The 144,179-nt window shown below is 38.4% G+C and overlaps 1 long non-coding RNA gene and 1 other non-coding gene across 2 annotated transcripts; both read right to left on the reverse strand.

The window, feature by feature from the left end:
• Positions 1-15,078: 15,078 nt before the first annotated feature.
• On the reverse strand, positions 15,079-70,233 carry LOC145531378 (uncharacterized). Its single transcript, XR_014072385.1, has 3 exons — positions 70,058-70,233; positions 57,083-57,186; positions 15,079-15,230 (listed from the first exon to the last, which is right to left on the reverse strand). It is a non-coding gene; the product is annotated as an uncharacterized LOC145531378 (long non-coding RNA).
• Positions 34,078-34,149, reverse strand: TRNAC-GCA (transfer RNA cysteine (anticodon GCA)). The gene has a single exon. It is a non-coding gene; the product is annotated as a tRNA-Cys (tRNA).
• Positions 70,234-144,179: the final 73,946 nt, after the last annotated feature.

The raw sequence follows: 144,179 nt of genomic DNA on the forward strand, positions 1-144,179 counted from the left end.
GAGAAATTTTAAAATGTATGTAGGTAAAGTCCTTTAGGGAATCCTATTTTTCTTCTGCTTGTTAGGGCCGATGGGAATAGCTCTTTTCTAAGATTTTCAAGTTCCAGATGATCCACAGTTGTTATAAGTGCCTTGGCCTTCTGATGTATTTGTTTCTAGAAAAGAACTGGAACAAGTAATCTGCTGAACACATGAAGTTGGAGTTATTGAATCAGTTTTCCAAAACTACTGATTGTCCCCTAAGACATGTTAAAATTTAGGAAAGAATATGTTCAGCTGTCAAAAAATATTTCCGAATTTAGAGGAATCCAGCCAGAATTTGATAAAAAGAAATCTAGAAAATAATCTTGTAAAATAAATAATTCTGTTTTTAATGAACAGAGTTACTTGTCCTTTTTCCCCACTATGGGAGATATAGTTTTTAAGATTTCCTAAATGACATACTGTAGAACAATACATTTCAAAATAATTAAAATTATTTTCCCTAAAATTGAGAAAATCTGAGTCATGATCTTTGTGTCACCTCTATTTTAGATCACTGTTTTTCCCTGAAGGAGAAGAATGGGATTGAGGTACATTTCAATGACAATAAAAATGCACTAATCATGTTGGTATTTCAGATCTATAGCAGAAGAACAGAGCAACCTTTCTGATTCTTTGACAACAATGAGAAAGTTACAACTAGGACCTAGAGTTTGTAGTCTATCACTCCACTTATCTTCCCAATACCCTCTAACCTGCTCTTTCTATTGTACTAGGATCAGATCTTTTAATGTTGAAAGAGAGAGAGAAGGGGGTAGGGAGGAAAGGAGGGGAAAAGGAAGGGAAGGAAGAGAGGAAGAAAAGAGAAAGGAAGGCAAGACTGATCATGCTTTTTTATTCTACCACTATCACCATCAACATAAGAAAAGAGAAACCATGTGTTGCAGGCTGAAAATAGTTCCCCAATGATATCCATGTCCTGATCTCCAGAATCTACGAATATGTTGCTCAATATGGTATAAGGGACTTGTTACACGAAATTAACTGAAAGGATCTTGAGATCAGGTCATCCTGATATGAGCCCAATGTAAACACATTGTAAACACCTTATAGGAAGGTGACATTATGGGGGTAGGGATAGGAGAAGGGAGAGAGAGGGAAGATATAAGGACAGAAAAAGAGGTAAGGAAGGAGAGGATATGATATATTACTGACTCTGAAGATCAAAGGAGGGGCCATGAGCCACGAAATTCAAATGGTGTTTAGAAAGTGCAAGAGGCAAGAAAACTGATTCTCTCCTAGAATCTCCAGAAGGAACACGGGTCTACTGACAACTGGATTTTAGGTCAATGAGAATGAGTTTGGACTTCTGACCCCCAGAGCTGTAAAATAATAGATTTGTGTTATTTTAAGCCACTAAGTTTGTGGCAATCCCTTACATCAGTGAGAGGAAATGAACACATCATTATAAAGGTGATCTAGCCATGTCATGTTTGCCTCAAGGTGAGTGAGCCAGCAGTGGTCCAAGTGAACTATGAACACAGGTCAGTGGTTTCTACTTTGGCCTTCATGCTATGGAAGGAAGCAGGGTGTACCACCTCAGAACACACCATCTAGCAGCTAGAATTCTGAAAGATGGCCAGCTTGCCCTGGAGAAGGAGCCCATTCTCCTAAGAAGCTAAAAGGCACTCAGGAAACACCAGACCCACCTCTCCTAACATCCTCAGACTCCTCAGATTTACATAAACCAAGAAACCTTATACTGCTTTGTCACTTCTCATCTTGGGATTATAAATATGATTGATATGACAGGAGCATCTTAGAAAACAGTCAACTCAAAAGGAAGCAAGAATATCTAACAGAAAGGCATAACACAGGATGAGTAAACTGCATGGGAGAATCCATGTTTTGGGGTGAGAGAAGCAGATGCTAAGGAAAAATGCCTCCAACAAAAACAAAAAAGTATACATATCAAAAAGCACAAGTATGGATTTCTAAAATATTTACTTAAAGACTCACCAAAACCAGGTTTTAACAATTCCCAGAGTATTTAGATGTGGCTTACAGTAAAAGCTCACACTGTCATCAAATTTCCACTAAAAATAATATCCCAAACTGCTGGATTACATTTTACATTGGCCTCCTGCAAATTATGTGAAGATATTTCATGAATACCATCTATAACCAGAAGGAATTCAGCATGGTCCAGAATGGCACAATGTTTAGAACCAGGCAGATTCTAGCTAAAGATAGCATTTAAAGAAGTTAGACAATACTGGGGAGCCCTGTCCCTGTGTCTTTGAACAAGCTCTAACTTCTCTGATTCTCAGTTTATTCATCCATAAAATGATGGTAGTATACAGTCACTCTTCCATATCCGTGGGGGATTGGTTCCAGGATCCATGTGAGTATCAGCCTCCGTGGATGCTCAAATCCCACAGCTGGCCCTCTGTATCCACAGATGTGGAACCCATAGACATAGAGGGCCAACTGTATCTCCTTCATAGGATGTTAAGAAGATTAAAATAAATAATGCCTATAAACTACCTTTCAAAATATGATCCAGAGACTGCTTAATTTCTCTTTTCAGAGACTTTAAAAAGTCAACAGGTAGAATTTCACTAGACCATAACAAGGTTAGCCAGGTGGGCAAGAGCAGGGATATGAAATTAGATTTTTCATTGAGTCATGGTAGGGGGAAGAGCTGAAGAGAAGTGACCCAGCTGCAAATGCCCAAGGGCTATGCCATCTGAGATGGTAAGCATTGTTCCCAGGGGAGTGAGTCCACTAGTAAATGGTCTCAGTATAGGCAGGCTACTAACAATGAGGAATTCAAGATGATGTGAGGATTTTGGAGGTATCCACAATAAAGAATCTGCCTATAATGCAAGGTTGATCCCTGGGTTAGGAAGATCCCCTAGAGAAAGGAATTGCTACCCACTCCAGTATTCTTGCTGGAAAATCCATGGACAGAGGAGCCTGGAGGGCCACAGTCCATGGGATTTGAGAGTCAGACACAACTGAGCTACTAACACATTATATTATATTGCATTACATTAAATTACATGGAAAAAGACAACAAAGCAGAATTGCTGCCCATCAGGACAGGAACCAGGCAGTTTCTCATAAAGAAAACTGGGAACCATGAACCAAGGCCAAGTACCACTTATAAAAATGTTGATGTCTCAAAGAGTTGGATTGGAGCTCAGGAACTAAGTAGAAGCCTGTATATAAGAGAGTTAGAAGAGCAGTAAGGGGATCTCAAATCAGGTAAAAAATCCCCCTGACTCTGGCAAGGATTAGTCTAAATCACAGGACAATGGTCCAATCTACAGAAAGTATTAAAGAAAAGTTGCACTGGACAGGATAAAACAAGCAAGGAAGTCTTTATTCAAGACTATTGTACAAGATGCTGGAGAAGACTCTTGAGAGTCCCTTGGATAACAAGGAGATCAAACCAGTCAATCCTAAAGGAAATCAACCCTTCCAACATTTACTGAAAGGACTGATGCTGAAGCTGAAGCTCCAATACTTTGCCCACCTGATGTGAAGAGTGGACTCATTGGAAAAGACCCTGATGCTGGGAAAGATTGAGGGCAAGAGGAGAAGTGGACAACAGGGGATGAGATGGTTGGATGGCATCACAGACTCAATGGATATGAGTTTGAGCAAACTCCAGGAGATAGTGAAGGGACGGAAGTCTGGCATGCTGCAGTCCATGGGGTCGCAAATGTCGGACATGACTTAGTGACTGAACAACAACAAATTGTACTAGGGGAGAGAGAGACTGAACTCAACCCCACCCACAAAAAAAAGGGGGGGGGGCAGGAGAGTTTCAAGGTCTGGAATGGACTGGGGGACAGATTAGAACATTAGCTTGGGGTCAAACAAGGTAAATCAGCAATATGTATTTGTTAATTGGTGCTTATGGAAATCAAGCTCTGGTCCTTCTACATTTACAGGAAGATAGGCGCTATCTTTCTTGATGATTACATTTCAAAGGGATGACTGCCTGGTCTGGAAGAAAGACATCCCTGGATTATAAAATCGGTAAGAGGCAGGAAAAAGATATATCTCAAAGGGGCAGATAAAGAGTTTACCATGCAAGTTTTCTAAAGTAAATACTCTAAGGAAAGGAAGGGCAGGGGCTCAGAGTCAGGAAGAAATCTGTCCAAAGTTTAGTCAAGCTGAGGAGCATGGTAAGATCCTTTTGGTCAGTAGAGATTCAATAGCTGCAGCTTTGAGACTTTAAAATGCAGTCCTCCAAAGACCTGAATAATACCCAATCCTAACATTCTAACATGGTGGGTTAAACAACACAGTGGCCTTTCCAGGATCTGGTTGCCAGTGGCATAACAAAGACTAAGTATAGAAATCATGGCTCATCTTCATTTTCTACAAAGGACTACCCTCTTGCTTTTGCTGGAGGTCCCCATTAAGGAAAGTCTGAGCCAATGTCATCCTTTGTTTTGGTGTCCAGCACCACCAGGCTCTGCTGGCACTGCCTCTGGCTGCTGCTGAAGCAATGGATGATGAATAGTGTCAAAAAATGCAGACTCTAGCTCTCACTGGTGGGAATGATGTCCTGGAGCACAAAGTGTGTCAAATACCCAGTGGGAAGGGGACAGAACACCACACTCTTCATTGTAATCCAAATACTTTGGATTTCCCAGGACTCCAGTGAATTTGTTAGAAAATAACTAATTCAGTTTATTCTAATGATTCTCCTTCTTCCAGATCTCAGGGACATGGAGGTGGGTGAACTGGCTTGGGAACATATGAATGACAAATGATGTACTATGTTAAGATTTACTCCGCTCTCCACTGACTGAGATGCTACAGAACCAAACTTAATATGCAAGACCCATTCCTTCCTTTAAGGTGACATCTTTCTAAGAAGCTACTTAATTCTTCATTGAAATAAACATTTACAGGGTCCAATCCACCTGTCTGCCTTATTGACTCAGACAAGTCTCATTGTCCGTGGTGTTCTCAGTCTACACCAGCAATGAGCTACTAGAGGCCCAGGTTAGCGACAACCAGGCCAGACGGAAGAACAGGAAGAAGATTCTCTTTTGCTTCAACTACTGCTTTGTTAATTTTCATGCCTAGAATTCAGAATCAAGCTTCATTTTGGCATTGTTCTACTGAGTCAAGTAGGTAATTTTACCTGGAAGAAAGTATCTTGATTTTTCTATGATACTCAGCACATCTATGATCATTTTGAATTTGGGGGAAAAAAAAAATGTGTCCCATTAAGAGTTTCCTTTTGCTGAAAGTTGTCCTTGTGCAAAAAGTTTGCCTACCATGCATTTGGAACCAAGTTCGCTTTGCCCCATCTTTCTGTTTTCTTAGATTAGTTCTAATCAGCTAGGGAATAAGGAGAGAAACTTTACAGGCAGAGTTGACTGAAGAGGCTCATTTTTTTCAGAGAGAGAAGACTTAAGGAGTTCATGGGCCGTAAATATTCCTCTTCAGATCTACTAGACGCTCTTCTGAGAGGGAGCTGGTTTCTCACCCTTTTAAAAGTACATGTCATCAACCTGGATGAAAGAATCACAGAATGGGATTTTTGTTCTTGCATGGAGAAAAATGTATCCTAAAAGTCATACAAGTCTATCTTTAATTAAGGACATTTTGCGACTCTTAAGAAGCAAACAATGGCTTGTGGGCACATTAATTTTCTATAGAAATTGAGAAGATTGTTTTAAAAATAATCACTAGATGATATGTGTGTTCAGCAGGCATCCCCCCCATCAGCCCTCCATATCTGTAAGAGTGCCTAAAACACAGTCAATTCTCAAAAAAGCATAAACCAATGCTTGGATAAGTGAATGAATTTCAGGGTTTATGAAGAGATGTAGCTGTTTAAATTTAGGGAGATTCACAGCCTGGGGTCAACTCTGAATTCTGGGTTTTTTCCCTACTTTTCCAACCTGAAGCTGGCTAACTAACATCTGGGACCTCAGACAGATCTTTCAAACTCTTGTGGTTTCTCAGGTTTCTTATTTAAAACGCAAGGTTTGGACAAGAAAGCTCTAAGATTACTTTAAGCTCTATGAGGCTAGAATTTACACTGCAAGGCTTATAGCAGGTACTAATGACGCCAAATTAGCAAATCTGTGCTATTTAAATCCCCCCTTTAAAAAAGATAATAAAAGCAGATTGCTATCTAGAACAGGGAGCTCAGCTCAGTTCCCTGTGATGACCTAGAGGAGTGGGACTGAGGAGGGGAAAGAGGCCCAAGAGGAAGGGGGATATGTGTATACATATAGCTGATTCACTTCGTTGTACGGTAGAAACTAATATAATATTGTTAAACTACACTCCAATTAAAAAAAAAAAAAAGAAGCAGGTTGCAAATTGCTTCAGGTCCACTAGGGGGCAGGTATCAAGACACATCTGCAGTTAAGAATGACTAGAAATACACAATAGTACCATGTGAGTTACTGTGGCACAGGATTGGAAGTTGTGTAACACTTCACATTTGAACATCACAAAATACCTTGCAAGGAGAAAACTCTGACCCTACTTGGCAGATAACGAGGACTGTGGTGTATTCTAAGCAAATGACTCGCTTGAAAGCACAGACACTTCATCGAAAGCAGGATTTGAAGTTCCAACATCCTGTATCTTATCTCTGAACACTGACCATCACTCGGGTGAATTACGGCACGATGGGACCTGAGGGCTGTTGGGAAACCTAGACGTTGTTTCACCCAACAGGTAAGAAAGAACGGGCAACTAACTCTTCTGTTTGATGTTCCCGACACAGTCAGCCACCCAGCAGGCTGAGGCGCCAAGCAGGTGATGCCCTTCAGGGTGACTTCCTTTTGAAGTGCTCAGAAAGGATTTTTAAAAATCAAAGAAGAAAACATCTTGAAAAAATTGGCTGCTGGTGGTACTGTCTCTTCCAAGTTGACATCATCAATCAACCAACAGTGTAGGAGAACTGTCAAATTCCAGCAGCACGAGGGACAAGAGAAATAGTCAGACACACCTGAAAAATGGGAAGCGGCTCTCAGCACAGCTGGAGCCGCGGGGCTGTGATTTGGGGGGAGAGAATTTAATGGGGTTCAGGTAGGGGAAGGAGAGTGTGTTCGGGGCGGTGGGGGGGGGACCTCAATTAAAGTGTGCCTGATTCATAATTTTCTCCATTTCTCGGCAGAGTAACTTTCTGCCCTGCCTTATTATGCATTGTGCATGGCTACCTCAGAATTCATTTTTCAGCTGTTATTCATACTTGAGTTGGGTGTTTCTGAATGTATTCTTCCTCACAGTAACTGTTGACAGGTCCAACCCTGTAACCATCTGGCTCCTGAAGTAATGAGACCAAATGAAATGGAGCTTGAAGAAATTAACATTCTTTCCTTAATCTATTAATAACTGAGAAGTGTTGATTTTGGTGACAGCTAGATACTTTATTATGAGGCATATTGGTTAATTAAGAGCATCATAATGAAGGTTATAGGAATGCATATCTCTCCAGAAATATACATATTTTTAATAAGCATAATTTCATTCTTCTCACAAGCTCAAAAAAAAAAAAAAGCCAGTTGAAAATGGTATGCACAGAGAAAGTCTCAACAAAGACTAAACAGACAATTTTGAATGTATGTACCATGGTTATTGTTGTCTTAATATGTTAAGTGTGCCTGTGTATATCAAATACAGATGCTGTGTATCAATAGAAAACAAGTGAAAGTGAAAGTTTTAGTTGCTCCATCATATCCTACTCTTTGCAACCCCACGGGCTGTAGACCACAAGGCTCCTCACGCTCTTCAGTCAAGAATACTGGAGTGGGTAGCCATTCCCTTCTCCAGGGGAATCTTCCCTGACCCAGGGGTCAAACTTGGGTCTTCTGCATTGCAGGCAGATGCTTTACCAGCTGAGCCACCAGGGAAGCCAGTTGCAAATAATTACAGGTCTTCCAGTTCCAATCTCCCATGATCCTTCCCCATCTGTTTATCTCAGATGATGTTCTGCAGCTTTGTTCAGTCTTTACTCGGTGGGTGGGTGGAGGAATCACCCACTTTACTAGAAGTGAAAGTGCACAGATTTTGATATTTAGGTCATAGATGATGTTATTTTGTCACTCTTCTCTGACGTTTGCAAATGTTTCCTTTTGCTGGTGAAAATTTTACAAAAACTTGACCTTGCACAGACTTGTCACTAATAAGAGATTGCTTCTTTTCTTTTTTCTCACATGGAGCTCAGAGAAGGTGTTGCTGTGTTGATGTACAGTCTCAGTTAGTCCAGAAAAAAGATCTCATCAAGAAATATTTTTCCTGTTTACCATCTTTGTTCCATTTTAGTTAACATGTGTATGCATTTTTGGGGGGGAAGCTGAGTATCTTTTTTTCCTGACTAGTATCCCATTTTGAAAAAACACCCACACGTGAATTCCCAAGGTTTTCTCTACTGAGTATAAAATGATTTGTGTGTGTTTTCCTTGCACAAATGTGCTACACTATTTCCTTCTCATTTTCCTTTTCGTCTTGCCATTGTATTTTCACTAGCTAGTCAAGAAATTCCTGTGAGATAGTTGACTTGTCTTTATTGCTCTTTCTCTCACAGGACATAACATACAAGACTGAGTGGAAAGGTAATGATCTAAAAGTCTAGATAAGGGTCTTCCCTGTGGTCCAGTGGCTAGGACTCCTTCTTCTCAGTGGAGAGGGTCCAGGTTCAGTCCCTGGTCAGGGAACTAGATATTGCATCCTGCAAGTGAAGATTCTACATGCCACAACTAAAACGTGGCTCAGCCAAAAACAAATAAATAAAAGTCTATATAATTCAGGCAAAAAATGGTTAATGACAATCAGAGGTGTATTTTCCTACCTTTGGCCTCAATTACCCAGTTTGGTTGTCAAAGCTGAAAAATAACTAAACCAGAACCAGATATTTCTTTTTTTTAAGATTGTTTTTAATGTGGGCCATTTTTAAAGTCTTTATTTAATTTGTTATAATATTGCTTCTATTTTATGTTGCAGTGTTTTTCCTGTGAGGTATGTGGGATCTTAGCTTCATCAACCAGCGATCAAACCCAGAACCCCTGCATTGGAAGGTGAAGTTATACCCACTGGACCATCAGAGAAGTTCCAGGACCAGATGTTTAATGTAAATATTGCCTTTCTGAACAGAAACTCTTGGTTTCCCCATCCTCTTTGCTGTGCTCGGCTCCATTTAAGTTCTGCCTTTTTATTACACTTTCTGACACCTACTCTCCATTTTTTCCCCATCCTGTGTATTGTTGATGCCAGACATGTGTCAGCACCTTTGTAAACACTGTGCTCTCAACATTAGACTCAGGAGGCATGTGGGGAACATACTTCTCATTCTGTGATAAGTGTTCAGTCTGTCTCTGATGAATACTACTTATTCCTGTTTGTTTGGAGAAGTAGTTTTATTTTCCAAAATACAGTTAAATTACATTATTAAGCAGAATATTAGAGTTAACTTCACTTCCGCTATAGAACACTTTGGCTGGCCTTCTGCAATTCCCAGCCAGGGCCCTGCATATCAGGATGAGCAGACTGAGGAACTGGAAACAGACTCAAGGCCATTTTGAGGTCTGGCAGTCCTTATCTGCTGTGGCCACACTGAGGCTTGATTCCAAAATCAGGGCAGAGAAGTCTCCAGCTCACAGTCTGAGCTAGAGGCCAGAAAACTCGTATGGCAGAGTCAAGACTCATGATGGCTGGGTCAAGGTCGTTCTGAATGTATCTGGCACCCAGAATTTGAATAATAGTACTCAATTATTATTTCCAAAGATTGAGAATAAGAAAAATGAAGAAAGAAAATTTTGAGAAAGCTCTGTCTAAATCAGTGACTCTTTAAATCAATGACAGAGAGTGGACCCAGGAAATGATTCAAGGCTATGATTTTCTATATCTTAGTTAAACTGTTCAAGCTTATTTTAGCCTCTTTTAAATAGAGCGATCATTTTCACAAAAATACTGGTAATAAGAGGGTATAAAAGTTCAGCATCAGGCATAGCTTACTGTATCTAGGATTTTTTCTGCCTTTTCCCTTTGATTTTCCCATCATCAACAGAAAAAAAACTTATGTTAGACTGTCTTGGCTCTCCTATCACCTAGCTTTCTCTCTTGCTCTGAGCTTCTGCCTTTCTTTCTTCAGTTTTCTTTGTCCAGATAATCCATTTGGACACTCTTCTCTGGCTTGAAATGTCAGACTAACTCTTATTCAATATTTTATTATTTTCTTCTAGCACCATATGTACTATAACTAAGGGTGAGAAATGTGTCTGCTATTGAATTCAGCTTGCAAAGATTTATACCTACCCCACCAGTTAGTAGAGTCAGATTGCACTCTCTATATATCTGTTTTAATTCCAGACTTAATGTTTTACAGTTTGTTTAGTCATTCAAGAATACAAGAACTGTGTAGAGATCATGAGGTTTTTATATGACTTGCAGATACCTTGGGACAAATGGTAAAACACTGATATATTCTTATACATGCTTTTCTGATTGCGAAAGGTGAAGTAGAAACATTAGGTCATTCCATTTTGGTACAGGTTAAATACTATAAATGGAAGTATGCTAATATTAGGGGTAGAAACCTAGAATCTTGTATAATATAAAAATAGAATGATGGTTAAGTGAAGCCCATAAAACTTGCCAAATTCAAACTAATAAATAGAGACCAAAGTATTTAGTACCAAATATATGACTATAGAGGCACATGGGTTTATTATAACTGGAGTCAAATAATTATTGGAGAATTAGAAAAACATTTCTTAAACCAATGCTATCTAAGATGCCTAAAAACACTACTAAAACTATTTAAACTTAGATAAATTAAGCTTCTGTGCTATACTACAACTTACATTTTTCTCAAAGCATTTTGCTCTTATAAAACAAGGAATATATTCTAATAGTATAAATTTATAATTCAAGTTGCAGAAAGAATAACTAGCATTGGCAGGACACTAATTCACTCAATGGCCAGAATATTTTTTCTTATGTTTCACTTTTTACACAATGGAATATACATTAACTAATTCAAATATGGGAAACCAACAAGGCTAGCAAATATATTTTAAGGGACATTATTTTTAAACACTTTATTTAAATTGAATTTTAAGTAATGTTAAGGTAAACTTATCCATTTTAATATTTGTGATTTTTCTATGTATTATGAATAGTTTAAGTGGAGAAAATAATTTTCCTCTCATTATCAAGTTATTTCCCCTACAATCTTGTTTTACTATGAATCTACCTGGTGTGCCCTTCTTTCATCAAGTTACTCTTTGGTTCAATTCCTTCAACTTCAAATAAATGATTTCCAGATTCAATCAGGCCTTGTTTTACTTAAAATCTTATGATGTAGAGAACCATTTATCTACTTTTATTTAGTTGCTTTACAATGTGTTAGTTTCTGCTATACAGCAAAGTTAGTCATTTATGCACATACATATATCCTTTCTGTTTTGGATTTCCTTCTCATTTAGGTCACCACAGAGCATTAAGTAGAATTCCTTTTGCTATACAGCAGAGAACCATTTTATTTTATTCACCAAAGAAATATCAGAAGTCTCACATCTTATACTAACATATATAAGTCTTATATGTCAAGATTAAATTAGGGGGAAAATCATGAAGATGCTACCAGAAAACTACTAGAGCTTATCAATGAAATCAGTAAAGATGCAGCATGCAAAATTAATCTTCAGAAATCTGCTGCATTCTATATACTAACAATAAAACATCAGAAACAGAAATTAAGGGAACAATCCCATTTACCATCACATCAGAAAGAATAAAATACCTAGAAATAAATTGACCTAAGGACCTTCCCAATTTCATATGAATTTCTCTGTTGTACCACTCTAACTCAGAAACATACAGCCAAGAGGATTCTGGGAATTGTAGTTCAGCTTAGCCCTGTTGCTACGGTACAGACCACCATGGTCATGTAACTCCATTTGGTTTACTGAATTCGTGTTGTTATTATGGGAGACACAAAATACATAGTATACACAGCCCATGTTTATGAGGAGGACATCATCTCAAAGCAAGGACAAAAAGGCCAAAAATGGAAAATGCTGGGAAAAAAACTGTCCTGAAAAGAATGCTTTTCATATCAGTTTTGTTTCCTATTCTCTACTTCCATTCTCTTAATAGCTTTAAAGAAAATCCTATGTAGGAAAAAAATAGAGAAAGGCTATAACATGCACAAAAAGATCTGAAATAGCTTGCCCGATTTCATTCATTAGAACTAAAGAATTCATAAATGTTTATGGTTTCAGAATAACCTTTGCTATATCACATTTACAGAACATATGCTCTCTGAGCAAATGTGAACCCATTTTGTTGAAAGAATAATGTCTTTTCTAAGTTTGAAACCTTTCCATTAGTAACCAAGAGAAACCGACTAGGAACTGTAGAGTAACCTACACTGAAATCTGTTCTATTTACCAGATGTTAATTTCCAGTGCTCTCCCTTCTTACAAGTACTCAAGGGAGAGAGGCACCTCCTTTGAGAGAGAAGCAGGAGAGAAAAGATCAGTTTGAATGATAATGAGGCTGCAGAGGGAGACCTTTACCTTTCTCACACAATGGGACAGACAGCTTTTTTGGTGTCAGTTTACAACAACCATTAGCTATGAGAGGAATTATAGGTCCATCAAGGAGAGACTATACCCCAGTGGATTAGGTAGTAAAGGTTTCCTTTTTTGAGCTTCACTATTACTACAAAATACAGTGCTGATGGGAGGGAGACACATGCTTCAGAGAGCAGATCTCATGGGATGGGGTATTAATTCTGTCCCATGAGCTAGCTTCCAATTCCTGCATATATGGAAAAAGAAAGAGTACTTTCATGTAGATTGGTCCCCTTTCTACTGTGTCCTCTTCATCACTATGATTCTCATTCTCTCCTCTTATCCTCTTCCACACAAGGATCACACTTGTGGTTCTAGATAAGCCCCCAAGACCAGACCCAGCATGTCTGATGTGGGCTGTAATGGATTGTTCCCTGTTCCTAAGAAAATGAGCTTCGAAGATGTTTTGGTATATCAGAGCCTGGGAGCAGAATGACCTCCCGAATGTTTCAACTTTTGGACAACTCTTTGACAGAGCCAAATAAGTCTTAGCATTATACTTTACTTGCATTGGGTAATTGGTTGATGCTTATTTATCACAACTTGGAGATCAGTTTGGGAGCATTTCCAAATGACACTCAGGAGAACCGAAATGATCTTTTCTCTTTGGGGGCCTGAAGGGAGAGTTCAAAGTTATCATCTCTTATGTAACCACCACCCAGGCATCTTGTGGGAAGCAAAGGTGGTGAACTATTTTGATACAAAGAACTTTAGGATGGGAAGTTTATACCTTCTGGAATTGTTTTACCAAGCAAAACTGGTCTCTTTTTTCCCTTTAATCTCAAAGTAAATGTCTCTGGGATAAGTGATGTACAGTAATAACAAAGAGGGATCAGCCAGAGAGAGGGTATCAGAGAGACAGTCATAACTCACAGAATTAATTGTGAGCACAGAGGCCTGAAACATCTGTACAAAAAAATAAACCCCCAAAAACAAATATGTGTTTACTGGTATAAAGCTGTTAGGCTCTCTGACAGAGGGTTTTACTAACTGGTCTATTAAGTGTTGTGTCTGGCTGTGCATTTTGCTGTGTTCCCATTGGCTAACATTTTTTTAAAGCTGCTTGGTGTTCTTGAGTCTGTTCTTTCCAAGACCATCAAAAATAAAGGCACACGGTCTAAACAAATGAAAGCTGTAGCTCAGACTTGGGAGTGATCTCGTGGGTACAGGCATGCATTGTGCATCCAAAAAATTCTACTTCCAAAGGTCAGAAAAGAGATGCATATTTATGTGGCATGCGTTCATGTGTGTCTATAAATATATAAATATCATAAATATATTTTATAGGAAGAGAGGGATTGTTTTCCATATAGTATTTTCCATTTTAGTATCTTTCACTTTTACTAGTTAAATATTCATTGTGCTTCCTTTATTAGGGTTGCAGTCGGCTAGAAACCTTTACATCTCTATCATATGCTGATATAAAGCTCAAAGAGGCACCAACAGGTCAATAGATATTTCTTTTCTAGTTATTCTTTATGAATTAATATCATTCATGTTGAGCCTCAGGTAGACTTCCCATAGTTCTAATCTCCACAAGTTGTAGGCTGTACTTCTACATAACTCATTTTAAAGTCCAAGTTTATGCAAGGTTACCATCTCCTCTTTAATCTGCTAAACTTTTTATTCATTTTTGTCTTATAAGATGGATTTCCAACCATCTTTCTAAGTTCTTCTTTAGATTCTTCACCTCCTCATTCAGTCAGGAAACCAAATCAAAATCAGTGCTTTAAAATGAGTCAGAATAAGGATGAATATAAAAAAAGAGTCAACCCTATAGTGACCTTAAAGATTCACCTATTTTATTACAGAAAGAATTTTTATATCTGGTAAGAGAGTAGTCTAGAGCCCTAGGTGCAAAGTGACAGATTGCAATCTGAATCCAGACTGATATGTTTTTAGGGTACTAGTATTTTTTCAAAATAAAAGTTGAATTTTGGTGTATATCAGTAGAGTATGCATTCGTGCATGCTAAGTTGCTTCAGTCATGTCTGACTCTGTGTGACTCCATGGACTGTAGCCCACCAGGCTCCTCTGTCCATGGGATTCTTCAGGTGAGAATACTGGAGTGGGATGCCATGGCCTCCTCCAAGGGATCTTCCAGACCCATGTCTCCTGACTTGGTAGCAGAGTTCTCTTGTATCTCCTGCATTGGCAGGAGAGATCTTTACCACTTGTGCAACTTGGGAAGCCCTCAGTATATATACTCTCCCAATCACCATAAGGTTCATCTTCCCTCATTTTCCCATACCTCACTTAACCCACAGATTTATATGTCAGTTGCCTCCTCTCAGCTCTCAGTTGTATATCTTAACAACACAGATACAATATTGACTCATGCTCAACTGTGTTCCTTCATGAATGTTTTTTTAAGTCATATGTACTAGCCAGTCATGATTCTTCTTTAACCCTCTTTCACTCTGCATTTGTGTGCTTAGACTGCCATAACAAAATACCACAGGCTGGGTGATTTAAACAACAGACATTTATATTCTCAGAGTTAGGAGTCGGGAAGTTCATGGCCAAGGTGCTGGTCAGTTTGGTTCCTGGTGAGAGTTCTCCTCCTGGCTTGTAGATGGCCACCTGTTTGCTGTGTCCTCACATGGCCTTTCCTCTGTGCTTGTGAAGAGAATGAACCCTCTGGTTACTTTTCCTCTTCTTATAAAGATATCAGTTTCATTAAACTTGGGATCCCATGTAACCTCAGTGACCTCCCTCAAAGTCCTGTCTCTAAACACAGGTTAGGATTTCTACATAGGAATTTTGAAAGGGACACAGTTCAGTCCATAACACTATCTATGGAGCTTCAAGACTATTCTCTTTGTGGTACCATCCAGGTCATGGACAGATGTGCTGCAAATAAAGAGTTTTGCTTGGATCACCATGACCAAAGAAAGTCCTTGAACTGTGGACAGAGAGGGGACTAGAAATAGTAAGAGATCAATCAGCAGGGAAATTCTTTCTGAAATGTCTATGCTTGCTCTTTGGTTCACCTCTAGGATAGTTTGAATTATTGTTCAGCAAATATACAGGCCTAGTTTCCCCAACAAGAGGTAGAATATGCTGCCCTGCCCACTGTATTTGCTTTAGCAATGGGATATTAGCAGATGTGATATAAGTAGAGTCGGAAACATGATTGTGCAGAGAGGCCTGGCTTCTCCTGTTTCAGCCACTCCCAAGAGGTGAACATGTTGGACCAAAGAGGATGGGAAATGTGTGGACCAGACCTGGGCTCAACCTTCCTCTTAGAGTCAAAGTCAACCAAGCCTAGCCTTGATCAACTAGATCCCAAATGACCAAACACTCTAAGATTTAAATAAAGGATAATTATGTGTCACTGAGTTTTGTTTGTTTTGAAGTGAAGAGAGCATGTCTTTTTTCTTGCTGTTTAGTCACTGAGTCATGTCCAACTCTTTTGTGACCCCATGGACTGTAGCCCACCAGGTTTCTCTATCCATGGGATTTCCTAGGCAAGAATACTGGAGTGGGTTGCCATTTCCTCCTCCAGGGCTCTTCCTAACCCAGGGACTGAACTGTGTCTCCTGCATTGGCAGGCAGATTCTTTACCACTGAGCCACCAGGGAAGTCCATATCTTTTTTGAGGCAGTAGAAATTAGCTAAGATGGATGTCAGCAGCCTCAAGTGGGATCCTTCCATAAAAAAAAAAACCTAAAATACATGGCATAGGCTTAGGGTGTAAGCAGTAGGGGATAAGAAAACTGTTATAAAAGAGCAGACGAGTAGTAAGAAACCTACAGGAGTCTGAGTAAATGATCATCTACAGTTGACTCTTGAACAACTCAGGGTTCAGGAATGCCAACCCAATGTGCAGCAGAAAATCTGCATATAAATTTGCAGTTGGCCCTCCACATCTCTTGTTCTGCATCACAGATTGAGTAGTACTATAGTATTTATTTTTTAAAAATCATGTATGAAGTGGACCCACACAGTTCAAACTCATGTTGTTCAAGGGTCAACCGTATATAATATAACAGCACAACTCTGGTTAAAGTCACCTGCAATAATCTAGAAAACAGCAATTACACAGGATGAACTTTTCTTATTGTGTGAGATTTCCAGATGAAAATTTCCAGTTTGGGGCCAGTTTGTTAACAGAAATAGGTAAGTTAATACATTACTGGATAAATAATAGATAGCCCTGTGGTTTGGCTGGCAAAATCATTTTTCTCCAATAGTGTTAACAAGGTAATATTTTTGCTCTTTTTCTATGTTGATATGTATCAAGTGCAGAGAAAGGGAAAGTACGAGCTCACCTCCAATCAACAACGTGTTTCCTCTGAGAACTTCAAAACATTTTCAACCTAAACTCAAAATGAAGTGAAGAGGTACAACTCCAGAGGCACACAAAATAATACAAAGCTTAAAAACAGGCAACAGGATTTATGCTAAATACTTTTGTAGTGCCCTTTAAAGTAGAAATAAAGTTCTAGACTCAGCTTCAACTCTCTTTGGAAAGATCCAGAAAACCATGGATTTATTTATCATCATGTCAGAGTTGTTGATATTGAGGAGAACCATAACCTTACTATAAACCTGGAAGCAAAAATTTATGGACTTCCCTGGTGGTCCATTGTTTAAGAATCTGCCTTTCAATGCAGGGGTTGTGGGTTCAATCCCTGGTCAGGGAACTAAGATCCCACATGCCTTGAGGGAACTAAGCCCTCGTGCCAGGACTAGAGAGTTCAAGGAAAGATCCCACATGCGGCAATGAAGATCCCACATGCTGCAATGAAGATCCCACATGCTGCAACTAAGATCTGATGCAGCCAAATAATGATTTTTTTTTTAAACTGGGGAGAGTGACAAACATTGGTTGACAGAGAATTTGAATCTTAAGTAGGAGAGAGCAGTAACTCTCAAGTGAGTTTTCACGCCCATGGGATTCAAATTCCAAGACAAAGGGCCCTAGACATGTGATTGCAAAATCACGATTCACTGACTAACATGCAGAGGATGTCATAAGGTTCCTTGAGAGAGGGCCCAACAGAAAATAAGAAAGTTACCATAATCCTGGAGGTGGGAAAATGTTAAAAAAAAAAAAAAAAAAAAACCTGGGGGAAATAATGCAGAAACTATTAATCAGAAAGCTTAACCTTGGACTCTTGCAAAATGATAGAACTATTTAACAGATGGTATGTGAAAACTTAAAAGAGAAAACAATCATTGCCAGGCTTGGGAAGTTAGGTGATATCAATCATTTTATGCTTTTAAAAATACTACATTTCATAGAATGGTAGCAACTATTGATTATAAGAAGCATCATTATTTTATATGACACAAAGAAAGAAAAACACTGCCATCACTGAACCATGACAGGCCATCTACTCTTTAGATTCATGCTAATTTCAAATAAGTTTAAATGCGAAATAAATGTGCATCCCAAAGCAGGAGGAATATGACATTGTTGTTTCTTTTTCAGGTGACTCCTCCTTGGAGGTTTCTAGAGGAACAATGGAAGGATAGAGGAAGGACAAAATAATCTCTTCTTCTTGTCATGCTTCCTGTTTCCTATTCTTTTCATCATTCCTCTGGCAACACTACTTCTTAATCCAGGATCAGCATATTGTACCTGTAGTAGCAACTGTTTTGAGTACGCAGGTCTACAATATTTTCACAAGCAGAATCACTGGCTCTCTCAGAGCACCAGCCAGGTGAAATTCCCTTCTTAAAAGTCCCAGCATCAGCTCCATGGGGACCTATAGCCATTTGTTCATAGTAATTCCAATCTCATCTCTTGTTGTCTCCTAGCCCTAGAGGTGGTAGTTGATCCTATAGCTATTATGCTACTTGGTGATATTAAGTGGTCAATATTTGCCTTTTCTACTCTCCAGTACTTAGTTAATAATAATAATTTTTGAATTAATTTTTATTAGAGTATAGCTGCTTTACAATGTTGTGTTAGTTTCTGTGAGCTGTGCTTAGTCACTCAGTCTTGTCCAACTCTTTGGGACCCCATGGACTGCAGCCTACCAGGCTCCTCTGTCCATGGGGAATCTCCAGGCAAGAATACTAGAACTGGGTTGCCATGCCCTCCTCCAGGGGATCTTCCCAAGCCAGGGATCAAACTCAGGTCTCCCACTTTGCAGGCAGATTCTTTACCTACCTTCTGAGCCACCAGGGAAGCCCACGCTAGTTTCTGCTGTACAGCAAAGTGAATCAATTATATATACGCATATGCCCCCTCCCTTCTGGATTTTCTTCCCATTTAGGTCAGCACAGAACACTGAGTAGAGTTTCCTGTGCTATGTAGTAGGTTCTCATTAGTTGTCTATTTTATACAAAGTATCAATAGTGTATATTTGTCAGTCCCAAACTCCCAATTCCTCCCACCTCTCCTTTTCCCCTTGGTATCCAGTACATTTGTTATCTAAGTCTGTGTCTCTATTTCTCCTTTGCAAATAAGATCATCTACACCATTTTTCTAAACTCCACATAGATGCATCAATACACAATAATTTATATATAAATATCTGCTCAAGTAATTCATGTGGCTTCCAAATCCTGACTAGACCTGTATTGATGCAATGTGCGTGTGTGCACATCCACACGAAAGAGGAAGAGAAGGATGAAAAAGAAGAGAAACGAATAGGCACACTGTTGACCTACATAGAGAATTCTGCTAAGTTCTGGGGAGGGAGCATTATTGCTTAGTGATTTAGCCTATATGCCACCACATTGAACAAGACCGTAAAGCTGGACCAATAGTAAAATAGGGAGAATCTTTTCTTAAAACAGCATCTGCTGGCCACAACCTGAATGAGTGTCTGTGGAATGTAAATGAACTATCATGGACAATCAGTTGACTTTAATTATGTCCATGTTATGTTAAATGTCTACTACGAGACAGTAGTAGTGGTCCACTGGAAAAAAAAAATCATTAAAGCAAATACATTGTATGTGTATATACCTGCTTTATTATTCATATACAAATCTGTAACCAGGAAACAGTGATTCTAAAATGAGAATCACTAGTATTCCAGGATGGACCTCACTTGGTTTTCTCTCCTATAACAATCCTAGTCAAAAATAACTAGTGATGCCAGGGGACAAAAATAATACTAAAACACTAAAAGAAAAAAAAAAGAAAAATCTATAGGTGTTAAGAAATACAATTTAAATTATAACTATGATTAAAATATTCAAGATGTCTAAGAAAATACAGGTATTTTCAATAGAGGAGTGATATATATATATATGTGTGTGTATATATATATGTCTGTGTGTGTGTATATATATATGTATATATGTATATATATAAAGAATGACAAAAACCATAGAACTGAAAAACATAGTGCTTAAAATCAAGAACCAGATTTAGTGATGGATTACACAGCATGTTAGACATAGAATAGAGGATTACCTAACTGGAAGACAGGTCAGTATAAAGAATCCAAATTGCAGCCTAAAGAGAAGCAAGGAAATGCAAAACGAAGTGTAAGTCACACTGATATAGGCACATAAATAGAGGTCTGGTGGGCTGTAGTACGTGGGGTTGCGAAGAGTCAGACATGACTGAACGACTGAAGTGAACTGCTGCTGCTGCTGCTAAGTTGCTTCAGTTGTGTCCGACTCTGTGCGACCCCATAGACGGTAGCCCACCAGGCTCCCCCGTCCCTGGGATTCTCCAGGCAAGAACACTGGAGTGGGTTGCCGTTTCCTTCTCCAATGCATGAAAGTGAAAAGTGAAAGTGAAGTCGCTCAGTCATGTCCGACCCTTAGCGACCCCATAGACTGAGAGTCCTATAAAGAGAAGGATAAGGAATGGAATACAAGAAATACTAAAAGAGATCCTAGTCTAAATGCTTTTAAAATCAAGAAGGCTATCATACCACATATAATCAAGAAGGATTACAAGCTCAAACAGGAGAAGTGAAAAAGAAAACTAGACCTAGGCACATTACCCTGCAGATAACTACATATTCCCTACACATTTAGGCAAAATGTTCTGTGCCTTGCAGAGCACAGAGAGGAGAGAGGAAGGGAGGAAGGAAGGAAGAGGGAAGGAAAAGGAAAGAGAAGAAAATCTGAAAAGCAGCCAGAAGATCTTTGACAAAGGAGCAAAGGCAATACAATGGAGGAAAGACAGTCTTTTAGACAAAGGGTGCGAGAACAACTGGGCATACACATGCCAAAAAAAGGAAAAGAAATTAGACAGAGAGTCCTTATACCCTTTACTAAAAGTTAACTCAAATGGGTCATAGACCTAAATGTGAAATACAAAACTCCAAGAAAAAAAAGTATGAGAAAATCCAGATGACTTTGGTTACAGAAAGGAATTTTTAGATATAACACCAAAGACACAATTCATGAAAAAAATAAGTTGGACTTAAAAGCTTATGCTCTGCAAAAGACTCTATCAAGAGACTGAGAAGTTGAGCCACAGACTAGGAGAAAATATCTGTAAAAGACACATATGATAAAGGACAATTATCCAAAAAATACAAAGAACTTTTTAAAATGTGAGCAATTAGAAATTGAGCACCTCATTAAAAATGTGTCAAGGACCTGAGTGGACACTTCACCAAAGAAGATATGCAGATGGAAATAAGCATATAAAAAGATGCTCCACATTACTTATCATTAGAAGATTTCAAATGAAAACAATAGTGAAATACCACTGCACACCTATTATAACGGCCAAAAGCCAACACACTGACACCTCAAAAGCTGGCAAGAATGTGGAGCAACAGGAGCTCTCATTCATTGTTAATGGGAACACAAAATGGTGCAGCCACCTTTGGAAGATGGTTTGGCAGCTTCATATAAAACTAATCATAATAAGGGTACATAACTACCTGCATGCAGCCATATGAATAAATCTCAGTGACATGAATGAAAGCGAGTTTTACTTCATGATTTAGTTTATAACAAGTTCAAAAACAGAGAATACAAATCTATAATGATGGACATCGTAAGAACAGTTGGTTACTTTTGGAGCTCGGATGTCTACGAGGGAACACAGGCATTCTGGGGTGCTGCTAATATTCTAGATCTTGATCTGGGTAGCAGTTATGTTCTGTAAAATTTCATCAAGCTGCACACAGATTTGGACACTTTTCTACATTTATATTAGGGGCATGTAGAAAATATTCTTTTGTATAGCCTGCTGGGGCTATACAAATTTTGAGTTAATATTAATGCTGTTTGGTACTTGCACACATCCAAGTAATCTTGAACTCAGGAAAATCAAAAGATTGCACAGGGAAAAAAATGAAATGTGTCTGTTGTAAACATCAATTACATAGTCACAGTAACTTTTAAAAATTTCTAAATATTGATTCAAGCAAAAGGGAAGTGTTTGGGAAAAAAAAGGAAGTGTTTGTACCTCTGTTTGGACCATATGTGTGTATGTATCTGTCTTCTAATGCAGGATAATAGAAATAAAGGTGATACTTATAAGCGAAGAGCTGAATACAAGAAGAGTTAACAGTTTCAATTTCTGCTTCACTCAGAGTGGAGAAAGGTGTGATAGAACAGGAATTGACAAACATTTATTGGAAAGGACCACATACCAAATAGTTGAGCCTATGTGGGCCATATGATCTCTTATGCAACTTCTCACCTCTAACCTTATACTGTGAAAGCTGCCAGAGACAATATAGAAACATATGCGCATGGATGCTGTGTTCCTATACGACTTTTTTTTTTTAACAAAAACAACTGGTGGGGTGTAGTTTGCTGACCCCTTGGAGAAGATGACTAATTCTCATTATAACCATAATATTATTGAACATTTTTAATAAAGAAAATGTATGTGGTCAGTCACTTAATATGTGATAATATTTATCAGATCTAATATGTCAGACATTATTCTAGAGTCTAGGGATACAGATGTAACCAAACCTGACAAAAATCTGTCCTCACGTAGTTACATTCCAGAATGTTATTATCATAAAATTAACTATACAGAAAGGAGTAGTTCGATTACTTAAAATAGTTATATTTAAGGGTATACTTGAAGATTAACTGTGGGCCATTACTTAAATTTTTCGTTCTAGCAAGAACAATAAAATTATTTCCAAAAAATCATATTATCATTAGTAGTTTTTTGTGGCATTTATAATAATAATCTTCAAATGCCTTCTTCCCATATTACTTCGAATTATTTTGAAAACCCATGTACTCTGTATATTTTAAAATAATCATCTAAGAATCTTGATCATAAGGTTCAAATGGTGAAAATTTAGGTGTGTTATACATATTATCATTTAAAAATAAAACTAGTATAATTTTTTAACTGTAGCAAATGAAGACACACAAAGAGCCAATAGGCATGTGAAAAGATGGTTAATGTTGCTAATTATCATGGAAAGGCTAGTCAAAACAAGAACAAAACATCACTTCATAATTGTTGGGATGGCTATTATCAGAAAAGAAGGATAGGGACTGTCTTGGTGGTACGCTGAATAAGAATCTGCCTGCCAACGCAGGGGACACGGGTTTGATCCCTGGTCCAGGAAGATTTCACATGCTGCAGAGCAACTAAACCCATATGCCACAAATACTGAGCCCACACACCCTGGAGCCCATGCTCCGCAACAAGAGAAGCCACCACAATGAGAAGCCCATGCACAGCAACTAAAGAGGAGCCCCTGCTTGCTGCAACTAGAGAAAGCCCATGCACAGCAATGAAGGGCCAGCACAGTCAAGAATAAAATTAATTAATTAATTAAAAAGAAGGATTACAAGTGTCAGTGAGAATGTGGAGAAATTGAAACCTTTGTACACTGTTAGTAGGCATGCAAAATGATGCAGATGCTCTGGGAAAACAGTATGGAGAGTCCTCAAAAAATTAACAATATTCCAGAAGAAAAATGATCTGGTCATTTTTTTGAGTTCCTAGTTTGTATGTGTGTGTATGCATCTGTGTGTATAAAATTTGTAATACAAATGCACAGTTCTGTGCTGTCTCGCTGGGGTTCCTTTCTTTGAGCACACGGTTTAATCCTTAATGAAAGGATGGATTAAACTTAACCCTGTAAGTTAACAGTTTTGTTTAATATCAAGGACTATGTTAAAATATGAATCTTATAAAAGTAAAAAAAATAACAATAGATCTACCATGTGATCCAACAATCCATCATATGGGTATTTATCCAAAGAAATGAAAACACTAATTCAAAAAGATATCTGCACCTCCACATTCACTGAGGTATTGTTTTGAATAACCAGCATAGGGAAACAACCTAAACATCTGTCAGAATAGTAGTCAGGCCTCCCTTCTCCCCAAATGATGCTTTTGAACTGTGGTGCTGGAGAAGACTCTTGAGAATCCTTTGCACAGTAAGGAGATCAAATATTCATTGGAAGGACTGATGCTGAAGTTCCAATACTCTGGCACACCTGATGTGAAGAACCAACTCACTGGAAAAAACCCTGGTGCTGGGAAAGATTGCAGGCAGGAGAAGGGGATGACAGAGGATGAGATGGTTGGATCACATTACCAACTCAATGGACATGAGTTTGAGCAAGCTCCAGGAGATGGTGAAGGACAGGGAAGCCTCGTGTGCTACAGTCCATGGGGTCACAAAGAGTAGGACATGACTGAGCAACTGAACAACCCTGAATGAAGAAAATCCTGCTATATGCAACAGCAAGGGTGACCCTGAAAGACATAATAAATCAGCCAAACAAAGACAAACAAATGCTGTACAAACCTTGCTGATATGTGGAATCTGTAAAAGTTGAACTAATATAAGTGGTGACTGGGGTGAGGGGAAGTACAAAGTCACTCATCAAGGAGCATAAACTTTGAGTTTTACAAGAAGAGTCAGTTCTACAGATCCATATAACACTGTGCGTATGGTTAGCGATACTGTACGTACGCTTAAAACTCTGTTAAGAAGGAAGACGTCACGTGAAGTGTTGTTACCGCACCAAAATAAAAATAGGTGTATCCAATAGTCTCCAAATGCCATAATAATTTAATACCCACAATTTCTATGAAAAAGTTCATAAAAGGCTCTTCTTTATTAGGAAAACTTATAGTCCATCTTTGCATTGAAATTTTATGTTATTTCACCTTCTCTACCTTTTCATCCTCTTACAATATATTTTAATTCTTGAGTCTTTATAAAATTAATTTTTATTGGAGTCTAGTTGCTTCATAATGTTGTGCTAGTTTCTACTGTAGGACAAAATGAATCAGCCATATGTATGTGTGGGTGTGCGTGTGTACTCCTCTCCCTTTTGGACTTTCTTCCTATTCAGGTCATCACGTGCATCGAGCAGCATTCTCTGTGCTATACCGGAGATTCACACTAGAGAACAGTATCAATAGTGTCTGTGTGTCAATCCCAGTATCTCAGTTCTTCCCATTCTCTCTTTTCCCCCTTGGTATCCATACATTTGTTCTCTACTTCTGTGTTTCTATTTATAAGACCTAAATAGACATTTCTCCAAAGAAGACATACAGATGGCCAACAAATATATGAAAAGATGGTCAACATCACTAATTACTAGGGAAATGCAAATAAAAACTGAGGTCTCACCTCACATCGGTTAGAACAGCCATTCTTGAGTCTTTTTTTTTTTATTAATTTTATAAAATTTGTGTATGCCACAAAAAGATGTATATAAATTAAAATTTTGCGATGGTTGAATTCTAACCATAAGGTTCTTTTTCTGGATTATTATTATACTTATTAGCAATACATGGATTTAACACAATATAATATATACATTACACACTTGGAAATTTATTTTTAAAAAATAGTAATTGGAAATGAATCTTATAGTGAGGTAACTAGGGCTGTTTTACTTCAATTAGTTCATGTATTTGTAGATGAATATTATTTATTGCTAGCATGAGAAGGGACACAACACAAATGACTTAATTCACTGTGATCATTGTTGTAAAGTCTGAGAGATCTTGTTCATCTAAATAAGGAGAGAGGAATGAAAGGAATTTTATACTAATATTCAACTCTTCAAGTTCTTCTTGAAGTATATGCCAAATATTGAATAGTGATGTATCATCAGAATTATTCTTCATGATGTATGAGCTGACAATTTGAATAGGTCCTCGTTCAAATGTTTCGAAAGAAAAGAATCAGAAATGGCCTGATTTGCAACAGCATTTTTACTCAGTCAATAGAATCTTTCAATTGCTCAACTTCTTGGAAGTATACCAAAAGGCTTCACTAAGATTTATCAGATATCTGTTAATTATGCCTACTTGAAGCACTTTGCATAATCCAATAGATTCAGAAAGAGTTGGGAAAATCTAAACATTGAGTTTTTAAATACAACTTGGCTATAATAAAATTTCTTATTAAATCATTTTATCTTATCCTATGTTTAAAAAACTATCAGTCAAAATCTAAGAGATGCAAATTTAGGTCCTTCATTTTGTGGAAAATAATGTAGAGATAGTCTAATAAACAAGCTCAATTCTCTCTTGACAACAATGAGTCTAATCCAAATTTCATAAAATGTCTAAATTCATTTTTTATTCAGATAACATCTTAATAGTCAAATTAAGAAATGAGAATAAATGACAGCAAAACTTAAAATTAGCTAATGTAACTATCTGCATGTTTATAAAAGTAAGAAAATTTATATTCATTCCTTAGCCTGTTATAATCCAATAGATTGTCTACTTTATATTATAATTATTTATGAAGTAACATATGGTATGCCTTCAGTAAATTTTGCTTAGCATCTGAGAAAAATTCAATCAAAATCACACTTTAAAGCTCTGAGATAAAAAAATCAATATCCTGAAACATCATAATTGTACTTAATTGTACTTTTTCTATATATTTAATGAAAGAGAAAAACTATTGCTGAACAATTATTATTGATTGATCATTTAGAATATCTTTGTACTTTTTGTGAGGAAGTAGATCATATTAAACACTTTGTGAAATGAATTAAATTGATGATTGCACTTAGAAAAATCTTACTCTAGTACAACTTTTTGTATGGTACAATTCTTTTTCTGTCTAGCTTTTTGGTCTTGTACAATTGTATCTGGTGAAAGTAGTTTTTAAATTTCTTTTTGAATAACATACATAGATTCCAAAGAAAGCAAGTAAAATTTTATCCATAGTTTTTATTCAGTGTATGTTGAAAATTTTGGTATTCCCTGAACACAGTCAAGGAACTTTTAAGGAATCATCATCACTAAGCTGGAGAAGGAAATGGCAACCCACTCCAGTATTCTTGCCTGGAGAATCCCAGGGACGGGGGAGCCTGGTGGGCTGCCGTCTATGGGGTTGCACAGAGTCGGACACGACTGAAGCGACTTAGCAGCAGCAGTAGCAGTAGCAGCAAGCTGCTTCAGATATTTAAGGGTTCATTTTTTTCCTGCTAATACCAAGACGTGGAAATGGAAATGAGCTTTTAAAAATTGCTTATGCTTATATATGTGAAAAACAAGTCATTCTTAGTGTTCATTATATCTTATTGGTAATATTTTTCTAATTTTATTTTTTTTGTCTAGGCATTTGCCTCTTTCTTAAGCAAATATCCTGTGAATGAAAGAAGTGGAAACATCTATACACCTGAAATTAATACAATATTTTAAATCAACTTCAATAGAAATAAAATTAAGAAATTAAACGTGGACATTCTGAAAATATAATTAAAATTTGATTTAACTATATAAAATATATTTTATACCCGCAAAATAACAACCTCATGGAAAAGCATGTGAAAGATTGACCATGTACTAAACTAAAAGAAATACACTGATAAAGTGTGAAGAGCAAATGTAAATTTACATTGTTATACTACTGTATAATAAAACTTGAATCCAAAATCACTACTAAAACATTAAACAAATTATAAATTCATCGAACTTTTTAAAAAGTTATCTTCTAAAACAAAACAAAGTAAAACAAAATGTTATAAGAGCAAGGCTTTGGGGTCAAAATTTTTTAAATATATATTTGATGATTACTGCATTTCATCCAATGAGCTCATGTCCACAGATTGTAGAATTTTAATTATTTAAGGTTTTTATGTAAATATTTTATTAAATATTGAATAGACAAACACTGCTCATAGCCTGTGTGTCAAGTATAAAAACCAACAATATAGTGAAAGTGCAAGTATTAATTGCTCAATTGTGTCCAACTTTTTGTGACACCATGGACTGTTGCCCGCCAGGTTCCTCTATCTATGGAATTCTCCAGGCAAGAATACTGGAGGGGGTTGCCATTCCTTTCTCCAAGGGATCTTCCCAACCCAGGGATCAATCCAGTTCTGCTGCATTGCAGGCAGATTCTTTACCATCTGAGCCACCAGGGAAGCCCAACAACATAGTAACACATCAATTTTAGGGGGAAAATTAACTTTACATGTGAATTCCCTTTAGTAACCTCCTTTCATACTTGATCTAGTTTCTTCTCCTGTTCTCTCCATTAACTACTACTGTAACAACTCGTTTATCAAAAAAAGAAAAAGCTGAAACATCACAGATGACACAAAGCTTTTCCAAGGCCAGATCTGGGAGGGGCCAAGCAACATGTTTACCAGGTCATTATATTTTTATAAAACTTAACAGTGACACAGTGTAGCCCTAATTACTGCTTCTTTTCACTCTGACTCCCCTTCCTGCTTCATTCAGTTGGTGCTCAAGTGGCCTTAGGCTTTCTGGAGAAGATGACTAAAGAAAAAGGGAGTTGAAGACACATTTACTTTGGGTTTGATGGGATATTTTTACATGATTCACTGTCAGGTAGTCATGACTATGTATACTTATTCCGTTAGCTGTCCTAATATAGAAATGCTCCCCACATTATGACATGATGTGAACTTACACTGCCACGATGTGAACTCGTCTGATGAAGCTTGCTGCAGGAAATTTGTGGGTAGTGCAGGAGAAACAAGAAGCTCATCTGAAAAAGTTCTTGCAAATCTCACAGTTCATATGAGAAAGAAATGTCTCATATTTGACAATAATCCCAATAGTCACCAGGTATGACCAATAATGGTTGTAAAACTGATAGAAAGTGTTTCATGTTGTCAACACCAGGAAAAAAATTTTCCATCAATCATGCTAGAGGAAAGATCAAATTATCTTCCTATTTTGTCCATAAAAATGATGTTACCCAACTGTTAGAAGAAGAAATTATCAAAATATATGTCAGCAAAATAAAAGGGGAAAAGGAGGGAATTTTTTTTACCCAGGTAGTTCATAAAATGTTATTTTCCTCAATCATGATATTTCTGGCATTTGTCAGCATTTTCAAATTTGAAACAAACGTGATTTGTTGGGGATTTCTTTTCTTATACTAAATAGTCACTTTTGCACATAATTTTCTGATAATAATTTTGTATTCTTTTTCATATTGCGGGCTCCAAAATGTTGTAAATTTCAAGCCCCCAAACTTGAATATACCTCTGTTCAAAAAGCAACACATCCTTTTGGAAGAGGGGTTGGAAAAGATGAGGTCGTTAAGCAAAAATTGCCAGCATTTCCCCTACATACCACAAAATATTTACTTTCATATTTCACCTCCCAAGAATGACAGAATACTCCACTTCTAATGTTTTTAACAGAAACATATGTGTAAAAAGGAGGACTAGAAGGTTTGTGATTTTACGGTGATTTGATCGATCATTAAATCAGATTCTCCAAAACACTATCTCGGATTTTCTTTCTATTTGACTCCTGGCTTGTTTTGTTGTTGTTTGCTTTTTTTTTTTTAATAACATGTCCAGCAACTGCATCAAAGACATTTCAGGATGAGAACAGGGAGCCTTTCTCTTCTGGACTGTGAGAGGAATTGCCATAAAAGAGAATGCAGGAAAAGAGGACCTATGTGATATTGGCATTCCAAGTGCTGTGGTGGTAAAGAATCTGCCAACCAGAGGAGGAGATTCAAGAGATGCAGGTTCAATCCCTAGGTCAGGAGGATCCGCTGGAGTAGGAAATGACAACCCGCTCCAGCATTCTTGCCTGGGAAATTCCAGAGGAGCCTGGTGGGCTAGAGTCCAAGAGGTCGCAAAGAGTCAGATATGACTGAGTGCCTGCATGCACGCGCACACACGCACACACACACACACACACACACACACAACTTAGCTACTGAACAACAACCACCAGTGAATCCCTTGGAAAGTCCCCGAATACCTTCTAGGGCAGGTGGATCCATATTTGAATTCCCCTCGTTAATTATGGACAGAATAGAGCTTAAAACAAATGTCAGTCACACTCTTAAACCATATGCCAAACTAAGTGAGACATCCAATGGGTACCACATCTGGCTCTGGCTCGTCTTCCTCCCTGCTTCTCTCTAATGCTTTTTTTCCCCCTCACACTCGTCCCTTTAGTATCTGGCTTCCTCCCTTCATTTTTCTCTATTTGCCCCATGGTTCACTCCTTTGGTTTGGAGCTGTCCTCGTCCAGCGGCATACCCTGCTTGTCTCTTCCTTTCACATCACCCTTGTTGTTCCTTTTCATTCACTTTATGTTCCCATTCTTTTTAAGCAGTTACGAATTAAAGTTTTTAAGTGGGTACAAGTTTTAGAGCAGTTTTGAGTTTGCAGAAATATTGTACAGAGAGTGAAGAGTTCCCATAAAACTCCTTCCTCAACAATATGTCTCCTGTTACTAATATCTTGTATTAGTCTAGTACATTAGTTACAACTGATATACCAATATTGATAGATCCATATGAACTAAAGTCCATAGTCTACATTAGGGTTTATTTTTTGTTTATAGTTGCAAGAGTTTTAACAAATGTCATTACAGTATCACGCAGAAGAATCTCATTGTCCTAAAAATCTCCTTGTATTCCACCTATTCATCATTCCCTCTCTCTCCCTAAAATTACTGTTTCTTAAAAATGCTACTATCAAAATTGCCCTATGTAGTCATCTCTTTCATCCATATCCTCTTTAGCACTTATTGTTGTAGATTTTTTTTGATGATGGCGATTCTGACTGGCATGAGGCAATACCTCATTTACTCTACCAATTCTTAAATATCCCTGTGATTTGTCAGAGATAATAAGTGTATGATTTGTGACTGCTAACTTCCAAGGATTCTATGTTATATTAATAAATATGTTTACGACAGGTAGAGATTACCTATATGATATGATATATTGGTAAAGTCGTATCATACATTTTCAAAAAATATTTTACAAAGTAACTTTATTGAGATATGCTTTACATGCAATAAAATGCATCCATCTAAATGTATGGCTTGATGTGTTTTGACAGATGTATACATCTGTGTAACCACCACCACTATCAAGATACAGAATATTTCTGTCACCTTCAAAAGTTCCCTCAAGTCATACTAAACATTTTAAAATCCAATTAATTTCAGTGAGGTAACATCTCAGATTTTTTTGTTTCAACTGCAATCCTTTAGCTGTATATTTTCAAGTTTTCCAAACATTCTGTATACAGCAGATTCTTACACAAATGATAACTTTTAAATCTGTGTAGAGACAGACTCAGCCATGCATGTGTTTGAGTTTTTATAAACATTCTCTCTGTGATACAGAGAGCACAGTAATGTTTATGCTGACAGCTGTGTGTGAATATTTTTACTATTTTGAGAAGTGAACAGGTTGGATTTTTGGGTGTGCCAGCAAGTCAGTACATTGTTACTGGCACGGTAGCATTTCCTTGTAGATTAATAATAGCTTTTCTTTTTAATTCTAACTTTTTTCAGTGCTACTATCAGATCACGAAATGTATATAATAATCATACATAAGTTCTCAAATTTCTCACTAAATGCAATCATGAAAAATCTTTAAGATCTAATTAGTGAAGTGATTAATCATATTGGCAGACAGCTTTAAGGCTGGGATGATGCAAGAAATAGTATTTGAGCCAGAATCTTATTCCCAACTTTCTTTTCGTTATAACTCAGACATCATTAAGGGCTGCTGTTAGTTCTTTCAAGAGATTAGCACATCAGAATGATAGATAACATGTAATTCAATGAATATTATTAATTGGTCACTGTTTCTTAAACTTCAAAGTTATAGCATGGAAACAGTTCAACCAGTCATGCTACTAGTCATGGAACTGAATTTTCTTTTAGCATAAAGGCTTTATTATTCAGAGAAGCTTTAGGATTATAGGATTATAGAAAAACTGTACAGAAAATACAAAGGGATCTGATAGACACACCTCGCCTACCATCTCACATCCACAAGCAGTTTTCCCTACTGTTAGTGTCTTGAACATTGTTTTAAGTGTAGAACATTTGTTGTAATTAATAAATCAAATTTGATATTTGTGTCACACTATTCTATGGGTCTTGGCAAATGACTGTCATATATCCACCATGACAGTATCATACAGAATAGTTTTGCTGTCTTAAAAATGCCCTGCAATCCAACTATTTATCAAGATTCCCTCTTCTCGAATGTCTGGCAACCAGTGATCTTTTTATGCTTTTGATAGTTTTGAATTTTCAAGAATTCTTAGAGTTTATCACACTGTATGTAGCCTTTCAGAACAGGATTTCACTCAGCAAGGAATGGATAAGGAAGATGTGATACGTATACACAATGGAATATTACTCAGCCATTAAAAGGAACAAAGTTGTGACATTTGCTGAGACATGGATGGACCCAGAGACTGTCATACAGACTGAAGTAAGTCAAAAAGAGAAAAGCAAATATTGTATATTAATGCATATATGTAGAATGAAAAGAGATACAGATGCATAGAACAAACATATGAATACCAAGCAAGGAAAGGGAAGATGGGATGAATTGGGAGATTGGGATTAGCATATATACATTACTACGTATAAAATGGATAACTAATGAGAACCTACTATATAGCACAGTGAACTCTACTCAGTATTCTGTGGTGACCTTAATGCAAAGAAAATCCAAAAAAGCGAGGACACATATAGATATAGGGCTGATTCACTTTGCTGTACATCAGAGACTAACACAACATTGTAAAGCAACTATACACCAATAAAAATTTTTTAAAAATAAATGGATTTTCTTCATGTCCTATTTTGGTTTCCTTTTGTAGTTTCAAGTGATTATTGATATGGTTGGATTATTACCTATGTTTTTTGCAACTTTTCCATTTATTGTATTGGTTCATTGTTTATATTTTATCTTCTACTCTTTTCTGACTTCTTTGTTTTTAATTAAGCATTTTATATGATTCCATTTACTTTCTTCTCTTAGCATATCAATTATATTTCTTTAAGAAAATGTTAGCTATTGCCCTGAAGTCTGCAACATACATTTAAAACTGGCTCATGTATACTTTCAAATAACACTGTATGATTCATGTGTAGTATAGGCAACTTAAAAAAGAGTATCTTAATTTCTCTCTCCTGTCCTTTACCCCATTGCTGGCATTTATTGCACTTATTTATAAGTTATAATCATTAAACACATCATTGCTGTTATTATTTTGAACAAACTGCCATTTAGCTAGAGCAATCAAAAATGCTAAAAATTAAAAAAAGATTATCTTCATTTATTCTTTCTCTAATGTACTTCCTTTCTTTATGTACATCAGACTTTCTGATTTGTATTATTTTTCTTCTCAATAAAGAATTTCATTTAACATTTCCTGCAAGGCAAGTCTACTGGCAATGAATTCTGTCCATTTTTATTTGTTTGAAGAAGTATTTTTTCTCTTTCACTTTTAGAGAATTAATTTCACTGAATACATAATTCTAGAGGGCTTTCTTTCTTATAACATTTAATATTTAACTCTGCTATTATTTACTTCCTAGGTATATAAAGAAAAGGCTGACATAATTTTTTATCCTTGTTCCTCTATATTTAGAGGCAAAAGATGAGGAGTGATGAGCCAGACCAATCAATATCCTCATAGAGCTTCTTCTCTACAAATCATTCCTTTAAATGTCTTATACACCAATTTTCTGCTGCCTATCAACTTCCATTTTAAAAAGGTGACTTTTTCCTACAGATATTAAAATTATGAAAATGCACACTATGCTTTCTAAGCATTATATTAACCTAGAGGATGAATTCATTAAATCATATTCTGTTTGCTAAGAAATGAAAATTGTACAGTTCTGATTTCATACAATGGAGATGATGCCAACTCAGAGTTTGGTGTCTCGTCTCCCCAAAAGGCAGAGGCTCTCATTCCCTTTCTCTTCAGTTATTAACTAACGAGTTATCTTGAAATCCAGATTATGCAGTCTATGAAGTCCCTCCAAATAGAAACACACCAAAGTCTCAGTAAATTGTTGATTTAAGAGTCAGAGAAGTCTTCTTCATCCTCATCTGTGTAAATGGCATTAGAAACTTTATTTGCTGTAATTTGTTTCAGTTTCTCTGCCTGGAATCCTGATGTTAAGAACAGTAAATAAAGGGTGTTATGACCTTCACTTGGTGGTTTAGTGGCTAAGTCATGTCTGACTCTTTGGGACCACATGGATTGTAGCCTGCCAGGTTCCTCTGTGCATGAGATTCTCCAGGCAAGAATACTGGAGTGGGTTGCCATTTCCTTCTCCAGGGGATTTTCCCCACCCAGGGATCGAACCTGGGTCTCCTGCATTGCAGGCAGATTCTCTACCAACTGAGCTACCAGAGAAGCCCCATGACCTTCACTTGATAGACACTAAATATTAGTTTCCATTCATAGGAAGAGCCTTTCTTACTTCCTTTAAAATTGAGATAACAGCTTATCAATGCAATATCCTTCTTTGTTTTCATACAAGAAAGATTTAGAGTATATAGGATTTGGTAAATTCCCATAAATACTAGAATTTGTCTAATAGAAATAAATGCTTACATAGGGCTTACTCTTAGAAGAATATGATTTTCACATATTTTCATTCGGCTGTGCTTAAGCTTATTTTTAGGCAGTGAGTCATTCTGATTTGAAATGTTGTTGTATGCCCCAGGAGGAAACGGTTGCCAAACTCTAGCAAAGGACAGGGAAATAGCACCTCATTCACTCACCTAAACACAGGGCAATCAGTTACAAATGCCAAAGAGACGAGTCTTTAACCCAGCTGGCAATTTTCGATTTGGTTAAGTACAGAGTGCAGTGAACAAAAGTGGCTGTGGTGATTTTCAAGGGCAATAATAGAGTAAACAAAGGCTGTGATAGGACTTCCCTGGTGATCCAGTGGTTAAGAATCCACCTTGCAATGCAGGAAACATGGGTTCAATCCCTGGTAAAGGAACTAAGATCCCACTTTCCATGGAGCAACTAAGCCTGTACATTGCAACTAGAGAGTCCGTGTGCCCCAATGGAAGATCCTATGTGCCGCACCTAAGACCCAACACAGCCAAATAAATATTAAAAAAAAAAAAAGGCTGTGATAGTGTCTATGAAATAATTATCTCGATAACAAAATTTTAGAGTAGTCCAATGGAACTTTCTGCGGTGCTGGAAACATTCTTTACCAGGGCTGTTAGAAACGACAGCTACTTGACACATGTGGCCAGGAAGGATTTGTAATGTGGCTGGTGTAACTGAGGAATTTAATTTTTAGTGTCATTCAATTTAATTAATTTGAATTTAAACAGTTTCTTATTGCTAGTAGTTGCAGTACTGAACAGAGATCCAGAGCGAAAATCATCACACTTAATGGGATTCGACTTGTGGAGAATAATTACACAGAATGAGAAATTAGATTTAAAAGATTCTTAGAGTGAGTAAAAATGTCGGAGTCAGACAAGCTGGGTTCAAATCTCAGTTCCATTACTTAACTGATTTTGTGAATTTCATCAGTCTATTATGTCTCCTTCAGTGTTCTACTTTTCAAAATAAGTGAATAAATACAGTAGTGAACCTAGAGATGATCATACTGAGTGAAGTAAGCCAGACAAAGATAAATATAATATGATATCACTTATATGTGGACTCTAAAAAGATGATACAAATGAACTTATTTACAAAACAGAAAGAGACTTGCAGACATAGAAAACGAACTTGTGGCTACCAAAGGGGAGTGAGGAAGGGATAAATTAGGAGTTTGGGGTTAACAGGTAAACACTATTGTTTATAAAACAGATAATCAACAAGGATTTACTGTATAGCATAGGGCACTAAACTCAATATCTTGTAATAAGCTATAATAGAAGAGGATGTAAGAAAAGAATATGTATATATATATGTGTGTGTGTATATACACACACACACATAACTGAGTCATTTTACTGTACACCTGAAACTGACACAACATTGTAAATCAACTATATTTCAATAAAAATTTTTTAAAACTACAGTAGTGCATAATAAATTACCATTCAGGAAAATGTAGCATTGTCAAAATATTTTACTCTTAGTAATTACTAAGAAATGGGTAAATTGTTGACAAATGCTGTTTCTAAAGACACTCTGAAGAGAATTTTATTATTAATAATAATATAATTACATAACATTTGAGTTCTTAGAATGTTCCAGCTACATGTTTATCTTGTCTTACCCTCACAAAAACTATACAAATTAGGTGTTGTTATTATTAGCTCCATTCTAACAGGTGGTTTTTCAGACTGAGAAATTAAGTAACATCCTCAAAGGTAATGGAAACACAATTAAAGGTAAGTAATAGAAACACAATTTGAATTCAGGTCTCTTCAGTTCCCGAGAAAGTGTTCTTTGATGTATGCTTTACTGATTCTATACACAGAGGTAATAGAAACTGTCATGTCCATTTCTGAAAATAAGGAGCACCAGATGTTCTGATAATCCCTCCCACTAAAAAATATCTATAAATGCAAAGAAAATACAACAAACCTCCTATGAAATGCATGCCTGAGCCTGCACAAATACAAGAGAAATCCCTAAGATTCAAAGTTAAAAAGAGACCTAAAAACACAGCTGGCAAGTAAAGAAGCAGCCCAAGTACCAGTAACCCAATAAAATGGACTTCATCAAAATTTAAATCTTTCTTATTTCAAAGGACACTAACGAGGAAGGGAAAAAACTACCCACAAAATCGAATAAAGTATTTGCAAATCATATACCTGACAAGGGCTTGTTTTAAAACTCAACAATAAAAAGACAATCTCATTTAAAAATGAGCAAAAGATTTAAATAGACACTTCTCCAAAGATGATACACAAATGGCCAAAAAGCATATGAAAAGATGTTCAATATTACTAGTCATCAGAAAATGAAAATCAAAACCACAATGAGATCACCTCACATCTGTTAGAATAGCTATCATTCAGAAGATAAGACATAAGCATTGGTGAGAATGTGAAGAAAAGGGAACCCTTTGTGCAGTGTTGGTAGAATTCTAAGCGGTCCATCCATTCTGGAGGACTCTATGTAGGTTCTCCAAAAAAAAGAAATAGAACTACCATAAGATCTGGTGATCCCATTTGTGGATATATATTCAAAGGAAATGAAAACAGGTTATTGAAGAGACATATGCACTACCATGGTTACTGCAACATTATCCATAACAGCCAAGATATGGAAATAATCTAAATGTCCATGAATAGAGAAGATGTGATACACACACACATACACACATGCTATTCAATCTCTCAGTCATGTCTGACTCTTTGCAGCCCCATGGACTGCAGCATTCCAGGCTTCCCTGTTCTTCACCATCTCCCAGAGTTTGCTCAGACTCATGTCCATTGAGTCAGTAAAGCCATCCAACCATCTCATCCTCTGTTGTCCCCTTCTGCTCCCGCCTTCAACTTTCCCCAGCATCAGGGTCTTTTCCAAGACACACACATACACACATACTGGAATACTATTCATCCATGGGAATAAAGGAAACCCTTCTACTTGTGACAATTTGGATGGACCTTGAGGACATACGTGAGGTAAGTTAGGCAGAGAAAGATAAATACTATATAATAACAAATAGAGACACAGATGTAGGGGACAAACATATGGACACCAAGGGGGAAAGGGGGAGTGAGATGAATTGGGAGATTGGGATTATATATATATACACTATAGATACTATGCCAAAGAATGCGCAAACTACCACACAATTGTACTCCTCTCACACGCTAGTAAAGTAATGCTCAAAATTCTCCAAGCCAGGCTTCAGTAATATGTGAACTGTGAACTTCCAGATGCTCAAGCTGGTTTTAGAAAAGGCAGAGGAACCAGAGATCAAATTGCCAACATCCTATGGATCATCAAAAAAGCAAGAGAGTTCCAGAAAAACATCCATTCCTGCTTTATTGACTATGCCAAAGTCATATGCCTTTGACTGTGTGGATCACAATAAATTGTGGAAAATTCTGAAAGAGATGGGAATATCAGACCATCTGACCTGTCTCTTGAGAAACCTGTATGCAGATCAGGAAGCAACAGTCAGAACTGGACATGGAACAACAGACTGGTTCCAAATAGGAAAAGGAATACCTCAAGGCTGTATATTGTCACCCTGCTTATTTAACTTCTATGCAGAGTACATCATGAAAAATGCTGGGCTGGAAGAAACACAAGCTGGAATCAAGCTTGCCAGGAGAAATATCAATAACCTCAGATATGCAGATGACACCACCCTTATGGCAGAAAGGGAAGAAGAACTAAAGAGCCTCTTGATGAAAGTGAAGGAGGAGAGTGAAAAAGGTGGCTTAAAGCTCAACGTTCAGAAAACTAAGATCATGGCATCTGGTCCCATCACTTCATGGGAAATAGATGGGGAAACAGTGGAAACAGTGTCAGACTTTATTTTTTTGGGCTCCAAAATCACTGCTGATGGTGATTGCAGCCATGAAATTAAAAGACGCTTACTCCTTGGAAGGAAGGTTATGGCCAACCTAGATAGCATATTTAAAAGCAGAGACATTACTTTGCCAACAAACGTCCGTCTAGTCAAGGCTATGGTTTTTCCAGTAGTCATGTATGGATGTGAGAGCTGGACGGTGAAGAAAGCTGAGCACTGAAGAATTGATGCTTTTGAACTGTGGTGTTGGAGAAGACTCTTGAGAGTCCCTTGGACTGCAAGAAGATCCAACCAGTCCATCCTAAAGGAGATAAGTCCTGGGTGTTCATTGGAAGGACTGATGTTGAAGCTGAAACTCCAATACTTTGGCCACTTCATGTGAAGAGTTGACTCATTGGAAAAGACCCTAATGCTGGGAAAGATTGGGGGCAAGAGGAGAAGGGGACGATAGAGGATGAAATGGCTGGATGGCATCACTGACTCGATGGACATGGGTTTGGGTAAACTTTGGGAGCTGGTGATGGACAGGGAGACGTGGCATGCTGCGATCATGGTGTCGCAAAGAGTCAGACACGACTGAGCAACTGAACTGAACTGATGGATACTATGTATAAAATAGATAACTAATGAGAACCTATTGCATACCACAGAGAAGTCTACTGAATGTTCTTGGTGACCTAAATGGGAAGGAAATCCATAAAAGAGAGGATATATGTATAGGGATAGCTGATTCACTGCACTGTACAGGAGAAGCTAACACAACATTGTAAAGCAACCATACTCCAATAAAATTGTTTTAAAAAATTCCTTGTATGTGAAATCTCAAAAAAATGAAATCAGGAAAAAACACAGAGTGGAATGGTGGTTATTTGGGGCTGGGATATTAGAGAGATGTTATTTAAGGGTACATACTTCCAACTAGTGGATAAATATGTCTTGGAGATCTAATACACAGTGTAAGGACTACAGACAAGAGAACTGTATTATAGATGGTACGGTAAACATTGAACTTCCTAAGAGAATAGACCTTAATTTTTCCCACCACTACAAGAAATGATAATTCTGTAATGCAGCAGAGTTGTTAGCTAATGCTACAATAGCAACCACATGACAATATAAATGTATCAAGTAAAAAAAAAAAAATCTGTTTCAGCTAAACTATCAACCCAGAACAATGTTAAATAAAGCTATTCCAGGCAGACAAAAGCAGAGTCACCACCCATAAGCCTTATTTAATGAAACTGCTGAAGTATGTACCTCAAAAGTTCTAGAAGCAAGATTGGAGTGCAAGAAAAAAAAAAAAAGAATGCACAGAAAAGGCAAAAAAGAAAAAAAGCTAAACATCTTGGTAAATGAAAATAGAGCTATCTATTGCTGGCTTTGCAGTTAGGTGGGTTGGTAGTTAGGGATTCAGATAAGATTTTCCTGAGCTGTCCACAGGATTAAACTCTGCCCTGAATATTATCACTGGATACCTAGAATAACCTGAGTGATTTTAGCCATTAGTGTGTGTGTGTGTGTGTGTGTGTGTGTGTGTGTGTGTGTGCGCGCCCGCGCGCATTCACGCATGCGTGCATGCTTTCAAAGGGTTCATAAATGCCTGACAACATTTTCTTCCAATTCGATGGTATCTTGTTGTTCCTTTGTCAGAAACCTTGCAGTGAGTTCATCTAGTTCTGCATAGTCAGCACCTGCTCTGTTTTACTCACAAATTCTATCTACTGGGTGGTACAACCAGTAACAGATATTGCCAAGCCTAAGAAGATCCTATGATCCTAGAATTGCAGATGAAAATTTGCAATTATTTACTTAGGCTTTGGAATCACTGAAAACAAAGACTGTTCCAATCTACAGCTTCTTTCTACTGAAGGATGGTAACGTCATTTTTAACATCACTGATAATTATCACAAGCATTTGGTTTTAAAACAGTTAAACCCTAAACTTGTTACATAGGGTATGTAGTCATTGAATTAACTTATTCTTTTCTTCCATATCAGAGTTTATAATTATTTATGTTCAATGATTTATTGATAAGGTGAAAGGACTGAGAAAATAATTTTGACTGTTGGATGGAAAAAACACGTTTCAGAGTCCATGCTAGCGCTAGTGCTAAGTAACTTTCAGTCATGTCTGACTCTTTGCTACCCCATGGATTGTAGCCCACCAGGCTCCTCTGTCCATAGGATTTTCCAGGCAAGAATTCTGGAGTGGGTTGCCATTTCCTTTTCCCAGGGATCTTCCTGAAACAGGGATTTAACTCGGGTCTCTTATGCCCCCTGAATTGGCAGGCGGATTCCTTACTACTAGTGCCACCTGGGAAGCCCTTCAGAGTCCACAGAGATCATGACAAAGTAGATTAAGTAGATTAGATTGACAGTCTAATGTGAATGAAGTTTTATTTTAACCACCGTTACTGCCCATACAATGGTGATCCATGTGCAATCAGTGGGTTGTGATCTTCAAGGGAGAGAGCTACAAAACAGGTGATCAACCCAAGTTGAGCTATCTTCTAAAAAAAAATAAGTATGTACGGGACTTCCCTGGTGGTCTAGTGGCTAAGACTCTAAGCTCCCAATGCAGGAGGCTTGGGTTCAATCCTTGGTTAGGGAACTAGATCCCACATGCTGCAACTAAAAGTTCACCTGCCACAAGAAAGATCAAAAATCCCACATGCTGTAACTAAGACCCGGCACAGCCAAATAAATATTAAAATAAAATAAGTATGTAAATAAAAGGGATATGTTCTAACAGTTTGATAGGTGAAGTTGACTATTCCAAATACCCATGCTCATTTGGAAGAAGTTGCCTTCTTAATAAACAGAGGTTACTTCACTGCCTTCATACATGGGGCATTCAGAACACATGCTAACATTTATTTTTATTAGCCATTCATTTGTTTAATTTCTTTTGGCAGTTGTGGTTTTTACAGCATACATGATATGACTAATTTATGTTTTCCTAATTGGACAGCTAAATATTCCTGTATATATTAATTTTGCACAGTGCCTAGATGTTTCCAGAGAAGTCTAATAAACTAATTAAGTAAACCAACACACACACAATTTATGATTCATCCATCATTCATCTGCCACTGATTCCAATATGCCCTTGCTTCCCTGGTGTGCATGAGTTAGCAGAATATATAAGGAGAAAAACAACACTATAACCATGCCTTGTATTAGATTTCTTGCACTGGCTGATAATCAATATTAGCAAGTTATAATTCCATTAAAGAAATAGCAGTACAATTTTCAACATTGGGCTTCCGTGGTTGCTCAGCTGGTAAAGAATCTGCCTGCAATGTGGGAGACTTGGGTTCAATCCCTAGGTGGGGAAAATTCCCTGGAGAAGGGAATGGCTACCCAAACCAGTATTCTGGACTGAAGAATTCCATGGACTGTATAGTCCATAGGGTTGCAAAGAGTTGGACACAACTGAGCAACTTTCACTTTCACCTTATGGAAAAACTATGGTTTTTCCAGTAATCATGTATGGATGTGAGAGTTGGACCATGAAGAAAGCTGAGCCCCAAAGAATTGATGCTTTTGAACTGTGGTGTTGGAGAAGACTCTTGAGAATCCTTTGGACTGCAAGGAGATCAAACCAGTCAATCTTAAAGGAAATCAGTCCTGAATATTCATCGGAAGGACTGATGCTGAAGCTCCAATACTTTGGCCGCTTGATGCGAAGAACTGACTCATTGGAAAAGACCCTGATGTTGGGAACAATTGAAAGCAGAAGGAGAAGGGGATGACAGAGGATGAGATGGCTGGATGGCATCACTGACTTGATGGATATGAGTTTGATCAAGTTCCGGGAGTTGGTGATGGACAGGGAAGCCTGGCGTGCTGCAGTCCATGGGGTCGCAAAGAGTCAGATGCAACTGAACTGAACTGAACTGATTCAACGTTGGGCTCAACACCTTACATTTGTGTTCTGAGGCCAACTAGCATCAGAATTACCAATTTATGAAAATAAATTTGTCAATTGCCTCCCCACCCACCATGTAATGATGGAGGACAGGTGCCTTCAGTGTTCAGTGAAGAGAGGAAGAGAAGATCTTATAAGTCTTCTCATTGTTTTGATCAGAAAGTGAGCCTGAAGTACAAAGTTTAGCCTCTGGAGTTGATTGGAAGCATAGGTGTTTGCTTTCATTAATAATTCCATTGAAATAACCCAACTCTAGCAACCAACTATTTATTCCTCTTACCAGAATATTAGTGTAAAATTTGGAAATATTTTAAAATCTCCTTTGGAAACGTTTTACAGACAGGTAGATTATATGAACATCAGGGAGTATATGATATCAGTTCAGTTCAGTTGCACAGTCAGGTCCGACTCTTTGCGACCCTGTGAACCGCAGCACACCAGGCCTCCCTGTCCATCACCAACTCCCGGAGTCCACCCAAACCCATGCCCATCTAGTCGATGATGCCATCAATGATCCAAAAGATTAATAATGTCTTAAATATTTGTTATTGTTAATAAAGCCGTAAGTCTGGTAATCTGCCCAAAGTACTTAAAGATTTCCCAGTTTAATATTCTAATCAACTGCATTCCAAGGAGTTATGCTAAAAATACAGAACTGGAAATCCTGATGATCCTTATCTAAAATATAATCCCTACTTTGGCCACCTCATGCGAAGAGTTGACTCATTGGAAAAGACCCTAATGCTGGGAAGGATTGGGGTCAGGAGGAGAAGGGAACAAGAGAGGATGAGATGGCTGGATGGCATCACCGACTCGATGGACATGGGTTGGGGTAGACTCCGGGAGTTAGTGATGGACAGGGAGGCCTGGAGTGCTGCAATTCATGGGGTCGCAAAGAGTCGGACACGACTGAGCAACTGAACTGAAGGAGTAGAGAAAATGTAAAATTACCTGCAAAAAATTATTAGAAATCCCTTATCCCTGAAATTCTCTGTCCAAACTAAATTGCAAATTTAGTTCCCTAGAACAATCAGGAGGTCTTAGGGAAGTCTATAATAGATTGCCATCTGCTGGTTGATTTTCTGAGGTTTCATGATCTGCTGTTTTGAAGGTCTTGTTCAAAATATATCTCCACAGATAAACTTAATACTGGAAGATGAGAAATGACCCATTTTGTCTGCATTTTTATTAGATTTCCAAACCACAGCTTGAAAATCAGAGGTGTTTAGCTGTGTCACAGATATGGTGGTTTGGCTAAGTGGCTTGTTAATCTCACCTTCCTGATTTTGTCTTTTGATTTTCTTTCAAGTTGCTATGTATTCAGGTGGCCAGACCAAGAATGAACACAGAGCAGGGACAGGGGAAGAAAGGAAAGAACCAGTGGCTAGGACCTGTAGGGGGTGGCACCACTTATGAGACACATGTCTTGAGGCATTTCAAATTACTCTTGGCAGGTGTAACATAAGCAGATCCTCAGCCTATGCCAGGGTGTCCGGTCATCGTAATTAAAGTTCCATTATAAAAAGCTCCCGCTGGTTCCTCCTTCTGAAAAACGCTGACAGAGACTTCCTCCGACAACTATGACAGTATTTCCAACACCTACTCTACATTTGCTATTCTTGTGGGTACAAACAACAGCATCCACCTTTACGTTAGTTACCATGCAAATTAGAGAGAGCAGTGAGATGACACCAGGATCACTGTACATGAGTCAGGGCAGTACGCCTTTGAGTCAGAAAGCAGCCTCTTCACAGAGCAACAAGGAAAAGAAAGGCCATTTGATATTTTTAAAACTCAAAAGGAAAGCTCTTTCTCAGCTAAGAATAAACTGAAGCTATAATATTACAAAAAAGGATAAAGTATAAAGAAGGTTGCTAATGCTTAGGGATGCCAGACTTCAGTGTGATACCCAAAGAGGTAATGTTATTTCATTTCATTTCATGGACATTTTAAGAATTTAGTAAGAGAGCTATGTGTCTGCAATCATTAAATACCTGAAAATAGATAAATTGCCTGACTTCTTTAAGACTCACAGTCGTATAATGGTAAATGACAAATGCACGCAACAATACTTTGGCACTTTCTGTCTAAACTTAGTACTCATAAGAACTACATATAGTGACAAGAGGTGGCAGCTGCTTTATAGATAGATCAAAGTACTAGCTTTTCCTATCACTAGAAGACAGCATTAGAGACTTAAAAAAATAGTACAGATGAATTACTTAAGCAATGAGAAACTAATAGCAAATATAACACAGAATGAAGACAGGAACGAACATGGAGAACTTGCTGTTGCAATTCTGTCTACACTCCTCCTACCTGAAGTGCCAGCTTTTCCAACTCTTGGTGAGGCTCTCTACAGACCTGTTTTAACTATGGACTCTCAAAATCTCGCCAGAAAGGGAATAGTCTTAAATTGTTAAACACAAGCTGGCTTCCATCCGATTAAGTTGCTATAAATAAAAAATGTTTTTATTTTTTAAATAATTATTAAAGCATATCATTATTCCATGGCTCATGAAACTCCTGCTAGTGGTCATTCATTCTTTTCCACAAAAATGTTTATTGAGTACCTACTCTGTGCTGGAGACAGATCGAGGTATTGGATATTGAAAGGGAATAAGTAAGGTACAGTTTTACCCCTTACGAATTGCAGTATAGTGGGGAAGTCAAATAATGAAGAATTAAACAAAAAGAATAACTAAATAAGAGATGTAAAAATGAACAAGTGCAATGAACAAAAGAAGTATTGAGCAGAGCTCATCTAGAATATTACCACTTAAAGGCAGGGATACATAATCCAATAACATAAAAGCAATATAGCCTTGTAGAAAAACACCACAGACGCACATGTGTACTTGCATTTAAAGGGGATGGTCTGTAACATTTAGCCTCTGTGTATAAGCTTCTCTTTTTATAAATTAAAGAAGATATTTTTTACTCAAACTTCATGACCAAAATTCTTCAATAGGAATATTCAGTTTTATGACAAGGAAAAAAGGCTTATTCTTTTGGAAGTTATCTACTTTTTATTTTTCAGATATTTTTTGATGTGGACCATTTTTAAAGGCCTTATTGAATTTGTTACAATACTGCTTCTGTTTTATGTTTTGGTTTTTTGACTGAGAGGCATGTGGGATCTCAACTCCCTGACCAGGGCTCTAATCTGCACCTCCTGCACTGAAAGGCAGTCTTACCCCAGACCACCAGGAAAATCCCATGAAGTCACCTACTTTCAATCCTATAGAATTTTGCCATTGTTTCACCACTATTTCTAGGTCCCTTATGTTTGACTTGGAGCCCCTTGATCACAATGAAATTGTAAAGAACTGTGTATCCTAACTATGTGAGTGAAGCAAAGACTAAAATTCTAGACATGAGTCTGATGTATAAAAACAAGATGATATGAGAAAAATCAAACCAGTCCATCCTAAAGGAAATCAGTCCTGAATATTCATTGGAAGGACTGATGCTGAAGCTGAAACTCCACTACTTTGGCCACCTGATGCCAAGAACTGACTCACTGGAAAAGACCCTGATGCTGGGAAAGATTGAAGGAGGGAGGAGAAGGGGACGGCAGAGAATGAGATGGTTGGATGGCATCACTGACTCGATGGACATGAGTTTGAGCAGGCTCTGGGAGTTGGTGATGGACAGGCAAGCCTGGCGTGCTGCAGTCCACGGGGTCGCAAAGAGTTGGACACGACTGAGCAACTGAAGTGACTGATGAAAAAAGGACAGAAAATACTAAGCATTTATACGGATACAGGGCAGTTGGAACTTCATAGTCTATTAGTAGGAGTACAAACTGCCATGATCAGCCTGGAAGGCTACTGACAGAATCTACTGAAGCTGACTAAGCACATAACCCCATGAGACACCACTTCTACGAAAACACCCCACAGAGAGGAGTGTGTGTATGTTCAACAGAAGACACATATTAGAATTTTCAGAACAGCATGATTTTCTGATAGCCAAAAACTATAAAACACTCAAATGTCCCTCAACAGTTGAATGGTTACATTGTAGTATATTCACACAAAGCAATACTACACAGAAATGAAAATGAACACCCTACAACTATAAATGACAATTTGGAGAAGTCCCACCAGATGTAATATTGAGCAAAAGAAATCAGGCATAAAAGAGTAAGTATGGGGAACTCCCTGGCAGTCCAGTAATTAAGACTCCACGCTTCCACTGCAAGGGGCTGCAGGTTCAATCCCTGGTTGGGGAATTAAGATCTCGCAAGCTACTTGGTGTGGTGCCAAAAAAAAAAAAGAAAAAGTATGATATGATTCTGTATACAGGAAGCAGATAAGCAGGAAGCAATAATCAATGGCAATAGAAGACCAAAATACTTCTGGGGTTTTTGGGAATGGAGGGGAGGAAGCTGAGGGCTTGAAAGTTGTTGTTTTTCTTTGACTCAACTGGGTGCTCGTGACATTGACATACTTGTTTCATGAATTTTGATCCATATCTCCATTTACCCTTATGTAAAAGCTTATCTGTTGTACTTAAATATATTATTTTTTTTAAAAAAGAAAGACTATGAAGCTTCAGAATTTCCAAGTTTCTTGGTCTGTCCTAAGAGTTAATACCCATCAAGCCAGTCTCAACTCCACGGTAACCTGCATCCTTGATGAAAACCATCCAAGTCTGGAATCATTTGGTATGTTTTTCTTTGTCATTGCCCTTCCTTTACCCTTACCAAACTTCATCCATTCACTTTAAAGTCAAACTGTGATAACAATTTGCAACTAAAGATCCATTATTTTAATTGACAAGTTTCCATAGCAGATTGCAGTATGTTACTATTTCTGTGATGTGCTGGGCAGACAGGAATGCTTTGGGGGCTCTATTAATAGTAGTTTTAGAAATAGCAGGTGAGCAACTCTCCTTCTAGGGGGGAATAAATAGTAACATTTGGATGGAATGGCTTTAGGGGGTTGGGGGCCAGGGTGAAGTACCATGCCATCAACAGACCTGCCCACAGACTAGAATAAACCAATGCCTTCAAGTGCTTACAAGGTTGCTTAAAATGGAAAATCTTCTCTCTGTAGTCCAGTGCGGTTTTCAAGAGACTGGGTTTAGTTGGGTTCTTTTTTGTCTTAATCTGTTCATACTTTGCATTACAATTTCTCCTCTATTGTAAGCATTCCCTTAAGAAGCCTTGTTAAGTCAAGATGAAGAAAACTCAAGTTTCAGGCTATTTTTCAAGCTCTGGGTGTCCAACCCCCACCAGTCCCTCTGCCTTCTCATCCATTTTCCTGCTTTCTCCAGAATCATTAGAATGGAGTGATTGAACTCCCGTTTCACTTGAGCTGGCATCCCGTGAAGTTCTTCCCTATGAGGCTAAACATTTGCCCAGGTATTTCCATGTTCCATTTTGGCTGTGATGTTATATGGTTTAGAATATATGTCCCCCTGAACTTCTTGTTAATGAAACAGCAGCCTGACAGCTGGGATCAGCAGTCTCAGAGTTCCAAGACCTTTCTTGCTCTTCCTTGGGAGAAAAGTTAATCAAACTGGGGCAATTTCGATTAAGACTCAGACATAAACATTAGTACATTCACCACCTCTTAATTTCAGGGTCTGTTACAGGAGTGTTATTGAGAACAGCCTGATAGAAGGAAAAACAGGTTCAAGTGAGTATTGCTACAACTTGTATCAATATGGTTTATCTTTGGGGACTAAGAATTGGAGCCACAGTGTCAACATGACTTGACAGCTTATTCCAGGAAGATCAGACCTTAAATCAACATAGTACTTGACTGTTTGCTTCAAAAAATTTTTGCCAACCAATTTATTCAGTTTGCTTTTGGAGGGCAAATTGTCCTCCTACTGGAACAATAGATTGCTCACTTGAGCAAACAGACCACTTTGCAGAAGACCGCTTACTTATCCAGACTTGCTATGGACCCTTATCTTGCATAGAAAACCCTAAAGATGCCACCAGAGAACTATTAGAGCTCATCAATGAAATCCATAAAATTGGAGGATATGAAATTCATACATTAAACTGTTGTATTTCTGCATACTAATGAAAGATCAGAAAGAAAAATTAAGGAAACAACCCCATTCACCACCCCATCAAAAAAAAAAAAATATATATATATATATATAGTCAGGGATCATATCCATGACCTTGGTATCATGAGCCTATTTATGACAAATGCCACACAGCCCACATGTTCCTGTGTATAAGTGAAGATATAATGTCTAGGCTTCCTCTTTTATGGAAGAAAAATCCCTCCTGTTTTTTAACTTTTTTTGGCCACAGTGCACAGCTTGCAGAATCTCAGTTCTGCAACCAGGGACTGAACCCAGATCACAGCAGTGAAAGCACTGAATCCTAACCACTGGACTGCCAGGGAATTCCCTGGAAATATAATTTTAAAACAGCTTTGTTCTCTATCACTTTTCTCCAATTTGAACTATCGGAGAGACAAACTCTTTTTCTGCTGGATAAATAAAATAATTTGCTGCTTATAAGAACAGAGACTAACACAGACTGTGGTCCTTAGAAGCAATGAGACAACAGCTATTTTCACTCCCATATTTTCTCTTCTCTCTATTCATACAACTAATCAATTAAAAAAATAAAATAAAACACAATATACAGCAAGGGTGAAATCTTAGAACTTTGGGTTTTTTAAATTATAATTTTAGGTCAATATCCTTTTCTACATACTGTACAATGGTACTATCAGTCCAGAAACTCTGACGCTAATCACAGATGTCTCCATATACAATATAGAGATGTATTTTTTTTAATTTGTCTTCATTTATGACATTTAGTATTTTAATTGCTTTTAAAAGTCTTTATCTCTCTAACTAGAAAACAATTAGCACTCATTTTAGAAATATATAACAGTTTTTAAACTGGAAAAAGCCACATGTAATCCCATCATTCTAAAAACAGCCACTGTTAATACTCTGATGTATACTCTTCAAGCCTCTGCTTCTGCCACACAAGCAAATAGAGATTACAGGGCACATAGTTATATAACTTGCTTTTTTTTTTTTTTTTTACTCAATATTATCACAAGAGTTTTTAATTCTCATTGAACGTCAACAATCATCAGAATTTTGCCAATACTGGTTTGTCTATTACTCCACTTCTGTCAGGTAGAGGGGTAAGGAATCATAAAAGTATCTGAAAACAAATCCCTGATACTCCTGCAAATATTTGTAAATATTTAAAACCTGAGCTCTAAGATTTAAAGCATTTTTAAAATCTAACCACAATCCCATTGTCTCTCTACAAAAATAAATATAAGACTAACACATTATATTCCCTTAATATCAACTAAAATACAGCCCCTGATAAACGTAGCCTGTGGTTTCAGAAATGTCTTTTATTTATGTCAGAATCTAAACAAGTTATGTAGATTTATTCTGTTGATTTGTCTCTGAAAACTCTGTAACATATCTAACAATGTTCCCTTTTTTTATTTTTCTCAATGACATTTATTTCTTGAAGAGAATGGGTCATTTATTCTGCAGAATTTTTCACATAATGAACTTTGGTAATTGCTTCTTCATGGTGCTACATAATTGTTTTCCTATCCCTTGTTTTTCCAGCAAAGCAGTCATTGGATCTAGGCCAGTCTTTCCTAAACTACTTTCTGCAATGATGCAACTATACTATGTCTATCCTATCCAAAATGTTTGCCATAAGCTACATGTCACTGAGTACTTCAGATGTGACTAAGATGAACTTTTAACACCTTAAATTTAAGTTTAATTTTAAACTGACATTTTTTTACTCCATTCTAAAACATGATCATTTAAACTTTATATCATGAATTTCAAGTTTTCTTAAATTTTATTTAGAATACAAAGCAAAATTACTTTTAAATTATTGTCTTGTGGTTAATCATGTCTAAGTTTATACTCATCCTATGCAACTTTGTTTTTATTATTTGTGTTGCATAATGTTTTCGTAAGCCTCTGTGATGATTTTCATTTATTCACCCTCAGATGAGGAAGTCTTTCAAGGGAGGGTATTTGTCCAGGATTGGTTGACTCCCTTGCTTCCTCTCTCAACATCTACAAAGATTTTTAATCAGGAGGGGTTATTTTTAATGATAAACTCATTTCTAGTTTAGTAAATCAATATTTTGAGGAAAGGGGATATAACTCTGAAGCCATGTATATCTTTTCAGTAAAAAAATTATTTGAGAAGTGGAAAGATAGAGTATATGCATCTTACAAAACAGTGAAACTGAACAGAAACCAAAACCTACAGTAAATAAACTGTTTAAACAACAGTAAGGGTGAGCACATTTCCAGACTTATTCTTGAGAAACTACATGCAAATCCTGATTCAATTTCTATTTAATAAAGAGAAAAATGCATGTGTGAAAACTGCCCTGTATTTCAACTATTAAGGTTGGTTGGATTTCGAGTTCTTATTCCTTTTGTGTCTCTCTCAGCCACTGGTTTCCTGCTTCTTAAATTGCTTTTCTCTTTTTCTTTGCATATTATTATTTGTACACTATTCATAGATTTCTCTCATGCATTTCCAATAGGGGTGCATCTCTACTTCACCTATGTCTCACTTTCTGGTCTCTCTCATGAACAGCACCTTTCTTCTCTTTCCTCAGAATTAATTTTACCTTTTAAGTAAGAACGGGCTGCCCAGGTAGCACTAGTGATAACCTGCCTGCCAATGTAGGAGATGGAAGAGATGCAGGTTCAATACCTAGGTCAGGAAGATCCCCTGGAGGAGGGTATGGCATCACTCCAATATTCTTTCCTGGAGAATTCCATGGACAGAGGAGCATGGCAGGCTACAGTTCATAGAGTCACAAAGAGTCAGGCAAGACTGAAGCAACTTAGCACAGTAAGTAAGAAAAATTCTCATAGCTCCAAGGTACAAGTGAGTATTACTAACCGTTTATACTGCCTTGCTTAGTTTGGAAAGATTTTATGATTCCTAATCCTCTGCTTTGTTGCAACGTACCATGTGGCTTTTGCTAATGTTGAAAGTAACAATGTGTTTTTAATCTAATTTACTAATGTGGAACAGCTTTCTTCTGAATCATGGTGGTGTAACCATTGACAACCAGGGCTTTGGCTCACGTTTGAGTGTAAGTGCGTAGGATCAGGAAATAAAATTTTCCAGTAGCTCACTAGCCCCATTTAATCTTCATCAATCTTAGTGAATTCATTAGCAAGTAGTAACAGAGGCTGTATCAGTAAATGTTTATGAACAACGATGTGGTTTTCTCTGAACGTTTATCATTCAAAAGCCATGCCACAGTGTTCAACCAGGCTTGTATTGTTTTCACTTCTTTTATTGGATTATTTTTAAACTTTGTGCACACAGAGCAAGCAGTTATTCAAATCATTCTTCATGTCCCCCATATTACTGTTATTCTAACAGCTAACATTATCTCTTGTTCACCTGAAACTCATTTTTTTACTCTAGATCTCTGCTCTCATACTTCTTTTCAGAGAAGAGGTGCTTTACTGTCTTTCTCAAATGAACCCCCTTTATCTTCACTCTTTCATGAGCTCCCCACCTCTTTGGGGGATCTATAGTAATTCTTTCTGCTCTCTTTTCTGCTTTGGGAAAAGCTCAAGTCTTCCTTGGTTTGGGGGAATAAAAAGTAAATGAATATTCAGGCTGCCATCTTATTCTCCTTGTGCTTGTTGCCAATCTCTTAAAACCCAGTTTTCTATTCCTTCCCATCCATTCTCTTTAACATCCGGACATCTAGCTTCCCTCCCCATCCCTGGTCTGACAATGCCCCTGCAGAGATCACCAATAGCTTCGTCACTGATTTCATGATGGCCTGACTGCTCATTGTCTTTGTCTTGAGCTTCTTCTTTGGAAACTGCTTTCTTGGTTGGTTTCCATGACACAATAATGCAGTGTTCCCTTTACCTCACTGTTTCCTCCTTTCCAATTCCTTTTTTTAACCTCCCAACTCCCTACCTATGCCTGTGTACAGAATTAGTCCTTGTTAACTCTGTTCTCCCTTATCTCTACTTTCTCCCACATATAAGTTCATGTGCATTCAGTAACTTTACAATGGGGATAATTTAAAATCTATACCTGTAGGAAAGTCCCATCTCCTGAGTTCCAGTCCTGGATTACCTACTGGTCATTGTTACTTGGTTGCACCCCTTCATCTCAAATTCAGAATGTCTAAATTGGAAATCATTTTCCTTCTCTAGCCCTTAAATTGGCTCATTTTCTTATTTTTCTATTTCTGTTAGTATTTTTATCATTTTGCTAGATGCACAGACTATCCAACACCTGAAATTTTTGTGTGTCCTTACTTCTCCTTCTGCCCATATCATTAAGATCTTTCCCTTTCCAGTCTCATGGCTTCCATTTGTGCTCACAGATTGCTTCCCCATGCCTGGATTATTGCCATAAACACCTAAGCAAGAGCCCCTGTGTCCAACTTTGATGTAGAAATGCACTTGCAAACTGAGACGACCCTAATTTTCTTAAAACGACACTTCTATTCAAGCTCTCTTCAAAAAGAATGCATGGCTTCTCTATTGCCTGTGCATGAGAGATTTAACTATAGAAGACCTTGGATGACAAGATGAAAATATGGGAAGACTTTCAAGGGGTTTTATTTTGGAAGCTATGTAAAAAATGAAGAAGAAAAAAGAAATTTTAATTATATTGTGACTGTTGTGAGGTTAGTGAGGTTGAGCCTGGAGGCAGAAATATCATTTGGGAATTTCTGCAGTTATCCTTGAATGCAATGATACACAAGAAATGAAAGTGATATAGTGGAAGGACCAATCTGAGAAAGACCGGAAAAAGAAATCATCAAGTTGTGGGGACTGATTGGTTGTGGGGGTGAGGGAAAGGGAAAAGCTAGAAACAACTTCCAGTTTCAAGGGTAGTGATTTTAGAATTGTGGGAAAATTAGATTTATATCAGTGCAGGAAGATACAACTGTTTGGGGATAGAGGAAGTGCATGATTTCCATTGGAAATATAGTTTATAAATGATTTTATCAAGTAAATATGTCAACAGACAACTTGACATATATTAGGAAAAAGTCATCATAATGCCATATAAGGGCAAAAGTCCTTTATACCTGAAAGGGTTATCTTCCAATTTTAGAGCACGTAGTAACTACAGATTTCAACTACATACCGAGGTAAGAGAGAATAATCACAAACAATAATAAGGTATCAAAATTATGATAAAATCTAGAAGAGAGTCCCTTAAACATGATTATATCTGTATCTTGTTTTTTTCTGGGGTAAATCAGGGAAGTAAGGAATTGTCAATTCATTCCCAATTACTTATGTTCTAAGAAATGTCAGATATATTTATGATATTCACACTCACCACTCTCACTACATGCTAATTCATTCATTATGCCCCCCTCCCCTGTTCACTTTTGTCTTTGAGTACAGAATGGAGATTTCAAGTCTTTTTGTGTTGTTAACTCAATGCTTTTTCTAAAGACAAACACATGTACACACACAGATACACATCTCTATCACCTACAAATGCAGAGTTGTCAGTGGCTTTATATACATATTATTTGTTTCATAAGTAAAATCTAAACAATTTTACACTTGCCCCACTCAAGCAGACTGGATCCTATCTAAGCCTTCAAATAAATTCAGCCCAAGTTCTACACAAGGAAAATGGTTAAAAATCTGATATAGGTAACTGATAGAAATGTAGGGTGGATGGGAAAACAGTGAGATCCAAGGCCCAGGGTCTTTTATCAAAATTCACCATTCATTCCACTGTCCAGGGTATGCACAAGCAGAAACACATGCTCTACACTTGGGTGCCACGAGACTGCTCTTCCAGCTCAGGACACACTCTCTGGGATGAGTAGACACTCCTACAGAGAAACTCTAAGATGCAAACATGTTCACTTCCAGGATGTCCTTACAGGCAGCAGAAGCTTGAAGGCTTCCAATTGCCCCCAAATAGCTTCATGAAGGCCATCCCATACTCACAGTTCAATGCAGGATTTCTCTAACCCATCTTTTTTGGAGATACAAACTCATTTGCCAAGTGTCATTGAAATGTCACAGATAAGTCATTTGGAGACTTAATATGCACATGCCTGTATACGGATGCAGGTATATATAGGATCCTATGTTTTACATGGAGCATTTTTCACCTCCTTTAAATAGTTTTACTCCTCTATGTTCCATCATCTGCTTTCTGACCACAGAGAGATAGACCCCTTGGAATCTCAATGTACATGAAGAATAAAGATGAGAGAACTAGTAGAGCTCAACACATTCATACACTGTTCAAAGGGGAAAAAACATTCTAGAGATGCCACCAGCATCATCTTTCAGCACAAGGTAGAATTCTTCAACAAGAATCAATATTGATTTCCTCTGAACCTCCTGTAAAAACTTACCATTCTTTGTCCAATCTCTCCAGTCCCAACAAATTTAGCAACATTATAGCCCTGAGATATGAATCGTGGATGACTATTTCTAGTTTATTCTTTGAAAACTTTCTTTCTCAATTTAAAGGCAATGCCAAAGAATGCTCAAACTACCGCACAATTGCACTCAGCTCACACGCTACCAAAGTAATGCTCAAAATTCTCCAAGCCAGGCTTCAGCAATTCGTGAACCATGAACTTCCAGATGTTCAAGCTGGTTTTAGAAAAGGCAGAGGAACCAGAGATCAAATTGCCTACATCCACTGGATCATCGAAAAAGCAAGAGAGTTCCAGAAAAACATCTATTTCTGCTTTATTGACTATACCAAAGCCTTTGACTGTGTGGATCACAATAAACTGTGGAAAATTCTGAAAGAGATGGGAATACCAGACCACCAGACCTGCCTCTTGAGAAACTTGTATGCAGGTCAGGAAGCAACAGTTAGAACTGGACATGGAACAACAGACTGGTTCCAAATAGGAAAAGGAGTACGTCAAGGCTGTATATTGTCACCCTGCTTATTTAACTTCTATGCAGAGTACATCATGAGAAACACTGGGCTGGAAGAAGCACAAGCTGGAATCAAGATTGCTGGGAGAAATATCAATAACCTCAGATATGCAGATGACACCACCCTTATGGCAGAAAATGAAGAGGAACTAAAAAGCCTCTTGATGAAAGTGAAAGAGGAGAGTGGAAAAGTTGGATTAAAGCTCAACGTTCAGAAAACTAAGATCATGGCATCTGGTCCCATCACTTCATGGCAAATAGATGGGGAAATAGTGGAAACGGTGTCAGACTTTATTCTTGGGGGGCTCCAAAATCACTGCTGATGGTGATTGTAGCCATGAAATTAAAAGACGCTTACTCCTTGGAAGGAAGGTTGTAACCAACCTAGATAGCATATTAAAAAGCAGGGACATTACTTTGCCAACAAAGGTCCATCTAGTCAAGGCTATGGTTTTTCCAGTAGTCATGTATGGATGTGAGAGTTGGACTATAAAGAAAGCTGAACACCGAAGAATTGCTGCTTTTGAACTATGATATTGGAGAAGACTCTTGAGAGTCCCTTGGACTGCAAGGAGATCCAACCAGTCCATCCTAAGGAGATCAGTTTGGGTGTTCATTGGAAGGACTGATGTTGAAGCTGAAACTCCAATACTTTGGCTACCTCATGTGAATTGTTGACTCATTGGAAAAGACTTTGATGCTGGGAAGGATTGGGGGTAGGAGGAGAAGGGGATAACAGAAGATGAGATGGCTGGACGGCATCACTGACTCGATGGACATGAGTTTGGGTAAACTCCAGGAGTTGGTGATGGACAGGGAGGCCTGGCGTGCTGCAATTCATGGGGTCGCAAAGAGTTGGACACGACAGCAACTGAACTGAACTGAACTGTCTTAATTAGAAAGATGAATAATACAGATGTGTGAATTATTACAAAAGATTTGTGTATAAAGGCCATAAAGTCCTTTGCAATGTACCCAAATATATCAATGCTACTGATTTTTTTAACAAACCATCTTTTTTTAAAGTTACTTCTTTATTTCTTTTACTCTCATGTAAGTCATATCAAACCACTGTAATGTCAGAGTGCCCTAAAACAAAAGATTTGTGAAGGCCTGCCTTTCAAAAACATTATTAATCTACAGAAAACACCTCTACACCATAAAACAAGGACGAGCCTTTCACCAAGCTCCAGAAATTTCTCCCTCACCTAGACAAAAGCAATACAAAAATCAACCAGCAGAGTTTGTTCCTTTTGCCTTCCTGGAATTCAGCAATAGACTTTCACATTTTCTTCAAGTTCCCATTGGCTTTGGGGAAAAAGACTATTAACCCTGAAATAAGAAGTATTTCACTGTAGACTCTTTCTGCTGGGTAAACAAATATTACTAAGAAAGACAGTTCCTTGGAAATGCCTCACTCTGTCATTATTGATTAGTGACACCATTCTCTTAGCAAAGCTTTTAGGAACTTAAGATTCAAGGAGGACAAACCATCTTAGGTTCCACTGATTTCTCCTAATGTTTTTCTGTTTCTATTTCACTGATACCTTCTTTGTTACTTAAATGTAGGTGGCCTCCTCCACCTACATTTAAGTGGGGCCTTGCATTTGAAATTCAGTAACTGCCTTTAATTAGTCTGCTGTTCAATCTCCTGTAAGTTTATAGCCCATACTTGTACCACCAAGTCTCTCTTCACTTGGATTCTATCCGATGTGAAACATACATATAAGTATGAATACACTTGTATGGATAAAACTTTGTTGAAACAAGTAAGTTCTTCAGCCTCTCAGTTCTGTCCAATCTGCTTCACTTACCTTTAACTCTAGCAAACTGGTGAGCTTTCAGATATGCCCATGAAAGACAAAAGGTTAGCATACTTCTTTTCCTAGAGGTTATGCAAATAGAATGTCATGGTACTCAATCAGAAGAATGGGCTTCTGTACATTCCTTCCTGGGCCTGTGTGTTACGGATGGTGTAAAATCTGGGTGAAGGTAATATGGAATAATCATAATCTTACCTCACCCTTCAGACAGCCAACAGGATCTCAAATCACCGCAAGATTTTTTCAAGGTCAAGTTGTCCATCATTTCAAATTTAGCTGCAGGTTTCTTTCCCTGAAACCTGAAGGGGAAAAAAAAGTCAACTTCAGGTTACTACTCAGCAGCTTTGAAAGACAAACATTAATCACATGCCTATTCTGTGTCAGGTACTGCCTCACAATGTGTATTATTTCCTTCAGTGTTCAGAACTTCCGTTGAGGGAGGTTGAGTCATCAGGGCCCACTTTTCATTGTCAAGCCACTGTGTAATCTCTGAGTAATTCAAAAGAGAAAGACTAGTGTGGCTGGAAATAACTTAGGAGGTTTTATTTTCTTTGAATAGCCCAAGAACCACACGCGAGGCTGTCAATGTTGTAGATTTGAACAGGACTTCTATAGACCACAAAACCCTTTCCTGTAGCAGAATATTACTCAGACCATTTTTAAGCTCCACGCCAAGACAACATCTTAACCACCCACAGAATATGACAGGACTGGAGGGATCACACAGGAAAGACAGGTCATGTCACTGCCACTGCTCTATTTGCGGGACCTTATCCTTGTGAATTTCTTAACAGCTTCCAGCACTGTTCTATAAGATATCTTAGCACTGGTGTTTCTTCCCAAATTCATTCTCCATTGATACAATGTATCCAGATTCTACCAAATATTAGTACATGAAAAGCAAAGAGACTCTTAAGACCAAATGGAGTATGGGTTATCAATAGAGGCCTTTATTGAACAAACAAAAACAGGTTGCTCAAACCAGAAAGGCAGGAAGTTGCAATGTTCCCTGCACCTGGAACAGCAAAGATTCCAACACATACTGTTTACACTGGGAGCACAGAAAACACCCCTAATTGTGATGTTGGCCCTTAAATCTGTTTCCACTACCTATACTATGATTATACATGCTTATGTCATGATAAATATTCACCCAACTTATTTTGATTTTGACCTAAGAATGAATGCTCTGTTTCTGAATAAGAGCTCTCTCAATGAACATTGTCAAAGTGAGCTTCACACTATTTTGTTCTGAATTTCAAACTGGCCCTGCATACATTTTTGCTAGTGAACCTCTTTCTTTTATTCTAAGTGCAAATACTAGAAACCTTGCCCAATCCTCTGCTGTCTTTCTCCAGTAAGTGCCACTATATACATGGCATGAGCTAATTTAAAATTCTAATTTGAGAGTGAAATAAGTCAGAAAGAGAAAAGCAAACAGCATATATTAATGTAAACGATGCTCAGTGTGGATGTGCCTGGTGGTGAAAGTAAAGTATGATGTTGTAAAGAACAATATTGCATAGGAACCTGGAATATTAGGTCCATGAATCATTGGACACAGTCAAGCAGAACACTGACATTTTTTGAATCAGTGAACTAAAATGAAGAGGAATGGGTGAATTTAATTCAGATGACCATTATATCTACTACTGTGGATAAGAATCCCTTAGAAGAAATGGAGTAGGCTTCATTGTCAACAGAAGAGTCTGAAATGCAGTATTTGAGTGCAAACGACAGAATGATCTTGGTTCATTTCCAAGTAAAACCATTCAACATCACAGTAATCTTAACTCTATGCCCCAGTCACAAATGCTGAAGAAGCTGAAGTTGACCAGTTCTATGAATACCTACAAGACACTCTAGGACTAACACCAAAAAAAAAGATGTCCTTTTCATCATAGGGGATTGGAATGCAAAAGTAGGAAGTCAAGAGATACCTGGAATAACAAGCAAGTTTGACCTTCAGGTACAAAATGAAGCAGGGCAAAGGCTAATAGAGTTTTGTCAAGATAACACACTGGTCATAGCAAGCACCCTTTTCTGACAACACAAGAGACAACTCTGCACATGGACATCACCAGATGGTCAACACCCAAATCAGACTGATTACATTCTTTGCAGCCAAAGGTGGAGAAGCTCTATAGAGTCAGCAAAAACAAGACCAGGAGCTGACTGTGGCTCAGATCATCAGCTCCTTATTGCAAAATTCAGGCTAAAATTGAAGAAAGTAGGGTAAACCACTAGGCCATTCAGGTATGATCTAAGTCAAACCCCTTATGATTATACAGTAGAGGTGATGAATAGATTGAAGGGATTAGATTTGGTAGACAGAGTACATAAAAACTATGGACAGAGGTTTGTAACACTGTGCAGGAGGCAGTGACCAAAAACACCCAAAGAAAAAGAAATGCAAGAAGGCAAAGTGGTTGTCTGAGGAGACTTTACAAATAACTGAGAAAAGAAGAGAAGCTAAATACAAGGGAAAATGGGAAAGATACACCCAAATGAATGCAGAGTTTCAGAGAATAGCAAGGATAGATAAGAATGCCTTAAATGAACAATGCAAAGATATAGAGGAAAACAACAGAATGGGCAAAACCAGAGATCTCTTCAAGAAAACTGGAGATGTCAAAGGAACATTTCTTTCAAGGATGGGAATGATAAAGGACAAAAATGATAAGGGCCTAAAAGAAGCAGAAGAGATTAAGAAGAGGGGCCAAGAATACACAGAAAAACTATACAAAAAAAGGTTTTAAACACCCTTATAAATCAGGATGGTGTGGTCATTCACCTAGAGCCTGACATCCTGGAATGTGAAGTCAAGTGGGCCTTAGGAAGCATTACTATGAACAAAGTTAGTGGAGGTGATGGAATTCCAGTTGAGCTATTTCAAATCCTAAACAATAATGCTGTTAAAGTGCTGTACTCAATATGCCAGCAAATTTGGAAAACTCAGCAGTGGCCACAGAACTGGAAAGGTCAGTTTTCATTATAATCCTAAAGAAGGGCAATGCCAAAGAATGTTCAAACTACCATAAAATTGTGCTCATTTCACATGCTAGTAAGGTTATGCTCAAAATTCTTCAAGCTAGGCTTTAGCAGTATGTGAACCAAGAACTTCCAGATGGACAAGCTAGACTTAGAAAAGGCAGAGAACCCAGAGATCAAATTGCTAACATTTGTTGGATCATAGAGAAAGCAAAGGAATTCCAGAGAAACATCTACTTCTGCTTCACTGACTTCACAAAAGCTTTTGACTGTGTGTATCACAACAAACTGTGGAAAATTCTTAAAGAGATGGGAATACCAGATTACCTTACCTGTCTCCTGAGAAACCTGTATGTGAGGCAAGAAGCAACAGAACCAGAAATGAAACGACTGACTGGTTCAAAATAGGGAAAGGAGTAGGACAAGGCTGTATATTGTCACTCTGCTTATTTAACTTATATGCAGAGTACATCATGTGAAATGCCAGGCTGGAATCAAGATTGCTGGGAAAAATATTAACAACATCAGATGTGCATATGATACCACTCTAATGACAGAAAGTGAAGAATCTCTTGATAAGGGTGAAAGAGGAGAGTGAAAAAGGTGGCTTGAAACTCAAATTAGAAAAAACTAACATCATGGCATCCAGTCCCATCACTTCATGTCAAATAGAAGGGGAAAATGTCAAAGTAGTGACAGACATTATTTTCTTGGGCTCCAAAAATCACTGCAGACAGTGACTACAGTCATGAAAGTAAAAGATACTTGTTCCTTGGAAGCAAAGCTATGACAAACCTAGACAGCATACTAAAAAGCAGAGACATCACTTTGCCAGCAAAGGTCCATATAGTCAAAACTTTGGTTTCTCCAATAGTCATGTGTGGATGTGAGAGTAGGACCATAAAGAAGGCTGAAAGCCGAAGAATTCATGCCTTCGAACTGTGTTACTGGAGAAGACTTAGATAGCATCGTCAACTCAATGGACATGAATTTGAGCAAACTCTGGGAGACAGTGAAGGACAGAGGAGGCTGCCATGCTGCAGACCATAGGATTGCAGAGTTGGACACAACTTAGACACTGAACAACAACAAAACTGTAGTTATTACCAGGCTTCTCCCTTGACTGGGTAGATGAACAAGACTGAGGTCTATCTTTGTCTCCAAAAATGAGAGTTTATTGAACACTAACTATAGGATATGGAGGAAGAAAACACTGTGCAACTCTCAGAGGTCCAGTGTCACAGGTGCTTTTGTATGTCTTGCACCTGACACAGCATCTGACACAAAATACTACTTATTCATTTTCTTTTAAATTGTTTTGCAATGACTGAGAAGAAAAAAAAGACTTGTTCTCTCAAATAGTCTATAACCTAAGTCCTAACATTCGCCGAAGAAGCTGAAGTTGAACGGTTCTATGAAGACCTACAAGACCTTCTAGAACTAACACCCAAAAAAGATGTCCTTTTCATTATAGGGGACTGGAATGCAAAAGTAGGAAGTCAGGAAACACCTGGCGTAACAGGCAAATTTTGCCTTGGAGTACAGAATGAAGCAGGGCAAAGGCTAATAGAGTTTTGCCAAGAGAACGCACTGGTCATAGCAAACACCCTCTTTCAACAACACAAGAGAAGACCCTACATGTGGACATGACCAGATGGTCAACACCAAAATCAGATTGATTATATTCTTTGCAGTCAAAGATGGAGAAGCTCTATACAGTCAGCAAAAACAAGACTGGGAGCAGACTGTGGCTCAAATCATGAACTGCTTATTGCCAAATTCAGACTTAAATTGAAGAAAGTAGGGAAAACCACTAGTCCATTCAGGTATGACCTAAATCAAATCCCTTATGATTATACAGTGGAAGTGACAAATAGATTTAAGGGACTATATCTGATAGACAGAGTGCCTGATGAACTATGGACAGAGGTTCATGGCATTGTACAGGAGACAGGGATAAAGACCATCCCCATGGAAAACAAATGCAAAAAAGCAAAATGGCTGTCTGAGGAGGCCTTACAGATAGCTGGGAAGAGAAGAGAAGTGAAAAGCAAAGGAGAAAAGGAAAGATATTCCCATCTCAATGCAGAGTTCCAAAGAATAGCAAGGAGAGATAAGAAAGCCTTCCTCAGCGATCAATGCAAAGAAAAAGAGGAAAACAACAGATTGGGAAAGACTAGAGATCTCTTCAAGAAAATCAGAGATACCAAAGGAACACTTCATGCAAAGATGGGGCTCGATAAAGGACAGAAATTGTGTGGACCTAACAGAAGCAGAAGATATTAAGAAGAGGTGGCAAGAATACACAGAACTGTACAAAAAAGATCTTCACAACCCAGATAATCATGATGGTGTGATCACTCACCTAGAGCCAGACGTCCTGGAATGTGAAGTCAAGTGGGCCTTAGAAAGCATCACTACGAACAAAGCTAGTGGAGGTGATGGAATTCCAGTTGAGCTATTTCAAATCCTGAAAGATGATGCTGTGAAAGTGCTGCACTCGATATGCCAGCAAATTTGGAAAACACAGCAGTGGCCACAGGATTGGAAAAGGTCAGTTTTCATCCCAATCCCAAAGAAAGGCAATGCCAAAGAATGCTCAAACTACCACACAATTGCACTCAGCTCACACGCTAGCAAAGTAATGCTCAAAATTCTCCAAGCCGGGCTTCAGCAATACGTGAACCGTGAACTTACTGATGTTCAAGCTGGTTTTAGAAAAGGCAGAGGAACCAGAGATCAAATGGCCAACATCCACTGGATCATCAAAAAAGCAAGGGAGTTCCAGAAAAACATCTATTTCTGCTTTATTGACTATGCCAAAGCCTTTGACTATGTGGATCACAATAAACTGTGGAAAATTCTGAAAGAGATGGGAATACCAGACCATCTGACCTGTCTTTTGAGAAACCTGTATGCAGGTCAGGAAGCAACAGTTAGAACTGGACATGGAACAACAGACTGGTTCCAAATAGGCAAAGGAGTACGTCAAGGCGGTATATTGTCACCCTGCTTATTTAACTTCTATGCAGAGGACATCATGAGAAACGCTGGGCTGGAAGAAACACAAGCTGGAATCAAGATTGCCGGGAGAAATATCAATAACCTCAGATATGCAGATGACACCACCCTTATGGCAGAAAATGAAGAAGAACTAAAGAGCCTCTTGATGAAAGTAAAAGAGGAGAGTGAAAAAGTTGTCTTAAAGCTCAACGTTCAGAAAACTAAGATCATGGCATTTGGTCCCATCACGTCATGGGAAATAGATGGGGAAACAGTGGAAACAGTGTCAGACTTTATTTTGGGGGGCTCCAAAATCACTGCAAATGGTGATTGCAGCCATGAAATTAAAAGATGCTTACTCCTTGGAAGGAAGGTTATGGCCAACCTAGATAGCATATTTAAAAGCAGAGACATTACTTTGCCAACAAAAGTCCGTCTAGTCAAGGCTATGGTTTTTCCAGTGGTCATGTACGGATGTGAGAGTTGGACGATGAAGAAAGCTGAGCGCCGCAGAATTGATGCTTTTGAACTGTGGTGTTGGAGAAGACTCTTGAGAGTCCCTTGGACTGCAAGGAGATCCAATCAATCCATCCTAAAGGAGATCAATCCTGGGTGTTCATTGGAAGGTCTGATGTTGAAGCTGAAACTCCAATACTTTGGCCACCTCATGTGAAGAGTTGACCCATTGGAAATGACCCTAATGCTGGGTAGGATTGGGGGCAGGAGGAGAAGGGGATGACAGATGATGAGATGGTTGGATGACATCATCAACTCGATGGACATGGGTTTGGGTAGACCCCGGGAGTTGGTGATGGACAGGGAGGCCTAGAGTGCTGCAATTCATAGGGTCGCAAAAGTCGGACACGACTGAGCGACTGAACTGAGCTTACTGAACCAAACATGAACCAAAGATTTTGAGAACTGTAAGGAAGAAAGTATATTCTAAACAAAGGAAGAGACATAATCCTCTCAGACTTCAGACAATACTACAAAACTACAGTAACTAGACAAGTAAAGACATATGGATCAACAGAACAGAATAGAGAGCCCAGAAATAAACCTATTCACCTATGATCAGTTAATCTTTGCATGTAAATCGATGAAGATAGAAAACACCCTCTCAACATATACAAAAGTAAACTCAAAATGGCTTAAAGACTTAAATATAGAAAATATATCATAACATTTCTAGAAGAGAACATAGGCAATACATTCTCTGATATAAATCATATCAATGTTTTATAGGTTGGTCCCCCAAGGTAATAGAAATACAAGCGAAAATAAACAGATGAGACCTAATCAAACTTACAAGCTTTTGCACAACAAAAGAAACCATAAACAAAATGAAAAAACATCCTATGGAATGGGAGAAAATATTTGCAAACAATGTGACTGACAAGGGTTTAATGTCCAAAATATACCATCAGCTCCTTCAATTCAGTAACAGAAAAACAAAAAATGCAATTAAAAAAATGGGCAGAAGACCTAAATAGACATTTATTCAAAGAAAATATACAGATACATAGGTGAGAAGAATTATAAATCAAGATCAAGTGAGATTTATCCCAAGGATGCAAGAACTTTTCAGTATCTGCAAATCAGTATCATTAACAAATTGAAGAATAAAAACCATATGATCATTTCAACAGACACAGAAAAAACTTTCGATAAAACTGAACATCAGTTTATGATAAAATCTCTCCAGAAAGTGGGCGGAGAGTGAACATACTTTGATATAATAAAGACCATATATGACAAACCCACAGCTAGCATCATACTTAACAATGAAAAGCTGCAAGAATTTCCTTTAAGATCAGGAACATGACAAGGATGCCCATTCTTTTCACTTCTATTCAACAAAGTTTTGGAAGTCCTAGCCACAGCAATTAGAGAAGAAAAAGAAAGGGAAATAAAAGCAAATTGAAAAATAAAAACTTTCACTCTTTGCAGATAACATTAATTCTATACATAGAAAATCCTAAAGACACCACCAGAAAAGTACTAGAGCTCAGTGATAAATTTGGTAAAGTTGCAAGATACAAAATTAATACACAAAAACTTGTTGCATTTTTATACTCTAACAACAAAGTACCAGAAAGAGAAATTAAGGAAATAATCCAATTTACTACTGAAAATATATTAATAATATACCTAGAAATAAACCAAATGTACTAAGTATCATCATACATGTTTTGATATGTAATATTCTCTATTATTTTATCCCAATGGTTTTGAAATTCTTTATTGGTACCTTCGAATGAAACTCTTCAATTAAAATTTTTTGAAAGTTAAAAATTTCAAATACTTTATTTGTTAGGTTTTTTTGCCTTTTTTTAGTGGTTTATTTTTTAACTTTACAATATTGTATTTGTTTTGCCATACATTGACATGAATCCACCATGAGTGTACATGTTTTCCCCTTCCAGAACCCCCCTTCCACCTCCTTCCCCATCCCATCCCTCCGGGTCATCCCGGTGCACCAGCCCCAAGCACCCTGTATCATGCATTGAACCTGGACTGGCGATTCATTTCACATATGATAATTTACATGCTTCCATGCCATTCTTCCATATCATCCTGCCCTCGCCCTCTCCCATAGAGTCTATAATATTGTTCTATTTATCTGTGTCTCTATTTCTAAATTACATTTTACTATGGTTAAGAATGTTTTCTATATTATTTCTTTATATTGTTGAGACTTTGTTGATGGCCTAGTAGATAATCACTTGTCATAAATGTCCCTTGTGCTTGAGTAAAATGGGTATTTTACAGTGTATTTTTATATGAGTTTGTTGATGTTATCAGATATGGGTTCATTAATATTTTTTGGTGTCCTTGACTGAAAACTTATTGAAAGAGTATGTTAAAATATTCCATTTTGATTTGTCTAATTATGTATGTGACATTCATGTAGCTGAAGACTATGTTATTAGAGGTATAGAAGGTGATTTCTATTAACTTATTTATCCTTACAGTGCTTTTATTGTTCATTTTGTTTTGCTTTACCTTTTACTTTGCCTGATCTTGACATTTATGTATAGTATTATCACATTCTGTGTGTACCAGTACACTTTCCCATCTCTTATTCTGCCATTTCTTCACTTTTTTAAATAAAAAGAATAGGCATATGTTTTTTAAAGAGGTGTGTATAAATTTATTTCTTTTAGTGCATGCAGCATGGTCAGTCACTCAGTGAAGTCCACCTCTTGTGGACCCCATGGGACCCTCTTTGGGACCCTATGGGCTGTAGTCCACCAGACTCCTCTATCCAGGGGATTTTCCAGGCAAGAATACTGGAGTGGGTTGCCATCTCCTCCTTCAGAGGATCTTCCTGACCCAGGGATCCAACTCACATCTCCTACATCTCCTGGATTGGCAAGTGGATTCTTTACCACTGAGCTACCTGGGGAAGGCCTTTCTTTGAATAGGTAAACCTACTTGGTTCATATTTATTGTGATTACGGATACAATTAAATTCATTTTGTGTTTTCTATGAGTCATGTCTCTTTTCCCTCTCATGTACCATGATAATGATTAAGTTTTCTGCCTGCATTTGGTAAGCTGCAACTTCACAATGATGAGTCTAAATGCAGATTTATTTTTGTCATATATTTCAATGTGAAGTTTCATGTCATTCTCCAGTTCAATAAAATTTCCAGTCATTTTGCCTTTTTCTCACTGGACTTCTGTCTTTGAACTATTATTTTAAAATGGTGAATGCATTTTATCTTTAAACATTCTTCAGTAACTTCTATGATTATATAGTAGTGCATTTTAGTTATATTTTACCATATCATGTTTGGATAGTTAAGTTGTTTCAAACTATTCACTAACATAAATAGTGTCATAATACACACCTTTATATGTTAATATTTTATGTCTCATTATTGTTGACAGAATTACTACAAATGGACTAATCAATTCAAAGGTATAAATATTCTATGACTTTTGATACATATTGTGAAATTGCCTTCCAAAATTGTATTCCAGGTTGCCTAAAATCCCTCCAAAGAAGTATAAATGCCTACTTCCTCATATTTTCTTCAGTGTTTTCACATTTTAAAATTTTTGCAAAAACGGTGGGCAAAACATTGGCATTTTGCTGTTTTAATTTACATTTCTTTAGTGAAACTAGGGATCTTTTCATATATTTACATTTTATTTCTTCTGTGAATTGCCTGTTTATACTTTTGCCCATTTTCCTACTGGAACGTTTTTTTCTTTGTCATATTTATCATTTGGTTGTGTATAATATGCCATACATTCTGGAAGAGTACAAAGGTATTTCATTATGAACCTTTGCATACCTTAAAATATCTATTTTTATCATGTATGATTGACAGCTTCCTTGGTGGCTCAGCTAGTAAACAGTCCACCTGCAATGTGGGAGTTCGATCCCTGGGTTGGGAAGATCCCATGGAGAAGGGAACGGCTCTACACTCCAGTATTCTGGGCTGGAGAATTCCATGGACTATATGGAATGGGGTTGCAAAGAGTCAGACACAACTGAGAGACTGTCACTTTCCCTTTCATGGTTGATGGCTTGCTTGGTATAGAATCCTAAATCCCATAGGGTAGATGGAAAAACTTACCCAGACTTGGGTTTTTCCTCCTGTCAGGTCAATGTGGGCTCCCTGACATCCCTTATGGTACACACATCTGCAGTTTTAATCTTCCACCAAGTTTTAATCTTCCAGGCTAATTAATGTGATTTTCAATTTGGTCATCATCAGCTTGTATAGCTTGATAAAGCCTGCAGTATGGGAGCCCATCACCTCTAAGAAGCTTTTCCTCTACAATTGTTACCAAGCAAAGCTGTTGGGGTGGTGCTCAAGTTTTTTCACCTGGGTCTGTATGGTATCACTTTATGCATCTTTACCCACAGGGTGCTTTTTCTGCCTGTGTCATGATGCCTTCATGCACAAATGGCTTTCACCATAGAAACCCAGGATTCTACACGTAAGAGCAACTTATCCAAAGTGGAAGATGGGACTTCACATCTTACACTCTGTCGTATCAGCCCGCTGCCCCCAACCCCTGCCACGTCAGTGGGCATTAGTGAGGCTCTCCTATGGTGGTTTTCTCCTTAGCCTACTACTGTACTTTTTTCTCTAAAGGCCGAGAGGTCTCCTTAACATCTTGCTCAATTGAGTCTCACTGGCTAAACATCTCACAAAAAGTTCTAACCATTTTTGACATAAGGCTGACAGTTTTCTCATTTTCCCAGATTAGATGCAGGTTTTAATTGTTCATCGTTCCTCTGGTCATTTGCTTGCAGATTTGAGCGAAAATTGTTAGTTGCTTAGTTGTGTCCGACTCTTTGCAACCCCATGGACTATAGCCCATTAGGCTCCTCTGTTCATGGGATTGCCCAGGCAAGAATACTGGAGTGGGTAGCCATTTCCTTCTCCAGGGGAACTTCCTGACTCAGGGATCAAACCCAGGTCTCCTACATTGCAGGCGGATTCTTTACCATCTGAGCCAGCAGGGAAGTCCAGATTTGAGAGGATGGAGTAGAAGTTAGACAACTGTTAATTTTGTCATCTCACAAAGAAGTTGTCTTTGAGTTTCTAAAGTCAACCAGTGTGGTCAGGTACTGTGACTGTCAAACTCTGGTGGTAATAGAAATTACCAGGGGTGACTGTATATAATGCAGATGCCAGCTCCTTACTTCCAGAGATTCAGTAACTCTGAGATGTGCCAATAATCTAATTTCTAATATGCACCTCTCATGTGAGTCTGATAAGGTCCTACCACAGTTTGAGAAAACCCAATAAAAGAAAGGAAAAAAAAAAACCCAGTGGTTTTCTAAGAGTGGCTTGTAGACTGCTAAGTCTACAGATCAGCTGCATCTGAGAACTTGATGGGAAAGTAAAATTTGGGGCTGCAATCCAGACCTCCTGCATGAGAAACACTGAGGGATGGTCCCCAGCAATCTGTATTCTAACAAGCCTTCCAGGGGGTTCTGATGCTCGCTCAAGTTTGAGAACTACTGAACCAGGAGGGAGTCAGAAATCCCAGGCTCTAGTCTGAGACCTGCCTCTAGCTAGCTCAGTGGCCAGGGGAAAGTTATTCACTCTCTATGGAACTTAACTTCCCATTTACAATGCCTGAAGATGAGAGGTCAGATATTTCAAGAATTTTTAAAGGTATAATCTCAAACTATTTTATAATATCTTCCATGCTATGTTGTATGTTTTTCATGAAATAAATTATGTTTGGCTGAGCCTTGAGCACTATTATTTCTATTCCACAGGGATGGTCCAACATCCAACAGCAAGTATTTTCATGCAGTTAATCAGCTGAGCCCAGAACAATTCAAAATATATGCATCTATGTTAACAATAATCCTGAGTGTGGAATGCATATAAATCCTCTGCGTAGTCCATTGGCAAATAGCTGTTTTTGCTTTTTTTTTTAAATTATAAAGAGGCTGGGCTCCATGGGCATGTGGTTTTCTTCATCTGGCTCATTTGATCTTAATTACCAGGGCTAGTTCTTGAATTGCAGCAGCTTGTTCTAAGGAGCATATGGCAGAAGGTGCTAAGCACAGGCAGAAGACAATGTGTTACTAAAAGGAGAAGAAATTTTCCTTTACATAAGAAGCCATATGCAGTCCAAATTTATCCATACTGTATCACCGAAATGTGTATTTTGAAACTTCATGTATGATTTTTCACAGGTATCAGTTTCATCCTTTGTATATTCAACAGAAGAACTGCAAAGACTTTAAGAGTCCATTTCAAATGACTCTCAGATTGTTACTTTAGGGACCACCATCCATCGCCTCCTCTAGGAAGGTTTTGCTAAAAACCTAACAGCTCTTGAGGTGCCCTTCTCTCACAGCATCCTCAGCTTTCAGGTCTCAAAAGGTCTTGATGTCAAGGTGCTCTTTGACATCACAGAGCAGCACAACTGGGAAAGCTGTCACCTTTCTGCTTTAGGAGGAAAAGCAGAGTATGCTCTTTGTCCCGATGCCTCTGTCTCTCTCAGCGAGAGACAGTGCGTCTCTGGAGCTTCTCCCTTTTACGCCCTAGAGCACACCTGTGAACCATCAAAGCCATGGAACGTGGCAGAGTGCCAGCCATCTGGATGTGGCCTTCTGCAAACTGTCTTCATCAACACACTTTGCCTTTACAATCTTGTCTTGAGCCCTGCAACCCTGGTTCCCCTCACCTGGCTTCACTGGCTATCACCCTGCCTCAGCACCAGACCTCTGAAAGCACACACGAGACACTCGGTCTTGACTGAGACTCTTTCTTTTACAACAACTTCTCTGTCTCATTTTCCGTGGAGCCTCAGATTCCAAACTGCGGCACCTCCAAAATCTAATTGCTTGGCACTGCATCTCTGACATCACAGTCTGTTGCCATGGAAAGTGCCACCAATTCAGCAGGACGACTTCCCTGCCAGAAGGAGAGGATGCACTGAGAGAGGGAGACAACATTTGTTTAAGCATAAATATCTTTGATATTTAGCAAAGAGGCAAGAGACTAGATGGGAGACAACAGAGGAAGCAAAAATTCCAATTTATATGATGCTTCACTTTCAGGGATCCTCTTTGGTAAAAGCCAGGTGCTCAGCTTTCTTCTGCTCTTCCCTTTATGCCAGAATTTCAAGGTGATTGTTTCTCCGACTTTCAGGTTCACTGGGAATCACGTTGGAGTTCACAAGCATTTGAAGTTCGAAAAGCAGAATGTCCCTTCAAATGCTACATCTGCTTTTTCATGTTGCCATCAGATGATTATCTTGGTGGAAAGATGAACAGCAGTCATTCTAAATAGAATTGCTCATCTCAGCAAAGCTTTTCCAAGGAAGCCAGTTTACAGACAATTTAAGCTACTTTCTCCCTCCTGAACTTCTGCTAAGAGTCAAACCCCAATCTCTGCTGAGTATAAGCCCTCCTAATCATGTCTAGTGTTGAATTTACAGAGTCTCCATGAACAGTTTTTGCCAGGGCCTCGCCAAACTCAGAATCTGCTCTGATACATGGATGTAACTATAAAATGGAAACTAGAGAACATTCTGTCTGGAAAATTACAAAAGTTATAGTCTACTTTTCACTGTTACCTAAATGTAATTTGTAATTCGCTACTTAGGACCCTGAACAAAAGAAAAACTTGAAAATTTCTGACTCTCCCAGTCCCTTTTTAAGATTCCTATTAAAACTGAATTTTTTTATTGGAGTATAATTATTTTACAATGTTGTGTTACTTTCTGCTGTACAATGAAGAGAATCAGTTATATGTATGCTGCTGCTGCTGCTGCTAAGTCGCTTCAGTCGTGTCCGACTCTGTGCGACCCCATAGACGGCAGCCCACCAGGCTCCCCTGTCCCTGGGATTCTCCAGGCAAGAATACTGGAGTGGGTTGCCATTTCCTTCTTCAATGCACGAAAGTGAAAAGTGAAAGTGAAGTCGCTCAGTCATGTCCAACTCTTGGCGACCCCATGGACTGCAGCCCACCAGGCTCCTCCGTCCATGGGATTTTCCAGGCAAGAGTACTTGAGTGGGGTGCCATTGCCTTCTCCGCAGTTATATGTATACATATATCCTTTTTCTCTTGAGCCTCCCTCCCACCACCCAGTCCCATCTCTCTAGGTCATCACAGAGTACCAGTTGAGCTCTTTGTGCTATATCGTAACTTCCCACAGCTGTTTATTTTACACGTGGTAGTGTATATCTCCCAACTGTTCCACCCACCCCTCCACCTTCATCCATGTCCACATGTCTGTTTTCTATGTCTGCATCTCTATTCAAGGGGGTCAAAACTGTATTATTTGCTGGGTAATAGATACTACAGATCCATGCCAAAAACTTTGATAAATTTCATCAAGTGTAACTACCTCAAAGCTAGGACTACCTGGATCATCTACTCCCTGCAGAAGTAACAACATGCCAGAGAGGCTAGACAAGCAGAACTCCACTCATATCCATGAAGTAAGACAGGCAAAGATGGTACACAGATGTGGGCTATAGGTCAGCTGGGAGGTTCCTCCGGGTCTCACCAGGCCTGGGAATTGCACCAGGCACCAGAGGACATACCTAACTGGAAACCCAAAGTGATGCTTCCTCAATTTTCATCTGTATTAAAGGAAAATTATAGGAGACATGAATGAGGCAAGCAGGCTGGGTGAAGATTATCAGCTGCCATGTCATATATATAAAAATAAAAATGTAAGAAGGGGAACTGTGGGCTGCAAACCTCTTCTGTTCTTACTCTTCATGTTTCTTCCCAAGTTATTTGGATACTCGAACTCTAACACAACCCACAGCCCTTCCTCCCTTGGACTACTAGGTCTGGAGTACTCAAACAGGGACATAAATTCTGAAAGAAACTATGCTGGTTGGCAATGCTAACCAGGGATATATTGTCCCGAATAAGAATTACATAGATCATAGGTTATGTAAAAAGATACTGAAGTTCAGGGCAAGAAATTTGTGGAGGAATCAACACCAATGTCTTCTGTGAGATGCTTAATACAGATAATTTAGACATTTTCTAATTCACTTTTTCAAAAAAATAGTTGAGATATTTTCTAATTCACTTTCTCAAGAATATTCAAGATAACTTTTTATCTTTTGCCAAGCAACTTACAGGACCCTGGGCTTCAACAAGTTCAAATTACAGCTCTGCTACTTATGAGTTACTTGTGATCACCAGTCAATTACCAATCCCAGCCTTGTTGCCATAGTTTCATTTGTAAAATGGGATGACAGCAGCAGTTACCTAATAGGGTTATTATGCATTTTTTCTTTTTCATTTTAACAACGTTTTAAAAAATTGGGGTATAGTTGCTTTACAATGTTTGTTAGTTTCTGCTATACAATGAAATGAATTAGAAATTGTATACATATCCATATATGTTCTGGAAAAATACATGACATATAGTAATTATGCAATAAAATTAATTATTAGGGAAATAGAATAAGAACAATCTGAAACCAGTAAAGAGCAGGAGGTAAAGAATACAACTGCTGTGTTTAAAAAAAAAGAAAAAGGCAGGAAGCAACAGATTGAATACTATTGAAACAAAGTTGCAAATTGAATAACAAGTGACAGAATTCCTTCCAAAAGGAAAAGGGTAAAAACAGCAGAGGATGAACATATTTAAATAATCACAATAAAAGGTGACCTAAATATATAATAACCATTCTGATGAAGAGAAATAGCAAATGGAGACAAAACTTATCAGAGAAATTATAAAACAAAAAAATTAACTTTCAGTCAAGATTGTGCAGTAATTTTATGCTATGTGTGCTCCCTCTCCAAACGCCAATGACAAAGCATAACAAGAGAAAACCAGAACGATAAACATAGAACTGAAAAAGCTAGATACATACCAACATGAACACCAAATGGAGTAGAGATATTAAGTGGTAAGTAGGTTCTATGTTAGAAGCAGGCAGTGGAAGCTGACAGTTCAGCCCCTGAAGCGTAAAGGGAAACAGATGTGCTCTACTCAAGGAGGAGAATATTCATCCTTTCAGCCCCTATTTATTGAACTGGCACTACTGGAATAATTGGGGATACAGCAATGAACCAAATGGGCTTCCCTTATGGCTCAGCTGGTAAAGAATCTACCTGCAATGCTGAAGACCTGGGTTCGATCCCTGGGTTGGGAAGATCCTCTGGAGAAGGGAAAAGCTACCCATTTCAGTATTCTGGCCAGGAGAATTCCATGGACTGTATAGGCCATGGGTTCGCAAAGAGTCGGACACAATTGAGCAACTTCCACTTTCACTTTCTTTTCACTTATTGAAGCTTACATTCTAGGTTCACTACAGTAAGTCAGAGGCTGAGGGCAATTTCCTAGCTACCCGTGCACATGGGGACTTTTATGACCAACTGATAGGACACAAAGAAGGGAAGAGGAAGAAAAAGCTAGTATGTTGGTTCAGTATGTGCTGCATGCCAAAAGCGAACAGTATCTGCTCCACTGAAGCTGCTATTAATACAGTGATGGAGTGGTCTGTTGAGAGCACAGCAAGGTGTCATTTTTGAAGACAATACCCTGTTAAGAAGGCCACCATCCTCCAGGATCAAGTAGATAGTCTAGATCAGTGATTACTCTGTGAGTCTAGGTCCCCAAGAGGTAGAAAATATGGGTCAAGAAACAAAGGGATGCACCGAGGAGGAAGTGGGGTTATATAAATTGGGAGATTGGAATTGACATGTATACACTACTGTGTATAAAATAGAGAACTAATGAGAACCTACTGTATAGCACAGGAAAAAAATAAAGAAGGTACGATCTGTTTGTAGGACATATATTAAGTTAACCTTAAAAATGTGTTCCTGTATACATTAGGTGCAGACACATAAAGTTTGATTGCACTTATATGAGATACCAAGAATAGTCAACTTCATAGAGTCAGAAATATACTGGTAGATACCAGGAGATAGGGGTGGGAAGGAGGGATGTGCAGTTAGTGTCTAGTGGGAACAGAGTCTCAGTTTAGGGAGATGGATGATGGTGAGAGTTGCACAACAATATGAAGGTACTTAGTACCACTGAAATGTAAAGTTAAATATGGTTAAAAGAGTATATTTTCATACAGTGAGTATATCATGTGACTTTTACCACAATTACATATTAAAAAAAGAAACAAAGAGATGGAAGGAGACATAATATAGGATAGCACCACTTGCAGGGACCTACTTGAGAATTTGCGTTCTCTGTCCATAGAACAATCCTAGCCTCTGCAGATGTTGAGGAACAGATTCCCAAAGGGAAGACCTGCTTTTTGTAGAGTGACCACAAGAATCTCACTGAGCTTTAAAACTACAGCAACTACCTGGGCACTTTCTGTTTCTAATGCCAGGATATAATCTAGCAAGAACAGAATACAAAGTCTTGGCAGCTGTAACTGACTGGGATCATCAGAAGATCCCCAATAAAATAAAACAAAGAAAATGGTCTAAAACACATCAGTAACAACAGTAACATAAATGAATGGATTCAGTTAATCTGCTTAATGACAGAGTTTCTCAGGATAGATTTTAAGGCAAAACAGTTATTTGCTGTCCTAAAGAAACACACCTAAAAGAAAATTACAGCCAAAAGTTTAAGTAAATAAAAATTGGTAAGATGGGGCAACCATTCCTGATAGTGCAATGGTTTAAATCTTCTGAAAATATATTCCAACTTAAAAATACCAAAATACCAAATAAAGTCTGACAATGATATTTAAATTTGCAGTGTAGCATTCTCAACTATGTACGAAAAAAATAACCCAAGTATTAAAAAAACAAAATCCTTGATCATTAAGCCAGAATGATAAAGGAAACCAATAATACTCTAAAAGAAATGCCAAAATACAGTTTAATAAATTCAGGGAGGAATGTCCAGTGAAACGGAGATGTGGCATTATATCTGTGCAGAGGAGGTACCTAAACTTGAGACCTCTTGATAAAGCTGGAAACTTTGAATCAAAGGGCTCCCCTCCTTTCATTCAAATAAATTGAGCTAGAAAAAACGTTTTCATAAGGAAAACAAGAAAATCTGTCTCTGACATACCTCCAAAAGGAAGAGGGAAGTTTCCCCTGGGAAGCTGTAACTATTGGCTGCTTCCACACGGGTCTGGTTTCACATTTACATTTCCTATAAGTCTGCATGCTTGTGTGTGCTCAGTTGCTAAGTTGTGTCCCACCCTTTTATGACTCCATGGACTGTACCTCACCAGGCTCCTCTGTCCATAGGGTTTCCCAGGCAAGAATAAAGAAACCTCAAAAAGAGGAATTAAATCAACGTGGTCCTCAAAGTTTGAAAATCAGTGTAATTCACCATCTTGAAAGAATGTGCTCAGTCACTCAGCTGTGATTGATCCTTTTGTGACCCCACAGACTGTAGCCCACCAAGCTCCTCTGTCCAAGGGATTTTCCAGGCAAGCATACTGGAGTGGGTTGCCATTTCTTCCTCCAAGGGATCTTCCTGACCCAGGAATTGGACCCACACCTCCTGAGATTGCTGCATTGCCAGGTGGATTTTTTTTTTTTTTAACCACTGCATCACGTGAGAAGCCCCCTTAAAAGAAAAAAAAATCATACAATTATCTCAGTAAATGCAAGAAAAGCATTTGACAAAATGGTCATCCTTTTCAACCATAAAAGGCTTCCCTGGTGGCTCAGATGGTAAATAATCTGCCTGCAATGAGGAAGACTCAGGTTTTATCCCTGGGTTGGGAAGATCCCCTAGAGAAGGAAATGGCTACCCACTCCAATATTCTTGCCTGGAGAATTCTATGGATAGAGAAACCTGGAGGACTATAGTCCATGGGTCACAAAGAGTCAGGCATGACTGAGCAACTAACACACACAGAGTCATAAAAAAGAATGAAATAATGCCATGTGCAGCAACATGGATGGACCTAGAGATTGTCATACTGAGTGAAGTAAGTCAGGGAAAGACAAATATCATATGGTTTCGCTTATAGGTGAAATTTAAAAAATGGTACAAGTGAACTTATTTACAAAAAAAGAAAAAAAGAAAGTCACAGATTTATAAAACAAACACGATGACCAGAAGGGCAGATGGGGAGAGATAAACTGGGAGATTGGAATTGACATATACACACTGTTATATATAAAATAGATATCTAATAAGGACTTACTGTATAGCATAGGGAGCACTACTCAATACTCTGTAATGACTTACATGGGAATAGAATCTAAAAAGAATGGATGTATGCATATGCTTAACTGATTCACTTTACTGTATACCTGAAACAAACACAATGTTGTAAATCAACTATTCTCTAATAAAAATTTAAAATGTTTTTCATACTTTCAAGAAAGCACTCTCAGTAACCTAGGAATAGTAGAGAAACTACAAAAGATGATAAGAAACATAACCCCCAAAATGGCATCTAACATCACCATTAATGATGCAAGACTGAATGTTCCCACAATAAGATAACAAGTCAAGAATGTTCTCTTTCTTAACTCCTATACAATATTGTACTGGAAAACCTACCCACTGCAATGCCATGCTGTTCTTAGTCATTCAGTCATATCCAACTCTTTGTGACCCCACCAGGCTCCTCTGTCCATGAGGGTTCTCCAGGCAAGAATACTGCAGTGGGTTGCTATTTCCTTCTCCAGGGGGTCTTTCCAACCCAGGGGTTGAACCCAGGTCTCTCACATTGCTGGTGGATTCTTTACTGTCTGAGGCACCAGGGAAGCCCAAGAATACTGGAGTGAGTATCCTATCCCTTCTCCATGGAATCTTCCTGACCCAGGAATGGAATCGGTGTCTCCTGCATTGCAGGTGAAATTTTTACCAGCTCAGCTACCAAGGAAGACCTACTCAGTGCAATAGGACATGAAAAAAAGGCATCCATATTCAAAAGGAAGAAATGAAAAACATCTTTATTCACACATGATGAATGTAGAAAATCCCAAATAATCTACACATAGCTGTTAAAAGTAATAAGTGATTCATCAAGTTCTCAGGACAAAAGATGAATATTTTAAAATCTATTATAATTCTATAGGTGGCAAAAAAAAATAGAATTTGAAATTTTTAAAGTACCACTTAAATGTCAGCAAAAAAGAAAATCCTCTTAGGTAAAAATACAACAATATATGTGTGAAACATGCAAGCTGAAAACTATAAAACAGCATTAAAGAAATAAAATACACAAAAGATTTACCATATTCATGAGATGGATGACTCAATACTGTTAAGAAATTAAGTCTTCCCAAATTGATCTACAGATTCAATGCAATCTCAAAAAATATACAAGTAGACATTTTTGCAAATAAAACAATTCCAAAATTTATGTAAAAAGGAAAAGAAACCAGAATGTCCAATACAATTTGAAAATATAAGGACAGAGTTGGCAGACTCATGCTCACTCCTTTCAAGATTTACTATAAAACTACAGTAGTCAAGACATTGTGATACCGGCAAATGAAAAGAAACATAGATCAGTAGAACAGAAAGTTCAGAAATAGACTCACATCTAGTCAACTGATTTTTTACAAAAATACAAAAATAAAGAGTGGACAGTCTTTCCAACAAGTGATACTGGAAAATTGGATGTTCATATGCAAAAAAAAGAAATCAACCTTCACTAACACACTGTATAATTAACTCAAAACTGACAGTTGAGCTATTTCAAATCCTGAAAGATGATGCTGTGAAAGTGCTGCACTCGATATGCCAGCAAATTTGGAAAACTCAGCAGTGGCCACAGGACTGGAAAAGGTCAGTTTTCGTTCCAATCCCAAAGAAAGGCAATGCCAAAGAATGCTCAAACTACCACACAATTGCCCTCATCTCACATGCTAGTAAAGTAATGCTCAAAATTCTCCAAGCCAGGCTTCAGCAATATGTGAACCGTGAACTTCCAGATGTTCAAGCTGGTTTTAGAAAAGGCAGAGGAACCAGAGATCAAATTGCCAATATCCGCTGGATCATCGAAAAAGCAAGAGAGTTCCAGAAAAACATCTATTTCTGCTTTATTGACTATGCCAAAGCCTTTGACTGGGTGGATCACAATAAACTGTGGAAAATTCTGAAAGAGATGGGAATACCAGACCATTTGACCTGTCTCTTGAGAAACCTGTATGCAGGTCAGGAAGCAACAGTTAGAACTGGACATGGAACAACAGACTGGTTCCAAATAGGAAAAGGAGTACGTCAAGAGTGTATATTGTCACCCTGCTTATTTAACTTATCTGCAGAGTACATCGTGAGCAACGCTGGGCTGGAAGAAACACAAGCTGGAATCAAGATTGCCAGGAGAAATATCAATAACCTCAGATATGCAGATGACACCACCCTTATGGCAGAAAGGGAAGAACTAAAGAGCCTCTTGATGAAAGTGAAAGAGGAGAGTGAAAAAGTTGGCTTAAAGCTCAACGTTCAGAAAACTAAGATCATTGCATCCAGTCCCATCACTTCATGGGAAATAGATGCGGAAACAGTGGAAACAGTGTCAGACTTTATTTTTTGGGGCTCCAAAATCACTGCTGATGGTGATTGCAGCCATGAAATTAAAAGACGCTTACTCCTTGGAAGGAAGGTTATGGCCAACCTAGATAGCATATTTAAAAGCAGAGACATTACTTTGCAAACAAAAGTCTGTCTAGTCAAGACTATGGTTTTTCCAGTGGTCATGTATGGATGTGAGAGTTGGACGGTGAAGAAAGCTGAGCGCCGCAGAGTTGATGCTTTTGAACTGTGGTGTTGAAGACTCTTGAGAGTCCCTTGGACTGCAAGGAGATCCAATCAATCCATCCTAAAGGAGATCAATCCTGGGTGTTCATTGGAAGGTCTGATGTTGAAGCTGAAACTCCAATACTTTGGCCACCTCATGTGAAGAGTTGACTCATTGGAAAAGACCCTAATGCTGGGTAGGATTGGGGGCGGGAGGAGAAGGGGACGACAGAGGATGAGATGGTTGGATGGCATCACTGACTCGATGGACATGGGTTTGGGTAGACTCTAGGAGTTGGTGATGGACAGAGAGCCCTGGCGTGCTGCAATTCATGGGGTCGCAAAGTGTTGGACATGACTGAGCAACTGAACTGAACTGAACTGACCAAATGTAAAACAAAAAATTGTAATTATTTTAGAAGAAAATTTTAGAAAAAAAATCTTTGTGATCTTGTGTTTGGCAGAGTTTTTAGATATTACACCTAACGAAAGAAAGAAAGTGAAGTCACTCAATCATGTCCGACTCTTTGGGACCCCATGGACTGTAGCCTACCAGGCTCCTCCATCCATGGGATTCTCCAGGCAAGAATACTGGAGTGGATTGCCATTTCCTTCTGCAAGGGATCTTCCTGACCCAGTGATTGAACCCAGGTCTCCTGCATTGCAGGCAGACATTTTACCCTCTATAACACCTAAGGAGCCATCTATAAAAGAAAAAATGTGCTAGAACTTTTTCTCAGGGTTGAGACTAATAAATCAAGCTACAGATGGGAAGGACATATTTGCAAGTTCTATTTCTGACAAAGGACTTATAGCCAGAATACATAAAGAACTGTCAAAACTCAACAATAAGAAACCAAACAATCTTTTTTTTTTTTTTTTTGAAGGTGATTTCTGTTTTAAGGCAAGATGGGGAGGGAGGGTGGGAAGGAGGATGATAGATATTTTGATATTGAGACCTAGATAGTTAGATCTCAGAGATTCCTGAGCAATGAAAAACAAAATGAGCTCTACAGTTGTTCAGCTTACTACTTTGTTTTCTGGCAGTACTGCAGGTAGGAGGAGCCTAGGTGGAGCCCATCTAAGTTTGGGGAGACAGAATAGAAAATCCAGAGAGCAGTTCAAGAAGTTAAAGAGTTTGCAGGACAGAGTTACCTCCATAGAGAAAGAGCTGCACAGACAGGGATTGCAAAACTCTGCATAATGTTCCTCTTGCGTATTCTTCAGAGTAATAATTAGCTCATATGTGGAAGGACACTCCTAAAGGCTGGAGGAAGAAAACACACCTACAAGTATTAGAGGAAACAGTAGTCAAAACTCACAGAAGATCTGGCTAAAATAGTGCCTGTTTCCACCAGCCAGACTGGAAAACCTAAAATAATTCTCGGGGCACTGGGTATAGTATGCAGGTGAGCATTGTCTCCACAGTGGAGAATTAGCCTTAGACTAAATTAGCTGATAAGGTCCCATCCAACTAAACTTCAAAACAAGACCCAAAAGGATGAAGCTGTTTCCAAGTAATTTAACTGCAACCCAGATCAATGTACAAAACTATTTATAGGAATGCAAAAATATCAGCTCCTAACAAAATAAAAATCTCAGTGTTTGCATCCAATTAAACATTTTCAAGTATGAAAGAGTCAAATTACGACCTGCAATGAGGAGAAAAATGAATAAATAGAAACCAACCCAGAACTGACATAGATGTTAGAATTTTCTATAAGGACAATAAAATATAACTATATTTCATATGTTCAAAGAAGAGAAAAGGCATAAAAATAGCATTAGAAATACAAAAACAGACATAAATATACATACAGCAAAGGTGATAAAGATATAATGAAAAACATTATGTGAAAAATTTGAAAACTGAGACGAATTTCTAAGTAAGACTATGACTTCTAAAACTGAATTAAGGGGGGCGGGGCTAAGATGGCGGAGGAATAGGACGGGGAGACCACTCTCTCCTCCACAAATTTATCGAAAGAACATCTGAACGCTGACCAAACTTCACAAAACTACTTCTGAAGGCTGGCTGAGGACGTCAGGCTTCCACAAAAACTGCGCATTATCTTCAAAAGAGGTAGGAGAAATTATAAAAGATAAAAAGAGAGACAAAAGAGTTAGGGACGGAGACCCGTCCCGGGGAGGGAGTCGTAAAAGAGGAGGAATTTCCAAGCACCAGGAAACCCTCTCACCGGCGGGTGTGGGGGAGGATTTTTTATCTCGGAGGGCAACGTAACTGGGAGGAAAAAATAAATAAAATCCACAGATTACCTGCCTAAAGCAACTCCCAGCAAAGAACCCCAGACGCTCGCATCATCCGCCACCAGCAAGTGGGGGCTGAACGGAGAGGAGCGGGCGGCATTGCCTAGGGTAAGGACCGGGCCCGAGTGCCCCGAGGGCAATCTGAGGGAGCTAACGTGAGATAGTAACCTAAACTGTGGGACAGCGAGAGAGAGAGAGAGAGAACTATCCCGTGAAAAGCCCAACTCTAAGGCACTGCCGGCCCGCTCACAGAATAAAGGACTGAGCGATACCAGAGGAGAGCTAGCCGGCTGCGGACCGCCCCATCCCCCGCCGGACACAGCGGGCAGGCGGGGCCCGCCAGAGCCGGAAAGGGGCAAAATCAGCTCCAGAGAGGGCACCCCCTACCAAACTGCAAACAGGCTCCCAGTTTCTAAGCAAAGACTGCCTGAGATCCCGGAAGGTCGACAGCCGCCGGGAGGGTCGCAGCCAGAGACCAGCTCCCCAGAACCGACACAAAGCACACCGGAGCCGGGCGCGTCCGTAAACTGAGGCGGGGACCAGGGAGGTGATAAGCCGCACCGACCCAACAGGGGAGAGCGCCCTCGCCAAACTCCTGGCCGCCTGGGCAGCTCCGACCGGGAACGGCACAAGCCGCGGGCGAAACCGAGTCTGCGCCTTTGTGGAGTAACCGGGAGCCTGAACCTGAGCGGCTTAGACCTGGGAAGTGCACGCAGCTCAGGGCCCGCTCCCCAGCCGAGTAACCTGAAGCCTGAGCAGGGTAGACGGGGAAAGCACACACGCCGTGAGCGGGGGCGAACCCAGTGCGGCCGAGACACTGTGAGCTTACCACACACACGCCAGAATTGCAGTGTTCCTTCCTCCCCACAGCACGATTGAACAAGCGAACCTAAAGAGATCACCTCCACCGCTTTGTTGCAGGGCGGAAATTAGATACTGAAGAGATCTCCAAACAGAAGCCAAATAAACAGAGGGAAGCGCTTTAGAAGGGACAGGCCAACAGATTAAGATCCCTGTAGTTAATACCGACTGCATTGAAAAGGACCTATAGATCTTGAAAAGTATAAGCAGGAATAAGGATCTATCTAAAACTAAGCAGATCCCACACTGCTCACAACAGCTCCAGAGAAAGTCCGGGATATATATATTTTTTACTATTTTTTTTTTAATTTTTTTTTTTTAATTAAAAAAAAAATTTTTTTTTTCTCTTCTTTCCTTTTTCTTCAAGTCCTCTATTACACCTTTAACTTTCATTTTCATAACCCACTATTAACTTGCAAAAAAAAAAAAACCCTATTTTTGAAGCAAACTACATACATATGTCTTATACCTTTTGTGTTTTCTTTTTTTTAATGTTTTTTTCCTGTTCTACATTTTTTTACTGTTTCTTTTTTTTACTGTTTTACTGTTTTTTTTTTCTTTTTACACTGTTTCCTTTTTTCTTTTTTTTTTAGATTGTAAGTTTTATAAGAGTCTAACCTCTACTCTAGATTTTTAATCTTTGTTTTACATATTTGATATCAACTTTGTACATTTAAGAACCCAATCTTTAGGACCCATTTTTACTCAGGAGTGTGATCACTGGCCTGATCACTCTCTCCCCCTATTGATGCTCTTTCTTCTCCCTCAGGGAACCTCTATCTCTCACCCTCCTCCTTCTCTTCTCAACCCAATTCTGTGAATCTCTGAGGGTGTTCTGGGTACCAGAGAACACTTCAGGAACAGGATACTGCCCAGATCTCTCTCTCCTCTCTTAATTTCTCCCTTTCTACTCATGCTCACCTCTGTTACCTTCCTCCCCCCTCTCTATGTATCTCTGTGAATCACTCTGAGGGTTCCAAACTGTGGAAAGCACAGAGGGAAGTGCTTACTGGCTAGATTGCTCTCTCCACATTTGAATTTCCCTCTTCCCCTCCTGGTCACCTCAACCCACCCCCCCCCCACCTCATCTCTTCGTGTAACTCAGTGAACCTTTCTGGGTATCCCTCACTGTGGAGAATCTTTTCACCATTAACCTAAAAGTTTTATTATTGAGGCTGTATGGAAGGAGAAGTCTTGAGGCTACTGCAAGAATAAGACTGAAAGCCAGGGGAAACATTAATTAATAAGAGACCATCCAATAGCCTCCATAAATTCACTGAAACCAAGCTCCACCCAAGAGACAATAAGTTCCAGAGCAAGACATACCACGCAAATTCTCCAGCAACGCAGGAACATAGACCTGAGCATCAATATACAGGCTGCCCAGAGGCACACCAAATCCATAGACATCTCAAAAATTAATACTGGTCACTCCATTACACTCTAGAGAGCAGAAATCCAGCTCCACCCACCAGAACACCGACACAAGCTCTCCCAACCAGGAAGCCTTGACAAGCCACTTGTCCAACCCCAACCACAGTGAGGAACCTCCACAACAAAGAGGAACTTCATACTATCAGAATACAGAAGGGCCACGCCTAACACAGCAATCTAAACAAGATGAAAAGACAGAGAAATACTCAGCAAGTAAAGGACAATGAGAAATGCCCAGAAAGCCAAACAAAAGAGGAGGAGATAGGGAATCTATCTGAAAAAGAATTTAGAATAAGGATAATAAAAATGATCCAAAATCTTGAAAGCAAAATGGAGTTACAGATAAATAGCCTGGAGACAAAGATTGAGAAGATGCAAGAAATGTTTATCAAGGACTTAGAAGAAATAAAAGGGAATCAATATAGAATGAATAATGAAATAAAGGAGATAAAAGACACTCTGGAGGGAACCAACAGTAGAATAACGGAGGCAGAAGATAGGATAAGTGAGGTAGAAGATAGAATGATGGAAATAAACGAAGCAGAGAGGAAAAAAGAAAAAAGAATCAAAAGAAATGAGGAAAACCTCCGGGACCTCTGGGACAATATGAAACGCCCCAACATTCGAATCATAGGAGTCCCAGAAGAAGAAGATAAAAGGAAAGGCCATGAAAAAATACTCGAGGAGATAATAGTTGAGAATTTCCCTAAATTGAGGAAAGAAATAGTCACAGAAGTCCAAGAAACCCAGCGAGTTCCAAACAGGATAAACCCAAGGCGAAACACCCCAAGACACATATTAATCAAATTAACAAAGATCAAACACAAAGAACAAATATTAAAAGCAGCAAGGGAAAAACAACAAATAACACACAAGGGGATCCCCATAAGGATAACAGCTGATCTTTCAATAGAAACCCTTCAGGCTAGAAGGGAATGGCAGGACATACTTAAAGTAATGAAAGAGAATAATCTACAACCCAGATTACTGTACCCAGCAAGGATCTCATTCAGATATGAAGGAGAATTCAAAAGCTTTACAGACAAGCAAGAGCTGAGGGAATTCAGCACCACCAAACCAGCTCTCCAACAAATGCTAAAGGATCTTCTCTAAACAGGAAACACAGAAAGGATGTTTCAACACGAACTCAAAACAACAAAGTAAATGGCAACGGGATCATACTTATCAATAATTACCTTAAATGTAAATGGGTTGAATGCCCCAACCAAAAGACAAAGGGTTGCTGAATGGATACAAAAACAAGACCCCTATATATGCTGTCTACAAGAGACCCACCTCAAAACTAAAGACACACACAGGCTGAAAGTGAAAGGATGGAAAAACATATTCCATGCAAACGGAGACCAAAAGAAAGCAGGAGTCGCAATACTCATTTCAGATAAAATAGACTTTAAAATAAAGGATGTGAAAAGGGACAAAGAAGGACACTACATAAAGATCAAAGGATCAATTCAAGAAGAAGACGTAACAATCATAAATATATATGCACCCAACATAGGAGCACCACAATATATAAGGCAAATACTAACAAGTATGAAAGGGGAAATTAACAATAACACAATAATAGTGGGAGACTTTAATACTCCACTCACGCATATGGATAGATCAACTAAACAGAAAATTAACAAGGAAACACAAACTTTAAATGATACAATAGACAAATTAGATTTAATTGATATTTACAGGAGTTTCCACCCCAAAACAATCAATTTTACCTTTTTCTCAAGTGCACATGGAACTTTCTCCAGGATAGATCACATCCTGGGCCATAAATCTAGCCTTGGTAAATTCAAAAAAATTGAAATCATCCTAGCCATCTTCTCTGACCACAATGCAGTAAGATTAGACCTCAATTACAGGAAAAAAACTGTTAAAAGTTCCAACATTGCATTGAGACATGTGTACTGTCATATGTGAAACAGAGCACCATTCCATGTTCGATGCATGTGACAAGGGCTCAGGGCCGGGGCAATGGGATGATCCAGAAGGATGAGAGGGGGAGGGAGGTGGGTGGGGGGTCCGGGAAGGGGAACACATGTAAACCCATGGCTGATTCTTGTCAATGTATGGCAAAAACTATTACAATATTGTAAAGTAATTAGCCCCCAACTAAAATAAATAAATTTATAAAAAAAATAAAAAAAAATAAAAAAATAAAAAATAAACAAATTCTTGAGTTAAAAAAAAAAAAAAAAGTTCCAACATATGGAGGCTAAACAACACGCTTCTGAATAACCAACAAATCACAGAAGAAATCAAAAAAGAAATAAAATTATGCATAGAAATGAATGAAAATGAAAACACAACAACCCAAAACCTATGGGACACTGTAAAAGCAATACTAAGGGGAAGGTTCATAGCAATACAGGCGTACCTCAAGAAACAAGAAAAAAATCAAATAAATCAACTAACTCTACACCTAAAGCAACTAGAGAAGGAAGAAATGAAAAACCCCAGGGTCAGTAGAAGGAAAGAAATCTTAAAAATTAGGGCAGAAATAAATGCAAAAGAAACAAAAGAGACCATAGCAAAAATCAACAAAACTAAAAGCTGGTTTTTCGAGAAGATAAACAAAATTGATAAGCCATTAGCCAGACTCATCAAGAAACAAAGGGAGAAGAATCAGATCAACAAAATTAGAAATGAAAATGGAGAGATCACAACAGACTCCACAGAAATACAAAGGATCATAAGAGACTACTACCAACAGCTATATGCCAATAAAATGGACAACTTGGAAGAAATGGACAAATTCTTAGAAAAGTATAACTTTCCAAAACTGAACCAGGAAGAAGTAGAAGATCTTAACAGACCCATCACAAGCACGGAAATCGAAACTGTAATCAGAAATCTTCCAGCAAACAAAAGCCCAGGACCAGACGGCTTCACAGCGGAATTCTACCAAAAATTTAGAGAAGAGCTAACACCTATCCTACTCAAACTCTTCCAGAAAATTGCAGAAGATGGTAAACTTCCAAACTCATTCTATGAGGCCACCATCACCCTAATTCCAAAACCAGACAAAGATGTCACAAAAAAGGAAAACTACAGGCCAATATCACTGATGAACATAGATGCAAAAATCCTTAATAAAATTCTAGCAAACAGAATCCAACATCATATTAAAAAGATCATACATCATGACCAAGTGGGCTTTATCCCAGGAATGCAAGGTTTTTTTAACATCCGCAAATCAATCAATGTAATACACCACATTAACAAATTGAAAGAAAAAAGCCATATGGTTATCTCAATAGATGCAGAAAAAGCCTTTGACAAAATTCAGCATCCATTTATGATAAAAACCCTCCAGAAAGCAGAAATAGAAGGAACATATCTCAACATAATAAAAGCTATATATGACAAACCCACAGCAAACATTATCCTCAATGGTGAAAAATTGAAAGCATTTCCCCTAAAGTCAGGAACAAGGCAAGGATGCCCACTTTCACCACTACTATTCAACATAGTTTTGGAAGTTTTGGCCACAGCAATCAGAGCTGAAAAAGAAATAAAAGGAATACAGATAGGAAAAGAAGAAGTAAAACTCTCACTGTTTGCAGATGACATGATCCTCTACATAGAAAACCCTAAAGACTCTACTAGAAAATTACTAGAGTTGATCAATGAATATAGTAAAGTTGCAGGATATAAAATTAACACACAGAAATCCCTTGCATTCGTATACTCCAATATTGAGAAAACAGAAAGAGAAATTAAGGAAACAATACCATTCACCATTGCATCAAAAAGAATAAAATACTTAGGAATATATCTACCTAAAGAAACAAAAGACTTATATATAGAAAACTATAAAACACTGATGAAAGAAATCAAAGAGGACACAAACAGATGGAGAAATATACCGTGTTCATGGATTGGAAGAATTAATATAGTGAAAATGAGTATACTACCCAAAGCAATCTATAGATTCAATGCAATCCCTATCAAGCTACCAATGGTATTTTTCACAGAACTAGAACAAATCATCTCACAATTTGTATGGAAATATAAGAAACCTCGAATAGCCAAAGCAATCTTGAGGAAGAAGAATAGAACTGGAGGAATCAACCTGCCTGACTTCAGGCTCTACTACAAAGCCACAGTCATCAAGACAGTATGGTACTGGCACAAAGATAGAAATATAGATCAATGGAACAAAATAGAAAGCCCAGAGATAAACCCACGCACATATGGACACCTTATCTTCGACAAAGGAGGCAAGAATATATAATGGAGAAAAGACAATCTCTTTAACAAGTGGTGCTGGGAAAACTGGTCAACCACTTGTAAAAGAATGAAACTAGAACACTTCCTAACACCGTACACAAAAATAAACTCAAAATGGATTAAAGATCTAAACGTAAGACCAGAAACTATGAAACTCCTAGAGGAAAACATAGGCAAAACACTCTCCAACATAAATCACAGCAGGATCCTCCATGACCCACCTCCCAGAATATTGGACATAAAAGCAAAAATTAACATATGGGACCTAATTAAAATTAAAAGCTTTTGCACAACAAAGGAAACTATAAGCAAGGTGAAAAGACAGCCTTCAGAATGGGAGAAAATAATAGCAAATGAAGCAACAGACAAACAATTAATATCAAAAATATACAAGCAACTTCTGCAGCTGAATTCCCGAAAAATAAACGACCCAATCAAAAAATGGGCCAAAGAACTAAACAGACATTTCTCCAAAGAAGACATACAGATGGCTAACAAACACATGAAAAGATGCTCAATATCACTCATTATTAGAGAAATGCAAATCAAAACCACAATGAGGTATCATTTCACACCAGTCAGAATGGCTGCTATCCAAAAGTCTACAAGCAATAAATGCTGGAGAGGATGTGGAGAAAAGGGAACCCTCTTACACTGTTGGTGGGAATGCAAACTAGTACAGCCACTATGGAGAACAGTGTGGAGATTCCTTAAAAAACTGGGAATAGAACTGCCATATGACCCAGCAATCCCACTGCTGGGCATATACACCGAGGAAACCAGAATTGAAAGAGACACGTGTACCCCAATGTTCATCGCAGCACTGTTTACAATAGCCAGGACATGGAAGCAACCTAGATGTCCATCAGCAGACGAGTGGATAAGGAAGCTGTGGTACATATACACAATGGAATATTACTCAGCCATTAAAAAAAATACATTTGAATCGGTTCTACTGAGATGGATGAAACTGGAGCCCATTATACAGAGTGAAGTAAGCCAGAAAGAAAAACAACAATACAGTATACTAATGCATATATATGGAATTTGAAAGATAGTAACGATAACCCTATATGCGAGACAGAATAAGAGACACAGATGCACGGAACAATTTTATGGACTCTGAGGGAGAAGGTGAGGGTGGGACGATCTGGGAGAATAGCATTGAAACATGTATATTATCATATGTGAAACAGAACACCATTCCATGTTCGATGCATGTGACAAGGGCTCAGGGCCGGGGCAATGGGATGATCCAGAAGGATGGGATGGGGAGGGAGGTGGGTGGGGGGTCCAGGAAGGGGAACACATGTAAACCCATGGCTGATTCATGTCAATGTATGGCAAAAACTATTACAATATTGTAAAGTAATTAGCCCCCAACTAAAATAAATAAATTTATATCTGCAAAAAAAAATAAATAAATAAAACTGAATTAAGAAGAAACAGAATACTTTTTGTTCAGTATATCATAGTAGTTAAATGTGTAGGCTCTGGATAAGATTATCTGAGTTCAAATCCTGACTCTGTTATTTGCAGCTGTGTGCAAGTCACTTAAATTACTGTGCAAGTCACTTAAATTATTGTGACTTGAATTTTAATCACAAAATGTGGGCAGTGAATTGTACCTATTTCCTGGAGTTATTCTGAAAGGTCACATGATTCTGTATCAATTAAGTATTTAGAATAGTGCCTAGCCCACAGTAAGAACTCCGTAAGCACTATTTCCTTAAAATATTGCTATTGAAGATCATCATGCCTGTTGCAAGTAATTCCACTTCTTGGTACAAAACCTAGAGAAACTCTCATAGGAGACATGTGAATGAATATTCATTGCAGCATTATTTATATTTGTGAACATTTGAGAAATATCTAAATGTCCATCAATATAAAAATGGATAAATTGTGATAAATTTACATAACAGAATGAGGCAACACCTTAAAATGTATAAAAGAGAGCTCATTAAAATATATAAGAGAGAACTGCAGTTATCACCATAGCAAAGTCTCAAAAATATAATGGCGACTGAAAAAAGATTCAGAAATATGGATACAATATGATTCCATACATTTATTTATTTATTTATTTATTTTATAAATTTATTTATTTTAGTTGGGGGCTAATTACTTTACAATATTGTAGTGGTTTTTGCCATACATTGACATGAGTCAGCCATGGGTTTACATGTGTTCCCCTTCCTGGACCCCCCACCTACCTCCCTCCCCATCCCATCCCTCTGGGACATCCCATTGCCCCGGCCCTGAGCCCTTGTCTCATGCATCGAACATGGAATGGTGTTCTGTTTCACATATGATAATATACATGTTTCAATGCATACATTTATAATGAAAATATGCAAAATATTTTTGAACTCATGTATATAACAGTTATAGAGAAGTTCGTAAGAAAGATGAGCTCAAAAATTAGAAGTGTTTACACTTAGATTTAAGTGGAAAATGGGGTAGTGGAAGGATGTGCAAGAAGTTTCAACTGTAGCTACAAGATTTAATTTACTACAAATTATTTGTGGCATATGTGGCAAACTAATATGATTTACTAAAACTGTGTGGTAAAATATGGACATGCATTATAAAGATGTTATTCTCTCTTCCATGTTTTTTAAATATTTCATAATGAAAAGAACATTCTGACTGAAAGGGACACTTGACCATTAAAAAGGAAAGAGGTCAAGAATTACTGACAAAACTAATGAGAGAAGACAAACATCTGGACAAAGTTTGATAACATTTTTAAATTTCAAGGATAAAAATTATTAAAACCATCCAGGCAGGAAAAAAGCTATTTACCATGAAAAAATCTTAGGAGACCACAAAGATCTCTGTACCACTAAGTGGCAAAAGTCACAAGGCAAAGTCTACAGAATTCTAAAGGGAAACTGAGAACAAGAATTTCATGCTCCAATCAGTGGTGATTATATATGAAGACAACAAAGATATACTTGGCCAAGGAAGAACCTAGAAATCATAACAACCATGAACTCTTCCTGAAATATCTAGTGAAATACATTTTGGCTGGGCCACAGATTAGTTCAAATAAAAAAACTTTTTTATGGCTGAAAATATTATTCAGCCAGAAAAATGAATTACGTCTTGTCATTTGTGACAAAATGGACTTTGAGGACACTATGGTAAGTGAAGTAATGGATCACTTAAAAAAGAATTGCACATACAACAGTACAATGGAGGTGTCATAAGAGCTAAGAGAAAGCATTTCAAATGGCCAAATCTGGAATGATTAAGCAATAAGTAAGATTAGTATTGGATTATAACCCAAAATACAAAATAAATATCTATGCATCCATACTGATATAAATGATTAAATAAGAGATAATAGACAAAGCACTAATATTGAGGAATTCAAGATGATTTACGTAACTACTTCTCACTTAAGGAGGTACAACATAGTTTCCCATTCCTAAAATGTGGCCTGTGTGTAGTGACCTCCTTCTAGAGGCAAGGCAAAGGAAAAAGAAAAGAGCTAACTTCATGGTGGAAAAAAATCAGATAAACCATATTTGAAGCCAGATGATCAAGGTTAACCTCAATAGTGTTAAGTCACAATGATAGTACATATCCTTTATATGATGTGATGAGAACAGCAATTTACTTCTGAGCTCTTCCTCCCCCACGTTACTCCAGCCTAATCAAAAGAAAAACATCAAATAAATTCCAACTGAAGGTCATACTACAAAATACCAGTACTTCTAAAAACTATCAATGTCATTAAAAACAAGGAAAGTCAGAGAAACTATCACAACCAAGAGAACCCTTAAGAAATACATCTAATAAACATAATGTAAGAGCCTGGGTGGATCCTGGAACAGAAAATGGACACTAGGAAAAGCTGAGGGAATCTGAATAAAGAATGGACTTCAGTTTGTTATTAATAATAGTGTATCAATATTGATTCACTAATTGTGGCAAATGTACCATGCTAATGTAAGATGTAAGTAATAGAGAAAACTAGGTACAGGATAAATGGGAAGTCTCTGCACTACCTAAAATAATTCTGTAAATCTAAAGTTATTCCAAAATTAAATGCTTATTTTAAATATATAAAAATAAATCACTTTTATTTCAATAATACAAGTGTGTTTTTTGTGTTGGTTTTAAAAAGACTGGTACCATTCAGTCTTGGTGAGGAACACACATACTGTGCTTGTGGAAATGTAAAATGATTCAATCACTTGACACAGTGATTCTACGTTGGCATCTTTTTTCCAGAAGTGTTGAAAACATATGACTACTAAAAGGCTTGTACAAGAATGTTCACAGCAGCCCTATTCATGATAGCCAAACAGCCAAAAACGGTCAAATGTCCATCAACAGGAGCATGAATAAATGAGCTGTGGGATCTTCATACAATGTATTCAGCATTAAGAGGGAGAGAACTAATATTCTCAACCACATCAATGACTCTCAAAACACGCACTGAGCAAAAGAAGCCAGGCACAAAAGAGGACACCCTATTCTATGCCATTTCCATGGGAAATTCTAAAACAGGTGAAAGAAGTCCATACTGAAATGATTCAGGAAGGTTTTGTCTCTGAATGAGAAGAGGTTGACTAAAAAAGCCCTGGGGAAGTTTCTTGGGTGATAGGAATGTTCTATACCTTAATGGGATATAGGAGTACATACAATATGGATTATAGGAGTACACCCATCTGTCAAAATTCATTGACCTGTGCACAGAATATTTGCACATTTCATTGCACATTTCAATGTTATCTTTAGAAGGAACTGTCAACAAAGAAAAAGCAATGTCAATACACTCATTTTGGTTCAGTCCTCTAAATAATTACCCTCAAACTACATTTTGATGATCTCATTAATGGTGGGCTGCCGTCTATGGGGTTGCACAGAGTCGGACACGACTGAAGCGACTTAGCAGCAGCAGCAGCAGCATTAACATCATTTGCTTCCAAACATGATTTGTGATTTACAATACATTGCCGATCAAAAGTATAATTTAAAATTCAATAATTAGCAAACAGATTGGACTTATAAACATGTTCTTGGAACTCATTTGTATGTAAGGGACTTATTATAATTGAATAGAGAATTCAGCTCTTAGTTTTCAGGAATCCAGGGCAAAAGGGACCTGAAAGTTAGTTGTGTTGTTTTAATGATAGATATCAGGAATTATACCAGCTCACTAGAAGAAGAAAGCATTTTTCTGACACTAAATTCAAAGAAGAATGTAGAACTTAGGCCTTGAGTAAGAGCCATGGAAGAGTATCATGCATAATGTATTAACAGCAGTTCTGTAGAACATGCTTTCAGGTTCTTAATCTGACCCTTTCTCACCCGAGGTTCAGTAAAAATTGAACACCTGCTATAGGTGCCTTGCTCAGCTAACAACCCTACTTCGATTTGGGCTTCCTAGGAGCTCAGTTACAGCACATCGATTTCATTTATTGCATCCTGCATGGATCAGCCTATTAGTAGTCATGCTAAGTGAACTATTTGTTGTGAGTTCAATCTGATCTGCTACTTAGGAAAATAAACATCTTGGTTTATCCATGACATGTGTTCTTAAGAAGTGCTTCGCTTAGCACCCAGCTGTATATCTGAATAAAATTGAGGAGAGAAATTTCCATAGACGAATGTTTTGGCTAACTGTCTCTTTTGGCATTTCAACTGAAATCTTCTCTTTAAAAAATATAGCTGCCATTTGAACCAAGATTTCTTTAGTTTATTCCATTTCCAATTAGTGGCTCAGCTTTGCACTGGCATTTCTGTTTTAGCAGCTGCAGTGGAATCACTGGGCCAAATGCTGCCTCCTTCTTTTGCCTACACTCCACTCTTACTGAGGTACACAGGCAGAGCACAAGTACCAGGGGCAACTCTGCCCCCAAATAGCTCCTGTCCTATTCTTTACTGCCTCAGTGAGTCAATGACAGCAGTATAAATCTGAAGAACACAGATAACTCTGCTTATGGATTAAATGAAAGTTCTTACCTACAAGGAAAAGTATTTTTTTAACTTTTCATTTTATGTTGGAGTATAGCCAATTAACACTGTCATGATAGTTTCAGGAGGACAGCAAAGGGACTCAGCCATACCTATACATGTATCCATTCTCCCCTAAACTCCCCTCCTATGCAGGCTGCCACACAACATTGAGCAGAGTTCCCTGTGCATTACAGTAAGACTGTGTTGGTTATCCATTTTTAATATAGCAGTGTGGCAATCTCAACCCCAAACTCTTAACTATCCCTTCCCCACATCCTTCCCCCCGGCAGCTGTAAGTAAATTCATTCTCTGAGTCTGTGAGTCTGTTTCTGTTTTGTAAATAAATTCATTTGTGTCATTTCTTTTTAGATTCTGCAGATAAGGGATGTCATATGATATTTCTCCTTCTCTATCTGACTGCCTTCACTCTGTATGACAATCTCTAGGTCCATTCAATGTTGCTGCAAATGACATTATTACATTCTTTTTAATGACTGAATAATATTCCACTGTATATATGTACAGCATATTTTTTACCCATAAATACTCTAAAATCTACTTTATCCAAAAATATTTTAGAGCAATCATACATTTGCAGTTAAAGGAGAAAAAAATATCCTTTCTCTACTCTCACCATTGGGAAATCACTATATATCATAGTATAAGCAAATCTGAAGATTCCCTTTTAGAATATATGTCAAATCTACATAGTAAGCATCTTGGAACTAGAGACTCAGCACTATGCTGGTCCTTCAGGTGTTAATCAAGAGAAGACATCATTCTTTCCCTCTCTGCGGATGCTAGAAATATTGGCAAGGACTAGATTTTGATAAAGAAAGAAAGTCAAAGCCTAAAGAGTAGTGTTCATGGCTCTAACCCAAGTGCATAAGGTACTATTCTGTCCCTCGGATGCCTTTCTCTCTCATTTGAGCATGAGGTTCATTTCAGAGGATTCAGTTAATGACTTCAGAGTAGCTCTCCTCTAATCTTGGGGGATGGGTTGGTTGTACTTTTCTCTCTTACGATGTGACAGTAAATACCTATAGGGGTAACTTCAGCCCTCCACTGCCCTATCACTATGGTAAGCCACCAGCCACATGTGGCTTAATTAAAATTTTAAAAAGTACCTTTCAAATGCTTTGGTGGCAGGGGGTAGAACATTTCCATCATCAGTTTTATTGGACAACCCTAGGCCACCTAAGAGGAAAGACTCCTGAAGACCTACAGCAACAATTGTGGTGGTGTTGAATTCAAGCTTCTCTCATTATAGAAGACCCTGACAGAACAGTCATCATTAAAATGTCTGCAAATACCAAATGCTGGAGAGGGTGTGGAGAAAAGGGAACCCTCCTACACTGTTGGTGGGAATGTAAGTTGGTGCAGCCACTATGGAGAACAATATGAGGGTTCCTCAGAAAAGTAAGCATAGAACTACCATATGACCCAACATTCCCACTCCTGGGTGTATATCCAGACAAAACTGTAATTCAGAAATATATATGCATCCTTATGTTCATAGCAGCACTGTTCACAATAGCCAAGTCATGGAAGCAACCTAAATGTCCACTGACAGGTTAATGGATAAAGAAGATGTGGTACATATATATAATAGAATTCCATTTTCAGCAACATGCATGCAACTAGAGATTATCATGCTAAGTGAAGCAGTCAGAAAGAGAAAGACAAATACCATACGATATCACTTATATGTGGAATCTAGAATATGACACAACTGAATCTATCTAGAAAACAGAATCAGAATCACAGATATAGAGAACAGACTGATGGTTGCTAAGGGGGAGGGGTTTGGGGAAGGGAAATGGAGTGGGAGGTTCAGGTTAGCAGCTACAAGATATTACATATAGAATGGATAAACAACAAGGTCCTACTGTATAGCACAGGGAACTATAGTCAGTATCCAGTGATAAACCATAATGGAGAAGAATATGAAAAGGAATATATATATATACATATAACTGAGTCACTTTGCTGTACAGTAGTAATTAACACAACATTGTAGAACAACTACACTTCAATTTTAAAAAGCACATGAAAGACTTTGATACATGATATAAGCTTTGGTTCTACTGTAAAATCACTAATGCTCAGTTGGGGTAGGTTCTTACTTGTCACTGTATCAATGTGATCATATGTACCATAATGTTTAAAAGCAGAATGCTGGAAATTTAAACCTTGACCTCAGGAAGCTAACAACTCAAGGTACTTCTCCGCCTCTTGCCTTTCTTCTCTACTCTCTCTGTCCGAAAATCTTTCTCACCTTCCCTCTATCTCTAATTATCTTTTCCCTTGCCTCCTTACCAATGAAAGAACTCCATGCTCATTTATATCCCCATAAGGAAACGATCCAATCTGAAAAGACTTGTTGCCAGGTTTGAAGACAAAAGTTTTGACACCATAAGTCTGCTCCCAAAAGACTTCTTTGCATATTGTTATAAATTTTTTTCTATTTCCGTTCTGGGAGCTAATGGCATCCACCAAGACACAATGAAATCTTTGGGTCTGCTGCCATGTCTTGCCAGACTGATGAACTGGTAACTGTCCAAGCTTATCAAAATGCTATTGTGATGGCAAGACAGCTGCAAGACGGTTTCTGGGAAGCCTAATTACAGTGGCTGGGAGATGAGTTTGAAAGGATAAAATGCTGTTTCTAAATAAGATAAGCAAGTGGAACTTTATAAATGTACATTCCCGTCCTCCTTGTCTCCTCTGTTGCCAACAGGCAGCCAAAAAGCCAGCAGGGTTCTTTCTAAGGCTGTCTTTCCATTAGGACTTGCGTGGCGTTGGCACTGAAAGGTGAGACAGAAGGGCATGCAAAACGGAGCTGAATGCCATCCTGGAACCACGTTTCTTATGCTGAGAACATACTTGTTGCTATGCTAATGGGACAGGATCACATTTCTCTGACTAGTTAAAATTTTCCAGCACAAATGAGGCAGAGTAGTGGGGCTGTTACATCATGTAGCTTTCTGAAAGGGCTGGTGGCTCCGCTCCATTTACACCTCCTCCTCTTGCACATGGCCCCTTTCCTGGTGAGAAGATGCTTCTGCTTTTTTACAAAGTGGTCTTGTCTGCTAGGGAAACGTTATGAGACTCGATTAGGATGTATAATAGCCAGATTTCTCAGGACTCCTTCAAGATAAAGATGTCTTGGCCATTTTCCCAACATGTCCTTCAAGTGCCATCCCATCCCCCCTCCACCTCTCACTGCCCCAGAGCTGCTCCACTAAGAGTAGGGGGAAAAATACTGCACTGTTCAACTGAAAAGAAGCATCTGAGTCAAAAGGTTTGGTTTAGGCTTCCCCCACCCCCCAAGTTAAATGCAGTCCCACTGTGTGGAAAAGACAACAGCAGAGGAAGATAAAGCTGGAGAAAAGAGAAGAGAAAGAAGAGACTTGAGTTTGGGAAGTTTATTGAGGATAAAGTTTAAAATAAATGATGAATATAAAGTGCCTAATACAAGGAAGAACGCAAAATCAACCCATACACCTTTTGTGCCTCTAAAGTTCATCCACTTTTCTTAAGGATTACTGCTATCTTAATCTAAGCTAGCATCTTCTCACAACTGAATTCTAGAGTCTTCTTCCCAACTGGCTGGCTGGTCCTGGACTGGTACAACTCTGCATCAAAGTTAATTCAATCATTTTCCTCTCTGCAGACAAAGTCACATTTTAACTTTTGCTTAACTCTCAATAGTCTATACAGCTCTTAAGATTAAAAAAAAAAAAAAAAACAACACCCTCCTTAACACAATTTACAGGCTTTATAAATTCCAGCCCCTGCCTACCTCTCTGAGAAGATTCAGCTCACACCATCCCAGGCTTTCTCAGCTCTGGTCTCTTAGTCTCTCTTAAGCATCACTCTCCATCCAGTTTCACGATTTTGGATGTGCCTTTCTCCTCTATCTGGAATCCCTTTTCTTTCTCTTTGCTTTTTAATTCAGTATATCTCAGTTCAATAGGTACTTCAGAGAGTCTTCCCTAATCTAACTAGGTAAGAATCCTATTATATTCTGTTTTATTTGTATCCTGTCCTTACCTTTCTGTTATCGAGATATTGTTTTCATATTCATTATGTGAATATTCAATCAATGCCTTTTGCCCCAGTAGCTTCATAAGGTCAAGGACTATGGCCTTCTGGTTTATAATTATATCCTTAGGGTCTACTTAGCACCTGGCACTTAGCAGCATCTCAGAAACACTTAAGCATGAAAGATAAGGAAAAGAGGAGGCAGGGAGGGACTTGCACAGGCATAATACAACATATTCCCTGAAAGCACAGGACCCAGTCCATGACTCTGTAATAAGTCCTCCATAAATAATTGCTGCTTTATTGAAAGCAGTTAGAAAAGGTTAATTGTCACAGGAAAATGGTGAGTAGAGTCAGAAATGTCATCTTGCATAGAGCAAAAGGTGCATCTAGGAGGAGTGAAGGATGCCTGTGAAATTCATCAGTGCCCGGATGTGGCTTTCCTTCTTTTGGTGGATTTTAGAAAGATAAGCTAGACTCGGTGTGTTTTGAGAAAATAAGATCTTTCCATTGAGGAAGTAGACCTTGATTTCATCAGACATGAGGAGTAAAAGGATGGACTGCATGGCCTCCACCAAGCCCCAGGGTCTCCGAATAAATCATGCAAATACTACAAGTGAAGTTACTGAAGAGGCAGTTGGAGAGTGTTAAAAAAAAAAAAAAAACCTTCCAAAATTTAGACAGAGTATAATTCTGACTGTATTGTTATTCTCCCCAGTAGAGGAAAATTTACGTCACCAAATAAGGTAATTGGCATATTAAAGAGTCTAATACTTTATCTGGTGTATTATTATATGGTAATTATTTCATCAACGTTCAATCTAGTGCATGTTACACAGCAGTATTCTGTGTAGCATTTGCTGAACCAAAATAATAGCTCCCAGAACGTTGGTGATCTGAAACAGTGCCCACTTTGCAACACTCAACCTATATTTTGGGGATGCATGCTCCAGTGTATAGTTCCTTGGCGGTTAGTGACTCTGGACTCCTAATAAGTTGGATGGCACCTTGCTCTGCCAAAATACTGTCTTGAATGATACATTTTCCCATTGTCAAGTTGTTGTTTCCAAAGTGTATGAGCTCTACAAAGACCAATAAAGTCAACTCACAATACTAAATTATTAATCTTCCTTATTGTAGTCCATGGCTAAGGCAAAACAAATAAATATAAAACCTTTTATTTAACAAAATTAGTGGCTGTATGTTCCATGTAAATTTTGGCACTCAGATTAAACCATAAACTTGAATTTAATGAATAATTTTGCAAGCAAACTTGTCTAAGCTAAGATGGGCTCATGCATTATACTCTTGAAATTTATGTGGTCATTTAAAAAAAGAGGGGAAAAGTAAAGAGATGTTCAAATGTACTTACATCATTCTTCAGTGGTTAACTATGGTATAAACACCATGATTTTATATACTGAAATAGACCAAAAATCCTTAGAGACATGTTTAATCATTTGGATCTAGTCATTCAGTGTTTATTCATTCATTTTTAGTCTATTAGAGTGCAAATTAGATTTGATTTGCTTGCTCTGATTGGCTTAATTGCCCCAGTTATAGCTGAAGTACAAATAAAATTGTAATAAATCGAACAGATGTTTAACCTACTCTACCAAGATCTTAAATAGTCAATTCCAATTGCAATTTACATTCAGCAATTTAACAAGACCCCTAGGAAACATATTTGATTATTAAAACAAGCTGTTTGTTTCTGTGTGTGATGAAAACAAGACCACTGTGTCGTGTGCTTTGGCCTGGTGAAATTTTTTTGTATTTAATTTTGCTTTTTTCTTTTTAGGGAACACACATAGATAGACACACACACACACACACACACACACACACACACACACTGAATGTCTGGCTAAAGAAGTTACTTGGCTAGTTCTTTTTTAAAAAGTGGACATCACAATCCAAATGATGAGAGAAGGGAAATATTTCAGAATTATGAAATATTAAAAAAACAAACAAATTCTATTACATTTTCCATAGCATCTTCACTGAGAACCTTTTTTATAGCCAAAGAAAACTCATCTTAATAAAATCATCAATTAGAAAACAACCAACTCCATTATTCAGGTTCTAAATGTCTTTCACCCATAGCCTATGTGGAAATAAAAAACATTCTTACAAAGCATGCATGGCATGGCACTGCCTTCTATAATCTTTTCACTTTAATTTAATGTGGCTGTTAAGACAGTGCATAACTTGTGTGTGATCTGTTCCTAAGGATGCTTGGCAGAAATTGGCACATTACAGCTCTTATATTTCCTCAGGAAGGAATTTAAGATGGATTTTGTGTCTAGTTCCATAAACTCATAATGTGAATCTCCAGATTCCCAGTTATTATATACTGAGGGCATGCTTAGGTAATAGGAAAGTTAGCTTACCAAAAAGATAAGCTTGTACTATGGATGTAGAATCACCAAAGTGAAAACCAAATAAACATTAAGAACCAGCTAAACTACCGTGTGTAAAATAGATGGCTAGTGGGAAGCTGCTCTATAGCACAGGGAGCCCAGCCCAGTTCTCTGTGACAACCTGGGGATGGCAGGGCGGGGGTAGGGGGTGGGGAGGGTGTCAGGGAGGCTCAAGTGGGAGGGGATATATATACTTACGGCTGATTTGCATTGTTGTATGGCAGAAACCAACACAACCATCATTACAAAGCAATTATTCTCTAATTAAAAACAAACAAACAAAAAAAAACCAAACAGCTAATCCTGAAGCCAAAACTCAAATGTCTATAAGAAATCAGGGACATGACCTGAATAAGTGGGGACAATGATGGAGAATGCCATCTTCTTTAAAGGGACAGACCCAATCAGCTCCAGCCAATCACGACCATTACAGAATGCAGGCCAGGGATGAGAGATTCTGAGTTTTCATGAAAAGCGCAGAATCCAGATTTTTGTAAATTCTCTTGATTTAAAAAATGTTAGCATCTTCTTAAAAATAATAGTATTTTTCATGTTAAACAGCAATAAAAAAATGAACCAAGTATATCCCAAGTTTACACATTGCTGTTTACTCACTGATCTATCCAATCCCAGCATTTTACAGTTGATGATACCAAGTCCCTGATAATTCAAAACCATAAGTTAAAACCCCTGTCTCCAGAAAGTTAAAACCATTCACTTTGGGTTCAAATGACAATTATGGTCCAATGTAACTATACAACCTTAAGCAAACTATTTAATTTGTCCAATCTTCTGTTTCACAACTACTAAAATAGAAATAGCATTAGCATCTACATCATAAGCTTGTTGAGAGGATAATGTGAGAAAATCTGTAAAGAATCCTTAGCAAAATGCCTAGTACCTGGTAATAAGTAGAAATTATGTTCAAAAAGTAGAAATTATGCTCATGTATTATCAGAATTATCATTTCAGATCTTTATGAACAAAATGGAAATAATCTTAATAATAAATCCCAATCTTATTGATACATTTTATTAAAAATATATTTCAGACCAAATACCATAAAATTCCTAGAAGAAAATGGGGGGAGAGGGAGAAGCCCCTGAGTTTTGACAATGAGTTTTTTGTATATTACACTTAAAGCACAAGCAACAACAACAAAAAATAAACAAGTGGGACTGTATCAAACTAAAATGCTTCTGCACAGAAAAGGAAATCATCAAAAAAATGAAAAGACAAGCTACAGGGGAAAATAATTAAATATCGTATTATCTGACAAAACACTAATATTCAAAATATATGATTTCACGCAATTCAACAGCAAAAAATAAATAAATTAAACTTGGGCAAAGACGTTTTTCTAAAGAAGATATATAAATGGCCTAAAGGTGTTCAACATCACTAACCATAGGGGAAATGCAAATAAAAGCCACAAGGAGATATTACTTCATGCCTGTTAGAATAGCTATTATTAAAAAGACAAGCAATAACAAATGCTAGCAAGAATGTGAAGGAAAGGGAATCCTTGTACACTGTTGGTGGAAAAGTAAATTGGTACAGCCAGTATGGAAAAATGAAACATGTATATTACCATATGTGAAATAGATTGCTAGTCCAGGTTCAATGCATGAGACAGGGTGCTAAGGGCTGGTGCACCAGGACAACCCTGAGGGATGGGATGGGGAGGGAAGAAGGTGGGGGCTTCAGGATGGGGGACAAAAAAGTCAAAAAAAAAATAAAGTATGGAGGTTCATCAAAAAATAAAAAATAAAACACCCCTATGATCCAGCAGTTCCACCTATGGGAAAATATCTGAAGGAAATGAAAACACTATGGCAAATATACATCTGCTCCCCTTGTTCATAACACCATTAACCACAACGGCCAAGCTATGGAAACACCCACAGTGTTCATCAACAGATGAAAGGATAAAGAAGAGGTAGTATTTATACAAACAAGAGAATACTACTACAAAAAAAAAGAAGGAATTCTTGCCATTTGTGACAATGTGGATGGACCTTGAGGGCATTATGATAAGTGAAGTAAGTCAGGCAGAGAAAGATAAATACTGTATGATCTCACTTGCATGTGGCATCTTAAAATAAAAGCAAACAACAACAAAAATACCAAACCCATAGAAAAAGAGTTCATATTGGTGGTTACCAAAGGTAAGGGGCAAGATTGGGAAAGGGAATTAGATGAAGGTAGTCAGAAAGTACAAACTTCCTGTTTGTACCGCTGGGGAGGTAATTAATGTACAAAAATGAAGACTATAGTTAACACTTCTCTGCGGCTTATTTGATAATTGTTAAGAAAGTAGACCTCAAGAGGTCTCATCACAAGGACAAAAACATATTTTCTTTTTATTTTGTATTTATACATTAAATGATGGTTGCAACTAAACTTATTGTGGTAATCATTTTGTAACACGTGTAAGTTAAATCATTATGCTGGATGCCTTAAATGTATATATTACTGTATGTCAACTGTATCTCAATAAAACTGGGAAAAAGTATTTTAAATTGTTATGAGAGGTTATACTGAGGAAATGCTGCCATGTTTCTCCAGTACAGAGTCAGAAGTTACAGAGTGATAGGAAAAAAAAATAAAGGGAAAAAAGAGATCACAGTATAAATAACACTGTATTCCCAGAAGACTATTTTAAAAGCTACACTTGCAGTAAATTAGGGGGCCTTGACTAAACAACCCCCCACACTGACTCTCAACACCTTTGAAAGAAACAATATGAAGGTCCACTATCCAAGGGGAAAGTAGGTATTCGTGGCACATTTTGAGGCAACATAAAAAATAAAATACAAATAAAAACTTTTAAACTAACTGTGCATCTGGAAACTGTTTCATTCAGTTATGTCCTTGTGTTCCCTCTGAGTTCATGGTGACATAGTCCTTACTCAACCTGCCTTTACTATGCAGGATTATTTTTCACTATGTAAATATGATGCAACATCTCTTGTCACATACAACCTATATGAAACCTAAAAGTTACTTCCTAGTTATATCATTCCAGTTAAAGGAATGAAAAAACTAAATGCTTATAACTGGCATATCAAGTATGATACTTTGTTGTTTTCCAAATGGTCAAAAAATAGGGGGTTTGAGCAACTGTGAATCAAGCTTGCAAACAGAGAGAAATGAAGAGAGACTAGAGTTTATACAGTGAAATTCTCCCTATTAAATATTCCTCTGAGCATAGATTATGGTACACCATAGTTAAAAAGGACTAAAATTCTATAACAATTTAAATCTGTGGGAGTTTGAGAGAAGTTGATGCTTTCTCATTAAAAATGAATTATTTCTAAAAATAGAAGCATTTTTGAAAATAACATCTAAACTTTTTTAAAGAAAAAGAAAATATTTTCTATGATTTTGTAAGTAATTCTTTTCTTGAGTTTCATGGTGCAGTAAAATGAACCAACATCATCATGTAAACAATGACATTTGAGATTAAATTCAGAGCACTATGTGTGGTGGGTAACTTCAAAGGAAGGTTCTATTGACTTGTATTAAAAGGAAGTTCTCCTGGGATCCCATAAGAAATAATCAAAATAAAAGATCCATCCATCTCTATCAATGAACCAATTTTGTTCCTTATTAAGACTGAGTAATATTCCATTGTATATATGTACTACAGCTTCTTCAGAGAGTGTCATACTCTCTGAAGTAAGTCAGAAAGTAAGTGAAGTAAGTCAGAAAGAGGAAAAAAATACATTAAGGCATATGTGTGGAATCTAGAAAAAAAATGGTATAGATGATATCATTTGCAAAGCAGAAAAAGAGACACAGATGTACAGAACAAACATATGGATACTAAGGGAGAAAACAGTGGTGGGAGGAACTGGGAAATTGGGATTGACATATATACACTATTGATCAGTTCAGTTGCTCAGTCGTGTCTGACTCTTTGCGACCCCATGAACCACAGCACACCAGGCCTCCCTGTCCATCACCAACTCCCAGAGTTCACCTAAACTCATGTCCATTGAGTCAATAATGTCATCCAATCATCTCATCCTCTGTTGTCCCCTTCTCCTCCTGCCCTCAATCTTTCCCAGCATCAGGGTCTTTTCCAATGAGTCAATTCTTCACATCAGGTAGCCAAAGTATTGGAGCATCAGCTTCAACATCAGTCCTTCCAATGAACACCCAGGACTGATCTCCTTTAGGATGGACTGGTTGGATCTCCTTGCAGTCCAAGGGACTCTCAAGAGTCTTCTCCAACACCACAGTTCAAAAGCATCAGTTCTTCGATGCTCAGCTTTCTTCACAGTCCAACTCTCACATCCATACATGACTACTGGAAAAACCATACCCTTGACTAGATGGACATTTGTTGGCAAAGTAATGTCGCTGCTTTTTAATATGCTATCTAGGTTGGTCATAACTTTCCTTCCAAGGAGTAAGTGTCTTTTAATTTCATGGCTGCAATCACCATCAGCAGTGATTTTTGAGCCCCCAAAAATAAATTCTGACACTGTTTCCCCATCTATTTGCCATGAAGTGATGGGACCAGATGCCATGATCTTAGTTTTCTGAACGTTGAGCTTTAAGCCACCTTTTTCACTCTCCTCTTTCACTTTCATCAAGAGGCTCTTTAGTTCTTCTTCACTTTCTGCCATAAGGGTGGTGTCATCTGCATATCTGAGGTTATTGATATTTCTCCCGGCAATCTTGATTCCAGCTTGTGCTTCATCCAGCCCAGCGTTTCTCATGATGTACTCTGTATATAAGTTAAATAAGTAGGGTGACAATATACAGCCTTGATGTACTCCTTTTCCTATTTGATACTATATGTAAAATAAATAACTAATAAGAACCTACTATATAGCACAGGGAACTCTATTCAATGCTCTGTGGTGACCTAAATGGGTAGGAAATTCAAAAGGGAGTGGATATGTGTATATATATATATAACTGATTCACTCTGCTGTAGAGTAGAAACAAATATGACATTGTAAAGCACCTATACTCCAATAAAAATTAATTTTAAAAACAGAAAATAGAATTAAATCACACCCTGAGGGCTTCCCTAGTGGCTCAGCAGTAAAGAATCCACCTGCCAATGCAGGAGACACTGGCTCAATCCCTGGTCCAGGAAGATCCCACACATGGCAGAGCAACAAAGCCTGTGTGCCACAACTACTGAGCCTGTGCACTAGACTCCATGCTCTGCAACAAAAGAAGCCACTGCAATGAGAAGCCTGCACAATGCAACGTAGAGCAGCCCTTGCTCATCACAACTAGAGAATGCCCGCAAGCAGCAATGAAGATCAAGCTCAGATAAAAATAAATTAATTAATTAAATTATTTAAAAAAAAATCACACCCTGAGCAACTAAGTCCCAAAATCATGGAACTTTCCCTCACCTCCACATAAAGACTCCTTTGGGTGAAACCTGAATTATGGATGCTATCGTTATTTTACAATATCAAGGGGTGGAATTCTGGTGAAATGGCTGAATTGGACTCTTTTGGAAAAATGTTTTGAGAATCCCATCATACCTAAAATTCCATATTAGTGAAAATACTGCCAAGCACCTTACAATTTTATTCAGTATTTTTGGCACCTTTTGATTACAGAATACCCTATGTAGGACAGACCCAGAGACTGTTTTTCTAAGAGGATTCCACAAGGTATTCTCTTGGGATTCAAGGCAAAACAGTCTGACTCTTCTATATCTTCCACCAAATTCTTCCATATTTCCACCAAAGTAGCTAAAGAATCCATATCAAACAGACTTACTGTTCTTCTCAGGGTTCCATTAACCAAATATATATCTAGAAACCATTAATAAGTCTATTAAAAAGAGTTCTATTTTTGTCACAAAGGAGCTCTCAGTCAATCTACTTCCATTCCTCTCATTTGGACACTGCTTTCTGCTGTCACTCAAGAGTGACAAAGCATTTTGTCTCTGTGGTGAAGGAGCCCATTTGAAAATTTCCAGATATCCCTGACCTTGACACTGAGCTACTGCATCCCTGCTACTCTATAAAGGCCCAACCAGAGAGTCAAGCCAAGTTGGAACCCAACCAAGTCAAAATCTTCTATAACTGTCCTCCAATTAAAAATTAAATTTAAAAAGTATCTTCTAAGCCTAGAGTTCAATGAAATAGCCAATAGGGGCAATTGTGAAGGTCCCCACCCGGCGAGCTACAGTCTATGGGGTTGCAAAGAGTTAGACATGACTGAGTGACTAACACTTTCACTTTCCACCTGAATTATGGAGTCATCACCTGTTTATCAGAAATGCATCCTAAATGTTCAATTCCTCACAAAAGAAGGAGCTGCTTGTATTCTCCTTCAAACTTAGGAGAGTTAGCAAAAATCTGAAGTGAATGTTGGCATGTAAAAATTCCTGAGCCATCTTAGAGTAGAAATCGGTAGTGGCCAGTGTGTATACGTGTGTGTGGAAGTACATAAGCATTCACACGATAGAGTCGGTAGGGCAGCTGGGTCTAGCATTTATTCTTTAGTTCATGTGGGCATGTACTATGTCACCATATTAATAATGATGAATCTGTCACAAAGAAAGAAAACAGGTTTTAAGATTGATGAAAAGGTTGTGTTCATTTTCCTACTGTAGCTGTAACCAATGACCTCAAAATTAAAACACCATAAATTTATTATCTTACAATTATACTACCAAAAGTCTCACTGTGATGAAGTCAAGTTGTCAGCAGGGCTGAATTCCCCGTGATGACTGTAGGGATGTTACCCACTGATTTCTGTTCACCTTCAAATTCTTATGTTGAAGCCCTAAACCCACACCCTACCATGTGCCTGTATTTGGAGATACAGATTCTTGGAAAGTAATTGAGGTTAAACGGGGTCACAAGGATGGGGCCCTCATCTGATAGGTCTGGTGACTTTATAAGAAAAGGAAGAGGCACCGCACATGCACAAAGGAAAGGTCTTACGAGGACAAAGTGAGAAATTTGCCAACTACAAGCCGAGAAGACAGACAGACCTCAGTAGAAACAAACTCTGCCACCCCCTTGAACTTGAACTTGTAGCCTCCAAAACTGTGAGAAATACTCTTTTATTTACGCCACCAGCCTGTGGTGTTTTGTTATGGCAACCTAAGCAGACAAATACAAGCAGGGAATACATCTGGAATGGAATGGAATACATTTCCTTCTCTTTTCCAGCTTCAAGAGGCTGCCTGCATTCTTGTCTCATAGCTTCTTCCAACATTTTCAAAGCCAACAACACAGTATCTTCAAATCTCTGTCCCTGACACTGACAGTACTCTAAGAACCCTTGTGATCGCACCTGCCCCACCTAAATAATCCAAGGTAATCTATTCTTTTCAAGGTTTTTAACTTAATCACATCTTCAATGTCTCTTTTTTGGTGGAAAGTCAAAAATCACAGATGTTGAAGTTTAGGATAAGGTCATCTTTGAGGATTCCACGATTTTGTATGTTAAAATATACAAAACTACTAACTCTGCAAGTCAGAAGGCTTCTTTCTGGTACAGATCCCTAACTTGTGAAAGCAAGCATGGCTCTGAAACCATTCTATCAAGAAGAGACTGGAATGAGTGTAAATCCAAGGCCAGTTCACCTCAGGCTGAACTGGAGGCTGGGATCAAGATAAACTTCTTCAGGATATAAACTGAAAAAGACCCAATTTTGCTCAGCCCTGAGAAGACTAGATTGTTTCAACAGTGGGTCCATCCATCCACAGCCTTGCTGAAGGAAAAGGATAGCGGCTGCTTTTTTAAGATTTTTGCCAGGTGTGGACCATTTCTAAAGCCTTTATTGAATTTGTTACAATATTGTCTCTGTTTTATGTTTTAGTTTTTTGACCTCGAGTCATTTGGGATCCTAGTTCCCCGACCAGGGATTGAACCTGTGTTAGAAGGTAAAAGTCTTAACCACTAGACTGTCAGGAAAGTTCCTGGAAAAGGAGAGCTTCTTAAGAAAAAGAGCTTCTATGTACATAGGACATTCAATATTGAGAGTGAGGTAACTTAGTAAGTACTGACTCTAGTACTAGGATTGGACTCTAACTAACTCAGTCATATAACAAAACCAATGACTTTCTGTTTCTGAAAATGTCTTGGTGTTGCTGCTTCACAATGTTTTTGAAGGCACATGAACCAGGATGTTTACTGCTTTGGGAGTAAATACAATTCTCCTATAGTCTAGATAATTGTATTTTCTTTAATATTTCTCCCAAAGCCCTATATTCTAATTCAATTATAAATTTTTAATAATCTCCTTTGAGTTAGTCTATTTCTTTGCAACTCTTTTCTTTATAAATTGCACAAAATAGGAACCATAGTATGCTGTCATTCTACTGAAATTATTTCACTGAGCTTTTTTCACCAAAAATTTTTTCTATCAGAGGATGAACTTGTAATACATCCATACCTCCATTTTTCAATCTCTATATTTGCTTAATAGAGATAGAGATGAACTTAATGTCCATGCAACAAAAGCTTGTAAGTCTAAACTATGACTTGGAGCCTCCTGCAAAGTGCTTCACCCTTCTGGATCACAGTGCTGTATGGCTAGCTTTCAAATAGCCAAAAATGACATTACAGTTCTTAATGAATTCCATCATTAATACAGTCTATATATTCAGATGAATAGCAGAGGCTCTTTTAGAGGAAACTAGTTTTAACAGATCAGACCTTAATAATCACGTGAATAGGACATAGAGAATAGACTTGTGGTTGCCAAGTGTGAGGGTTTTGGGGGAGGGATGGAGTAGGAGAGGTTGGAGTTAGCAGATATAAGTTATTACCTACAGAATGGAAACAAGATCCTACTGTATAGCACAGGGCACTATATTCAATATCCTGTGATAAACCATAATGGAAAAGAATATGAAAACAAAGTTTATATGTGTATAACTGAATCTCTTTGTTTTATAGCAGAAACTAACACACTGTACATTAACTATACTTCAATTTAATAAAAGGATAAAATGACTATATATGCAAAAAGTCACGTGAAGAATTTTTAAAAGGGTATTTCTGATCATTCTATGCTATGGAAAAGCTTTCCAGCATATATTTTGAGTGAAATAAATATGCATAGGGTAAAATGGAGCCATTAGACAGTAAATAACAATTCAAAATAGATTTCTTCTTTGATTTGTTTAAGTTATCTAGATTTTCGATTTTAAATTTCATTGTATATGTCTTATAGAGACATTGTTTCTAGAGCTTTATTCTTCAGTACGACAATTTTGAATTTTAAAAATATTTCAGATATATTTCCTATTTTCCTCATAGTTTATGTATGTACTTGTTCGTTCTATAGCAACTTTATTGAAATATAATTCACATATTGTACACTCATGTAAGAGTATAACTCATCAGTCTAGGTGTATTGACAAAATTGTGCAGCCATCACCACAATTAAGTTTAGAAGATTTCACTCCCTCAAAAGAAAACACACACCATTGACAGTCACTCCCTAATCCCTCAAGCCCAAGGCAACCATTAACCTATTTTCTGCCTATAAATTTAAACTGTTACGGGCATTTTACAGAAATGCAGTCATGCAAGATGTGGTATTTTATGACTTCCTTATTTCACTTACCATAAAGTTTTCAAGGTTCTTCAATGCTGTAGGATATATTAGTACTCCATCTCTTTTCATTGCTAACTAATATAACTGACCCTTGAACAAGGCGAGGTTAATGTGAGCATCATTTATAGTCAACCCTCCATATCTATGGTTTCTCTGCATCAGTGAGTTCAACCAATCATTGATCCTATAGTAAAGTAGTATTTACTATTGAAAAATATCCATGTATAAGTGGAGCCATGCAATTCAAATCTATGTTTTTCAGGGTTCAACTGTATTCCATTCTATGGATAAGCCACATTTCATTTATTTATTAATCAGTAGATGGACATTTTGAGTTTATTTTTACTTTTGAGCTGTATCAACAATGTTTATAGAAATATTCATGTGCAAGTTTTAAATGTGGACATTTGTTTTTACTTGTATTGGCCATATAACCAGGAGTGAAATTGCTGGATTATATGATAACTGTTTTTTTAATTTTTATTGTTGTTTTACAATGTTTCTGCTGTACAGCAAAGTGATTCAACTATATGTATATGTATATTCACTCTTTTTTGGACTTCCTTCCCATTTAGGTCAGCACAGGGCACTGCGTAGAGTTCCTTGTGCTATATAGTAGGTTCTCATTAATTATCTATTTTATATATCATATTGTATACATGTCAAACTATGCCTAACCTGTCAATGAACTCAGATTGTTTTCCAAAGTGTCTGCATCATTTTATATTCTCAATGATGTTCAAAAGTTCCACTTTCTCATGAAAACTTATTAATATTATCTGTCTTTTAAGAAATAGTTTTATTTATTTCTTTGTGGCTGTGCTGGGTTTCTGGAGAAGGCAATGGCACCCCACTCCAGTACTCTTGCCTGGAAAACCCCATGGACGGAGGAGCCTGGTGGGCTGCAGTCCATGGGGTCTCGAAGAGTTGGACACGACTGAACGACTTCACTTTCACGCATTGGAGAAGGAAATGGCAACCCACTCCAGTGTTCTTGTCTGGAGAATCCCAGGGACGGGGGAGCCTGGTGGGCTGCCGTCTATGGGGTCACACAGAGTCGGGCACGATTGAAGCGACTTAGCAGCAGCAGCAGCAGCTGGGTTTTTATTGCGGCATGGGCTTTTCTCTAGCTGCTGTGAGTGGGGTCTACTCTTCTTTGCAGTGTGCAGGCTTCTCATTGTAGTGGCTTCTCTTGTTGCAGAGCATGGGCTCTAGGCACATGGACTTCAGTAGTTGGGGTGCATAAGCTTAGTTGTCCCTTGGTATGTGGAATCTTCCCAGACCAGGGATCGAATCCACACCTCCTGCATTAGCAGGCAGATTCTTTACCACTGAGCCACCAGGGAAGCCCTATTATCTTTCTGATTATACCTATCCTAGTATCTCATTGTGGCTATGATTTACATTCCCTAATGGGTAACAATGTCCATTTTCCCCATGTGCTTACTGATCATATCCATTCAGAAATTTGTCTCATTTTAAAAGGAGGTCATTTGTCTTGTTACTGTCATGAGCTTTTTTATATATTCTAGATACAAGTCCCTAATTAGATTTATAACTTACAAACATTTTCTTCCATTCTGTGGACTGTTCTTTCACTTTTATGACAGTCTCCTTCAAAGCACAAAAGTTTTCAATTTTGATGAAGTCAAATGTATCTGTTTCTCCTTTATTCTTGTGCTTTTGGTGTCACCTGGAGAAACCATTGCCTAATCCAAGATCATGAAGATATATGCCTACTTTCAAAAGTTTTTATAGTTTGAGCTATCATATTTTAGTGTTTGATCATTAATAATTAATTTTGGTAGAGGATATGACATAAGAGTCCAACTTCATTCTCTTATATGTGAATATCCAGTTATCCCAGGACCATTTGCTAAAGAATACTCATCCTCCCACTGAATTTGTCCTGACACCCTTCTTAAAAATTAATTGATTTTAAAGATAAGAGTTTGTTTCTTGACTCGATTCTATTCCATGGATCTATATATGTATTCTTATGCCATTGTGTTTATTAAAAAGTATCTCTTCCACAGAAATTAAATTTCATGGAACTATTAGGTATTTTAAACTAAAACCACCACCAAAATGAAACAAAACCAGTCAGAATGTTCATCTCAATCCCTACGCTAGTGAGCCATAAATGACTTGGAAATGTTAAGTGACTGTATACTGAAAACAGTGACACTAACGCAAGAAACAGACTCAGTAAATGCTACATCTAGGCTATATGATCTCAAGATAATGAACTATTTGCCTATATGTGAAGTATTTTTAGCTAATTATCATTGCAAATACTCTTAATAAAATCAGTGCTTATGGTAAATTAGGCAGAAATATTACAACAAATACAAAATCTAAACTCAAATACATAGGGAATAGTAAAAATGCAAGAGCATATTGTACTCCAAGAATCAATCAAAACCAATAGCATTTCTTATGATCCAAACATTTCACTTGCATTACTACATTTTTTTTTTCATCTATTTATTCATTGTCAAGTGAGTATATCAGAAAGGCTTCCCAGTTGGCGCTAGCGGTAAAGAACCCACTTGCCAATGCAGGAGACATAAGAGACACGGGTTTAAACTCTGGGTCCAAGAGATCCCCTGGAGAAGGACTTAGCAACACAAATGCCTACTAGTGATATAAATAAATTTAGAATCAAATATAAAGGCTAACAAAAAACACTTCGCAACATTTCTTTATCAATTCACAGAAATACAAGAAAAATCCAAACTCTTCATCATTTCTACCTTTCTTATAAACATAATTAATAGTGATTTTTTTAAATCATCAACTTTTTGATACAGAAATTATTTTAATTAAGTTTCTTTTGTATCAGAGTAAAAACACAGGGCATACGACTAAGTAGTCATTTATATTTTTCGATGCCTTTTCAAACTTTGCCTCCTTTATTCTACGGTCTTCTGCATGCCAGGTGATACCACTTTAAAAAGAAGGGAGCGTTTTATTAAAGCGAGATTCCTACACATGGGGAGCAACACGGAAAGCTGTGATCTGAAATGACAGTTGGTTTACTCTTACCATTTGATCGCAAAATTTCTATGCCATCTGTGGGAAGCCACACAGGCAAATGTGTCATCGCATCTAATAATGAAAAGAAAAAACAGACAGAACGTGCTGGAAAAACAGACTGCTTTAATTACCTCCTCACAGTGCTCCTGGAGACTTGGGAAGAGAGGCATTGTGCACACAAGATATTTACACAAAGAAGGTAACCAGGGCTGAAGATATTTTTTTTTTTTTAACATCAGGGTAAATGCCCTTTAATCCTAGCCTGTCCAGTTGAGAGCAGAAAACAGATATATGGTAAAGGTTGAGGCAGAAATCTTGTCAAAAGACAGACTCAGTAGGAAAATAAATAGTATAGTTATTATCTATATAGTCCTCTGCTGATATCATGAAATCTCAAAATTATTATACTCCTTCAATTAGAATATAACCTTACGATGGGAGCACAGGAAGAGGCCGGAGATACATGGACAGCTCCAAGACACAGGGGCTTCAGTTGACCAACACTGACTGGTGAAATAGTGATTGGAGCCTGATAATTACCTTTCTTCTTTCAAGACTGACCAGTGACCCATGTTACAACTGTTCAAAATCTCCCTAACACAGGTGTTCTCAGAAAGACACAAGAGTGTCAAGGTTCTCTGCTGTACACATGAAACTAACACAACATTGTTAACCAACTATATTCCAATGTAATATAAAAATTAAAAAAATAAAATTGTAGCTCAATTAAAAAAAAGAAGAATATGAGTTGTCTCCTAGGTAGGTAAAAAATGTAGAATGGACCCAGTAAGTAAGTCATGGTTTGATCCTCATCTGTGCAACCACAATGATGTAAGACAATTATAATTATAATCACTTTTTTCCATTCACCCTGAGATCAGTACCACTTGTATACTTTCGTGAGCCAAAAAAGAACCACTCCATTTCTGTCCACTTTGTATTCAATTTCTGTTCATTTTCCATTTCTGTTCACATTTATCCCAGCTGCATTTCTACCTTGAATAAACACCACTTAGCAATGGACAAATCTAATGACCACATCTCTAATGGACCTTGGGACTGCAGTGGTTGAAGTGAACAAGAGGACAAAACAGGAGATCAAGGAGTGACTAGTGATCTCTAGACATAGTAAGAGATATGCCAAGACATCAAAGCTTACAGCAAAGCTATTACAACATGGTCCCATGTATGTGAGTCCTTGGAATTCATTCTCACACTAACTTGTCCTGGCCTCCCTCTGAGACTTTACCATGAATTCATTTCGTAAATACTTTTTTCCATCTTTTTTTATCTTCCAGAATTATTTATTTATTTATATTGAAATATGGCTTGTTATATATATAGTTAAAAATTTATTTATTTTTTAATTGAAGGATAAATACCTTTGAGTACCAACTGTGAGCTAAGTTCTAGCAGTACTAGAAAAAAATGAATGAATAAATATCACTGAACATGGAAACTCACTCAGTTGTGTCCAACTCTTTGCGACCCCATAGACTATACAGTTCATGGAATTCTCCAGGCCAGAATACTAGAGTGGGTAGCCTTTTTCTCCTCCAGGGGATCTTTCCAACCCAGGGATCAAAGCCAGGTCTCCCACATTGCAGGTAGATTCTTTATCAGCTGAGCCACAAGGGAAGCCCAAGGATACTGGAGTGGGTAGCCTATCACTTCTCCAGGAGATCTTCTCAACCCAGGAATCGAACTGGGGTCTCCTGCATTGCAGGCAGATTCTTTACAACTGAAATATCAGGAAAGCACCCCCCCACAAAAAAAAGGAAACTCACTGTCTAGTTAAAGACAGTCAACCATCACCACACAATCCTTCAACTGAAAATGTTGCATAGGGGCATTTTTAAGATTACACAACAGATCTGTATCTCTCTCAGATCCTTGGAGTGTGTCCATTTTGATTAAAAATCTATCTGGGGCCCAGGATGTGAAACAACTTTCTCAAAATACCTAGACTAACTTCAGGCTAAGTCAGAGAAAGACAAATATCATACAATACCACTTATTCTTGGAATCTAAAAAACAAACAATGCAAATAAATTTATTTACAAAACAGAAACACTCACAGACTCAGAGAACCAACTTATGGTTACCATGGGGGAAGAGTGAAGGTGGGTAGGGATAGACTGGGAGTTTGGGATTGACATGCACACAACACTATATTTAAAATAGATAACCAACAAGGACCTACTGTATAGAATAGGGAACTCAGCACAATATTCTGTAAGAATCTTAATGGAAAAAGAATTTTAAAAAGAGTGGATGCTTGCATGGATATAACTGAATCACTTTGCTGTACACTTGAAACTAACAGAACATTGTTAACCAACTATAGTCTGATATTAAACAAATTTTTTAGAAACTAAAAAAAAATAACAAAAACAAACAAACCATCACCACACAGCACTTTTTCAGCATTTTTCTCATTCAGTACACTCTGAGAAAAATCCACAAAAAACAAGTGCTGGAGATAGTGTGGAGAAAAGGGAACTCGCTTGCTCTGCTGGTGGGAATATAAATTGGTACGACCACTATGGAAGACAGTATGGAGATTCCTTAAAAACCAGGAATAAAACCACCATGCATGCATGCACGCTAAGTTGTTTCATTCCTGTCCAAAGCTGTGACCCTACTGACTAGCCCACCAGGCTCCTATATCCATGGGATTCTTTAGTCAAGAATACTGGAGTGGGGTTCCATGCCTTCCTCCAGGAGATCTTCCCAACCCAGGGATCAAACTCGTGTCTCATGTCTCCTGCATTGGCAGTAGGGTTCTTTACCACTAACAACACTTGGGAAGCCCCAAAACACCATTTTTTTCTTTTTTTATTTTCAGTCGCTCAGTCGTGTCCGACACTTTGCGACCCCATGAATCGCAGAACGCCAGGCCTCCCTGTCCATCACCAACTCCCGCAGTTTACCCAAACCCGTGTCCATCAAGTCAGTGATGGCATCCAACCATCTCATCCTCTGTCACCCCCTTCTCCTCCTGCCCCCAATCCTTCCCAGCATCAGGGTCTTTTCCAATGAGTCAATTCTTTGCATGAGGTGGCCAAAGTATTGGAGTTTCAGCTTCAACATCAGTCCTTCCAATGAACACCGGACTGATCTCCTTTAGGATGGACTGGTTGGATCTCCTTGCAGTCCAAGTGACTCTCAAGAGTCTTCTCCAACACCACAGTTCAAAAGCATCAATTCTGTGGTGCTCAGCTTTCTCACAGTCCAACTGTCACATCCATACATGACCACTGGAAAAACCATAGCCTTGACTAGACGGACATTTGTTGGCAAAGTAATGTCTCTGCTTTTAAATATGGTCTCTAGGTTGGCCATAACCTTCCTTCCAAGAAGTAAGCATCTTTTAATTTCATAGCTGCAATCACCATCAGCAGTGATTTTGGAGCCCCCCAAAATCAAGTCTGACACTGTTTCCACTGTTTCCCCATCTATTTCCCATGAAGTGATGGGACCAGATGCCATGATCTTAGTTTTCTGAACGTTGAGCTTTAAGCCACCTTTTTCACTCTCCTCTTTCACTTTCATCAAGAGGCTCTTTAGTTCTTCTTCACTTTCTGCCATAAGGGTGGTGTCATCTGCATATCTGAGGTTATTGATATTTCTCCCGGCAATCTTGATTCCAGCTTGTGTTTCTTCCAGCCCAGCGTTTCTCATGATGTACTCTGCATATAAGTTAAATAAGCAGGGTGACAATATACCGCCTTGACGTACTCCTTTGCCTATTTGGAACCAGTCTGTTGTTACATGGCCAGTTCTAACTGTTGCTTCCTGACCTGCATACACGTTTCTCAAGAGACAAGTCAGATGGTCTGGTATTCCCATCTCTTTCAGAATTTTCCACAGTTTATTGTGATCCACCCAGTCAAAGGCTTTGGCATAGTCAATAAAGCAGAAATAGATGTTTTTCTGGAACTCTCTTGCTTTTTCGATGGTCCAGAAGATGTTAGCAATTTGATCTCTGGTTCCTCTGCCTTTTCTAAAACCAGCTTGAACATCTGGAAGTTCACGGTTCACGTATTGCTGAAGCCTGGCTTGGAGAATTTTGAGCATTACTTTACTAGCGTGTGAGATGAGTGCAATTGTGTGGTAGTTTGAGCATTCTTTGGCATTGCCTTTCTTTGGGATTGGGATGAAAACTGACCTTTTCTAGTCCTGTGGCCACTGCTGAGTTTTCCAAATTTGCTGGCATATCAAGTGCAGCACTTTCACAGCATCATCTTTGAGGATTTGAAATAGCTCAACTGGAATTCCATCACCTCCACTAGCTTTGTTCGTAGTGATGCTTTCTAAGGCCCACTTGACTTCACATTCCAGGATGTCTGGCTCTAGGTGAGTGATCACACCATCGTGATTATCTGGGTCGTGAAGATCTTTTTTGTACAGTTCTTCTGTGTATTCTTGCCACCTCTTCTTAATATCTTCTGCTTCTGTTAGGTCCATACCATTTCTGTCCTTTATGAAGCCCATCTTTGCATGAAATGTTCCCCTGGTATCTCTAATTTTCTTGAAGAGATCTCTAGTCTTTCCCATTCTGTTGTTTTCCTCTATTTCTTTGCATTCATCACTGAGGAAGGCTTTCTTATCTCTCCTTGCTATTGTTTGGAACTCTGCATTCAGGTGGGAATATCTTTCCTTTTCTCCTTTGCTTTTCACTTCTCTCCTTTTCCCAGCTATTTGTAAGGCCTCCTCGGACAGCCATTTTGCTTTTTTGCATTTGTTTTCCATGAGGATGGTCTTGATCCCTGTCTCCTGTACAATGTCATGAACCTCTGTCCATAGTTCGTCAGGCACTCTGTCTATCAGATCTAGTCCCTTAAATCTATTTCTCACTTCCACTGTATAATCATAAGGGATTTGATTTATGTCATACCTGAATGGACTAGTGGTTTTCCCTACTTTCTTCAATTTAGTCTGAATTTTACAATAAGGAGTTCATGATCTGAGCCACAGTCTGCTCCTGGTCTTGTTTTTGCTGACTGTATAGAGCTTCTTCATCTTTGACTGCAAAGAATATAATCAATCTGATTTTGGTGTTGACCACCTGGTGATGTCCATGTGTAGGGTCTTCGCTTGTGTTGTTGGAAGAGGGTGTTTGCTATGACCAGTGTGTTCTCTTGGCAAAACTCTATTAGCCTTTGCCCTGCTTCATTCTGTACTCCAAGGCCAAATTTGCCTGTTACGCCAGGTGTTTCCTGACTTCCTACTTTTGCATTCCAGTCCCCTATAATGAAAAGGACATCTTTTGGGGGTGTTAGTTCTAAAAGGTCTTGTAGGTCTTCATAGAACCATTCAAGTTCAGCTTCTTCAGCATTACTGGTTGGGGCACAGACTTGGATTACCTTGATATTGAATGGTTTGCCTTGGAAACGAACAGACCATACCACCATACGACCCAGCAATACCACTTCTAGGCATATATCTTGATGAGACCAAACTGAAAATGACATGTGTACCCCAGTGTTCATCACAGCACTATTCACACTAGTTAGGATACGGAAGCAACCTAGATGTCCATCGGCAGGCGAATGGATAAGGAAGTTGTGCTTCATATACACAATGTAATATCACTCAGCTATAAAAAGGAACACATTTGCATCAGTTCTAATGAGGTGGATGAAGCTAGAGCCTATTATACAGAGTGAAGTAAGTGAGAAAGAGAAAAATATCATATATTAATGTATACATGCTACTCATGAACCTACTTGAAGGGAAGCGGTGGAGACAGACTTATGGAACAAGTGCAAGGGGAGGAAGGAGAGGGTGAGATGAATGGAGAGAGTAGTATGGAAGCATATACTATATGTAAAATAGATAGCCAATGGAAATTTGCCGTATGACTCAGGGAATTCAAACTGGGGTTCTGCAACAACCTAGAGGGGTGGGAAAGGGTGGGAGGTGAGAGGAAGGTTCAAGAGCAAAGAGACATATGTATACCTATAGCTAATTCATGTTGACGTATGGCAGAAATCACATCCAATATTGTAAAGCAATTATCGTTCGATTAAAAATAAATAAATTTTAAAAATAAACAGGAATGAAATATCAAAAAAATACCCTTTGAGAAAGTGAAAGTGTTAGTCACTCAGTCATCTCTGACTCTTTGCTCGCCCATGGATTGTAGCCCACCAGCCTCCTCTGTTCATGGAACTCTCCAGGCAAAAATACTGGAGTGGGTTGCCATGCCCTTCTCCAGGGGATTTTCCTGACCCAGGGATCAAACCTGGGTATCCTGCACTGCAAGCAGATTCTTCACTGACTGAGCCACCAGGGAAGCAAACCCCCATGAAAATGATAAAATATGAAGTATATGTAAAGATATTAAAAATGGCAAATGATAGACAAATATATTTGAGTAGAAAATCTTTTCCTTTAGCTTGGTACATTTAAAAAGTTTTTAATTATGATTTCTTTATCTTCCCATCTCAGCCTTCATCTCTGACTCATAGATTTTTTTATGACAATTACATTAAATAGGGGAAACATATATAAAATGACTAGTATGACTTTTGACACTCACTACATATTAAAAGCAATTAAAAATATGTTCACAAAAATTTATTATAAAGTTATCTTATAATTCTTTTTTTTTTTTCCAAAATGTTTACTGAGCACCTGCCAATGGCATGGTGCCAGGCACTATGGTTACAGGAGTATACATTGCAGACAAGATCCCTGCCTGCCTGGAGCTTACATCCCACTGAGGGAGATGGATGAAAAAAATACAAATTATTTAAAAAGTAAAACTGAGAGTGTTTAAGAAAGAGAAAATTGCTAAAGAGAAACCAAATCACAGAAGGAAGATAAAGAGGGGGAGGATGATAGGGAATGTTTGCTCTTTCTGAGTGGCCAGGAAAGGCCTTATGGCAAATGTAACTTTTTGAGTAAAAACCCAAATGGTACCATGAATCATGCAGCTATCTGGAGAAAGAGCATTATTAATATTCAAACTAGTTAAGGAGTTGGGGATTGAAATGTACACATGGCTACATTTAAAATGGATAATCAGGAGCTTCCCTGGTGGTCCAGTGGTTAAGAATCTGCCTTGCAATGCAGGGGACACTAGTTCGATCCCTGGTCTGGGAAAGTCTCACGTGTCACTCAATAACTAAGCCCATGTATGACAACTGCTGAGCCCCCACTCTAGAGCCCGTGAACTGAAACTACTGAGCCCACTTGCTGCAACTACTAAACCTCGTGTGCATAGAGCCTGTATTCTGCAACCAGGGAAGCCACTGCAATGAGAAGCCTACACACTTCAACTAGAGAGTAGCCCCTGCTCGTCATAACTAGAGAAAGTCCACATCAGCAACAAAGACCCACCACCACCAAAAAGTAAAATAAATAAGTATTTTTAAAATAATAATACATAAAAATGTTTAAAGAAAGGATAACCAACAAGGACCTACTGTATAGCACAGGGAGCTCTGCTCATTATCCAAGTGGGAAAGGAATATGATGAAGAAGAGAGACGTATATGTAAAATGGAATCACTTTGTTGTACACCTGAAACTATCACAACATTGTTAACCAACTATACTCCAATATAAAATAAAAACTTTAAATAAAAAATAATATTCAAACTAAGTACAGATAGATTTTGACTTGTTTTCCATTTAACACATGCTGCAAATATTTCACTTTAAATTTCACAAGAAAGAACAATCTGTCAACATATAAAATTAATTATGACATGCTTGGTTAGATAATGAAATATATATTAAAATGTATCACAAAATTTAACTACAGTTTAAATACTATTTTAAAAGGAAAAACTGTTTCCAGGATCTAATACTCATTTTGCATTTTTGTGCTTTAAAAAAAAAAAATCAACAGGTTTCAGACTCCTGTTTGCAAGTACATTTCTGTAAATAACATATTGTGAGTGGGGAGAGTCTTAATTCCCCAAAAGTAAAAAATAAAATTGGAAATAACCATCATTACAGCTTCTTTTTAACATTTGATTTTGAAGTATCAGTTTTATCTTGAAGTTCCGCCTAAAGACATTTGATCACAAATGCGAATAGTGGCTTTTATGAAGTTCATGTTGAATTAGTAGACATAGCATCATTTGTATCTCGCTATTAATTTACTGAATTTTAAAACCAGATTTCTTTGTAATGCATATAATTTATCAAGCCAGATATAGAGTTAATTAAATAATATATGGCCAGGAGGGAGGTTCTAGAGGGAGGGGATATATATACAGCTATGACTGATTCATCTTGATGTTTGACAGAAAACTACAAAATTCTGTAAAGCAATTATCCTTCTATTAGAAAATAAATTTTAAAAATTATATATGGACTATAATAAAAAGCACACAGATTAGAACTGTATAATAGTCACAGCCTACAGACAGGTAGTAGGGTTTGGCTGAGAAATAAAACATTCAAATTACTATTGACTCTGGGTCATAGTTACTGTTCTTCAATAACTGCTTCACGTGATCATCAACCTATACTTGGAAACTTTCCAGTGAATAGGTTTTTAAAGGGAAGAAAAGGCTTTGATAATCATTTTACTGCTCGACAGCTTAAATGATTATTTTATTGCTGAATGGACAGCATTCCTCCTCGAGGAAACTGTTAGCCCACGATGTTCAGAGCCAGGTAACTCACAACAGAGACCGTGGGGTGGACAGTATGAGTCATGGGCCAGAGCAGAGATGTGGCAGTGACTCAAAGCAGTCTTCAAACCCTCTAAGGGCAAGGGGAGGTTGAGTCATCAAAGAGTTTTCTCAAGTCCTCGGACCCTGAAAAACCTTACTCCTGTACTGTGAGTTTACCCAGAAAAGACTTCAATAATGGATAGTCAGGTTACCCAGGGTCAGATGGAGAAGGCAATGGCACCCCACTCCAGTACTCTTGCCTGGAAAATCCCATGGATGGAGGAGCCTGGTAGGCTGCAGTCCATGGGGTCGCTAAGAGTCGGACACGACTGAACGATTTCACTTTCACTTTTCCCTTTCATGCACTGGAGAAGGAAATGGCAACCCACTCCAGTATTCTTGCCTGGAGAATCCTAGGGATGGCGGAGCCTGGTGGGCTGCCGTCTATGGGATCGCAGAGTCGGACACCACTGAAGCGACTTAGCAGCAGCAGCAGGGTCAGAACTGAGCAAGCTGAACTGCAAGGAAGCTAAGTTCACATCACCTATTACAGTCACCCAGACTCCCAATTCCACAGTGTCCTGCCTCATATTCCTGGCAGCAATCTTGGAAAAGAGTAACAATAACATAAGAGCATCTGAAACACTGAACAGTTGTCCAAAGAAGCACATTAAACCTAAAGAAAGAGATACATGTGCTGAACATAGATGGACCTGGAGAATATCATACTAAGTGAAGCAAGTCAGAGAAAGACAAATATATGATATTTATATGTGGAATCTAAAATAATGGTACAGACTAACTTATTTACAAAATAGAAAACAGACTCACAGACATAGAAAACAAACTCATGGTCCCCAAAGGAGAAAGGGGGGAGGGATAAGTCAGGAGACTGGGATTAACATATAACACACCGCTACATATAAAATAGATATTAAGGACCTACTGTATAGCATAGGGAACTGTGCACAATATTCTATAATAACTTATATAGATAAAGAATCTAAATAATAATGGATATATGCATATGCATAATTGAATCACTTTGCTGTATATCTGAAACTAATGCAACATTGCAATTCTACTCCACTCCAATAGAAATTTTTTGAAAAGAAAGAAACAGATGAAATTATTTTTGTCTCACTTTGCTTTATATCAGACTAGGCTAAGCTGCTTTGTGTGTTTTGTTTTCTTCTCTATGCAACCAGGTAGACACTTGATGAGAAAGATCAGTGTGAGTAAAGTGGTGACCCCACCACCTACTTTTCTGAGCTCTTCAAACACTTTTCCATGATTACTGGGGGAAGAAGCGGAAAGTGAAGGCTCACAGTGACAGAGGAGCAATCTTGAGTTCTGCTTTTTTTAGGGTTTCCAACTAAGATATTGTTAAATTTTTTCATAAAACATCAGCCATAGTAGCATGAGAGTGCAAAGTTATAAAATTAAATAAAGAGGACTATGAGTAAGTTGGGCAAACTCCGGGAGATGCGGAGGGACAATGAGACCTGGCGTGCTGCAGTCCGTGGGGTTGCAAAGAGTCGGACATGACTTGGCTACTGAACAAATGAGCAGCTGTACCAATTGCCCATCAAAGCTGATCACTTTTTTTTTCTTATATAGAGAATAACCAGGCTGCAGAGTTACAAGTGATGTTTTCCACAGAGTAGTGTATAAAACCTTCATTTCTCAGCTGCTAGCATCAACCACATCCAAATCATTTAAGTAAAAACGAGGTTTGACTTCTGAGTGATGCAAAGCCTGACTCTTGGGAAAATGGCAAGGTTTGTAGTGATTTAGAACCTGGCTATGGGGAAACTTGATTACAAAGTAAAATATGCAGAAGTTCGAAGAAAGGCATAAAGAATGTCATGCAAATAGGGGAGCAGTCAGGAAAAGGCTGAGATCAAATCAGATTTTCTCATAAGGTATACCACTTTATTGTGATGCACCAAGGGGCTGTCTATTGTGACAGTCAAAGGCCCCAGTCCAGGCTGCCTGGTCTTGAATCCTGCTCTGCCCTTTACTGACTTTCATTACAGTCACTCAACCTGATGGTACATGGATGTTCTCACTTGTAAATAGAAATAATCATAACATTGTCTTCACTGGCTGTAGAGAATTGAATGCTCCAAGTGTATCAAGTACTTACAGAGTGCCTACAATGCATGAAACACTCTATAAGTCTTAGTTGTTATTGTCACTGCTGCTAGTCATACCATTATTATCAGGACCTACCACGAGTGTGTGTGAGGCACAGGTGACAGGCTGGGGAGTGGGATTACCATGGCCCCTGCCCTCTGAAGGACTTCCCTCATGGCTCAGTGGTAAAGAACCTGCCTGCCAATGCAAGAAACTCAAGAAGATTCCCTGGAGAAGGAAATGGCAACTCACTCCAGTAATCTTGCCTGGGAAATCCCATGGACAGAGGAGCCTGGCAGAGAACAGTCCATGGGGTTACGAAGAGTTGGACACAATTTAGCAACTAAACAACAACAAACAACTGCCCTCTGCGAGTTTGCAATCTAACCGGAAAAGATTAGACTGAGCAGCCGTTAGTGTTTTCTGATTAAAAGATCAATAGGTTGTAACATAATTATGAATTGCATTTTAAATGCAAACTGCAAGGTATCTCAAGAAAATTAATAACTACTAGGCGGTTTTCAGACGGGTTTCTGAGAAGCCCTGGGTTTTGAGTAGTGATTCTTCTGAGCAGGGGGAGGGGAGAGGAGGCAGAGAAAGCGGACACTGCAAGGAGACAGTGGAGCTTAGATAAGATGTTTGAGAACACAGCTTGCAAATGATGTATGTAACTAAAGCATCTAAAGTGCTTGGAAGGGACTTCCCTGGTGGTCTAGTGACTAAAACTCTGTGCTCCCAATGCAGGGGGCCTGGGTTTGATTCCTGGTCAGGGAACTAGATCCCACATACCACAACTAAAGCCAAATAAATAGATATTTTTCTTGGGAACTAGATCCCACATACCACAACTAAAGCCAAATGAATAGATATTTAAAGAAGAAAAAGAAGCTAAAGTGCTTGGTAAATTGAGTATCTTAAACAGGTTAAGAATTTCCTTTTCACTCTTGCTATTAACACCAGTAATTAGCCAAACATCTGGATCTTTAGCAAACCATTTAGATCCTAAGAAAAAGATTGTAAAATTCAAACTGACCTCCATATTATCACACACTCCTGAGGTCAAATTTTCTTATACTTGATCCAACAGCAATGGCTCCAAAATACACCCTCTGAGAGCTAGACTGTAATGTTTTATTTTTCCAGAAAAATCAAGTAGTGGTAATCTCCTCCTGATTCACAGAAAGAAAAAAAAATGTATATAGAAAATTCTCACTTGAGTTTTTCTTTCATGAACTTTCTTCAGCTGTTGGTGCCCATGACCACTACTGATAAGATGTGGGAACAGAATTAAATCAATAAATAAGCAGTGAAAGAAAGTTAATAAAAACCTTGGAAAAGGACCAGGTTCAACTTGTTATTTCATGGGCACTCGGGCAATGCTTTTAGAGAGCACACATGTTCTGTGGTTCTATTTTTGTTCCCAATCCTCTCAGCAGAACTACGTGTCAATATTTTGCAGCCTCCCACACTCCTAAATTTTCAGGTGTTCAGATATTTGAAACAGTTTGAAACCACTGAAGTATATGCTCTTAATGTTTTAATACAATGGAGCACAGAACCTATGTGTGCTCAAGAGCTCTCCTGCCAACTTTGCAAGCCATTTGAGAAGCCTCAGGGTGATACACAACCATTAACATCAGCTGTGCTATTTGTGATCTGTGGCAACTCATCCACAGGGAGCTGAGGACACTGCCTCCCAGAACATTGCATCCTCAGTCCCGAAATGAACAGCAGTTTGATGTGATTGCAAAACACAGGGGGAGAATTTGGAAAAGCATATGGTAGCCCCAATTCCATGGGACCCGTCCACACGTTCCCAACGCCCTTTTAACTGTTAGGAAGGATTTACCAAAGTTGTAGGTATGAGAGCCAGCCCATGGCACCTCAAGCAAGAAAGTTTGCTTTCCGGGTCTGCGTCGTGACCTTGGAGAAATTACGAACTCATGTTTAGTGAAATTCTAGAGCGAGTTGATAACGAAGTCTTCCCCAAATATACAGTAGAGGAATTTGGGGAAGAAGAAGGAAATAATATCTAGACTAAAAATATCCAGCCTCAATGGCCTGTGACAACAAAACAAGGTTATACCTCCTAATTTCTAGAAATTTGCCCACCTTCAAATCTCCAAAGCTCTCTGCTTCTCTTCCTGGGGATCTCCTCTTGTGCTGCCCAGGAACCACTCCCTCAAGGCTCTTCAATTTGAGTCTTGCTGTCGGCTTGCAGGATTATTGCCCCCACACCACTGCTGCTGGCCACGAAGGATCCAGCGACACAAACAAAACCAAGCTAGAGTTTTCACCAAAATTTATGATAGGCAGGGAAAAAAACTGAAGAGTAACACAGGAACCAGCTACTCAGAGAGCATGCAAACCCAAACTGGCCTTGGCTACTCTGTGGATAGTACTCATTGGTTTCAGCTGTTTTCCTGTTTCTTCCTACCTTCTCCTTAATTGGGGGTTAACCAGGGTCTCTTAAAGTGCCAGCGTGTAACTTACATCTCAGAAGAAAACTTTGAATAGAAGCAGCATGAGGACACAATAAATGGGATACAGTATTCCAAAAAGTGCATTTTGAAGTATGTTACAGAAAGAAAGAGAGGGAGGGAGGGAGATTGTGGGGGGGTACGGAGAAGGAGAGAAAAAAAGAGGAGAGAGAGACTGAGAATTATGGGCCTGTACCTATGTCCAAATGGTATCTTACATGTGGTTTGAATGTTCAGAAAACCTAGGAGATATCCACAGTCCTGCTAAGCCTTCTCATAAGTTTCTGATCTTTAGCCTTTCAACGGTTATAGCTGTGGAAACACAGATTCTGTAGTTTGAAAGTGCCAGGAATCTCTGGGTCTCAAAATCAAAGCCAATTTCCATTAAATTACAAAATCTGCGGCTTGAGCTTCAGAGCACCATATGGAAATAAGGAAAGAGTTCTACTATACTGATTTCATCTGTAGCACTTTTGCATTTTATAATTGTAACAAGTTTCTTGTTTATTATCTGCCTCCCTCCCATGGGACTATAAGTTCTGTGAGGACAGAAGACACAATTCTTTTGCTTATTAGTTTATATTGTTGTTGTCGTTTAGGCCCCAGAGTTGTGTCCGACTCTTTTTGCGGCCCCATGGACTGTAGCCCGCCAGGCTCCTCTCTCCATGGGATTTTCTCTAGGAAAGAATACTGGAGTGGGTTGCTATTTCCTTCTCCAGGGGATCTTCCTGCCGCAGGGATTGAACCTGTGTCTCCTGCATTGGCAGGCAGGTTCTTTACCACTGAGCCATATTAATATATCTCCAAATTAAGTCTAGCACAAAGTTGGAACTCAAAAAAAAACACATTACAAATGATTGACTGAAGGATCTGGAGAGAAGGAGAAAAACAAAAAACGATTACAGCTAGTGAGTAACAGGCAGTGAATAAACCAGCTGGTGGACTGGCCAGCACGGGGCAGACCCCCATTCTGTGAAAAGTCCTCCCCAGTAACAGGGTAACACCAGATGTGTTGGGGAGAGAGATCCTGCTCCCGAGGAACAACTGGTAATTAGAGAATTTTCTAATTGAAAGGGCTAGGAGATAAGCTTAGTGACTTTGGGATGCTTCTAAAGCCAGGTTACTGCCAACCTAGGGGAGAATCCAGTCCTCCCAGCTCCTGGTTTTAAGTGCCATATTTTCTGAAGCAGTGGCTGCAAATATAGAGATGTGAATGTTAAAATAATGTCCATTAACAGAGGAATAGATAAAGAAGATGTGATCCATATATACAATAGAATATTACTCAGTCATAAAAAAAAAGAATGAAATAATGCCATCTGCAGCAACAAGGTTGGACCTCGAGATTGTCACACTGAGTGAAGCCAAACAGAGAAAGACAAATATCATATGATATCACTTATGTGGAATCTAAAAAATATACACTTATCTACAAAACAGAAGTAGAATTACAGATGTAGAAAATAAACTTATGGTTACTAGGGGTAAGCGGGGGATAAACTGAGAGACTGGGATTGACATACACACTATTATATATAAAATATGTAATTAATAAGGACCTACTGTATAGTACGGGTGACTCTACTCAGTATTTTAAAATGACCTGTATGGAAAAAAAATCTTTAAAAAGTAAATATGCTTATATGTATAACAGATTCAGTTTGCTGAACAGCAGAAAGTAACAACACTGTAAACCAACTATACACCAATAAAAGTTTTTAAAAAAAGATGGGCTGGAACTCCTGGCAATTGTACCCACCAGCCTTCTTCTAGCTCCATAAATACACACAGTGGCCTCCCAGTCCAAAGGCTTGATTTAAAGGATGAGAAGAGGCAAAATTTGCAGAGTTGATCCTTGAGCTGAACAGGGATGGGGGAATACACTGTCAGGGTAGGGGTGGGGGTGAGAGGTTGGCAGGTTGGCAGGTTGGCAAGGAGGAGGGCGAGGGAAGGTTCTGGGCTTGGAGAAAGAACATCCACAGAGAAGGAGGGCTGTGCTGTGTTGCTGCAGCTGGGGAGAGTGGGAGGCATGGAAAGAGATCACAGAGGGGGAGCTGCGGGAATGGCAGTGAGATGCCCGAGTACCCTGGATCTTCAGTCTCAACTGCACAGCACAGTGGTCGCCGTGAGGCCCTGGAGTCCCCTGCCAGTTCCTGGTCAAGAGTTCCTGCCATCTTAGACCCTGGCCCCAGGACCTGGGGGCTCTGTGGTTGTCCCTGCCTTCTGCCCAGTCCCAAGCTGTGCCTCTCGGAGACTTCTCACCCCGCTTCACCGGAAGAGTAACTCAAGCATGGGTTCACACTATTTAATTTGTCACTCCAAAAGTTTAAAGGCTTCACAGCCACTGTTGCTTCTAACCTAACATTTGTTGCTTAACCTAAAGCCAGAAAACTCTGCCATAAGGGGCACAGAACTTCCCGTAGGTTTAAAAAATAAAAATCCAACACAAAGTCTGTAAGATAAAAGGGTGAACAAAGAGGACGTGTCCACGAACTTGGCTTATACCTGCCCTATGAATGAATGATCCTGCTAATCTCACCTTTAAGCTACAATTCACTAGCAGAGTGATTTGTAACCACCTTGGCAAACCTGATGGTGACAGTTGGGAGATGCGGCTGGATTCTGTGGTTATCCTCAGGTTACAAATAAGCTGTTTGTGTTCACGTGGCTGTATCCTATGGCATTTGCTCTGTTTTGTAAACTGTGTCAGCGCGAACTCTAATAGCGTCTCAGATTTATTTGGCAATCTTCTTCAGAAAAACCTCAGGATGCTTTTCACATATGCCATTCTTTTATTCCTTTAGGACTTCCATTGAAAAGATTCTTAGAGGCAGACATAAAATAAGAAATCCATTCTTTCCTTTGGGAGAGCTCTATTAAGTGTTTCCCAGTTCAGTGAAATTCTCTTCACATTTATAGATATTCTTCTTACCTTTCCTGTGTGTGATTTTTCTCTCCAGTCTTCTACCTGCACCCTCTGTTCTAAGCATATTTTCTCATGGGACACTGTCTTTTTGGCTCCCTGGCTTTCACTATCACTTGCTTGCCAGGCTCTCCCTTTTTTCCTTTGCCTGAACTATATCAGGTGGAGATTTCAAGTTTTCTTTTTTTTAAAGTTTATTTATTTTAATTGGAGGATAATTACGTTACAATATTGTGATGGCTTTGCCATATATCAACATGAATCGGCCATAGGTATACATGAGTCCCCTTTCTCCTGAACCCATCTTCCTTCCCCACCCCATCCCTCCAGACTGTCAGAGCACCAAAATAGAAAGTCTGGAGATAAATCTACACACCTATGGACACCTCATCTTTGACAAAGGAGGCAAAAATATACAATGGAGAAAAGACAGTCTCTTCAACAAGTGGTACTGGGGAAACTGGTCAACTATGTGTAAAAGAATGAATTAGAATACTTTCGAACACCATACACAAAAATAAACTCAAGATGCATTAAAAATCTAAACCTAAGACCAGAAACTATAAACCTCTTAAGGGAAAACATAGGCAGAACAGTCTCTGACATAAATCACAGCAAGGTCCTTTATGACCCATCTCTTAGAGTAATAGAAATAAAAATAAAACAAATGGGACCTAATAAAACTTAAAAGCTTTGTCATGATTTCAAGTATTCTTATCTCAGCACTTCCCTGGTAGTCCAATGGTTAAGACTCTGAACTTTCCTTGCCAGGGGATGTGGGTTCAATCCTTGGTTGGGGAACTAAGACCCCATAAGCCATGCAGTGTGACCAAAAAGTAAAAAAAAAAAAAAATTAAAAAGTAATCTTTTCTCTGTTTTCTGTTTGTTTTTCTCCCTTACTTCCTACCAACCAAAATGTGAAAATATAATTCCAAAGTGAGACGCTGGATGAATTTTCAGAGCTAGGCACTACGAGTTAGCTGGTTCAACATTTGAAATGTACCACCTTATTGCAGGTGGCATTCCCTGGTGGTTCAGCAGTAAAGAACCCACCTGCCATGCTGGAGATCACCTGCATTGCAGGAGATGTGGGTTCGATTCCTGAGTCAGGAAGATCCCCTTGAGAAGGAAATGGCAACCCACTCCAGTATCCTTACCTGGGAAATGCCATAGACAGAGGAGTCTGGAGGACTACAGATCATGGGGTCACAAGAGTCAGCCACAACTTGGTGGCTAAACCACAACCACCACCTTATTTCAGAGAAGTGAACTTTATAACTTCAGTGGGGATGGCACATAGTTGTTTAAAATAATTTTTAAAATTGGACTTAAAATTATTCAACGTTGTGCTTCATGGATTTCTGTTCTTTTTTTCTTTCTTATTTATACTCATCTCCGACTTAATAGAAATCCAGGCTCTGTGTAGCAAATGACCTAGTTAGTAACTTAGGCTTGAGGGTTTTCCTTGCCACAAGGAATTTATAATCTAGTCATCTACATCCAACATCTATGGGAGTCCTATCACTTTTTTCCTGCTACATTTACTTGCATCCATTCTTTGAATTCATTTAGAAAAAAAAAACAAACACTTGTTAGCACCTGCTATATTCAGTGCTGCTGCTGCTGCTGCTAAGTCGCTTCAGTCGTGTCCGACTCTGTGCGACCCCATAGACGGCAGCCCACCAGGCTCTGCCGTCCCTGGGATTCTCCAGGCAAGAATACCGGAGTGGGTTGCCGTTTCCTTCTCCAGTGCATTAAAGGGAAAAGTGAAAGTGAAGTCGCTCAGTCGTCCGACTCTTAGCGACCCCGTGGACTGTAGCCTACCAAGCTCCTCCGTCCATAGGATTTTCCAGGCAAGAGTACTGGAGTGGGGTGCCATTGCCTTCTCCGGTATTCAGTGCTAAAGTCTGGCATATGTGTGCTTAGTCATTCAGTTGTGTCCGACTCTTTGCAACCCCATGAACTGTAGCCCACCAGGTTTCTCTGTCCATGGGAATTCTCCAGGCAAGAATACTGGAGTGGGTTACCATGCCCTCCTCCAGGGGATCTTCCCAACCTGGGGATCAAACCCAGGTCTCCCTCATTGTACCATCTGAGCGACCAAGGAAGCCCGTCTGGCAATATGGCAGTGATCAAAACAGTCCAGTATTTGTTTCCACACAGGGACTAATCCTCTAGCCATACTTTCAAATCTAAAACTACAAACTGAGAGAAGCATTTAAAAGGTTTGCTCGTTGGATCATGAAATGAGGGGACAAGACCTGAAATGGGAGCAGGTGGGAATCAGAGAAACTGTCACTAAAGAGTAACACTGGATGTAATCACATTGCTGTACATTAGATCTCCAAAACTTATTTATCTTCTAGTTGCAAATTGGTAGTCCGATTTCCCCATCCCTCAGCTTCTAGTAATCAGGTAATCACCTTCCCAGTCTCTTTTTTGGATTTCACATATAAGGGATATCATAAAATATTACTCTGTCTGGCTTATCTCACTAAGCATAATATCCTCAAAATTCATCTATTTTGCTGCAGATGTCAAGATTTCCTTTCTAACGGCTGAAAGAATAATATTCATACATACATATATATATTGTATCTCACATATTTATCTATCATCCATTTATAGACATTTAGTTTGTTTCCATTGACTATTATGAACAATGCTACAATAAACACAGGAATGAAGATAACTTTTTGATATCCTGTTTTCATTTCTTTTGTATATATACCCTGTAGTGGGATTGCTGGATCATATTGTAGTTATATTTCATTTTTTTGAGAAACCTTCATTCCGTTTTCCATGGTGGCTGCACCAATTTACATTCCTACCCATGGTGCATGAGGGTTCCCTTTTCTCCACGTCTTCACCAACACTTGTTATTGCCTGTCTACTTTTCTTTTGGCTGTGCTGGGTTTTCCTTGCAGTGCACAGGATTTCTCTAGTTGTGGGGTGCAGACCTTGTTGCCCTGCAGCATGTGGGATCTTAGTTCCCTGGCCAGGGATTGAACCTGTGTCCCCTGCATTGGAAGGCAGATTTTTAACCACTGGATCATGAGAGAATTCCCTGACTTGTTTTCTTGATGATAGCCATTCTGACAGATGTGAAGTGACATTTCAATGTGGCTTTGATCTGTACCTTCCAGGTGATTAGTAATGTTGAACATCTTTTTATAGATTATTGACCATTTGTATTTCTTTGGGAAAGTGTCTATTCAAAATTTCTAGGGGACTAGATCATAAATGTTCTCACCACATAAAAGAAATGGTAATTATGTCACATGATAGAGGTGTTAGTGAAAGCTACGATGGCAATATTACAATAAATAAAATCAACACACTGTACACCTTAAATTTATACAATGTTGTATGTAATTATATCCCAATTAAAAAACAGAGACTACCATTTGACCTGAAATCTGTAGAGTGGGAAGACATTAAGTGGACAAAGTAGGGATGGGAGTTCCAGACTGATAGAATGGCTTGCATCTACGTTCATGGTGTTAAGAGGACTATGGCATTTTTGAAGATAATAGGGAAAAGCCAGTTTGTCTATACATGGAGAGTAAGATGATCGAGTCTGAAGGGCCAATCCACAGAGCACTGGAGATTTTGTTTTGAGTCATTGGGAATTGGAGTTCGGGAGCTTTTACTGATAGTGGCAACTATTTTATTGGCAGGGTCAAGACTGTATTTTGGAAATGCTGGCTGCAGAGTGGAGAGGAATATTAAGGTGGTCTAGAATAAATGAGTTCGATCTGTTAGAAAACTATTAAGATCTAGAAGAGTACGAAAAGTCACATAATTAGGATGGTTTAAGTTGAGACAGAAAAAATGGATTATATTTAGACATATGTAGGAGGTAACACTGAGAGATTGGTCATGACTAGATCTGAGAGTAAAAGAGAAGGAAATGTCAAGATGGCACTTAAGTTTTCAGATTTCACAGCTAAATAGTGGCCCCAGCCAGGGGAAACGGGAATGTCCAAAATGTGCTTTTGTTTGAAGATTTTGAATGTCTGTGTTCCTGAGAGAACTAATAGTAGACATAGAATTAGAAATTGGATAAGATGGTCTAGGTTTCACAGAAGTCTAGAACAGATATATATATATATATATATATATATATATATATTTGGGAATCATCAGCATATGGTCTGCTCTTGTTGATACTCCCCAGGAAAGAGTACTTAAAAAGAAGAGAAGAGAAGCTAAGACAAAATTTTGAGGAAAAAAAACCTCAACATTTAAAAATACAAGAAAATCTTCTTAAAAATTTAATAAATGCTGAAAGGGGCCATGTGCAGACTCAGGAGAAAATGAGAAGGATGTGGTTTCATGGAAGTCAGGGTATGAAATTTTTTCAAGAATAATAGAGTACCTTATCTCACATCATGTACAAAAATTAATTCAAAATATATCAAAGATCTAAATGTAAAAGCCAAAATCATAAACCTCCAGAAGAAAACACAGGAGTAAATCTTTGTTACCTTGAATTAGGCAATAATTTCTAGATATGGCATCAGAAGCATAAGCAACAACAAATAAATTGCATGCTAACTTACTTCAGTCGTATCTGACTCTGTGCGACCCTATGGACTGTAGCCCACCAGGCTCCTCTGACCATGGGATTGGGCAGGCAAGAACACTGAAGAGGGTTGCCATGCCTTCCTCCAGGGGATCTTCCCAATGCAGGGATCGAACCTGTATCTCTTAGGTCTCTTGCATTTCTTATGTCTCCTGCACTGGCAGGCAGTTTCTTTACCAATAGCACCACCTGGGAAGCCCATAAATAAACTGGACATCATCAAAATAAAAAATTTCTCTGCTGCAAAGGACACCATCCAGAAAGTAAAAGGCAATCTACAGAATGGGAGAAAGTTTTGCATGTCACATATTTAATAGGGTTTCCCTGGTGGCTCAGTGGTAAAGAATCTGCCTGTCAATGCAGGAGATGTGGGTTCAATTCCTGGGCTGGGAAGATCCCCTGGAGAAAGAAATGGCAACCCATTTCAGTCTTCTTGACTGGGAAATCCCATGGAGAGAGGTGCCTAGCAGGTTACAGTCCATGTGGTTGCAAAGTGTCGGACATGACTTAACAACTAAAAAACTATCAAGTTTTTGTTAAGGATCTTGTAACTAGAATATATAAATCATTTCTATAACTCAAAAATGAAAACATAAATAACCCAAAATGTAGACAATCAGAATATACGTTTCTTCAAAGAAGCTGTACAAGTGACCAATAAGCACATCTCTTTAAGAATTTTCCACAGTTTGTTGTGATCCACATAGTCAAAGGCTTTGTCATAATCAATAAAGCAGAAGTAGAAGTTTTTCTGGAACTCTCTTGCTTTTCCAATGAACCAATGGATGTTGGCAATTTGACCTCTGGTTCCTCTGCCTTTTCTAAATCCAGCTTGAACATTTGGAAGTTCATGGTTCACGTACTGTTGAGGCCTGGCTTGGAGAATTTTGAGCATTACTTTGCTAGTGTGTGAGATGAGTGCAATTGTGTGGTAGTTTGAGCATTCTTTGGCATTGCCTTTCTTAGGGATTGGAATGAAAACTGACCTTTTCCAGTCCTGTGGCCACTGCTGAGTTTTCTAAATTTGCTGGCATATCAAGTGCAGCACTTTCACAGCATCATCTTTTAGGATTTGAATTAGCTCAACTGGAATTCCATCACCTCCACTAGCTTTGTTTGTCGTGCTGCTTCCTAAGGCCCACTTGACTTCTCATTCCAGGATGTCTGACATTAGGTGAGTGATCACACCATCGTGATTATCTGGGTAGTGAAGATCTTTTTTGTACAGTTCTTCTGTGTATTCTTGTCACCTCTTTTTAATACCTTCTGCTTCTGTTAGGTCCATACCATTTCTTTCCTTTATTGTGCCCATCTTTGCATGAAATGTTCCCTTGGTATCTCTAATTTTCTTGAAGAGATCTCTAGTCTTTCTCATTCTATTGTTTTCCTCTATTTCTTTGCATTGATCACTGAGGAAGGCTTTCTTATCTCTCCTTGTTATTTTTTGGAACTCTGCATTCAAATGGGTATATCTTTCCTTTTCTCCTTTGCCTTTCACTTCTCTGCCTTTCACAGCTACTTGTAAGGCCTCCTCAGACAATCATTTTGCCTTCTTGCATTTCTTTTACTTGGGGATGGTCTTGATCCCTGCCTCCTGTACAATGTCATGAACCTCTGTCCATAGTTTTTCAGGCACTCTGTCTGTCAAATCTAATCCCTTGAATCTATTTGTCACTTCCACTGTATAAGCACAAAGGATTTGATTTAGGTCATACCTGAATGGTCTAGTGGTTTTCCCTACTTTCTTCAATCTAAGTCTGAATTTGGCGATCAGAACTTCATGATCTGAGCCACAGTCAGCTCCTGGTCTTATTTTTGCTGACTGTACAGAGCTTCTCCATCTTTGGCTGCAAAGAATACCATCAATATGATTTCGGTATTGACCATCTGGTGATGTCCATGTATAGAGTCTTCTCCTGTGTTGTTGGAAGAGGGTGTTTCCTATGACCAGTGCATTCTCTTGGCAAAACTCTATTAGACTTTACCCTGCTTCATTCTATGCACCAAGGCCAAATTTGCCTTTTATTCCAGGTATCTCTTGACTTCCTACTTTTGCATTCCAGTCCCCTATGATGAAAAGGACATCTGTTTTGGGGTGTTAGTTCTAGAAGGTCTTATAGGTCTTCATAGAACAGTTCATCTTCAGCTTCTTCAGCATTACTGGTCGGGGCGTAGACTTGGATTACTGTGATATCAAATAGTTTGCCTTGGAAATGAGCAGAGATCATTCTGTTGTTTTTGAGATTGCATCCAAGTACTGCATTTTGGACTCTTTTGTTGACTATGATGGATACATTTCTTCTAAGGGATTCTTGCCTGCAGTAGTAGATATAATGGTCATCTGAGTTAAATTCACCCATTCTATTCCATTTTAGTTCATTGAGTCCTAAAATGTTGATGTTCACTCTTACCATCTCCTGTTTGACCACTTCCAATTTGCCTTGATTCATGGACCTAACATTCCAGGTTCCTATGCAATATTGCTCTTTACAGCATTGGACTTTACTTCCATCACCAGTCACATCCACAACAGGGTGTCGTTTTTGCTTTGACTCCGTCCCTTCATTCTTTCTGGAGTTATTTCTCCATTGATCTCCAGTAGCATATTGGGCACCTACCGACCTGGGAAGTTCATCTTTCAGTGTCCTATCTTTTTGCCTTTTCATACTGTTCATGGGGGTCTCAAGGCAAGAATACTGAAGTGGTTCGCCATTCCCTTCTCCAGTGGACCACGTTTTGTCAGAATTCTCCTCCATGATGCGTCCATCTTGGGTGGCTCTACACAGCATGGCTCATAGTTTCATTGAGTTAGATAAGACTGTGGTCCATGTGATCAGATTGGTTACTTTCCTGTATTTGTGGTTTTCAGTCTGTCTTCCCTCTGATGGAGAAGGATAAGAGGTTTATGGAAGCTTCTTGATGGGAGAGACTGACTGAGGGGGAAACTGGGTCTTATTCTGCTGGGCGGGGCCATGCTCAATAAATCTTTAATCCAATTTTCTGTTGCAGGGCAGGGCTGTGTTCCCTCCCTGTTGTTTGACCTGAGGGCAAACTATGATGGAGGTAATGAAGATAATGGTGACCTCCTTCAAAAGGTCCCATGAACACACTGCTACACCCAGTAGCCCCTCCTACCATCTTGCTGGGGCTTCTCCTTTGCCCCTGGATGTGGGGTATCTCCTCAAAGTCACTCTAGCACCACACAGCCACCACTCCAGCACCTACAGTCTTGCTGGGGCTTCTCTGCCCTTGGACATGGGGTACCAGATGACCTGACCTGTCTCCCAAGAAAAATGTAAGTAGGTAAAGAAACAGCAGTTAGAACTGGACATGGAACAAAAGACTGGTTCCAATTTGGGAAAGGAGTACATCAAGGCTGTCACCCTGCTTTTTGTCACCTGCTAAATTGTCACCCTGCTTATTTAACTTCTATGCAGAGTACATCATGAGAAACGCTGGGTTGGAAGAAGCACAAGCTGGAATCAAGATTGCCAGGAGAAATATCAATAACGTCAGATACGCAGATGACACCACCCTTATGGCAGAAAGGGAAGAAGAACTAAAGAGCTTCTTGATGAAAGTGAAAGAGGAGAGTAAAAAAGTTGGCTTAAAGCTCAACATTCAGAAAACTAAGATCATGGCATCTGGTCCCATCACTTCATGGGAAATAGATGGGGAAACAGTGGAAACAGTGAGAGACTTTATTTTGGGGGGACTCCAAAATCACTGCAGATGGTGACTGCAGCCATGAAACTAAAAGACACTTGCTCCTTGGAAGAAAAGTTATGACCAATCTAGACAGCATATTAAAAAGCAGAGATGTTACTTTGCCAACAAAGGTCTGTCTAATCAAAACTATAGTTTTTCCATGCTATAGTCATGTATGGATGTAACAGCTGGACTATAAATAAAGCTGAATGCCGAAGAATTGATGCTTTTGAACTGTGGTGTTGGAGAAGACTCTTGAGAGTCCCTTGGACTGCAAGGAGATCCAACCAGTCCATCCTAAAGGAAATCAGTCCTAAATATTCATTGGAAGGACTGATGCTCAAGCTGAAACTCCCATACTGTGGCCACTTGATGGGAAGAACTGACTCACTTGAAAAGACCATTCCCTGATGCTGGGAATGATTAAAGGTAGGAGGAGAAGGGGACAACAGAGGATGAGGTGGTTGGATTGCATCACTGACTCAATGGACATTAGTTTGAGTAAACTCCAGGAGTTGGTGATGGACAGGGAGGCCTGGCATGCTGCAGTCCATGGGGTTGCAACGAGTTGGACATGACTGAGTGACTGAATTGAATAAGCACATAAAGGATGCCCTAATTTAGTTATCAAAGAAATGCAAATGAAAACCAAAATGTAGTACCACTTCATATCCACTATCCAAAAGTCAGATAATAATGTATGTGGTAGGCATATAAAATGGTGCAGCCCCTTTGGAAAACATTAATCCTCAGAGTTATCATATGGTTTGATAATTCCACTCCTATATATATACTCAAAAGAAATAAAAACATGTCTACACAAAAACTTGTACAGAAATGTTCATCATAACTAGGTCAGAGGGGGAAAATGTTCATCCAGAATTATTAATAATAGCCAAGAAAAATGGAAACAACTATCCATCAACTGCTGAATGGAAAAATAAGATGTGGTATGTCCATGCAATGAAATATTATTCAACAATAAAAAGAAATGAAGTACTGATACATGCTGCAACATGGATTAATCTTGAAAACATTAACTGAAAGAAGAAAGCCACAAAGGACCACATATTATATGATTCCATTTACATAAAATGCCCATAGGCAAATCCACAGGGACTGAGAGTAGGATGGTGGTTACTTAGAACTAACAATTTGGGAAGAACTGGGAAGTGGCTGCTAAAGGGTGTGTTCTAAAATGAATTGTAGTGATGTTTCCAAAACTCTGAATATGTCAAAAGCCATTGAATTTTACATTTTGAATGCGTGAATTGTATGGTATGTGAATTAAGTACTAATAGATCTGTTCTACAGTCCATGGGGTCGCTAAGAGTCGGACACGACTGGGCGACTTCACTTTCACTTTTCCCTTTCATGCACTGGAGAAGGAAATGGCAACCCACTCCAGTATTCTTGCCTGGAGAATCCCAGGGACAGCGGAGCCTGGTGGGCTGCCGTATATGGGGTCGCACAGAGTCGGACACGACTGAAGCAACTTAGCAGCAGCAGCAGCAGCAGACCTGTTATTTAATAAAAGAATAATGGAATCATCAAGAAAGGCAAAGTTTGCTGAGGAGGCCAGTAGGTAAATATTGAAAACTGCTCACTGAACTTCAAGCATAGGCAACATATATGACAAGCCCACAGCTAACATCATATTTAATGGTTGAAAGCTGAAAGTGTTTCCTCTAAGATCGGGAACAAGACAAGAATGCCCACTATTGACACTCCTATTCAACATAGTACTTGAAGTTCTAGTCAGAGCAATTAGGAAAAAAATAGAAGCATCCAAATGAAGTAAAATTGTCTCTATTTTCAGGTGATATAAACTAATATAGAAAATCTGAAAAACTTCACACACACACACACACAAACTGTTAGGATAAATAAACAACTTCAGTAAAGTTGCAGGATACAGGATCAACATACAAAAATCACTTGTGTTTCTATTTTATATTTATATATATACTAACAACAAACTGACTGAAAAAATAAATTAATCATTCCATTCACAAAGTGTCAAAAAGAATAAATACTTATGAGTAAATTTAACCATGGAGATTAAAGATCTGTACATGGAAAAATATATGACACTGATGAAAGAAATTAAAGACAGGAAAAAATGAAAAGATATTCCATTTTCATGGATTAGAAAAATTACTATTGCTAAATATCCATACTACCCAAAGCAATATACTGATTCAGTGCCAGCCCTATCAAAATTCCAGTGGCATTTTTCACAAAAATGAGACAAACAATCTTAAAATTTGTATGGAACCTCAGACCACAAATAGTCAAAGCAATCTTGACCAAGAACAAAGGGAAAGTTATCACACTTCCTAATTTCAAAGGATTTTACAAACTATAGTAAGCCATACAGTTCTGGCATAAAAATGGATATGTAGGCACATGGAACAGAATAGACAGCCCAGAAATAAACTTGGTCCACTGACCTTTGACAATAGCTCCAAAAATACACAATGTAGAAATGATAGATCTTTCAATAAAATAGTGTTTGAAAAACATCCACCTGAAGAAGAGATTGAGCCTTTATCTCAAACCATGTTAAAAATCAGTTCAGACTAGATTAAAGACTTCAACATAAGAACTAGAACAATAAAACTACTAGAAGACAGCAAAGGGAACAACTTCTTGACATGGAGGTTTTTTTTTTTTTTTTTTCGGATAGGACCCCAAAACACAGACAACAAAAGCAAAAGTAGACAAGTGGGATTTCACCAAACCAAAAGGCAAGTCTGACACTGTTTCCACTGTTTCCCCATCTATTTCCCATGAAGTGATGGGACCAGATGCCATGATCTTAGTTTTCTGAACGTTGAGCTTCAAGCCAACTTTTCACTCTCCTCTTTCACTTTCATCAAGAAGCTCTTTAGTTCTTCTTCCCTTTCTGCCATAAGGGTGGTGTCATCTGCATATCTGAGGTTATTGATATTTCTCCTGGCAATCTTGATTCCAGCTTGTGTTTCCTCCAGCCCAGCATTTCTCATGATGTACTCTGCATATAAGTTAAATGAGCAGGGTGACAATATACAGCCTTGACGTACTCCTTTTCCTATTGGCCACCTCATGCGAAGAGTTGACTCATTGGAAAAGATCCTAATGCTGGGTAGGATTGGGGCCAAGAGGAGAAGGGGACGACAGAGGATGAGATGGTTGGATGGCATCACCGACTCGATGGACATGGGTTTGGGTAGACTCCGGGAGTTGGTGATGGACAGAGAGGCCTGGCGTGCTGCAATTCATGGGGTCGCAAAGAGTCAGACATGACTGAGTGACTGAACTGAACTGAACCTGATGAAAAGCGAATCTCCAAAATAAATAAGGAACTCAACTCAGTAACAACAAAAGTGGGCAAAGGACCTGTACATATATTTCTCCAAAGAAGACATGTAAATGGCCAGAAACTATATGTAAAGTTGCTCAATATCACTAATCATCAGAGAAATGCAAATCAAAACCACAAGACCTATCATCTCATACCTTTCAAAATTCTATCATCAAAAAGACAGAAGATGATATTTATTGGTGAGGATGTGGAGACATTGCACGCTGTTCATAGGAATGAAAAATGGTACAGTATTTGGAAAACAGTATAAAATTTCCTCAAAATAAAAAATAAAAAAAAAAAATAGAAGTATCTTTCTATCTAGAAATCCTCCTTCTGAGAATATATCCAAAGGAAATGATATCAGCATCTTGAAGATATATTTGCACTGTCATTTCATTGCAGCATTATTCACAATGGTTAATATATGGAAACGACCTAACTGTCCATTGACAGATGAAGAAATGTCAAAAGTCCAGCCCAGGCTGAAGGAGAGGGGAACTAGACTGCTTCTTTCATGGGGAGAAAAGTGTAGTCACAGTGCAAAGAAGTCTGCCTTGCAGGGGTTATGCAGGGGTTGCGGCATCCATCTTTACAAGCAACCTATCAGAGGTGAGCTGGACTTCATTGTCAAACAGTTAGGTTTGATTTGCAGTTACTACCCTGGGTGGGCTTCCCTGGTGGCTCAGATGGTAAAAATCGACTGAAATGCAGGAGACCCGGGTTGATTCCCTGGGTCAGGAAGATCCCCTGGAGAAGGGAATGGCTACCCACTCCATTGGAAAATTCCATGGACAAAAAAGCCTGGAGAGCTACAGTCCATGGAGTCACAAGAATCAGACATGACTAAGCAACTAACACACTTTCACATACATACTACCACCCTGGGCAGTCTAGGATTGTTCCAAATCATGTTTTCTCAGAATCTTCTTCATAGAGCCCTCTTTATTTTTTTCGAGTTCCTTTCTCAGTATGAAGTTATAGACTGGAAAGTAAGACTATTAGGTGAATATCTCTCCTCCCTGGGAACAGAGACTGGTTGTTTATTTTTATTCACTACTGTGTTACCAGCACTTAGAGCTGTGCATGTAACTTAACAGTCACACAATAGATTTTGTTGAATTATTGAATAAATGAGTGAATAACTGTCAGAGTGATGACAGAGGTAATATGTGAGCTGTGTCTTGAAGGATAAATTTGATTGCATTAGGCAGAGAAGAGTCAGATGAGTATATTAATTTATATGAAAAGAGTCAATATGCACAACACTAAATGGCTTTCAACATGAATTCCAAAGACAAAATCCTTTAAAAATGATAACAGGGTACAATTATTTAAATATATTAAAATAATATTCTAGAACTAACTGAAAGTTATTAAAATAGACAAAACCTAAATAACCTCTTAAAATAGACTATTATAAAGCATTAATGATAACTGCATACATAGGAAAAACATCAGCACTAATATACTATCATATAATATATAATATATAAAATGAACAAGCTGAAATATAAGTTTTTAAACTTTGGGCATCTATCAAAAGGAAATCTATCATACAAATAGAAAGGAATGAAAATTATTCTATTAAAATATGTATTACAGAAAAGTATCTTTAGAAAATACATTAAAATCAGCAGAAATTATACTATTACATTCCAGTACATTTGTAACAGCTATATAAAAATCATCAGTGACAGCAAGTAGCTAGGCAGGAACTTTGTTTCATAATTAGTTTGCATGTAGAACAGAGAAAATATTCCAGGTAGGATATATGGAAAAATAAAAATGCACATATGTTTCATTTTTTAACTTTTTATTTTACATTGGAGTATAAATAACCAACTAACAATGTAACAGTTTCAGATGAACAGCAAAGGGACTCAGCCATCCATACATATACATCCATTTTCGCCAAACTCCCCTCCCATCCAGGCTGTCACATAACATTGAGCAGAGTTCCCTGTTCTATACAGTAGGTCCTTGTTGGTTATCCAATTTAAATATAGCAGTGTGTACATGCTCATTCCAAACTCCCTAATTATCCCTTTCCCCGATCCTTCCCCCTGTCCTAGTAACCATAAGTTCCTTCTCTAAGTCTGTGAATTTCCGTTTTGTAAATAAGTTCTTTTGTATTATTTCTCTTTAGATTCTGCATAAAAGAGATATTGTATGTACCTTTCTTTGAAAGAAACTCTGGGATTCTCCCAAAGGAATTCAAACAGAAAATCCCAGTACTATTAAGGATATCTTAAGCCACAAAATATATTGTCATGCTGGAACCCAGGAATAGAGCTACTATATATATGGGGATATTTTCATCTTCAGGGGGAAATATATTACACTACATTACACACAAAAAAATATATATGACAATTTTATTTTAAATTTGGAAACCTGTATACCTCCTAATAGAAAACAAAAGTTTTGTGTACACACACACACACACATATATACACATACAATTTTTTTCATTCCTTCATGCTAGAATAAAAAAGATCAGAGAAATCCTGTCAGTAGCTCCTTGAAAAAACACCACATACACACTTGTATGTGCTCTAACTTAATTAGAAGAGAAAAACTGGAAGCAAATTCATCTTTACTGTTTGTGGGAACCAGGGCAAGATTAAATATAGAGGCTTTATAATATATGTGGAAATATTTAAAAGTTACAAATCATGATAAAAAATTGTTAAATAGGCTATTGCTATTCCTTTACCATTACCAAGATTCCATTTCGATTCTGGGCTTCCTGAGATCTGCAATCAGAGCATGACCCACCTGTGGTCTGGATCCTTGGCTTGTCACTGCCAGCTCCATCTGGCACCATGGGGGCCTCATGTCTGAACATGAAAACCCCTGAGCTCAAATGATCCCCGGTTTAATCCACCTCCTCTCAAAGAATTCCCCCTTGGCTATCTCTTGCGCCTGGAGTATGCACACCCACAAGACAGACCTGGGAAAGAAGTCTGCAGTTTCTGAAACCAGCCATGGCATAGATCAGGCCAAGAACAATCCGACAGGAGGGCTATGCTGGCTCAGAGTGAACACCTGCCCCACCCCCGATCCCAGCCCTGGGTCCACAGACTCCTCCCCTCACTGGAAGGTCATCACTACAGCAGAGCTGGGGTGGGGCACTGTCTCACCTGATCTAAGGTAGAACTAAACAAAAGAAAGAATGGGCTATCTATTAACGTGGCATCGTGCACAGAAGGCTCTAGATCTTCACTACCTCTGTCAGGGTTATTTCTCACTATTTGAACTTCATTTGAGGACTTAGAAGTTTCTGATGGTTAAAATTTTAATACGGAAAGTATCTGGTGACCTCCATTGGAAAAATATTTACGAAGGCCTCCTGTGGTCAGAAGATGATACTAGTTGCCAGAGTGAATATAAAAGAATCAATATGACTTCTGGCTCAAGGAGCATATAATCTGGCAGAGAGACA

The sequence above is a fragment of the Giraffa tippelskirchi genome, chromosome 13 (genome assembly GCF_054371585.1).
Source record: "Giraffa tippelskirchi isolate mGirTip1 chromosome 13, T2T-mGirTip1v1.2.pri, whole genome shotgun sequence".
NCBI classification, from domain to species: Eukaryota; Metazoa; Chordata; class Mammalia; order Artiodactyla; family Giraffidae; genus Giraffa; species Giraffa tippelskirchi.